Source organism: Leptinotarsa decemlineata, unplaced genomic scaffold, assembly GCF_025532065.1.
Source record: "Leptinotarsa decemlineata unplaced genomic scaffold, Ldec_3_MD MMD2_tig00026314_RagTag_RagTag, whole genome shotgun sequence".
Classification (NCBI taxonomy): Eukaryota; Metazoa; Arthropoda; class Insecta; order Coleoptera; family Chrysomelidae; genus Leptinotarsa; species Leptinotarsa decemlineata.
Window position 1 is genome coordinate 10,409,433 of NW_027412684.1, and position 134,897 is coordinate 10,544,329.

Consider the following 134,897-nt stretch of genomic DNA (forward strand, 5'->3'; position numbering starts at 1 on the left):
TGATTATGAAGATACGAGCATTAACCGGGATACGAAACGAGCCGAAGGCGAGTTTTCTATGGTATATGCGAGTGTATTAATAACCATTACATGAGAGTTGCATACGCTATTTTTTCTAAACCCGATAAATAATGAAAAACTATAAATATTATATTTGTATTGAACCCATTCACAGTAATTAACTCATATTTTTTTAAAAAAACACAAACTCAATGGTATCATCATGGATATGTGAAAACTATGAAGATTCTAATTATATTTATATTGAATATAACAACTGTAATTAATCTGATCTTTTAAAAATATTGGAGTCGATGGTATTCCTTCTATATCGCTGTTTTCAGACATTTTGATAATATAGGTAGGTAATATGAAAACTGATTTTGACAAATAAAGCAATGAGTTACTTAGGTTAGAATCTAGGACAAACAAAGGAACAGGATTCTTGATTGAAAAATTATGGGTTTCCATTTGTTGATAATCTGTATCGTTATGAAAAATCGGTATCATAATGGATATCATTATGAAACGGATTATGGTCATATAAGTGTATTGTTAGAGTACGGGTGTAGAAAAACTCACTAATAACATCGCTCTTCTTTCGAAAAAGAAAGAGTTTGGCGTAGTTTACAGAACTAATAGTAAGTTGAGCCAAAAATCCGGCAATTATCAACATCTCGCTTGCTCACAATTGTTTTACCCGTGAAACTAAAAGGAAGCGAACTGATCTCTGTTGTTTGCACAAAAATTTACACTTCAATCTCTACTGGTTTCTTCCCACCAAACTCACTAGGAGTTGACGATTATTTTGGAAGCTGTCCTAGACCGTAAATGCATCAAAATTCTTCCATGTCCAGAATATGTGTTTGTTTTGTTGCAGCCGGTAAGGACATTGATTGCTCAGTATGATAATTGTGTATTATCGGAAAATAATTATAAAGTTGACGTAAATGGCTATACAGATTGTATGATCGTTGTCCTGCATATCTGTTTCGATACGTTGATAATGAGATCATAATGTAATTAGTGTATACTGTTTTGGATATCTTTCTGTTTGTATTCCAAAGTTGATAAATGAATGAAATAAATACATAAGTGGTACCTATATCTTGAAACATCTTTGGTTGGTTCAATAGTAGACTATCATTAAGAAATTTTGATAAAACTTGTTTACACCAATAGTAAAACATGTCAATTTGAACATAGGACATAATAGAAATAAATATAGTCTGAAAAACTAAAAAACACGCTTTCAAAGAACATCGAACTGAAAAGTTAAAAATATTTTTTTAAATAAGCATAAAACAATATCGAACGAAAAATACTAATAGTATTATTGTAAAAAAAGCGACGGGCGCTCGATATACAAAAAATATGGCACAAAGCGCCCACGCTTTTTTCACAATAATACTAGTATTTTTTGTTCGTCATTGTTTTAAGCTTATTTAAAAAAATATTTTTATCTTTTTAGTTCGATGTTCTTTAAAAGCATGTTTTTTAGTTTTTTTAAACTATTTTTATTTTTCATTTTTCAGTTTCGTATGCTATAAAAGCGTCTTTTTTGATTTTCTTAAACTATATTTATTTCATCTAATCTTTGGGATCAATACGAAAGCGTTGAAGAGCCACACAAAAATATTTTTTTCGATTTGTATAATTCTGACTTTCATCGCAGAATTCTGAGTCAGAATTCTGACTTGTATTTTTTCGTAGATCAATCAGCCGTATATTGTTTAGAAAAATGACAATTGATATTTTTCGATTCCGGAGAGCGAGCCTGAAAATCAGCTAACAAGCCCAAGGCAGCAGGCGCGCAAAGGAGGGTTACAAATGAGGCAGCAGGCGCAGCATGTATTTAATCATTTGAAAAAAAAAACTTTTTTCAAATGATTAAATACATGTAAAGTGATTTCCAGGTATATCAAAGAGGTTATGTACAGCGCCATCTGCCCGCGAATAGATCAAGCAATAATGTCGATAATTCTGGAGTTACGAACGAATTGACAAACAAACAAACATACATACATATAGGTGAAGCTAATAAAAGCATGTTAAAAAAACCAATATCAACTTTAATTTGGACAGATTTTCGAAGATAGAGGATATTTCAGTGCTGATTTGATCGTATCTTCAAAGATGCATGGTATTCCCGTGATTGGAATCGCACGTTAAAAGGTAAGACTTCGTTAATCCTCAGCTCGCACAAGTTTCGACTTTTGAGGGTTGTCGTTTATAAAGAAGCGACAGCAAGTTAACGGAAAAACAGATTTCAACTAATTGATTTTCATGCTTAGTTGTTCGGGTTGTTAGCGAGATGAAAAATAAAAAAAAAACACTTTCAATAGTGGGTAATAATTCAAAAATTAGATATTCATACCTAGAACAATCACAAACGGTACTTATTCACGGCATCATATTTGATAAAACTCTCGGAATACTAACACAACTGAAGGTTTCAAATGTAATATTAAAAAGTGATTAATAATTATTGTTTTCGAATCAACTAATGAAGTAATATTGCAACGGATATAATCAGAAGTAGTTTAATCTTCATTATGGGCGGAGATGCAGAATTTGTTGTATACCAAGGTACTTGAGAAAGAAAAAGGTTTCTTTAAAAAAGTTGTTGGGAAAAATTAGGAATATAAAGACTTCAATATTAGTGGAGATTTTTCCCAGCACCAAACCATTATTTCAACACCTCGACACGTGTTTCGATCACCAAGTGATCACCTTCATCACCACATCAAAGATTCCAAACAGTTCATCACAAGTATATAAAGACTTGTTGAACTCCACAAATTCAACAAGTGTTTGTTGGTCGTCCAGCAGAGAACCCGTGTAATGACGTAGCCCGAATACGGGACTTCCAAAATATACAATCCCGTCGTAGTCACCACCATCTACGGGTTTATAGCTGGGTCACCACTGAAATGATACGTCATTAACTGTCTATCAACCCTTGAAAACCTTATCGCTATTGCCGTGTTTGTTTTAATTGAATCAAACTTGGCAGCTGCTGTCACCAGATGCGGATTTCTCCATATCAAATTCTAAATAGTGAGGCAATTCCGAAAGAGGCTTGAATTCGGCCACCTGCACGAAGAAGAGGTTTTTAGTTGCAGTGAGAAAGAAAGAATTCGCACTTCTTTCCAAGAGGTACATTTCGAAATAAATGTCGGCTCGAAACCTTAAAACTTCTATATTCAATAATAAAGAAAATTAAGGAAAATGGCCAATAATTCCTGACCACTAAATAACTATGACTCAATTATCAGGTCCAATCTATATACTGGTTTCTTTTACCTAACTCCTTCCCAAAATTCATAAAATGATTAGTACACATGTGAATTCAACTCACCGCTGCCTATTCCTAGCTCGTCCCTGAAAATTATCCAAAAAAATATCGTATCAGAAACTCCACCTCAAATTACAACTCGTTTTTACACAGGTTCGGCCTATTGAATTATCATCTGATTTAATTTTCGTACTAAACTGCTCGATTTCCGCTCGAACCTTACACACTTCTTTTTTCCTACGTATTTATTTCCTTATACCCTTCTTGTAGATTTTGAGTAGTTCATACAAGTGAGGTGGCTTATTGTGGTGCGATGTTAGCGATGATCTCTCCTTTTCCGAAAAATAGACTGAGTGTTTTTTCTAAGTCTGGTACAACCTCCCTTCAATTGATGCAGTAGGGTCCCGTACGATCTTGGTGTATTGTCCCTTCTGAAGAACATCTTCAATCTTCTGTTCGTAGAGATCAATATCCATCACAACAGTGGCATTTCTCTTATCTGCAAGTAGGGTCTTGATGATGTTATCTTTACGTAGACCGTTCAGAGATCTACGTTTTTCAGTGCTGATGTTACAAGTTGGAACTGGTTCTCGATCCAGCTGTTCTCTGATTTCGCATCTAAATTCTTCTGCCTCGGTCTGATCAATAAGAGAACTGGTGGAATCTACTGCAGTAATTATCCCCAAAGTGAGCACATATGGCGAAGTTTAGACCTTTTCTCAACAAGGATTTCTCTATGTCCGTGAGTGAGCGAGAATCAAGTTGATGACGTTGGTGGCTTCGTAGCTGTCCTATTTTCGGTCTGCATTTGGGCTTTGTTTCCTCACCAACTTTCCCCACTTCCTGCTGTGGGTATTCTCCATGTCTTAGCGGATCTTCAAGCATGTGCTTTCAATCTTGGCAAATATTGATCCATGATCCTCTTCCGAAGTCTACCTTTTTTATTTCTTTAAATCTGTATGTGGCATCCTGCATCAGAGTTGACCTCTTCCAATGGTGGCGTGTTCCAATATGCATTTAGCTCCCACTCCTGGGACTGCCGATTTCATCAGAAAACCTTTAGGATGATGTTGTTGTCTCTCGCTCTGCACAAGAGACTGAGGTGAATTCCTTGTTTCTTTCTCGGTAAGCTTGTCTTTTCATATCCTTGGTATGAGTCGCTGGTTCCAGGTCCGTACCGGGTGTTCAACGTTTGTTTGAAGGTGATAGGTTTGAAGGTAGAAATAAAAATGTTTGAAAGTAGAAATAAAAGTTGTGTGATTATTATTATGGATACCAGAAAGAAAGTATCCTGCTATTACAGAACTGTTTACTGAAAGTTTTCCATTTTGAAAAAGAAGCTGCAACTTCTGATATTCCGTATGCCAGATTTTAGAACAGTGTTGTATTATCAAAGATGTTAGTTGGGGACGGGTTTTATAAAAGTAGAGTTCTAGTTTTGCTTTATTCGTGTGAATACTTCCTAGATGGATGTTAGAACTTCGATTTTTATAAAAACAGATGCTATATACTCGTGTGAATGTAGACTGTGGAATAAAGTCTACGCACGAGTATCTGATATTCGGTTGTAATCGTACCTTGAAGAAATTCGGTTGGACTAATTGGTAACCTACACATCACAAGCATTCAAAATTTTGTCCAAATGAATTTAATCTTCAGGAATGTATATCCCAACTAAATTGGTACCCTCGAACAGGCAAAGTTGTTTTCAAAAATTTTCTACAATATTTGTGCATCTGTATGAATAAACATCAAATTTCACGAAATGAGTTTCTCATACTTATATTGAAAACTATTCAGTATAATCTGTTATAAATCATAGGTATGATGGTCTAAGTGGGAGTGTTCTATTCCTTCCTTCATTATATACTTAATGGATAGTATTCTGTGTCCTCGAATTTTCACCATTAATTAAATTCGACATATAATGCATACTGAGCACTGATACTTCAAATCATTGCAAGTTATTTGTGCCATTTTCCTGTTCTCAAAAACTGTGAAGGTAATGCACGCTCCAAAATGAAAAAAATTCATGGAAGGAATCCGATGAAAATCCCAAGTGATAGTGATTACGTTAATTATTTTCAGATATCACCTCAGGAATTCCTACTAATTATTTGTTTGAAAATAATATGCGGATTATACGGCTACTGCTCATTTCAATCAGTGTGTTCAAATCGTCGCAACAAGAAAATAGGCAATTGACTAAGAAATTTCTCAATTCTACACTCACTATCACCCCTCCTCCTAATGCCGGATTGAATATCGTGAGTATCAATTGTTTGTTCATCTCAAAAAGTTAATAAAAGTTCGGTTTGATGAATATAATATACAGGGCGTTCCAATGAGAAACGGATGTGAAATTTAAACGAACACGTCACTTTTTATTTCTAGGGGGACTAATTCTGATATGGAATTCATACCCGAAACTTCACGCCCCTGACATCAGCAACTACTTCCCCTATTTTCTTCAAAGGCATGGGGGTCGAGTGATACATTATTCGAAAGGCCTTTTGTCCCTCTATTACTTCTGTAATTTTTGTCGAAATTGGTTCATTCGTTATTGAGAAATTAGATGTTGAACGTTTTATCTAAGAAATAAAAATTCGCTGTCGCTCATTTTATTGAAGAAATCAACTAAAGTAATATCAATGGCAACACAACACAACAGATAAAGTGTTCAAAATGACCTTCATCTAGTTCCATATAATAATACAGTCTACTTTCGAAACCGTTCCTTACATTATTGAAGATATCACAGATCTTCTAGATTTGTAGAGTTTATTAATTAGTAGTAAACATTCTCAAATAATAATAATAATAATAACTTTATTCACAACGTATACAGATTAGAGTACAATTAAAACAAAATATGTGAACAAAGTGGTTTGGCGATAAGAGCAGAGCTCTTGTTTCGCAAGAAGTTATGAAGATTATGTAAGTACATAAATATTTGTATAAAAGTAAGTATGGCCTTCATGGAGAAGAAACCACAAAACATTTCAATAAATTTGTGAATTTGGTGTTATAGTTAAACAAATTATATTTCGGCTTGAGCTAAAATAGGCCGATTAAATACTAGACAAATAAAAAGTAAGAAAAATAGATAAAACCTTAGACAAATATTACACGTTCTATAAGAATAAAATAACGATGTACAAATAGATAAAATCTTAGGCAATATGGATAAGATTATGCTACTTACAATACAATATGATGCAACTTTGGGATGAATTTGACTAAAACTAACTTATTTCACTCTAACAGATTTTTTTAAATTGTCTATCTTTTTCGAGAATGTGTTTTCTTATTTGTTTTTTGAATATTGGTTTGAAATAAGAATGTTTCATTTTGTGAGGTACGGTATTATATAATTTAGTTGCCATTAAAGAATATGATCTTTGTGAAATTGGCTTTTTAACAGTAGGATAGGTTAGTTGGTCGCGATGTCGTGTGTTATAGTTGTGGTTTCGTGATAATGCTTTATTTTTGCGAAAATGATACTTCACGTTTGTACAATAGTAATAATATAATTGTCTCATATCCATAACTTCACACTCTTTATACAGGAGATCTGACGAGAAACGTGAATTTCTAGACATGATCAACTTCATGAATCTCCTTTGTAATACCTCTAACGGATTGAGGTGTACACGCAGAGCTGATCCCCATGCTGTTATACCATATCTCTACTTGGGAACTATGTAATTGATACTATGAACCATTTGTTTAAGTAATTGACTGTAAGAGATATGAATCAATTCCAACTATTTCAAATTTCCTCATTTCATGGTTAATAATCCTAACAGTACATGCCACTTCTTCTTGTCGGAGTCTAGATTGCAATTTAGAGTTATTGCCTTAAATCCCTCTTTCTTTCGAATTATTCTATAATATGCTTAGTTTGTGTTTGCTAATTCTGAGAGACAAAGCCACACAAATGGTCTACCATACCTCTTTGTGAGGTAATTTTTCAAGGAACGGAAGCATTGTTTGCAGTTTTTTCATTGTATATTTTATATGAGAGTCCCACCTTAAGTTTCTATCTATGTAGACGGCCAAGTATTTTATTTCTCTCAGGGAATCTATTTTTATTTTTTTTCCTTGTTCGCCGACATCAAGAGTTTCAAATGGACAATCATTGGATAGATTGCAGCTAAAAGGAAGAAAATTAGTTTTTTCCAGATTCACTGTCAGGAGTCTTTGGTCAAACCATTTTTTGAGCAAGTGTAAATCTGTTTCTATGTTCTTTTTCAAATCAAGCCAAGTGTCTGCCTCACAGAATATCGCAGTATCGTTTGCGTATCCAATTATTTTCCCAACGCTGTCCAAATTGAATAATTCATTTAGATATAAATTGAAAAGCAGAGGACCCAGTACCGTACCTTGTGGGACTCCACATACTATTTGTTTTTGATAGCTAATTGTATCTGCAATTCGCACAACTAGCATTGTATTTCGAACACAGCTTTCAAAAAGCGTTTGGCAGTTCCCTCTGATACCATTATTTTCTAAAGTTTGTAGGAGTAGTTGATGATCGACAGTATCGAAAGCCTTCGTTAGATCTATAAATAGACATGAAGAAGGTCTTTCTTTCTCCAAGGATTTGTGTATCAATTCTATCAGTTCAAGAATCGCGTCTTCGGTTGAGGTTTTTTCTTTGAAGCCAAATTGTCTATCTGAAATCAATTCGTATTTGGTTATAAATGAGTTTATTCTTTTATTTAGCAATTTTTCGAAAATGTTTGACGGATGGGTGATAAGCGAGATTGGTCTATAGTTTGTGATTTCAGTTTTATCTCTTTTTTCATGGATAGGAGTCACTACTGCAGTTCTGAATGAGTCACACACCAAGTAATATTGATTTATTAATAATAAAAACTAAAGGATCTAGTACATAATGTGATATTGATTTTAGCAGTTCTGCTTTAATTTCGTCTTTTCTTACCGCCTTTTTGTTTCTAAGGTCGCAGATTAAAGCGTTTACCTCATTTTTATCAGTTAGGCTCAAGACAAAAGAGTTTGGTAAAATGTTTGGATGAAAAACGAGGTTATTATTTTTGACTTTTTCATTTGCCAATTTCTTTCCAATATCTACGAAATTATCGTTGAATTCATTGGCTATGTCTCTGTTGTTTGTTAGGAGTACTCCCTGATCATTTTTTATTGGTCCAATTGTGCTTGATTTAGGTTTAGTGCCGGTGATTTCTTTCATAATATTCCATAGTTGTTTGGTATCTTGTTTTTTGTATTCCATTTTGTTCTATTTGAGACTAGTTTTGAATAAACAATTTTTTTCGTTAATCATTTTCAGTAAAGAATTTGTTAACCATGGTACAACTTTGGTATTTTTCCTAAATCTTTTTTTTCAGATTGGTACAATTATTCAAAATGATCAAAATTGTAGTGATGAAGTTATTCAGTGCTATATTTGGATCTTGGATCAGGTATACGTTTTCCCATGGACGACACTGCTAGTTTTTTCTGCGCTGGTAGATTTTGTTGAATCTAGTTGTCGCAGAACAAAAAGTAGATTGTTGCCCACTGTCACTTCTTCACGAATTATTATTCAGTCATCCCTGTTCACTGTGTTCTAACATAGTTTTTTCTACTGAAGATAGAATAGAAATTGTTGCAACCTATTATCGAAATAATGAATGTCCTAAAGCTGCTGCAAGAATTCATAATACGAATCATCCAGACCACAACGTGAGCCATCAATACGTTAAACATTTAATGGATAAGTTTCAAACTTCAGGTTCTGTTCACAGCAGAAAACATGAAATACTCGTATCCCATCCTGCCAGAAATGAAGGTGTTGAAATTGCAGTTTTATGACATGTACAAATGGATAATCGACAATCTATCAGACAAGTAGCTAGAGCGTCTGATGTATCAGCTACTAGTAACTTTCGGATTTTGAAAGCCTACAAACAGGAATTAAACAAAGATGATCCTGATCGTCGACTTCAGTTTTGTTAGGTGTTCAGCGAGATCGGCAGAAGGGGTCCAGTGGAGTGGCCAGCTAGATCACCTGATCTCACACCGATGAACTTCTTTCTGTGGGTACACCTGAAGTCGAAAGTGTACTCTACAAAGCCTACAAATCTAGAAGACCTGCGACAGATAATTGTTCGGGAATGCTGATTGCTGAGTAGGGTCAGTTATCAACTGCCTCAAAGCCCTTTCAGCTAACACACGTTGTTGTCTATGGTAGTTTACCTTCCGTTCCTGAGTCAGTTGAATTTTGTACTGGTGCAGGCCCAAGTCACGATGCAAAATTCGCCAAGTTGTAGTCTGTGTGAATCCGAGTTCTTGTGAGCGACGCGAAATCGAAAGCCTTGTATTCTCACGCACACTCTCACAGACAGAGGCAGAGGCAGAGAAAAACTCTTTATTCCTTAATCTTAAAAAATGCCACTCTATTACATTTACAAGAAACAAAAATATTTACCACCACCAATATCACATAACTCAACAACAACTAAAGAAGAAATCTGAAGTCAAGGACTTAGGAGTATTATATGCTGTTGGATTTCTGATCAGGACTTGTCACGACTTCCGTAATACTAACTCTGTTCGTACACTTTACATGGCTTATGTAAATAGTCAGCTGAGTTCTGCTTCAGTTATTTGGAACCTCCTGTATATCTTGTATATTGAAAGGCTTGACTCTATACAAAGCAAATTCGTCACCTATATCAATAGAAAATTCTTTAATAATCTCACTCTGATATCTTTGGCGGATAGACGCCAAATAGCTGATATTAAGTTCCTATATAAAACAATAAATTGTTTGGACAGCAGTTCTATATTGGACCAACTTTTGATAAATGTACCTCTGTATTATACCAGAGGATTATATTCATTCCAAATAAATCAAAGTAAAACTAATAACTATTTGAATTCTCCTCTAAATAGGTGTTGTAAATCCTACAACTCCATATCCAAATCAATAGAAATTGATATCTTATCTAATTCCCTCGCAACCTTCACCACATATCTCAAACGTTCATACAATCAGCATTTTCATATCTAATTATTGTAATTTGAACTGAACTGCACAGTTCATAACACGATATTGCATATTATTTATAACAATCAAATCATTTATCGTTATTTTCACCTCATCATTTGTGAATACTCTTTTTGAGTTTGTCCCGTTTTGTATTCCACTGAAAATAAATAAATAAGTAAAAAATGAAATTTGACAGATTTGAATGATGTGAGTAAGTGATATAGGGTTTACAAAAAATGCGAATGATATTCTCATGTGGTCAACCTCGAGGATGGACTTATTGAAATGTAAAACGCAACTTATATACATGATGTACAAATATCAATCGTTTTCAGTACCAAGTTCTACAAAAATACGGATATCCTGTTGAAACCCATTCAGTAACTACGGAGGATGGCTACATTCTGAGGATGCACCGTATTCCAAGAGGTCGAAACGAGTATAAAAATGACAAATCCAAACCAGCTATACTTCTCATTCACGGAATGCTCAGTGGCTCTGCAGATTGGCTGCTTCTAGGCCCTGAAAGATCACTGGGATACCAACTTGCCGATGCCGGTTTCGACGTTTGGCTAGGAAATAATAGAGGTAACACCTGGTCCAGGAATCATGTGCGACTAGATCCAAATATCGATCTGAAACAGTTCTGGGATTTCAGGTAAAACTGATAACGATTTCACTGAAAAGAAGACAAAAAAAATTGTGAGATATTTGTTTGTGTAGGAGTCAACATTATTTGAAGTTCTCTGGGTCTTCATTTTCCACAATCTGAGAGAAAAATAAATATAAATCTTAAGTGAATATTCAGAGTCACGATAGGATTTGAAAGCCGTCGTGGTTTGGAACTGTATCCTAACGTTTTTCCAGCACGAGGGGCTGGCTGTAAGCTGTATGTATGTTGACACGGGTAGCCCGCCTTTCTAGTTGGTGCGTTGTTATTGGCCGAAGTGTTATTACCTGTTACATTGCGTTGTACTGCTGCCACCTGAGCATCTTTTAGTATGGGATTCCAAATCCGGTTAGGCGTTATCACCTCCTCTTTTCTGTTGTAGTTTTCTGAGTTTATGGATTTCTATGGCTTCCTGTACAAGCCAACTGTGGTATCCATGATCGGGTGCAAGTAGTTCCACATCTTCAAACAGTATCGTATGATCTCCTTCACTAAACGCGTGTTCCGCTACTGCCGATGTTTCTATTTGACCTAATCTACAGTTTCTCCGATGCTCATTCAGCCTTGTACCCATGGATCTTTTGGTGGTACCGATATAAACTTTGCGGCAGGTCATGGTATACGGTATACCCCCGCAGCTAGTAGTAGATCCCAATTGTCATTCGCAGATCTAAGGCTTTGCTGTATTTTCCTGGTGGGCTTGAACACTGTTTTTATGTTACGCTTCCTTAGGATTTTTTCGATTCTATTTGTAACCCTAGGGATGTACGGTAGGAACACACGTGCACACATTTGAGTTTCCTCCCTATTTTGACTTGTAGACGTCTTCATGATGATGTTGATTTTATAAGACGGTTCGTATTATCATCATCATTGTCGGAAACCACTCAGAAGACCATCTTAAGAACAGAAGCCGTCCCGGCTCTATGGTCTTCCGAAGATACACAAAGAAGTTCCGTTGAGACCCATAGTGAGTGCACCGAGTTCGCCTACGTATTACCTATCAAAACACCTCGCATCATTCCTCCAGCCTTACGTTCGAAAACAACCTCGTACGTCAAAGATTCAACAGACTTTGATATTCTGGTCAGTTTCGACGTTGTGTCCTAGTTCATCAATGTCCTGCTGGAAGATTGTTTCTTCCCTAGTGATATTATCGGACTCGTCAAGGCCTGCCTCACGGAAAGTTACTTCCAATGGAGAGGAGATTTCTATGAGCAATTAGACGGCGTAGCAATCGGAAGTTCACTCAGCCCAATGATAGCTAACTTTTTCATGGAGAAATTTGAGAAGGCAATCGACGCTTTTGATTTCAAACCAACCATCTGACTACGATACGTGGATGACACCTTCGTTATCTGGAGACATGAGAGGGACAGACTAAACCTATTTCTAGACCACATAAATGCTCAACACCCTAGCATCAAATTCACCATGGAGACTGAACAAGAACAACGAATAGTTTTTCTAGATGTACTCGTCGAAAGGCGTGGCACAAGACTGACACATAAAGTGTACCGAAAACCGACACACACGGACAGATATCTGCATGCACTTTCAAACCATCATCCATTATCCTGACGGAACGTGGCCCGTAGAATATGTGAACCGGAACACCTACAAGAAGAATTGAAACATCTTCAAGTGGCTTTGAAATCGAATGAATAGAGTCTAACCGAGGTCAACCAGGCCATGAAACTGAAAACGTCTACAGTCAAAATAGGGAGGAAACTCAAATCATTGGCCTTCCTGGTCCTCCATAAGCATTATATAAAAACAGTGTTCAAGCCCACCAGGAGAATACAGCAAAGCCTGAGATCTGCGAATGACAAAAGAGATCCACTATCAGCTGCGGGGGTATACCGTATACCATGCACCTGCGGAAAAGCTTATATCGGTACCACCAGAAGATCCATGGGTACAAGGCTGAATGAACATCGGAAAAACTGTTGATACGTGAAATACAATTTTGGGTAAATATTCGGAATGTTGCTTGCAGAATATTTAAAAAAATAGTTTGTTTCTACTCACGTGAAATCATGACTAGGACACGATTCTGAAGTCAAATGATAATTCAGAATGTACAGCCTTGATCATGCTCGATAATACAATACTAACGATTCTAAAATCAAGTGATGTTTGTGAAGACACGCTCCAACTTTTCCACTCTTACCTGACAGATCGATGGTGAAGCGTGAAACTGGGAGATGAAATTTATGTTGCTAGAAATGCGTCATCTGGTGTACCACAGGGTTCTGTCTTAGGGCCGCTTCTATTCTAAATATACACAAGCCAGTTTGAGAAGTTTTTCAGTCGTTGTAAAATACACATGTACGCTGATGAAATTCAACTTTACCAAAATTTTGTCATAGACGGTCTGAATGACGCAGCAGTGACGGCGAATAATGACCTGGTAAATATTGCTGAATGGGAAAAAATTTATAGCCTTGGTATTCGGTAACAAATACAATCAGACAGTCGCAAAACGTAATCTCCACATAATTATGAATAATGAATTTCTGATAATGCAATAAATCTAGGCTTGATCTTAGATGACTCTTTGAGATTTCAGGAGAATGACAAATGTAATATACAGACATCGAAAAGTTTCATGTGAAACTTTGGTTTGTCACAAATCAACTATTGTTCCTCTATCTACAGTTTTTGTATTGATCAAGACTCTGCTAGTTGAGTACAACGCGTGCAGAACTCCTGTATTAGACTCATATATAACATAAGAAAATATATGATATGAAGGTCATATTCCACCTGTTTTTGCACCAAAAAACGATCGGGATACACATGATTTTATTAAAAATTCCATCTTTTCACATTGTTACACCTTGCTTCAAACTTTTTTTCGTACAAATTTATTTATTCCATGAAAAAAATGTATGCAGGTACCAAGAAGAGGTATTCATGATATGAATAAAGATACAATTGTAAGTATAGTTTGATCTTCCTCTTGAAGATGATCACTTGCTGATCGTGTCGAGGTTTTAAAATAACGGTTTGATGTGGGGAAAAAACTCCAGTAATACCCATAGATTGTAATTCATTAAGATTAGTTAGACAAGTTAACAACAACAGGCATCTAGTTGCCTATGAGAGCTTAGTGACAAGTGAACATAATAATATTATGAATAACGATGGTGGACCAATACTTAATAGTTTACTATAAAGCTTGTTGAAATAATATTTTCAGTTAGACATTTGAAACGCAGGTACCTAGCAGAGGCATCTTTGTTATAAATAAGACCAATACTGTATGTAGGCTTAGTTTAGTCGTATGCTTGAAGATCATCACTTGGTGACTGAAAGGGGTGAAAAGGTGTCATACATCTCTCAACTTTTTTCTTACCACTTTTTCAAGAATTCCTCAAACTTCTGCTCGTGTTATGTAAGTTGCATTTCTTTCTGATAAATCGCTGTTATGGTTGCCATTTGCCATTCTTCTATCGCTCCATTCATCATTGTCTGCGATTTCTTTCTCTTATAAGTGTGTTGAACTTTTCTCATATTACTTTCAGCTTCGAAGACTGTGGTCGTTACGACCTCCCAGCGAAAATAGACTTCATCATCGAGAAAACTGGACAGAAGAAAATTTTTTTCATTGGTCACTCGCAGGGCACTACCGAGTTTTTTGCAATGGCCGCTTTGAGGCCGGACTACAACAACAAAATTGCGTTGATGACAGCTTTCGCTCCAGTGGCGTACTTGGAAAATTTGATTTCGCCCTTGCTAAAATTAGCTGCACGACATTTGAACATATTGACGGTAAGATCATCAATTATGGGGAATGTAAGAGAAGAAGGGAATCGCTGCACACACAGACACAAATTTTTTAAAGATGATTGTGTCTACTTAGAGCCTTTTGTACTGAATTCTCTCGTTCTCTATTCCTGTAGCTGTAAATACCAGATACGAGTATACAGGGTATTTCAAATTTGATCCTCACCATTGGGATCTCGGAAACTAAGAGAGATACGAAAATGGTTAAATTGGGGCAAAGTTGCGCATTTACCTGACTAACAATATGCCGTTGAAGAAGTTCTGAATTTCCCAGTATATTCAGAAATATCCGGACAAAACAAAAATCTCGGAAAATGGTTTTTACTTTTTTCTGGCTTCATTTTTTGAAGGATTCGAAAATAAATTTCACTGCCACATTTCCACTTTTTCCCTGCTAAATAATGGTGTTTTCAGATTTGCTATCCGACGTTTCGTCTTCCGGCCACCATCATCAACTTTATTTTCTCTTATGGGCGCTACATTGGATTCTTTCTGTTTTGAATAGAATCAGATTTAACCTTCTCGAAAAATTGGAGATCATGATAGGCTTTGACTTTGATGTTTCTAAATTTGACTTTCAATTTGTTACACTCAATGACATTTTATTATTGCATTGAATATTTTGCGAAAAATGGCTTTCACGAATGAAGAAAAAAGATATATGATACAAATTTATTACACAATAAATTACGATAGAAACAGTGTTAGAACATCGGAAATGTATTTAAACTTGTATCCCGAAAGACGACAACCACATCGAAGTATGTTCAAGTTATTGGATCAAATTGTCACCGAGTTTGGTTCATTTGAAAAGCCAAGAAAAAAATACGGAGACAGAATGGACCAGGAATCTAAAGAAAATTTGATAAATGAGGTATGTATGAGGTAAGTTAGACATTTTGTCCTTTTCAATAAAAATTAATAAGTTGCATATAAACATGAACCCGGGAAAATCTACACGTCAAATTTTCTTCGAAATGAATATTTGTCATACAAGTGCTTGGAGACATCTCAAAAAGCGGATTAAAATGTTACAAAATACAGTTCCAAGAAATTCGATTTAGTTCGATTTAGTTCGATTTAGTATAAACGTGTGGGTAGGAATTTACAAAGATAGAAATTTGGGTCCTCATTTATTTGAAAGAATTCTGAATGGAGAAACCTATCACCAGTTTTCAATGTCGATATTTGAAGACTATTTCGATGATCTACCTTTGGCTAATTATAACAACATCTGACATGATGGTGCTCCACCGCATGGTGAGGTGGCCAGCAAGGTCTCCAGACTTAAGTGTTATGGATACATTCTTATGGGGTACACTGAAAAATGAGTTTATGGTCAGAGGGAATATCAAAATACTGAGGACCTTCAACACAGCATTGTTAGAGAGTTCGGAAGTTTGAGGAGGAGGAAAATCAATCGTGCAGTGAATAATATTCGAAGAAGGGCACAGTTGTATTATCATGAACAGGGCCAGCATGTTGCTGTGATTTACTTTTGTCTTCACATTTTAGTTAATTATTGTTATTTGTTCAAGGTTCTGATTTCATTGAAGAGAAAAAATGTCTAATTTACCTCATATACACCTCATTTGTCAAATTTTTATTATTGATTCTGTCTCCATCATCGTCTCTGTCATTGGCTTTCATTGGCAAACGAACCAAACTCGTTGAAATTTTGATTCAATGATTTGAACATAGTTTGATTAGGTTGTCGTCTTTCGGGATACAAGTTTAAATACATTTCCGATATCCTAACACTGTTTCTATCGTATTTGTGATAAATTTGTATCACATCTCTTTTTTCTTCATTCATGAAAGACATTTTTCGCCAAAAATTTAATGGCTTGTACAATAACAAAATATCATTGAGTATAACAAATTGAAAGTCAAATTTGGAAACATCAAAGTCAACGCCTATTATGATAAGAATTAATTTTCTTCAATTTCTACAATTTTTCGAGGAAGGATGATAACTTACGATATATCATTGAAAAGGTGAAATCTGATTTTATTCAAAACAGAAAGAATCCAATGTAGCGCCCATAAGAAAAAATAAAGTGGATGATGGTGGCCGGAAGACGAAACGTCGGATGGTAAATCTGAAAACACCATTATATAGCAGGGAAAAAGTGGCAATGTGAAAGTGCGATTTATTTTCGAATCCTTCGAAAAATAAAGCCAGAAAAAAATTAAAACCATTTTCCGAAATTTCTGTTTTTACCGGATATACTCGGAAGTTCAGAACTTTCTCCACGGCATATTGTTAGTCAGGTAAATGCGCAACTTTGCTCCAAATTAACCATCTTCGTATCTCTCATAGTTTCCGAGATCCTAATGGTGAGGATCGAATTTGAAACACCCTGTTTATTGTACATCAGAACGGTTCTTGTTGACAGCATCTGCAAGTATGTAAACTATTACAGATATGTTTTTAAACAATGAAATTACAAAACATGGTCAATGGGCTTGAACATTTTCACTTCTGAGTAGGTTGAAAATAACAAAGAAATGGAAAAAATCATAAAATATATCTACAGTAGGTATTTTCCCTCAGTTCTGAAATCCTCAATCTCTTCACATTTATTTGATAATTTATTCCACATTTCAACCGAGTTGTGGATAGTGTAATCTTTGACTGAATTGGTTGTGGGGATGGAGAGCGTCAGACTATTTTGACGAGTACTATAGCAAATATCGTTTCTTTGATAATATGGTCTACTCTCATTGGATACGAAAACTTCTCTAATACAAAAATTGATGCAAGAGTTTGTATCTAACGTTCATACAACAAAACACTAGCGATTTCGATACGTTTTGCCCTCTCTACCAGTGTATTATCAACCCCTCTTTTTTGTTGCGGATGATGATTAGAGTGCTTATTCAAATATCGGTACGCATGGTTTGGTTTTCTGTTTACTTCATGCCCAAGTCTGCCACTTCCCCATCTTCTTTTTCTTTTTTGGGTTTCAAGAGTTCAAGTATTCCAGAAATGTTGCCAATTTCTCTTTGCCGTGACCCCAAACCACAAAGGTATCATCAACATATTATAGCCAGCAAGACGATCAGACCAGCGAATGTTCTAGAGCTCGTCGTTCGAATTGTCCCATGTAGAAGTTGGCAACTACTGGACTCAGAAGACTTCCAATTGTAACTTATTTTTCCTGCTCATAAAATTCTTCATCTTACTGGAAGTATGTTGGTGTCGAGCAATGGTCAAATAAGGCGGTGATGTCTGAAGGGAAAAATCCGCTGATGAGTTAGAAGGTTTCACTAATTTTTGTGAATAGATATACAACAACTCACTTACACGTCTTTAGGATTCAGTTTCAAATTGCGAATCATCTCAATAAGTTTTTCCACTAGTAGTTATAGTAGAGGATATAGTACAGGAAAATCCTTAAGGCGCTTTTAGGGCGGTGCCTGTGCGAAAGTAGTGATTCACATTGGATTTGAATCGCTGTAGAGTAAATCCATTTGAAAAAACATTACCAGGAAGTTTATTTCACACAAACGCTGTTCTCCAAATGAAAGAGTTCTTGAACAGTGAAGTTCGAGGCTTACTGAGTTGGACCTCCAAACAATGAGCAGCCACAGTCCGTCGCGTATTTCTGATGTGTATCGATCTTGGTGGAATCAAATGTGCCAAGTCACTTGAACACTTCTGGTGAAACTATCATAGATGCAGTGTTTACAGTTTACTGGTTCAGAACAGTGTTCCAATCTTTTGAGAAGAAGCCTTTGCAATTCCAGCATGAATATCCAACATGATTGTGCCAAGACATATCCATTATTACATCTGGTTTGAAGAAAACCGATGCCTGTGTTTTTGTGACATTGAATTAAACCTGGTTAGTTTCACCCCAATTCGAAATTACTTCTAAATAATCATTAAGATATTCAACCTCCTGCTGCCGGTGAAGATGTGCATGTACATCCGCATCCAATGTCCTGGAATCCACATGAAATGACGAGACAAGTGTGCTATCATCAGCAAAGCAATATATTGGATTCTTGGATTTTTCCAATAAGTCTTGGATACACAATAAAAAATGGGTTGGAGACAATATGGATCCCTGGGGAACACCAGCGTTGATGAGATATCCATCGAAGGCCACTTGCAGGAAAAGATCTTTCAGAAAGCTGGAGAGGCATACACAAAAATGGTCTGATAAGCCATAGCATCGAAGTTTGGCCAGCAAATCCTCATGTCACCGTGTGTGGCATGTGCTCGTGAAATATCATGAAATATCAAGAAATATCAAGCGCAACAGCTTTTGACTCTCCATGTTTCTCGATTGCGTTTTTCCAAATGTGGGTAACATATGATAGAAGATCGCATGTTGATCATTGTTTTCGAAAGCCATATTGATGATTGCTCAAGATGTTGAAGCCCTCCAAATATTTAAGGATATGGTGGTTCACGGCTTTTCCCATGTTTTTTGATATCAGTGATAGTAAAGCGACTGGTTATTTGGATGAGTTTTTTTGCTCTTTTTGGAAATAGGCTTAACGCGAGCAATCTTCCAAAAATAAGAAAAGACCCCTTCCTTGAAGGATGAAAAGTCTGCAAAATACTGGTGAGCACTTCTTAAGTACGATCACGGACACTTCATCAGGACCAGACACCTTGTTGATATTGAACTGTTTCAAAATTCGCCTAACTAGACACTATCTAAAAGTAGTTTTCGGCATTGTAGTTTCTAGTGTGGGAATAGTGGATGATTTCTTTCCCAGAAAATCGACTATGGAGTGGGATGCAAATTGTTCAGCTAGTAGATTTGCTTTTTCTATGGCTGTTGTTGCAATTGAACCATCCGGTTGTGTTAATGGTGGAATTGTGGATTCTATAAAATTATGATTAACAGTTATAGCTACCGACCAGAAGGATCTAGACCCATTGGGAGTGGCAAGTATTTTATCCCTAATTCTCTGATTATTAAGTTCTTTGCTTTCATTTATCCTAAGTTTGCAGCTGTTGCGAGCATTCACAGACCTAGTTCGGTTTTCAGAACTGAGATTTTTGCGCCACGGTAGGCGAGATTTTTGAAGGCGACAGCTTGCTCACAATTTTTGTTGAAGCAAGGTGTGCCTTGAAAAAAGAGGTCGTTTCATTGAAAAATGAATATATGCGTCCATGGATGATACAATAACATTCGTGACTTCTGAAGCACAAGTTGATGGATTTTTAGACAAGTACTTGGCGATCTCATACGTCAGAGAATCTACAGTACTAACGATCGACCGATCGATCTCAGTGGGATATCCGGCTTATGAATTTTTGGTAGCCCAAAACTAATGAATCTTGAAAATAGCGCTATTCTTTCTCTCAGATGAGAATGAGCTTGTGCAGTCTGCCACCATCAGCAGCCAATTGCTGAACAATTCAGATACTCCTTCAAAATTTCTCAAAACCGCAATATGTGTTACACTCCACAATAGGTTCCACAGGCGTATTCAATACTTATATTCTCGCAGAATACAAAACTTTAGTGAGGTCGTGTTCATCCATTTCGAGGATGAAACTCACTATTCTTCCCAATTTGATAAAATAAAAAAGTATATCAAGTGATTGAGGTCATATTATCGTCAATTAGAATATCCTTCGGTACTAGAAAATCCAATTACAAAAATGCTTGGAGAACAAAAAAACATCCACATAAAAATATTATCATAACCTATGAAAGAACTAGTAGTAGGGGAGAGTGTTCCACAATCAGATACAAAATAGGTTTTGCTGAATATTAACCTTATTTATTGAACAAACGAAAATATGATTGTCACTAATACAAATTAGGGCTGTGCATAAGGTTCTATGGTAGAACATACATGATAAACAAAAAAAATAATTCAAAAAATGTTTGTTTTAAAATGAAAGGACAGTTGTCTGATTGTGGAACATACATGTTCCACATCCAGACACGGCATGTTCCACAATAAGACAAAAGTTTTAGTACTGTTTTAACGATCTTCTAAGGCTGAAAAACTAACTTAAAACATGATTGTTGCCGTTTTGTTGTTTCCACGTGTGATGGTTTTAGTTACACCATCTTGATGTTTTCCAAGTATACCAAAGACTCGTCTTCAATTTCGGGGTGAATGAAGGTGTTATCATACTCAACGGACTTTCTCAGAAATTTAACCTCACATTCCTTATCTCTTTTACATAATACTTCAGCTATGTAATAATTTTTTTCTTTTCGTCTGTAAATTCTATCAAAATAAAATCGGCAACTTCTGGCTCTTTATTAAGCTTGTCTAGAAGAAGTGGTGGATCGATTTCTACAAAATCAATCTACATCATCAGATTCTTCAGTTACAAGCATCGCCGCATTCTCATTTTCTTCGTCTGTTGAGTCTTCATCGAATCCTACTTTTCTTTTCATGAAATTTTTCTTCTTCAAGCTTTTTTCTTTCTCTCTCTATCTGTTTAGTTTTCAGGGCAATCTTTTCTGGAGTGTCGGTGGCGATATTACTTTTAGCTTTTTTTCTCTTCTTTCTCTGATTCGTTCGTTCTTCAGCTTTTGGGTATCCTTTGAATTCTTGCGGACTTAGGAAAGTTTCTGTGTTTTGATTTTGTGTGGGAGTTGTGTGTAAATTAACTGATGCTGAAAGTGAGGAGACTGACATAATATTTTCTTCAATACAGCTTGATGTTGATGGTTGATATGTGGTCGGGCTTCTTCATTGTTTTGATCCACATTCCTATCAGTTACGCTACTAATTGCAAAGTCGTCATCTGTGAATATGAATTTATCGAAAGAATAAGTCCCAATTTTTCGAAATCCGGGTTTTATATTAGCTGGCATCATCGATTTTTCTAATGCATAATTAACACAGCCAGCTATATCAAAAATAGAAACGGGTATCCCAGGGTGTTCTAAAAGCCAATTTTGTAAGGCAGTATTGTAGAATGATTTGAACGAAAAAACACAGAGACATCTAACGGTTGCATCTGTTGGAAGTATGCGGTGGTAAGGTCAAAATGATCACTCCATTTGCCTTTGCTAGATTTATTCCTTCTATCGTCAGATGACTCTCGTGATTGTCAAGAATCAGGAGGAAAAGGTTTTCTTTTGTGCTGGACGTATGTTCAATGAAGAGCCTCACAACGCTTGGAAACAATTCACGAGTCATCCATCCATCCACGAATTATGTTCCACAATCAGACAGCGTCTGATTATGGAACACAGATGCTATCTGAAGGTGGAACTCAAACAGTAATACAAAATTAAATTCAACTGTGAACTCCATACATAACATACAAAAGTAAACTCGCTCATAAAGTGTCAACAAAATAGCCCAAAATCTGATCAACAGATTGTTTTTGTACTACTAGTTCCAAAAGAAAAATTAAGGCTTATAATATCAAATCGAGGATAGAAAAAACTTACCTAGGAAAACAAGTTTTTTGTTGAAAAATGCTCAAATCCAAAAGAATAGCGTTACAACTTTGTTTACCAAAACTGCGTGTGTAACCCTACTATCCGAACGAAAAACATCGAACTCGCGGCTGGAGTTTTAAAATTACATGCTTTGTCTGATTGTGAAACATGTCTGATCGTGGAACATTCTTCTCTATACTAAAAAATATCAAAAATAGGTGATGATTGATTGTTGACACGGATGGTTTTTTTCTTTTTCATTCCATTTATGATTTTTTTAGGCGCTTGTTAAGTATTTGAACATTCACGAAGTGTTGGGACATTCAAAGCTAATCACACAGTTAGTAATATTTTGGTGTTCCCAGGGATCTCCTTATCAAGAGGTATGCGCGAACATTCTGTTCCTGATGTTTGGATTCAACCATGCCGAAATGGAAATGGTGAGTTAATGAAAAATAAAGTGATGATATTGACATTTAGGTCACCCAGGCACTGTGAGAATAGATTTAAAAAAAAATATCGTGGTTGCAAGAGATGAAAAAAGAGCGCTACTTCATGTATAAATTGAAGATCGACAGCCACAACGTATGAATCCTGCAATTTTTATGTGATGTCATGTTATACTATAATACATTACAAGAAAGGCTTTAGTGTTTATCTCTCTTGGCAAAAAAGGTATGTCTCTTCGAATCAAGAAAATTCAAAGTTATATCTGAATCTGGAATGGATCCTAAACTGGATCTAGAAAACTGACGTTGTAATGCTGTTTCGTTATTTTTTCCCATTAAGTCCACAGTGGGTACCCATCGCAACCCGCAAGGACTTATTGTGGCTCACATGTTCAAATGAATATGTCTAACTCTAAAAAAACCTGATTCGGTGCCCAGCGGACCAACCATATGTAATGCTGTTTCGATATTTTTTCCGTATTTGAGACACCCTGTACCGGAAATCGTTTGCTGAAACGATACACACTCTGACATTTTACACCCTATAAACATTGATTTGCACCCTGAATGACATGTTTTATCTGCCTCATGTTTTTTCTTTAATCCGATTCGTGATTATGTCATTGTTTTTATAACAGCCACTCTTCCAACTTATCAGAACGCGCTTATCAACCACAACCCATACCTATTAACTATTCGCATTCACTTTCAATATACCCTGCTAGCGATGAGATTATACTCAGAAGCTACCATACCAAACGTCCCGCGTTCAACTCCTCAACAAAAAACTTTTTTTTATAACGTATTACCTACCCGCTTATTCTGAATTATTCCACAGATCAAATCTCCCGCCACTATGATGCACGCTCTGCGCGTGACAATGGTTCGCCGCTCGGTTGGATGCCTGACAACCTGTCTCGCGTGACAATTTAGTTGGATGCCTGGCTGGTGACGTCACTGTTCGTCACTGGTACACCACGGTTGGATGCCTGGCTGTCTGTCTCGCTGAATCGGGGCCGAGTCTACTCGGTGTACCACCGACTTTGGTTTCGATGTGAACTAGATATGATGATTATTTATTTTCATTCGTTGATTCTGATGTCTATTTTATTATCGGATTCAGACATGCAGGTTCAGAAGAATCATCATTTGTGCGAAAGCGTCTCCTCGCTTGCTCAGGGGGAGTTTATTTTTACTGCTGATGCAGATTCTGCACCTTCTGCACACGAATTTGCTGTAAGGCAGAGTTATAATGTATCTTGATATCGAAAACCTGATAAGCTGTTTACTGACTACACCACCCAGCTTCCGATATCAAGATTTGAAGAACTGAGAAGCTCTTGATGAGATATTGAAGGGTCAGTTGGGGTTGTTTAGTCAACACCCATCTTCTCTGTAAACTCTGGGGCGAATTCTTTGATTTCTTCATGGTTCATAGAGGAATACACGAATAGCTAGGAAAAATTAGTCCATCGCGACAGAGCTACACAATATCGTGACAAGGCTTTTTACGAGAAGATGCCAATCGATATCTGAAGTGTTTCGTTAATTGCACTGATCAGCTCAGGATCATACAAAATTTCGGCAAAGATTTACACACCTTGGGATGAGGCTGTCATTTAGGACTCTTACCTCCAAGGGTGACGCCTCACCAGGCATGAGTTATTGTAACTCCTCCGCTGCATAACGTACCTACTCCTTCAAGTAGTGAAGGAATGAACGATGTAAATCTAAAGAAATGAACTTTAAACGTTCAAGCCAGTCTCGGATATACCTACACAGTAGGTTGAATGGACTGATGCCTATCAGAAAACAACTACTCCCCTGGCTAATACCACGAAGGTATCAGTGCAGAAATCTTCACAGAAAATTTCCTGCATATGCGATTGGCAATACAACTGAGAAAGTTGACCTTCAATTTTGGAATGGGCACACTTGCAGACCGGTTTCGGGCTCATTAGCCACTCGTCAGTGTAAGATAGTGGCCATCATCGACCTAAAGTCAATGATATTCCATAATTAAAAATCGGAATTCTTTCAGAGTTTTTCATTCCTCTTCCTAAGTTGAAGCGAACAACAAAATGTCACTCCATCTAGTGGACTAGGTACTAACCAGCTACATATCCGAAATTTGCCCGATTCCTCTGAATAAGGAAGAAAAACTTTCTTATTAGTAAGTGGGCTATGCTTACTGGCAGTAAGCAAATCTGAAGGAGTGAACTAAGCGTCAGTTCATTCAACCTACTGTGTAGGTATATCCGAGACTGGCTTGAACGTTTAAAAGCGTCAGTCCATTCAACCTACCTAGTTCATTTCTTTAGATTCCTTTACTGCCAGTATTCAAGCATAGCCCACTTACTAATAAGAAAATGAACGATTTGATGAAAATCCATTTTTGAATACAAACGTGACTCATTCGAAAGTGGCACTTTGTGAAAACGGGACTGCAGACCGGACCACGAATAATCAAGATGCTTCTGATGGAATGTTACAACGAAGCTTACACACGGTAACCTCTGCATTACGAACACATTATTTGAATCAAATCATCACATTTACTGTCTTTTCGTCTCATTTGTCTCTCAAATGAAATTCATGACATGAGATGATGTGAACCACTGCACATCATGCGATATATTTTTTCAGAATCTCATCCCCGTTCTTGGTTCAAATTCCCCTGCTGGAGCCTCAATCAAAATGATTATTCATTATGGACAGGGGGTTAACTCAGGTGAGGATTATTTTCGAAATAATATGATTTTTTGAGTCATCTGACGATAAAATTAATTTGGATGATTTTGTAATATGCAGGGTATTTCTAAATGTTATGTAGAGAGGTAGAAAATAGGATAGGTGATGAAGTTTGTAGTTAGCTTCATCGGTGAAGAGAACTTGAGTGAAGTTATAATTGACATCGAAAAGTCACGATTCAATTGAAGTGATTGCATTCTTTGAACATAGCAAAGATCATCCAACAAGATTTCTCAAACAACTCCGTTACTAACGTTCAGATTTTTAGCAATATTTCCATTTCCTCGGCTTGGTTTTTTTTAACAGTTAGAGGTTTTCCAATTTGGTCTGTATTTTTTGAAACAGTTCGGTTTCACCAAGGCAGCGATGGATACTTGCCATTATTCGACTATTATCAAACCTGAAACTAAAATAAAATACTAAGGTGTCGTTATAGACTCACACCTCAGATGGAATTCTCATATAGCTTCATCCTTTATGAATTCAAATGTCTCAAAAATATTTTAAAAACAACTCAACTCAAAACTCTCTATCATGCCCTTGTTGAAAGTCACTTATGCTATGGAATTGCCTGTTGGGGAGGAGCCTTTCACAGCACTATACATATGCTTCCGACTACCAACTCATTCCTACGATACCGTAAAAAAACAACCATATTGTTCCACGAGCGCATAAGTCGATTGTCCAGCGCTCTTATAATCATATAGCGCCGACATTATTTAATACGGTTTCATTTTTATCCAAACAAGACAAAAAATTGCTCATTTCATTGAAAATAAGGATATTTAGAACTTTTGTGATTTAACTGTGAAATGTCCAATATTTATTCTTTTTTAGATTGAAAGAATTTTATTATTTTAGTGTAATGAACAAAGATTTTTAAATTTTTCACTTTCAATTGGATTTGTTACTCAAAACAAGTGTTTCACTTATTGGGTGTCAACGGTATTTGTTTGCAACTCTGTGTTATTATTATATTTTTAAATTGAAAGATTTTCATTATATTATATTATATTCTAGTGTAATGATTAGAGATTTTTAAATTTTTGACTTTCAATTTGGTTTGTTACTCAAAACAAGTGTTTCACTTATTGAATGTCAACGGTATTTGTTTGCAATTCTGTTTTATCATTATATCTGTAATACAATCTGTAATTATATCTGTAAGAAAATAAATATTATTATTATTATTACAGGTACCTAACGATTGAGATATCTACCTCAACATAGATACGTCTATGAATTTCACTATTTCGGACTTCCATTGTCTACTATATAAAATGATTTGAAATCCCTGAAACAAGTAAAAAAGAATAATTAAAAAAGAATAGTTGAAAAAAACAATTATATTAAGCAACAATAAACCTGAAATGAAATGATAGTGAAATAACCTACAAGTAAAAATATAATAATTGAATAAATAAAAATTTAAAGAAATGAAAAAAGAAAATAATAAAAAAATAAAAAAGTGTAGAGATTCCAAGTCACGTTAGTTCACGACGTTTCGATTGTTGGTATCTACAATCGTCTTCGGGTGATGACTGGACTGATTCCTCCGAGAGATGACTATTTTATAGGCCGTTGAAATACTTTCACTTTCTCTACTTTCCATTTTCCGCTTCACTGATTCCGTGAGAGATGACCGTTTTGGCGGGAGTTGGTCATTTTTCGTTTGATGATGGGTTTCCATATGTTTCGTATATCTACGCTGGCCTGGCTGAATACGTTGTTGGACAACATGTATGCGGCTTCCTTAAATTTTCTCCTGAACCAATGTTCCTCTCTGTGCAAGATCTCAGCTTGGGACCACTCGATGTTGTGTTGATGGGTCCAAACATGGTCTGCTATTCCTGATTTGCTGGTTTCTCCTCGCTGTGTGTGCTTCTTGTGCTCGGCAATGCAAACATTCAATGGCCTCTTAGTTTCACCAATATAGGATTTTCCGCACTCATAGGGTATCTGGTAAATGCAATTCTTGGAATCGCAGTCCGCGTTTGGGGGCCTGGTTTTCGTGAGGCTGCTACGGATAGTGTTACCGGATCTGAAACAGGTTCTGATGTTGTACTTGGAACCAATTCTTCTTATCCTCTCCGATAATCCTCTGATGTAGGGAAGTGCAAGCACTGGTTGTGACGGCTTCTCTTCCTTGCGAGGCTCCTGCTGTCTTTTAGCCAAAGTCTTTTCTACCATCGCTTTGGAGTATCCATTTCGCTGAAGATCATTTTTGATGATGTCTAGTTCCTTCTCGAGACCTTCCTTCGTATTACAGAGCCCAAAAGCACGGTCTAATAGAGTCTTGATGATTCCTCTTTTTGTCGATTGATGGTGGTTGGATTCGTGGTTCAGATACTGTCCCGTATGAGTGGGTTTTCGGTATACAGATGTTTCCCACTTCGTGTCGGTCCTCTTCCGAACTAGTGAAATTCATCACGAAACATTGTCAATCACCTTCAAACATAGATACGTCTATATTCGATAAAATTTACGCAATCATACACAAAGGGCATATCAATAAGTTTAGAATTCTTGCGGATAACGGAAAAATTGTAAAAAGTTTACAATCAAAGTATCAGCCAATTCCATCACATCTAATATTCGTTTTGATGAAATGGCATACCTAGTCAGTATCAATCAGTATGGCGGTTCTAGGTTAAGGTCACAACAAGCAACAATTGGATCATAAATTTTGTATCACAGAATCTTGTCTTTGACATATTTTGTCCTAGATAACGTTGAATAGCTTTTATTTATCACACTTATTTTTTTATCACTCCTACAGAATGATTAAACTTTGAAACAAGTCATTTAGATCTTTAGAAAATGTATGTTTCCCACCATCGAGTTCTCTTTGAGATGACGCAACAAGCACCAAAGCTTATGAAGAGTCAAAATTGTTGTTATTGTTTTTGAAGTCAATAAAAACGTCATAACCAGTGTAAGGATCAGTCCATACCTCTAGGTAAACATTACTGGCTTGTCCATAAGAATTCCAACTAGTCATAACCGTCATCTGCAGTTGATTCAGTAAGATGTACCACTGCGCCACCTGCCGACAAATTCCATCTAGAATGACCCTTCTGGTACTGACGAGGAGCTAGTATTCTGAAACCCGACTAAATACAATTAATTCCAGCTTTTCATAAATTGGAAGTTACTTGCGACGAATCTTCCAAATGGAAGACGTTGCACAGGTGATTGCTAGTTTTGCTTCATCTTTCTGCGCGGCATTAGATGTGCCAGTTTGTTTTTCCGTCGAGTATCGAGTATGTTTTTGTGGAGTTGTTTCCGGACTTTGCATGCAAGTGGAGCAGTAGTACATTTTACTGAATCAACATAAAAATGAATATCTGATTACTTTCTATTCGTTTCAAAAAACAACTTCATTTCGATTTGAAAGGGATATATTTTTAGGAGTGATTAATTTTTGGGAAAGAAAGTTTTTGGCTTTCTACTACTCCATCTGATACAAAAAAATGGATGAGAGAATCTTCCAAAGAAAGGAAGGAAGTAATCAATTTGAAAATAAGTAACTCTATACATGGATGTGTAGATCATGCAAAGAAGTAACTTTCAGACACAAACTGAAAGAAAGTCCTCCTGAAACAGCTACTTTCATATAAACATTGAATTACACGAAAGAAAAAAATTCTTTCGAAACAAATACTTCTATATGAACACTGAATTATACAGAAGACACTTTTCTCTATTCAGTTTGTATATCGAACATTTGTTGAGGAATAAGAATCAGATATCATTCACATGAGTTCTACTTTGAATGAATGGTAATAAATTGTACTCACATGGAACACTGTCACCCTAACTGGTATACACGTGTTTCGCCTTAAGACACTTGCCCTAAGGCTCTTCAGATAACATTATAGAAAATACACACACTTCATTCATGAATTACGATTTTGAATGTCACGGAATAAGCTTTATCTGCTTATGTCAGCGATGACATCGTAATGACATTCATTCACCTATTTGATTTAATCCCAGCCATGAGGAATCTTATTTGATTTGAAAGGGATATATTTTTAATCACTCCTAAAAATATATCCCTTACAAATCAAATAAGATTCCTCATGGCTGGGATTAAATCAAATAGGTGAATGAATGTCATTACGATGTCATCGATGACATAAGCAGATAAAGCTTATTCCGTGACATTCAAAATCGTAATTCATGAATGAAGTGTGTGTATTTTCTTTAATGTTATCCAATTTGGTACTGAAGAGCCTTAGGGCAAGTGTCTTAAGGCGAAACACGTGTATACCAGTTAGGGTGACAGTGTTCCATGTGAGTACAATTTATTACCATTCATTCATAGTAGAACTCATGTGAATGATATCTGATTCTTATTCCTCAACAAATGTTCGATATACAAACTGAATAGAGAAAAGTATCTTCTGTATAATTCAGTGTTCATATAGAAGTATTTGTTTCGAAAGAATTTTTTTCTTTCGTGTAATTCAATGTTTATATGAAAGTAGCTGTTTCAGGAGGACTTTCTTTCAGTTTGTATCTGAAAGTTACTTCTTTGCATGATCTACACATCCATGTATAAAGTTACTTATTTTCAAATTGATTACTTCCTTCCTTTCTTTGGAAGATTCTCTCATCCATTTTTTTGTATCAGATGGAGTAGTAGAAAGCCAAAAACTTTCTTTCCCAACTTCATTTCCATTTATATGTAGTTGAAAAATATTTTTTGTAATTTTTTTTTGTGAAAGTTATTCCTTTTAGGGAAATTCAAGCAATACGACTATGGAAGAACTTCAAATCTCATCAGATATGGTACTCCAGAAGCTCCAGACTTCAATTTGTCTGCAGTTACTACACCAGTGGCTTTATATTACGGAAACAATGACTTCATAACTGTAAAACAGGCGAGTTAAATCACTGATTTTTAATGTTATTTGAAAGAAAATTAATTGTTGCTTTTGTTTATTGTATGTATATTAGCTAAACCGGTAAATTTTCTACCTTCTTAGAATCGAATGTATGTTGAGTATCAGCTGATTTATATGAACTTTATTATTGTGTTCGTGATGCCACATCAATACGACTAGTGTTACCAGGGCATTTTCATGCTAGGCATTGGATTTTGTGTAAGAAAAATAGATACATACTACATAAATGTAATTTTCACTTTTTATAGTCATCCAATAATTATTATGGAAACATATAGTCATCAGTAGATTCCAACTCTCAAACAGTGGATCAGTAGCTCGAATCAAAAGATCTACTGCAAAAACAGTAGTCCTGGCAATAATAAATATGGCGCTCCTCTCGTGCGAGTTTTTCCTCATTCTAAATAACACTTATAGATATTGCTGACTTCGCTATTATGACATAACAATTGTTCATACACGCATTATGACAACTGCCATAACCTAACAAATCAAATGTTTATTTGATGTACAATTTCATTTTTGACTTTTTTAATATTTCAAATAGTTTTTCTACTTTCCGGGCAGATACAAATTCTCGACGTTCTTGAGTAATGAGTGGTTATAACTCACGTGATTTTGCAACTTTTACAATTAGATTTTCTTTTCCAGGATGTAGACAGGCTTGCCAGTGAACTACCAAACGTGATAAAAAGTAAATTGGTTGAGTGCAGACTGTTCAATCACCTGGACTTTATATTTGCCAAAAATATCAATCAGTGGATCAATTATGAAGTTTTGAGTCATTTAAAGAAGTACAGTACAGGAGTATATGCTGCTGCTGGTTCAACTCTGAGAAGTTCTGGATCTGATTACTCATGATTATTATCATCTCATCGTACAAAAAATATACTGGTCAATAAATATTGTAGTATCACAAATGTTTTCTAATGTCATTAACAAATTGGTATATTTTATCACATATTAAAGGTTTGATAGCGCGTTAAAGATGTCTAGAGATTGAACTCTGAATACAATCGAATAATTTTTTTTCAGATTCCTTCGATGAAGTATTTCATGATTATGTTGATTATTTTGTAGCAATCACCATTCTGAACTCATGCAGTGTTTCCAAAAGTCGCGGACGAATTAAATGAATATTCGTTAGTATATTTCCTTGAGCAGTGGAGTAATAAATAATTTTCAAGTGCCTGATCCTAAGGCGTGAATGGTTTAATCGGTTGAGAAGTGAAAAATGTAGTATTTATTTTATACACTCACTCATGTTTTATGGTTTCATAAAGTCCAAAAAAAATTATTGTTGTATGTATACGCATTAGTGTCCGACCGAAAGTTCGGTTTCGGTTTCGGTCGAGTTTCGGCAAAAAAACGGTTTCGGTTTAGTTTCGGTTTCGACGGCAAACCTGCCGAAACTACGACCGAAACCGAAACTGCATTCGGGAGTTCCCGCGCTGTGATCGGTCATGTTCGGCGTGTTGAATTCCATACAAATGACAAAGACATTTTGCCACGTTCACGTGCCTAATCATGTCGTGACTCTTGACTTACTTGGTGATTTACTTTGTTTATTACATAAATATTAAGTACCTATTATGATATTAGGTAACAACTTAAGTAAGTAATTTTATGTTTAATATTTTGGAAAAATCATCAATATTATAAATAAGGATCTACACCTACTCATCTATTTTAAGTATTTTTAAGGTGCAATTAATATTTTTTTAAATAAGGGTCTGTTATGTTAATTATCAATAAGTAAAAATGTTGAAGACTGCATAACGTTGTGATTTAAAGATAAAAAAATAAAGACTGACTGATTATAATAACGTTTTCTTTATTTTTTCCTCAAAACATAATCCTTGTAAGGAAGTTTCGGTTTCGGCCGAAACTGAGACCGTTGCTGAAATTCGTTTTCAGTTTCGGTTTCGGTCGTAAAAACCAGTTTCGGTCGGACACTAATACGCATTAATAATAAATGAATATTTTTCAATTAAACCCCCAAAATTTATTCCAATTGAAATTTTCAATACTTTCTATGAAGAGCACTTTTTAATGTATCATACAGTGCATTTCTTCAATGTCCCCCCTTTTTTATTTTTTGAACAAGGCAACTCGAAAAATTGAAATTTGGGGCAATGAAATCAATGCATGAATACTTCTTTCTGAAATGAAATTGACAGTTGAAACTTTCAAGATGGCGGCCGGGCGCCATCTGGGGAAAAAAATTAAATGGAAAGGGGGTCTTGTGACACATCACTTTGAAGCTCCTGACGAATGCTTCACAACTCTAGAATATGAAGTCAATATCTTCACTTACTACAAAATGGCGAAACATTTAATAATTTCCAGAAGACAAACACATTAATATCTATTTTTCTAGAAATATTCCTTTTTATCTGCCATATGGCAATTCCAACAACCCGATAAGGTTTGTTAAGTTATTTTTTGTATATAAAAACGACAAAAAATGTCAATAGGACAAAGAACAGTATTGTTCAGTTAGAATATTCTCTAAAACGGTTAACTGTCGTCCATTGGAAGAAAGTGAGACACGTAACTTTCACGAGACCGAAAGGATTTTCAATGAACGTTTTCCGAATCATCCTATCTGTAAAAAAATATTTGAGGAAACTTGTATCCAAATTCACAACTACCGATAGTGTACATAACAAAAAGCCCCCATGTCATCCGTCCATTCCGAAAGAACAGCAAGTGCAAATAATTGGTGAGATGGTAGTAAATCCTGAACAGTCTACTCATTCCGTAGCGAATGTTTGTGAGATGTCTCCTTCTACTGTGTGGAGACTTTTGAAGAGGAATAGGTATCATCCATACAAAATTAGGAATAGGTATCATCCATACAAAATTAAAATGGTACACCAATTAACTGAAGATGACTGTGACAGAATTCTGCGAAATCATGACGGAAACCATTGCAAGGCTTCCTACCTATCTCCACAATATTTGTTTTAGTGACGAATGAACATTTTCTAACGGCAATGTTCACGGACAAAATTGACGTTAGTGGAATGACACCAACCTTCACGTTTTGGAAACACATACCCAATATCCAGAAGAAATCAACGTTTGGACAGAAATATTGGAAAACCATATTGTAGGACCTCTATTCATTGATCAAAATTTAACATTTAACAGCGTAATGTTAGTTCCAAATAATTGGACGGTGGAAAAATATTCCTTAAACAACGAAAGTGGCAAAACCGATGTTGATGCACCTGAATCTAATTCCATTTTCAAAGGAACGTTATTTAAACAAATATCAATAATTATGGGCTCATCTTATTTCTACCAAAGACACAAAACGGGTGAATTAGCATTTTGTTCACACTGTAAAGTCGCATCAGCCTGTGACATAGACTCTATATGAGTCAGATAATTCAACCTTTCTCTTTGTTTTTCGCAAACAGAATTCAGATGACCTTTAATTGAGCGTGTAATACAAGTGTACTCACGATACGGACAAACATTTGCTAAATGACCTTTTCCGCATCGAAAACACTTCACTTTAACACGAAACACTTATCCACATCTTTCAGCTCTCCCTTCGACTGATGAATATCCCCTTTCTACACTGGGAGCCTCCTTGTGACATTCATTTCTTTGAACAATTCGATGAACATCGGCTTCAATAGTTTCACGTTTGATTTCGGTATCACACTGAAGCATTCCTACCTGAGCCGCTTCTTCTGCCAAGGCCACTTGCAATGCATTCAAAAAAGTTACAGAACGTTTTTCGCTGGATAGCCGGTTTCTCACCTTGCCCGGATTATAACCTGTGATGAATTTACCACACAACTTCGTATCGAACGATTCACCAAAATCGTAATACATGGATAGCTTTTCCAACCGCGCACTCCATTCTTGAGCACTTTCTGCTTCCTGCTTGGATGCTGAATAAAAACTTAATAAGGTTTGAAGCAATCCGTATGCATCCTGGTGCAAGCCGTTCAACAGTATTGCACGCTTGATATTGTCCTCAGTAATATTATTCGCGATAAAATACTGCTGCAACCTTCTCCAATGCACAGAGACCAGTCATTAACAGCTGGGTTGAACTCCATTTGAATTCCTCTCGAAGCCATTCTTAACTCACTAGCACAAGATTATGTAAAATTGAATAAAAAAACCCTTGATGCTCTTCGCCAGAGATGTAATGTTTAATGGAAACTACGGTTTGTTTGCAAAAACTACTTTATTGAAACTATCGAGTGGCAGGAGCATGTACAATGAGAGGAGCGCCCTAGACTCGGTACTACTAGTACCGAGTCTACTAATATTAAATAACATATACATGGTGTTTTAAGTATACTACATTACAGGAACTTCATTTGAATATGCTGGAAATTACTATTGACCCTCACATCACTGAAATCATCGAAGCGAATCCTAATGAATTCAATATGGATATTGTATTTCAACAAGATGGAGCACCACCACATTACTCTAGACAAGTAAGAAACTATCTGGATACTACTTTTCCCGGTCGTTGGATTGGCCGTCAAGGTCCTACAGAATGGCCAGCCCGTTCGCGGGATTTGATACCTTTGGACATTTTTTATGGGGCTATTTGAAGCAAAAGATGTACGAAACTGAACCGGCTTCAATATTGGATATACGGCAGAGAATAATAAATATTTGTAGAGATATTGATGTTACTGTGTTCGAAAATGTTTGGCATGAAATATCGAATAGGCTGTTCATATGTTATGAAGTTCAAGGCAACCATTTCGAGCATCTTTTGAATTGACCTCAAGCTTATTACCTCATATTATATAGGGAGATATCGCCATTTATTTTATACATAAGCTCAATGAATAGGACAGAGAAACTTTTTCTGGAGGGTCCATCCACCTCACTATCTCTCTCTCTCTCACTCATTGAGCATTTGGATAAAATAAATGGCGATATCTCCGTAGTCATTAGAGATAACACCATCAAACCTGGTATCGTTGGATTCCTCATGATCTTCCCTAACCGTTCTTGTGATAATATATAGGATGTCCTATTTGAAATTGAAAAGTTGTTGTCATTTCCGGAAAAGCCGGAAGTTGAATTTGTTTTACAAGAATTTCAAAAAGTGCCATCTAGTGAGCATATTCAATGTTCCAAGTTTCAGAAATATCGCTAGAGAAATAAAGGAGAAAAAGTGAGTGTACCATAAGTCTCTGTCACACGGTATATCAATGTATTCAGGCAATTATTGAAAGTTCCGCCATTTTGTAGTACACACATCGGAAAAGTCTAGGGATATTTTTATAACATACTAAATATCATAAAAATAAATGCATGAGGTCGTTTAATTTCGAATAAATTGGTACACTCGACCATCCTGTAGATTCCTATGGGTTGAACAAAGCCTGCAAAAACGGTAACTAATCTTTTATCAAGTTTTTTTACAAACTGTAGGTTTTCGGCTAAAATGAATAATCTGAAATTGTCGAGTTTGTACATTCTATGCAGTTCTTGCTCAGCAATTAAACTGGAAATATTGTGCTTTAACATGGAACGCCATCACTTACCATTGGCTGAGATGAATAGAGCTGTAGGGCTTCTTCAAGGTGGCATGCGACAAAATGATGTAGCTCTTCGTTTGGAGGTCTCCCAAAGTGTTATCAGTCGATTGTGGCGGCGTTTCCGTGAAACTGGCGGTCCAGCCGAAAAACATCCAGGGCGAGGACGCGCTACAACTGCAGTTCAAGACCGATTTTTGGTCTTAACCGCAAGAAGACAACCGACAATCACAGCACCTGAGTTGGTTAACGTGTTGCAGCAGACGCACCAGGTAACCATTGGTCATGATACTGTCAGAAATCGACTGCATGAAGCAGATCTCCACAACAGAAGGCCACTTAGATGTCCACCTTTCTCGAGAGGCAATCGCGGTAGAAGATTAGAGTGGTGTCAAGAACATCAAAACTGGGATGCAAATGATTGGGCCACATTTTTGTTTACAGACGAATCCAGATTTGGATTTCATCCAGATTCTTGTCGAGTAAGACTGTGGAGACGACCTGGAAATAATGAACGTTTGAGACACGTCCAGGAAGTCCACACATTCAGAGGTGGTACAGTAATGCTATGGGGCGGAATCATGATCGACGGCAGAACCGATCTCGTTTTTCCAAATCGCTCCCTCACAGCTCGACAGTACCTCGAAATCATTCTTCTACCTATCGTCCGTCCGTTTGCTGGTGCTGTTGGTGAAAACCTCCACCTAATGCACGATAATGCTCGTCCACATGTCGCGCGTCTAGTGACTGACTGACTCACCAACGAAGGAGTTGATGTATTGCATTGGCCAGCACAATCACCGGACCTGAATCCCATCGAGCATGTGTGGGACATGCTTCAACGAAGAATTACTCCGCATATGGGGAACATTCACACAACGTTTGAATTGAGAGAGCTTTTAATCGCTGAATGGGCAAATGTACCTCAACAAGACATTGACAATCTCATTTTGTCGATGCACGATAGGTGTAGGGCCGAAATAAACCAGCGTGGAGGCCATACTTTGTACTGATTCCAATTTTTTTTGTATTATGATTTTTTTTCGGGGTGCCAAAGAAGAGCCATATTTTTTTAAATTTTTGCTTATATGCGCCCTCAGTATTTTTGACCATTTAATAAATTTTGTTGTAAGTTACATTCGTTTAATAATCACCCGTCAACTTTTTTTTCCCTAAAGCGATCTAAAAAAAAATATTGCCATTTTTAAAAATATCCCTAGACTTTTTCGATGTGTGTATTTGAAGATATTGACATTATATTCTAGGGTTATAAAGCATTTCTCAGGAGCTTCAAAAAAGGTGTCACAAGTTCCCCCTTTCCATTTAATTTTTCCCCAGATGACGCCCAGTCGCCATCTTGAAAGTTTCATCTGTCAATTACATTTCAAAATAAAGTATTCATGCATTAATTTCATTGCCCCAAATTTCAATTTTTTGAGTTGACCCGTTCAAAAAATAAAATGGAGGAGACATACAAAAATGCACTGATAAAAATGCTCGGGACAGGCCAAATTTCATTTTCTGGTTGTCATGTAATTTTCAACATCCATGTTCTCGCAGCTGAGAGGTAATGAACCCCAACAGTTTTTTTATTAGCGATTGTTTCTACGACACTGCCACTTTGACACAGTCTGCGCGGAACACTAATCTGAAGATGTCTTCGTTATTTACCAATTGTGTTCGAAAACTTTTCTCAACTGTATTCAGTATAAAAAACTACGGAATTTCGCCACTTGAAATTCTATATTTATGATGGCCAACTTTCAAGGGTGAAAGGGTGAGTTACATGTCGAATGATTACTTAAAATTGAAATTATTCTATTCAAGCATTTTTCTGATTCATTGATTTCATGTAATTTATATTTCACTATAAGAAATTGGTCTTGCTTCGTATTCATATACGTTCATATACGTTTTCCTGGCTCGTCGAAATGCAGCTGTTTAAATGATAAAAAAATTACGTTGAATATAAGTATTATCCACTCAACTCACGAGAAACACCCGTAAAAGTTATTGTGTAATGATGTTTTATAAAGTAGAGGTGAAATTTTATTTCAATTCAGTTTCTTTGAAGTTCTGAAAAATGGGCACCGAGAGAAAAACTTTCGTTATCAATAATCAACATTATGGCTGGACTCCGACACGATAATCAAAAATACCTTGAAGAAAATAATCTACTTTTCAATTCATATCAAGACTTGAAGGAAATTTTGCAATTTGATAACGAAAAAATAATGTCACACGTTTTATCAATCAATTATTGTTAACAATATCTGTTGATCTTGAATGAAAAATCAGTCATTTCGTTGTAATCTCTGACAGAAACAAAATGCGGATTGTACAACTGGTGATACTTGTCTCAAGTGTGTATAATTCGATTCAAAGCAACGATGATGAATTGATGAAGTTATTGCCTGAATTCTTTGTAAATGCGACACGTGGAATTGAACCCCATCCTGATGCTGGAAAAGATATAGTGAGTATGAATCGTTGTTTCAACTTTGGATTTGGCCGATATTTGATGACCGAACTCTCCATAACTATCAAACCGAATTGTTGAATTCTACCGACGAAATCCTCATAACCAGTGATCAGAAATAAAATTAAAGTCCTAGTTCTGTTGGATTTTTCAGAGACATTTGACGATAAACTTCAAACTTCTTGTATTCATACTTAAATCAGTGGGACTCTGTAGCCACGTTTGACGTTCTCAGAAAAATATCTATCTAATAAAATGCAAAAAGATTGAGGTGAAAAATAAATTAACGGCATATCACCTGGCGTACCTCAGGGATCTAGTCGCTACGGGAAATGGTGCTTTTCAAATCTAGAAAGAGAATTGAAAATACTCTTTTTCTCTTTCTTTCTCTCTCGGTCTGATAGTCTATTGAGCGGGACCATAACGGAACTCAGAAAGCTTTTTCTATTGTCAAAATATATTGTTCCCAATCATGTTTATGTCTTAAAAATATTTTTCTTTAATTTTTGTATACTAATACACTTATTTTATGTCGATGGTGAACCTAAAAAGTACCTCATAAAAATATCCCTAAAATAGGTATTTTTCCAACATTAACATTATTTCATGGGGACATCTTCCGACGGTGCACAGGAAGTGATATTGCCATGGAAAAAAATAACATAAAATATAAAAAACAAAGAAATGTTTGTTTCTATAAATTTTTTCAGTAATCCACGTTTTTACAAAATTTTTACATATTCAAAACACAAAATGGTAAGTTTCTACCGAATACTGTGGAAAACAAATGATTTTTGAGAAGGAAAAAGCAAAAAAAAACGTTTTTCCAACTTTTCTCGAAAAATGTAATGTTATTTGGGAAATTGGTTCCTACGAAATCCATAAATCTTGAACTTCACTAGTTCGGACTTTCATTGTCTAATATGATTCTAATATGACGCGAAATCTATGAAAGAACAAATGAAATTAGAATAGATAGCTGAAATATCAATTATATCAAGCAATGAAACGTGAAATAATCAAGAGAAATGGCACGAAGCAATGAAAAATAAAAAAAACAAAAAATTCAAAAGTGAAAAAATGTTTCAAACCAAGTTACTTCATGACGTTTCAATTGTTAGTATCCACAATCCTCTTCAAGTGATGACTGAATAATTTCTCCGGGACAACTATTTATAAGTCATTCGAGCGCTTTCACCTATCTCCTCTTCCCTCTCTCCGCTTCACCAGCTTATCAGGGTTGACTGTTCAGCGAGAGTTGACCGTTTTTCCGCTTGATTACAGGTTTTCATATGTTGCATATCTCTACAACAGCATGGCTGAATGCGTCGTTGGATAACATATATGAAGCTTCTTTGAACATCCTCTTGAACCAGTGTTCTTTCCTGTGGATGATCTCAGCTTGGGACCACTTGATGTCATGTTGATGATGTTGATGATTCAAAACATGCTTTGCTTTCTCCTATTTACTGGTTTCTCCTCGCTGTGTGTTTCTCTTGTGCGGACTTTCAGTGGACTCCCAGGTTTACTGATATAGAATTTGCTGCACTCACAAGGTATCCATTAAGTTCAATTCTTAGAATTGCAATACGCATTTAATGACCTAGTTTTCGTGAGGTTGCTACGGATCTGAAACAGGTTCTAATTTTGTACTTGGACCCAATTTTTCTAATCAATTACGACACTTTTTTGACGTATGAAAGGACAAGCAATGGTTGTGACGGCTTCTCTTCATTGCAGGCTGTCGTCTAACCAAAGTATCCGTTTCACCATTACTTTGTATTAATCATTCCGTTGAAGATCTTTTCTGCTTCGGATAGCTTCCTCTATATGATATGAAGTACTTCTTCGACAGGAACTTTGGTGTAAAGGATCTCCACTTGCCTCTAGTAATTCATAGATCTTTATAGATACTACTAATTTTGCACTATGTTTTTTCACTGAGAGGTCCAGTTTCAGTAGAAATCATGAAAACGATTCTCCCCGTCAAAATTCATCCCATTTCATCCCTCTTACCTTGGTTCGAATTTACTTCATTTTTTCATCAAAAATAAAATATTTTCTGCCTTTTCTGATGATTTTTATGCTGTTATTATTATTTTTCTCTCTTGTGTTTCGAAGCGATTTGGTCTATTTATAAAATGAAGAGCTTTGAGATACAAATAATATGTTTTATGAAATATGTTTTGTGCTCATTTCCCAAAAATTTCTCTTCCCAGTTGTTACCTCCCATTTATTACCTATATTTCATGTATATTGTTTCCGATCCTACTAATCATAATCACTAAATTCAGGTAATATCAGTAGCTTCAGATGAAACCTATTGTTCTCTATCGCCATTTTCAGTATCAAATACTGCATGACCACGGGTATAAAGCAGAATCCCACTGGGTCACTACAGAAGATGGCTATGTTCTACGAATGCAACGGATTCCTAATGGAAAAAACTTGACCGATACTGGAAAATCTAAACCAGCAGTCCTGCTCATGCATGGAATGCTCAGTAGCTCTGCAGATTGGCTTATCATGGGCCCCAACAGATCGTTAGCCTACATGCTTGCTGATGCCGGTTTCGACGTGTGGCTGGGAAATAACCGAGGTAACACTTGGTCGAGAAACCACTTGAAGTTGGATCCAAGAGTTGATGCAAAAGAATTCTGGGACTTCAGGTGAGATTAATTTCATATTGTTGAAAGGAAAAGCCAGTAAAATGGATTAACGGGGTCTCTCAGTAAAAAAATTAAAACTATGCTCCACTTTGCCAAGCTTTCACTTCTAAGGGAAAGCTTCTTCAGGGCAATAAAAGTGAGTAAAAAAACAATGAATTAAACATATAAATTGATGAAGAAAGTTAACAAACCAAAAAAGGCCCCTACATGTTAACTTACTTCATCAATGTATATGTTCAATTCATTGTTTTTTCACTCATTCTACTGTCCTAAAGGAGCTTTCCATTAGAAGCGAAAGTTTGGCAAAGTAGAGCAGGTGAGTAGAGCAAGTAGTATAGTTGAAAAACTCCAGACATTACAAGAAGATGGCAAATGAGACTTTGCCGAAACGTTGTCAGAATAATCCTTATGAGGATAAAATACACAGAACACGGAGCGAACACATGCTCAATGTTGCCCCTTTTCTCTCATGCAGACCTACGACTTTGTAGGTACATGTGGCAGATACCCAACGGAAAAACAACAACTAATCGAGCTAATGCCGCGCAGAGAGTTGAAGTAAAACCATCAAGCACCTGTGCAACGTCTTCGATTTGAAAGATTCGTCGCAAAATATTTCCCACTATGAAAAGCAGAAATTCATTTCGTTTGGTCGATACGACCAACCGATTGACCGGTTTCGGGGTGCTTGCCCCATCGTCAGTACCGGGCACGGTCTCCTCAGAACGGTGTGAACCATCTGAGTATCCTGCTAGTCATGGAATCAATCTGAAGTTGATTCAATGGTATGTCCACTGCGTCCCCTGCAGACAGAGCCAGGAAACAACTCCATGTTATTATCATAATCATTATTTCGACTCCCTACCACGGAATATGTTCGTGGACCGCCTGTCCGGTACTGACGAGTCTCAAAAGGCTGAAACAGTTGTCTACCGGAGGCTCCTAAATTGAAATCGATATGGGAGTAGCCTGCGAAATTTGAATATTCACTTTGTTTTTTGAATAGCTTACTATAAGAAAAATTACCAAGGAAAAGTAATGCTGTCAAGTTGAATAAACCTATCTGAACTTCATTCGATTGCAGTAACATGTCTGAGCAAATTCAGAAATATACCGATTATATTTCATCTATTTTGAAAATTTTATTGACATTACTGGTGTGAAACCCATGAATGCCATGAATGAGTTGTACACTTCCCCTAATAATATTCAAGATATATGTTTTTGTATGCCTGTATATATTGCCTGTGAAAGAATATTTCTAAATATATTACCTTATTTTATTTCAGCTTTGAGGATTGTGGTCACTATGATCTGCCAGCTAAAATAGATTACATCATTGCGACAACTGGGCAGGATAGAATTTTTTACGTGGGTCACTCTCAAGGAACCTCCCAATATTTTGCAATGGCGTCTCTGAGACCTGAGTACAATGACAAAATTGCATTGATGACAGCTTTGGCTCCTGTGGCGTACATGAAACACCTGGCATCGCCCTTGCCAAGACTTGCTGTGAAATATATGGAAGCAATATCGGTGAGATGAGTTATTGAATTTTATTCATTTCTATAATGTATGGTTGTAGGTATATCTGCCTATATCTTTTTTCTGTCACATTGTGGCATCACCTTGTAACTAACATCTTTTAATGTAATATAAAATTAATATAAACCCACTCAAACAAAAGTTATTTCACAAATATCAATTGTTATTGTGGATTAGATAAGTACATATCTTTATTTTTTCACTTGAACATTTTTTTATAATATATACATCGGAAATAATAAACAAACTTCTAAATGAACTAATAATAACCTTGAGAAGTGAAACATGTGCCAAGGTGAATCATAAAAAAATACAATCTCATATATATTCATATACTAAGTATATCAATTCATGTGTTACATGAAATATATGCTTAACAATATATGAATTCAATAATATTATTCAGAAGTGTAGTTGATGAAATGTATATCATGATATATTGAAATTCATTATATTATGGAAAAAATTCGTGAAGTCCCTATTATCCATTCTTTAATTTCAATACATCCTGTATTTCTCAAAAAATAAAAAGCCACTTTACTGGGATCAGACTGTGATAAGGTCTATGTTTCTCTCTGTCTGGTTGAATTAGAAAGAACAGAGAAAACAATATACATATACATTAATGGATGATTTTTGAGTTATGATGATTATTTTCGATACAAATTTCATGAAATTTACCAGCACTCCATTTTTCTACTCCCATAGCTGGCAATGTAAATATTTTAATATGCAAAACAAAGGACACTATGCTCGACACTGGGTCTTTCATCCAAGACTATAAAGGAAAACGTTATAAATATATAATCACAGTGGCACGTGAACTGCACGTGTATCAGGCATTTATTTCAGCCCTATCAGGCTAGCATGGCGAATCCAGCAAAATTGCAACAAAAATACAAATTGTAGCTACAAATTTTGGCTACAAATTGTAGCTAAATAGTTGCTAATTAGTTGCCAGAACAACGATTTTGTTGCTCGTGCCGATCCCTAGAAATCGCAAATAATGCTATCGTCATATAAAGGTAGCAAGGTAACTCAATAAATTATATACTTTTCCTTTGATCTTTACAGAAGATTCAGTTACTATTTAGTTGCTAAACCTTGGATATAGCAAAACATTTTTAAATAATTGTTATGTTCTGTAATGGATATGATAAACTCAGAACACAGAATACATTAAATAATAACTCAGTGATGGTTAAATAAACCCAGGATTGAGACTTACCCCTTTCTCGTTTTTTGCTGTTGGATCCAAACTGCTTCAGGGAAACTATTATGGCAAAGTAGGGAGGGATCAAGGAGTTTTAGGAGAAGCAGTGTTGAAGAAAACTTATTTGAACAAAAGAACAATGCACACATTAGTCTATACTATACAATAGAAACACCAGCGCGTATCTTATTTCTTTTCCGATCCAGCCGTTCCGAATATTTCTAATTTCAAAACTAAAACTGCTCAACTAAGTAGATTTATTCTATCAAAACCGAGAGCGGTGTTGCCGAAACTTAAATTATTTTCCTTAAATATACATGCCAAAACAATAATTTTTCTGATCTTGCTATCTTGAAACTGGTTTTTCCTGGAATTAAAGAGATTCTAAATTTGTTGCTCACCAAGAGTAAACTTAAATATATCTTGAGTATCTTCAACAAAATAGTTGAACCCAAACGGCCGATTTTCAAATTTTTTTTATTTTCCACGTTCTTACTATCTTGAAACTGGTTTTCCTTGAAATAAAAAGTGTTTCAAATTTGTTACTGACCAGGAATATACTCAAATACACCTTGAATATCAGCAACAAAATAGTTGAAACCGATCGGCAGATTTAATTTTTTTCATTTTCCACGTTCTTGCTATCTTGAAACTGGTTTTCCTCAGAATAAAAAGTGTTTCAAATGTGTTGCTCACCAGGAGTATACTCAAATATACCTTCAGTATTAGCAACAAAATAGTTGAAACCGATCGGCCGATTTTTAATTTTCCTCGTTCTTGCTATCTTGAAACTGGTTTTCCTGGAATATAAAAGTGTTTTGAATCTGTTGTTCATCAGGAGGGTTCTCAAATACACTCCGAGAATCAGCAACAAATTAGTTGGTCTTGATTGGCTGATTATTAATATTTTTTTTAAATTCTCCCTGTTCTTGCTATCTTGAAACTGTTTTTTTCTGGAATACACTGTTTTTTGAATGTGTTGCTTACCAGGAGTATACACCTTGGGTATCAGCAACAAAATAGTTGAAACCGATTGGCCGATTTTCAAGTTTTTTTTTCATTTTCCTCGTTCTTGCTCACTTGAAACTGGTTTTCCTTAGAATAAAAAGTGTTCTGTTCCTGATACTCAAGGTATCTTTAAGTTCACTCTTGGTGAGCAACAAATTTAGAACATCTGTAATTCCAGGAAAAACCAGTCTCAAGATAGCAAGATCAGAAAAAGTTAAAAAAAATTATTCAAAAATGTTTCGCTATATCCAAGGTTTAGCAAATTAATAGTAACTGTAAAGATCAAAGGAGAAGTATATAATTTATTGAGTTACCTTGCTACCTTTATATCACGATAGCATTATTTGCGATTTCTAGGGATCGGCACGAGCAACAAAATCGTTGTTTTGGCAACTGATTAGCAACTATTTAGCTACAAATTGATGTGTTTTTTTTGCAATTTTGCTAGATTTGCCTTGCTAGCCTGATAGGGCTATTTATTTCAACCGATAAGACCGAAACCACTTCCGCCATTAATGAAACCGAAGACCTGAGTTACTCAACCATGAAATTATTTTGAATCGATTAGAAATGCACCTTCAATCACATAAAAGATGATATTTCATTTAACCTGAATTGCTGTCAACAAAATTAAACAGGCCCAATATTCTAATTACAGTTGGCGGCAGATATCCTCAAAATTAACGAATTATTGGGGCATAGCGAACTGCTTTCACTAGCTGCCAGATTGGCGTGTTCTGATGGATCACCATTTCAAGAAATATGTGCTACTTTTCTATTCTTCTTATGTGGATTTGATTCTCCTGAAATGGAACGGGTAAGTTGATACACAGATTTTGTGAGATGAATATCTTGAAGTAATTCAACTGATACATGAGTACTTTGAGAAAAAAAGCTCTTGGGTTTTAAACCACTCCATCAGAAAAAATGAAAAATGAAACTTTATATGTTTTCAGCCACTTGTATTTGTAAAATTAACGATACTGCATCTTTCAAATTAATATTACAATTGTATTAGTTTGATACCCTACCACGTGTTAACGGATACATCCATTAATTCCAATGATTGGGAATTCAAAAAGCTTCTCTACCAAAAAACTAATCTCTCGTAAAATATTTCCTTTTCAATTCCAGGAGTACATTCTACAACAAATATTTGTTTTCGAAATTAACTGGTTATTTTTCTACAGTCTCTGTATATAATAAACTAATTGGTGACCAGCTCAAGGCTAAATGAAAGATTCAAGTCTTTCATTTAGCCATGTTTAGGCCACTCTATCATGACCTGAGTATACGTTTGAAACAAAAATTCAAATTTGTTTTGAAAAAGAGGGTAATTTTGAAAAAAAATCTGTCGACGAAAATTGATTTGAATACAGACGTAACTAATTGCACATTCCGAAGAGATGAACCTTCAAAAAACTAAATGGATCACATCATAGATTGTTGGAAAATGAAATCGTTTCGATTGAAAATTTCAATTATGAGAGTCAGAATGTTACGAAATTATTTAATGATACTGTTGGGAGATAACGACCTACAGTCAAGGTCAAGGACTTTTTCAGATTATTATGCCAAATCACCATGGATGAATATAGCATTCATGCAAATGATCCAAATGCAAATGATAAACTTTTTTATCAAAATGAGTCTACTGTTCGGGCAACATATCGCGCGCTTCGCCCATTTTACGGTCTCCATAATCGTCCTAAAGAGGTACCATTCGCAATGTAGTGGATACATTTGGTTCGATAAACGATCGACCGATACCCGTGCGTTGACGAAACGCAAGATCTGCCGGAAACATCACCGCTGTCTGCGAGAGTGTGCAGGAAGATCCGAGGCAGTCGATTTTGCGTCACTCACAAGAACTTGGCCTTTCACAGACTACAACTTGGCGAATTTTGCGTCGGGACTTGGGCCTGCACCCGTACAAAATTCAACTAAACCAGGAACTGAAGGTAAACGCGCAATGCATCCCAAAAAAGTCACTGTTTAGTGTGGATTTTGGGCTGTCGGCGTCATCGCTGCCAGCCCAATACATACAATTGTATTACAGTACAATAAATATTTATGATTTTCGTGAATATTTGTCATCTGGTAGGTCCCTCCTGAGTTTCCAATAATAATCTGCTTGCATTCCTGGGCTCTATTTCCATTAATAACGCTTCTCTATTGAGTAAATGTCCTGATGGAATATCTTCCTTGTTCGTCACTCACAGCACCCAAATCTAGATGAGAGTCAAACATATGTATTTTTTAGGACATATTACACCCCAAAGCTTTATCTGACATTATTGGTTCCTGTATTAAGTCTTTGTGTTTTCCGCTTTATAATTTCCTAGAAAATTTTGGACAACACACAAAACATTTTCAGGCGATTTTTTCCTGGTCATTTAGTTCTCCTTCAGAACTCTCATCCTTCATAAGTTGTATTTGTAAGCCTACACATATTCTATCTGCTGTCCCATTCGCAAATAAAACAGCAAAATTTTGTGTAATCAACATATAGTCCAAGCAAATAATAAATAACTTTTGAATCGCCACAAACTTTCGAAGCGGCTTCACTGTATTTAATTTTTTTAGGAAGAAATCTCATTTTTCGTAAGTCTCTTTCATATCAGAACCATGAGTAACCGGCACTGAAGGGAGTTCGTTTCTATTATGCAGCAACACTGCTTTCAAACTAGTTTTTGAGGAGTCAATGAACAGTCGCCAGTGACTTGGATCATATTCAAAATTCAATAAATTCATCACAACATAAATATTATTACAATGGACTTTAGGAAAGTAAGGTTTTATTTCATCGTCACAATGTCGAAAATAAGAAACTTTTGTATCATCGTTTAATATGCTACACCATACATTCGTCTTAAACGAATATTGATCTCGACATTCGATTATGAAATGTGGGTTTTCTTTTGCCCACCACCTGCAGTTTTGCGAGCTCACAACACCATTTGAAGAGAAGGTCGCTTCATCTGCCCATAAAATTTGATAAGGAAAATGATAATTTTCTTCTTTTTCCCCTTGAAACCAAGAAGAAAAACACAAGCGCATATAGAAGTCCCTTTCTTTTAATGTATTGATAAATTTCGGTTTATGAGGCGTAAATTTATTTTTATGTAAAATACGTCGTACACTCTCTCGGTTAACATCTGTTCTATCTGCAATATCTTGAATAATTGTTTTTTTGTTTTCTACGACATCCAAACATATTTCAAATTCCACTTCTTCAATATGTCTAGAAGGCTGATGTGCTTTTCTAAAATTACTCTCAACCGAGCCAGTAGATTTAAACTTAGCTATTATCCTACTAACTGTTGACTGATGAATATTTCTTGCAGGATGTCTGGCATTGAAAATATCAGCTACTTGTCGGTGACAGGTATTCTCGCCGCATATTAAAAACGATTTCAATTTTCTCTTGAAGATTCAGAATTTTTAACAACACACTAGACAACGAATAAACTATTTTAAATCTAAAACTGATAAACTTAACTAACTATTTTGAGTTATTCAACAAATGTCATATGACAATAAAATATTTTGCTTATTCAGTTCAGTTCAATTGTTTCCACAATACCCTTAGTTTAATTTCGTTGTAATTTTTCGTAATTAGTAAATCAAAGTTTAACTGTTTGAAAAGTGCAGTAAAGAATAAATTATTGACTTTTCATTGATATTGTTTTTTAATTATGCTTATGTATCAAGCTATTTCGCAAAAAGTAGAAATAAAGTGAAATATTTATCTGTTTTTAAAAACTGTATCAACTTTGCATAATGTTTGGCATAATTTTTTCTGGTGTTTTAAATTTTTGCGAAATAAGTATTTAGAATTGCAATTGGTAATAAAAATGCTTTGGGAAGATAAGTTAGGCATAAAGAACTAACTTTGTTGAGGTTTGGCTAAATTTGAGAAATCGGCAAATGTTAAATTTTCGAAAAACTGTAAAAAAAACTAAATTTGTACTAGAGAGCTAAAAATTGGTATATGGGTAAAAAATGAAAAAACAATGATCTTTTTTTTACCGATTTTCGAAATTTCGAGCAATAACTGCTTTTCTGAAAATTTTTTGGAAAAAATGTCAAATTGGACAGGGAAGAAAAATCACTTGATCAGTCATATGCATGTCATTTGGCATCATTTTTAAAGCTCAACCTAATGGAGATATCAAAAGTTGCTTGAAGAGATGAAAAAAAAGATCCCATTTGATGCGGACTTTATGTGTGACACTGTATATATATATATATATATATATATATATATATATATATATATATATATATATATATATATATAACTTATGGGTTAGGATTGAAATAAACCAATGTGTTTCTAAAATGAAAGTTTTATTTTGTTAGTTACTCATCAAAGAAAACATTTTATTCATTTATACTTTTGTGAAAACCTCATCTATTTCTCCTTTCTAATTTGTATAGTCACAAAATAAATGTCAATATGAAACTTCAAAGCCTTTTTCTAAACGTCACATTCCAATAAATCTAACCTCTAACAAAAAACTACAGATTAAAAAGTTTGACATTTATATGCCAGCACGCGAAGCGCGCCAAATTCAAAATTAAAGAAAACTAATTTCTTTACATATATATATATATATATATATATATATATATATATATATATATATATATATATATATATATATATATATATATATATATATATATATATATATATATATATATTAATTATATTTTATGACTCTCCAGCCTATCATAAAACTTGGTCTTCATTCCACGTGGACTAATTCGAAGCGGAATTATTTCTTTGAATTGGTTATTTTGGTCTTTGAGTTCGTCGATAGCTTTAAGATTACTATATCAGTTACTTCGACTATACCTCGACTATACCACTGGTAAACATTTTTCTGACTCAGCGTACAATTACTGTATATCTCTGTTGTCAACATTTCAAGTGTTTTTGATCACTCAATTCACTTTTAAATTTGATGACTCTCACCAACCAATTAAACATGTTAAACAGCTGAAACTGTGAACATATGTTAGAGACGAGTATGCCAACATAAAAAATAACTACACTACAAAGTCATTGTAGTTTATCATGCAACAATTTTGTCAAATAGAAAAACCGAAATGAAACGTTTTGTTTTTATCGATTGTTTGTAATTCTTTTCAGAATATCATTCCTGTTTTGGCTACTAATTCCCCTGCTGGTATTTCCACCAAGATGCTGAAACATTATGGACAGGAGATCAGATCTGGTAAGATTTTTTCAATTCAATGATCTCCATGATAATTATCAATTTTCAACGAGTAGCAGGCCAGTTTATTCATGGGTTAATACTTGGTTTACTATCATTTCACTCAAAAATGAGTGTTGTTCTGTGATATTCAGTAGCGAAAGCAAATAAATATTTTCAACATTTTACCTTTCAAGGCGTTTGAATCTTGACATCAGTTTACTTTTATCAATGAACGAACTAAGCACGTGTTTTGCTGGAAAATGTCAAAAATAGTCCCTCAGGTTATATCAGGTGTAAACCGATTCAGACTCGCCCTCTTTACTTTTTTGTATTTCCTGGTATCGCTGTGGAATGTTGGTGGTTCAGATAGATTGGTTCAAAAATATTCCTTGAAGTATTGTCAGTTTCACAGAGAATCATTCCAACTTTGGAATTTCAAACGGAATACCCTGTATGTTTTCACATTTTTGTATTCAGCTCTTTACTTCACATCAAAATGTCCTATTTTGGTGAAAATATACTTTTTTGACTGAATAAATTATGTCTAGGAGGCTGCGACCACTGAAAAACATCTGCTCTGTTCTCATGTTCTAATATAGTCATAGAAACAGTAGTTCTACTACGTCCACTACCCATTTATTCAAAATATTTTGACAGATATTTTATTTAGGTAACACTTTTTCGTAAGACTTCCACTGGACGCAACACATATTTACAACAGCTCTCTCAAGCGTTTTCATAACAGTTACGCGTCAACTAAGATGAGTCAGCGCAGAAACGTAAAATCGTTCTGTGTTAAAAGACTCCGCCCACTTAAGTAACATGTCGCCAAAGTACTATTGACATCAGTGTGTCACCAATAACTATCTTCTGACGCGGGTACAATTTGGTTTCAAATGCTCATCAAAATGTCATCTTAGTGGGCCCGTACTATATCAGAGAAAAATATATTTTTTTATGAAATTTCACTTCATTATTCAATATAGTTGAAGATTATAGCGGTCATAAAACTTTTTATCGGTGCTAAATTTGTTTCCAGCCAGCATTCTCTGAGGTCTAAGAACAGGAAAAAGTCGCTAGGGTTCAGTTCTGGAGCATACGGTGAATGCGGAAGCAATTTAAGGCCCAATTTCGTCATCGTTTTCATTGATTTGTGACACGATATATTGTCATAACGAAACAGGACTTTCTTCAAATGGGGCCGTTTTTTCGCGATTCCGATCTTCAAACGCTCCAATAACGCTATATAATAGTCGCTGTTGATGATTTTTTCTTTTCAAGATAGTCGATGAATATTATACCATGCGCATCCCAAAATATCGATATCATAAACTTGTCAGCTGACTGCTGCATCTTTGCACGTTTTGGAGTCAGTTCACCACGTGGAGACTACTCAGATGACTATCGTTTTCATGCTGGTGTGAAATGATGGAGCCACGTATCATTTCTTTGATATTTTGAGAGCCTCAGCTATCTCGATCAACTTCACTTTGCGATCATCGAAAATTATTTGGTGAACTTTTTTGGTGTTCTCATCGGTAACAACCTCTTTGGGTGGTCCACTGCGTGCATCGTCCTCGGTGCTCATTTTACCTCCTCAAAACTTGGTAATCTATTTCTCAACGGTTGATTTTCCTGGTGCAAAGTCAAAATATTGTTTATCAAGCCAAGCCTTGCTTCACACAAAATGTTTCATCCCACAAACTAATAGTCCGACAGCTGTGAAATTTGTACACGTGTCATTTGAAGATAGGCATTTGGATTCAATACCAGTAGTGTCATCTGCATGTTAGCCTACGAACTTTTCAGACCATCTAGTACTAATTGAGTCAGTGAAAATCTAACGATTAAGTATTGCATGAATACGTTATGGATGTTAATCAAGTATTGGTCAATACCAACACATATTTGACGATTATTCCAATGTTCTCTGTATCTGTAGAGTAGGGAGGATGAGTGTAAGCCCACAGTACTTAGGCCACATGTGACCCATTGTACATCCTCCCAAGGAGTCCTCCCAAGGAGTCCAAGGAGTCCTCCTAGGTTATCGTCCATTCTGTCCTTTCCAGGAAGGTGGACAGGTCACTGGAAGACATCTCCTTTATATCGGCAGATGTAGGCCAAGACTCGCCGAACGCACACTCTCTTATTGACGATAACTCCGGGCACTCGCACAGGACATGCCTGACAGTCTCATCTTCCTGTTCACACATCCTGCATAGAGGTGTGTCCACCAGCCCCATATTATGGAGGTGTTTCCACAGTTGACAGTGACCAGTCAGAAATTCTACTTTTAGGCGTAGATTTCTTCTGGTCATTGCCAAATATTTCTTCGGCGCCAGCTTCCCAGGGTCACCCAAAGTGATCCTGGCAAAATTACATCCTTTGATGTAATCTTGCCAACCTTTAAGGATTGAGCATGGGTGTAACCCTTGACTAGTTCCGCAATTGTCGGTCATCAGGCCGTAGGTGCCACTGGGTCCTAAAATTCTTAGTCCAGCCGCTTCCTTGGCTGAAAAGTCAGCAATGCGATTACCTTTACTCCTGTCGTGCCCTTTCACCCACCTCAGGATAATGTTATTATCTACCGAGGCTTCGGCTAAATCTTGGTGACACTCTAGTACTAGCCCTGAGGTTATACGTTGTCTGTTAAAGGCTAATAGGGCTTGTCTGCTGTCAGCTGTCAATGTTATAACAGTGTTTTCTTCAATCATAACATGATGCCTCATTGTATCATTCAGAAAATATTCTGTTTTACCAGAATGTTTATGTCAAATCAAGTTATGGAAAATCCTGAAAATTGTTATTTCAGACAGTAAAACAACATTGATACGAACGTAAAATTTTATCAACATGAGACTGATATTACTCCAAGTTTATAAATTCAAATGAAACACAAATATCTCATTTTGGGAAAAAGTACCATGCAGTAACTTTATTCCGAAAAAAAATGCTGTCTATGAAAGTTTCTCAATGTGTTTTTGTTTATCCATGGTAAGTGTTGAATAAAAGTGAAGCAAAAGACGTATCAGTCAACAATTTTATACTTGAATAAGTTATTTCAATATTCAGAGGTATATTCAAGTAGGTATAGGTGTTCAAAGACACTATTTTGGTAAATTGAATAAGAAATTTTGCAACCAAGCAGACAAAGATGAAAATGTCATTGTGACTGGGAACAAAGAAATAGATGTGTTAACTTATATTTACTTGAACAGAACAGTTTCTACTAGAGAAACTGATCTGGAAGTTGATATTGGTCACCAGTCAGGACAATTCCCCTTTTTACTTCGATAAGTTTCTTGGGAGTTTCAAACCAGAAAAATACCGTACACACCTCACCAACTTTTATGCTTCACAAGGCTCAGATCAGACCTTTTTAGGAGTATTGGTCTCATGTATGGAGCTGCGCTCCTAAGCACACCCTGAAGCTGGTGGATTCCATCTCTATGGTGGTTTATGGTCAACCATAGGTACACTTATGTTCAACTTCCTTGTACCCAATACCGGTTTAAGATTTCACTACTGATTTCCTTAAATTTCGCATCACGCGCCTAAAAATAACTTCCCTATTTAGGCCACCTTCCTCACTCGAAGGCTGAGGCTCCGGTGACCGACTTCTTTGTGTCTCTCGCAAAAACTCCCAAGCCCTCGTATCAGCAACGGTGGCCACAAAAACCTCATATCAGCGTTTTTAACTTTCCCAAGCATATGATCATCGGCAGGATGTATACTATACATTTGTTTAGTCCAACCCAACTTGTACATGAGCACAACGACGCTCAAAGGTCCGACAGTCATAAAGTAGTTCAAACGCTTTTTCATCTGGGAAAATATTGACACCGAAGAACCGGGTGATCAACCTTGATCTCTATGAATAGAATAATATTTTACATTACTATCGCAATGGCAGTTATTACAAAATTACTACCTACGAAAAATGAAGGTCCGTATTTGAAATTTCGAAGTTGAGGATGTCCCAGACAGACGACTATGTCCATATTGTGATAATTCACAATATGGTACTGTGAACAAATTTCCAATATTTCTGCAAACAAAAAAGATATAATTTCGATATTGTCGATTTTTTCTGTATAGGCTTTTCTATAGACTCGAATTTGAATAGTCGTGTGAAAAATAATCAATTGGTCATCTTCTAGTGATATCTTCTGGATAATGAAATGGGCACAGAGAAAAGTCCTGTCATATTTTCGACTTCTGTATCTGTATAGTAGGGAGGGTGAGTGTAGGCTCACGGCACTTACGCCACATATGACCCATTGTACATCCTCCTAAGGAGTGTCCCTCCTAGGTCATCGTCCATCCTGTCCTTTTCAGGAGGGGGACAGGTCTCTGGAAAACATCTCCTTTATACCGGCAGGTGTAGGCCAAGACTCGTCGAACGCACACTCTCTTATTGACGATAACTCCGGGCACTCGCACAGGACATGCCTGACAGTCTCATCTTCCTGTTCACACATCCTGCATAGAGGTGTGTCCACCAGCCCCATATTATGGAGGTGTTTCCACAGTTGACAGTGGCCAGTCAGAAATCCTGCTGGTAAGCGTAGATTTTTCCTGGTCATCGCCAGATATTCCTTCGGCGCCAGCTTCTCAGGGGCGCCCAGGGTGATCTTGGCAAGATTGCCCATGGGATTTCATCCCATCTCTTATGGGATTTCATCCCATCTCTTTAGGAATTGAGCATGGGTGTGACGTTTGGCTAGTTCCGCAATTGTCGAAGTCATCAGGCCGTAGGTGCCAATGGGTCCTAAAATTCTTAGTCCAGCCGCTTCCTTGGCTAAAGAGTCAGTAATGCGATTACCTTTATTCCTGTCGTGCCCTTCAATCCACTTCAGAATAATGTTATTATCTACAGAGGCTTTGGCTAACTCTTGGTGGATATTTTAAGGCTTATGGGACAGTATTTTTGATTCTTTCCATGCCGAAGATTCTATTCCTACCTCAAAAATTGAAATGTAAATTGAGGCATGAATGAACTTCCAAAATTATTGATTAGTACATCTCACATCTTTTCAACCATACATATCATTTTCAGGTTTCTTCAGGCAGTACGATTACGGTGGTTTGCAGAATTTGGCCAAGTACAACTCCTTAACTCCACCAAGTTTCAACATGTCTGCAGCAACTGCTCCTGTAGCTTTATATTACTCACAAAACGATTTATTTGCTGCAGTCGAGGTAGGTATTAATAGAAAAAAGAAATAGTATATTTGTGATGCACTGTTTGGAACCTTTGGTGACGTAATGAATATTACTGGAGTTTTTTTTCCCAATACCAAACCGTTATTTTAACACCTCTTCATTTCTTTCGATCATCAAGTGATCATCTTCAAGATGAAGATTAAACTAATTATACTCACAGAGCTATCCTTATTTATACCATACAGGTATACCATACATAGATACAGGTATCTAACTGTTCTAGGTACCTGCGTCTTTAGTGTCTCAAATTAATTTTACAATGTGTCCTTATTGTAATATTCAAGTAAATCAAATAATTGAAATTTTCTAAACTATATAAAATTAATTTCACATATTGCCTCATCTACTAATCTTAAATTGATTTGACAATGTGTCCTTATGTAATAGTCATCAGGTACATCTGATAAAAAATAAAATATTATTTACTATTAGGTATTGGTCCACCATCGTTATCCATAATATTATTATGTTTACTTATTTCTTCTATACTGTCATAGGCATCTAGATACCTGTTGTTGTCAACGTGTCTAACATATCTCATGAACTTATGAACTAAAGACTATGGAATGGTTTTGTTGCAAATTATGATGAGCAACTGTTGATTTTTCTTCCATATTTTAGGTGTGCTAAATGTTTCTTATATCTAATTTTAATAGATCTTTTCGTCTGCTTATAATATTTTGCATCGCAGTCCTTATATTCAATTTCATGTTTTCCAGACTTGTCCGAATTTTGGACTTCCCAAAAATAAGATAAAAGGAACACTTAGCACATTCAATATATGGAAGACCTGAAAAATCAGCAGTTATATTTTGCAACAAAACCATTCTATAGACTTCAGTTCATTAAGATTAGTTAGACAAGTTAACAACAACAGACACGTAGATTTTGTGCATTTAGAAACTTGAGTTTCTAATAACTTGACCATGCCACACAGTCCCCTACGGCTCTGAGGAATGATTGATTCTCTTCAGCCCCCTACGACTGTGAGGAATATATCTGATAGACCAGAGCTTCTATGCTCTGGTGGCTATGGTGGACCAATACCTAATAGTAAGAAATTGTAAAAATAATTTTTTATTTATTATATGTACCTGACTATTACATAAGGATAGGGCAATATTGTGAAATTAATTTTATATAACTTATAATATTTCACCACTACATATGGACACATTGTAAAATCAATTTAAGACTAGTAGATGTATAAGGCATTTTGTGAAATAAATGTTGTACAGCTTAGAATATTTCAATGATTAGTTTCATTTGACTATTACATAAGGACACATTGTAAAACTAATTTAATACAAGTAGATAAGGCAAATTGTAAAATTAATTTAGGACAATCAAGACGCAGGTATCTAGAACAGGTAGATACCGGTATCTATGTATGGTATACCTGTATGGTATAAATAAGAATAGCTTTGTAAGTATGATTAGCTTAATCTTCCTCTTGAAGATAATCACTTGGAGATCGAAACGCATGTCGAGGTGTTGGAATAACGGTTTGGTGTTGGAAAAAAACTCCAGTAATATTCCGAAATAGTATACATCACAAAATAAGCTCGCCTCCACAGAAAATTATGATTGGGGTAACATTTGATTCATAACTTTGCCCGTAGTAATTCACGAAATCAGCCAAGTTACGCAAAAAAATGTTTCAAAGTTATGAACAATTTTGAGAACAACTCGAAAACGCAGATTTTTTATATATAAAATAAGATCTCGAAAGAGCCAAAAATGTTTCAAAAAAATACTACGCTATACTCTATTTCTGAAAAGTAAAAAGTAATTAATGCTCATCATGAATTCAAAATACTAACATAGTGCTCAAGCAAAATTTTGGAATTTTGTTATGATTTGTAACAGCTGATATAGGTTGGTTTATAATACTTTATCAGGACCACCCTACTTTTGTATCACAAATACAGGATTTAAAGAGTTTATGGGTCGTTTCATTACTCATGGTGGCATGCGTTGGGTATTTAATCAAACACAGTTGAAAACTATCAACTCTTCATTTTTTATATACAACTATTTGTTGTCCGCGGCTTCGCCAGCGTAGAGTTTGGTTTGTCAAATTAAGTTTCGTGACAGATTATTTTGCAAAAATAGTTACAATATTCTTTTATGAACCCAAAACTTCAGGTTTCCAACTTCAAAACTGACAAAATTCAATATAATCTTTAGACCTCTATTTTTTCCCTTGGGGTGAAAATTCCTGATTCCCTTTCTTTATGATCATTTACGCTATACAAAGAACCTTCCTGCATATTTCAAGATTTCAGGTTCAAAAGCTTCGGCTGTTCGTCAGTTAATCAATAGGTACACACTTATACAATACTAGCTTTTCCCCGATGTTTTACCCCCGTTACTGTGGAAACCTACCCTATGTTTTATTCCAAGTCATGACTATGTATATATCAACTTACGTTTGAATCCGTTGAGCTGTTTAGGCGTGAAAAAATAAAGAATGTAAATACATACATTACATTCATCCATCTTCACAAACTACGCATTTATAATATTGGTAGGAGTAGGATTACCAATGTATTTTATTCTAATCCTTTCAGTTTTTTTGCTGATGGTATTCAATATTCCACGCGGGAGAAGCTGCAGGAAACAGCTAGTGATTTATATTTTTACTTTAAAAATACAATAACCTGTTACGGTTTTATTTTCTCTTTCTAGATATTAAGAATTTTAGACTAAAAAGGAAGGGAAGAAGGAGAAAATAAATAGAGGAATCGGATTGTCAACAAATTTATATGTGGTCTTGCCCTTACAGATAATCATTATTATTAAATATTATTTTTTTTTAATTTCAATTCTTCTCAAATTTTCCTACTCTCACTATCTCTGGCAGTAAACTTGGTCTCTTCAGTCACTTAGATCATTAAAAATATAACAGTTATTACAAAATAAATAAAATTTCAAAACATAACCTATACTTGTCATCATCATCCATTCAGATTGATTTATGTCTGTATTGAAATTCTTCTCTATGATTGAAATTTCGTCCACATTTGGTACCATTGATTTGGGAAAAAGGTAACTAGAACTGGCACAGATGTGAAGGAAAGGAAAAAAAAACTGGAAAAAAATTGAAGTCCTCCATTTTGATGGTGATATTCAATTTACGCATTTTGCGGATTTATTCTGGAAATCTCGTTCAAAAGCACCAGATTATTGATAAGTTGGGTAATCTTAACCACCTTCACTCATTTGTGGATATATTTTCTGGAGTACTGAACATTCCAACCTTCTTCGACGTAAGTTCTACGTAATCACTTTCGAGGCCACACAACATCTAGGGTATGTTACCTTCTTCATTTGAACATTCACTACAATAGAATGTCATTAATACTGAATGTATTCATTGTTTTCAGGCCTGTTTCCTTCTTTTATTATCCTTGATTTGTTCTGCTTTATATATCAAGACGTAGAGTAGTGGAGTATAGTGCTAAACCTGGCTTCCTGATTCCTTCCTGCTTAATAATAGGGATTTGGAATCTGTCATAAGGCTTCACTGGTTGAGGGATTTGCTTCTGCTTTAATTGACCCAATGCACGAGTGATATTTAAACACCCCAACCCTTAGGATACTCTCATGAAGTGGATCAGGACTTGAAGGAGACACCGACGAAACAGATAAGCTTTTTTTTTCAGAACTGTGCTTTATTTCTATCATTTTATTGCTCAGCATGGTCGCTTTCACTGATTGTGCATGAATTACTACACAAATTGTTTTGTTTTCTTTCTTTATAGTTGTACAGTTATCAAGTTGTGCCAGACCATTAGTTCAGTCACATCCTCATTTCCTGTAAAGAAAAAAAGCATAAAAATAACAACTTTAAAAGAACCTATAGTGGGTCAAAATTAAACAACTTACCTCTAGCGTTATCAGTGTACACTTTCAGTATATATACTAAAAGGTTAAGGAATTTAGCGCATATAACTAGTACATTTATGACGAATAATTGCCTCAAGAACATAATATTACCATACAATTTACAAGATTGCATTTTTGCATCTCTTGCAATATTTACATGAAGATCGACCTTTGACCCCTGTTTACACCATAGCCCCTCTTTTTCTTTCTTTTCCTGTCACTCCTCTCACTCTTTTCCTTACTGAAATCAAGCTAGCCATCATTCATAATTGCGATTTCCCCAACTGTCAAACGTTTTTCATCGACGGACTCTTATTTTGAGATATTTATCCAGTTCCGGTTCCACAACATTGTCACCCTGTCAATTGTCAACGACAAGCAATTAACATTTATTTGATTTTGTTGAGGATTATCGAACTTGATAGGTTGTTTAATTTGGATAATATAGTTGGTATAACTATTCGAGTTTTATTGATTTATTTTCTTTTTTTTTTGTACGATAAAGAACCCCACCCGTCTCCACTGAGCAAGGGTATGTTCAGAAAGGATTAAATATTTTGCTGCTAACGGCCAACCAAGCATCGCAAAGCGTTGTATTCCTTGGTTCGGAAGGTCTGCAGTAGCAATTTGGCGCCCACCTTCATTTTCTTTATTATTTAATATTTTATTTTCATCTGAAAGCGTTGTAAGTTGAAGGAAGTCTTTAGTTTTTGGTTCTCAGCAGATTCTAAATGAATTTTTAGAGATTGTGAGTCCTTTTTTTTAGGTAATAGAAAACACAATCAGCTATATTTAGTTAATTGTTTTGTTGGGATTCAATTTTATTTATTTTGTGCGGCTAGTTTCCTTTTTTTTTTTTTTTCTTTTTTTTGTGAGTTAGTGTGGGGTGCAGTTCCACTGTCAGGAAAATAATTGATTTGTTTGTATTCTGTTTTGAACAACTTTTCAATATGGAAGTTAACAGATTGCTAGGTGATGAAATAGCGTATGAACTGCACATTCGTGGATGTCCTATAGGGGCTACGGTAAGCCAAAATAGAGAAACATTACGGGATGTTTTGAGATTAGAACGTACCGGTAAAACTTTTCCGCTCTCCTTAAGTGTAATGAACCCTAACCATGAACTAACTATCTGTGAAGGCAAACTTAGTGACTTACAGGAGGCTATTGAAAATTTTGACTATAAAAATAAACAAAACCAGTTTAAAAAAATTTATACTCGTCTTCTTCATATAAATTCAAGGTTAATGCGGATTCACTGTGAAAATAATCAGGAACCAAAACGAGATGCACTTTTGTCCCACTGTGAAAAACTAATTTCGGATGTTAACGTATGTTTGGAACGAACAATACCTGAAGAACCGGCGGCACTTCCTCAAATTTCAATTCTGGATGAACCTATTCCTCTCATTCCGGAAATTATTAATTCGGAGGTCATTAGAAGCCAAGGAGTAGAAACAGGATTCAATGCTGACTTCAATTTTGAAACTGAAACCTTTACACGAGGTGTAGATATATTGAACATTGAGGACCCAAGAATTAATGAGGAGCTGGAAAATCTTCGAAGGTCACTAGCTGCTGCTACTGTAGCCGGATCTTCTACTCAAGCGGGAGAACTGTTAGCTTCTGATGCAATGAGAAGACATGAAGGTCAAACTACGACTCGACAAGGAAAAGGATCGTCTCAAGTGCAGATAAATGATTGTCACCGTGTTATTCATGATTTACCTAATAATACAGTTAGATTTCGAGGTGAAATACCAGATCGGAATGAAACCGGATTTGGAAATCCATATCAGACTGAATATGCTAACTCCACTGTTAATTATGGTGATTACAGAAGACAAACTCCACAGATGCCGATTGTTAATGGTTCAGTATACCATGGGAAACCTGTTACGCTAGGATTGCATAATCGTTATGAGAATCTGGATATGAGTCGTTGGAATTTGCGTTTCGATGGAATTTCAAGTGTAACAAATTTCCTGGAACGTGTTGAAGAATTACGAGTGTCTCGTGGTATATCAAAAGAGAGGCTTCTTCGCTCAGCTCCGGAATTGCTGACAAAAGACGCTCTATTGTGGTACCGCATAGGAAATTTCATGTCCTGGGACGAGTTTGTTCAGAAACTCCGTGACGCCTTCCAACCACATGATTATGAATTGACTCTCATGGACGAGATACGAAGAAGAACGCAAGGATCACAAGAACGTGTTATTAATTTTGTTTCTATCATGGAAAATTTATTTAGGAAAATGTCGGGAGAAATTCCTGAAGCTAAGCGGGTGTCTATAATCCGAAGAAACCTGCTACCACATATTCAGACTCAGTTATCCACGCATACCATTAACTCTTTATCAGAACTTATTCGTCTAGCAAGAATAGTAGAGGAAACCGACTGGCGAGTACAAAAGTTTTGTCCACCTCCTTCAAATCCAAGAAATCTGGTTGAACCTGAATTAGCCTACAGGCGCCCAGTGAATCTTCAAGGCTCTAATACATTTTGTGTAGATACAAATCGGCGCACAAACAACCCAAACTCAAAGAACACTACAATTGGTACTTCGCAAGCATGTCAAGCTGACAAGAATATTTGCCTGTGTTGGAATTGCGGTCAAAGTGGGCACAGATTTCGAAAATGTAGTGAACCTAAAAGGGTGTTCTGTTTTAAGTGTGGTCGACCTAATACCACTAGCAGTTCTTGTCCAAACTGTTCAAAAAACTCGAACCTGGCGAGACAGTAGGCCGACTGTCGGAGAAATCGCCTATTACATTGGCCAATAAGACTAATAATCAAATAATACTAAACTACGTAATAGCACACGCCAAGAACGATGAACGGCCGTACCTACAGGTACATATCTTGGGGCAAATGTTCCTAGGCTTGTTGGACAGTGGTGCTACTAGAACAATTTTAGGCAAAAATGGCTGGGATTGTTTACGAAGTCTATGTCATTTGAATAAAGATGAAGGCAAAATGTGTACGGTTGCTAATGGAGGGAAATGTTTGATCATTGGTTCCGTTTTCTTGCCCATTCAATTAAAGGATCGTGTGAGAGTTCTTGAAGTTTTAGTAGTTCCTGACCTACCTCATTCACTCATTTTAGGTATTGACTTTTGGAGTCAGATGGAAATCATTCCAGATTTATATTCAGGGGACTGGTACTTCCGCAATAAGTCTTCACCGCAAAGTGTTGAAGTAGCAGGTATTAAAGATACGGATTCCTTGACGGCGGAACAAAGACAAACACTTCATACTGTTGTCAATGAGGCCTTCGCTTCTATGGGAAACGGCTTGGGATGTACGCATCTAGTGGAGCACGAAATTCGGACAACCTCGGCCCCCATAAAGCAGAGATACTATCCAATTTCTCCAGCACTTCAAAAGATCGTCAACGCAGAATTGGACGATATGTTGGCAAAAGATATAATCGAACCATCTACTTCACCATGGTCATCGCCAATTGTGATGGTACGGAAATCAGATGGTGGTTGGCGATTCTGTATTAACTACAAGCGACTCAACGCAGTCAGTATCCCTGATGCTTACCCAATCCCCTATGTAAGTGCAATATTGGACAAATTGCGCGATGCACGTTATCTGTCGACACTGGACATTAAGTCAGCTTATTGGCAAATTCCCGTCGCCAGAAACTCTCGTCCTTTGACAGCCTTTACTGTACCTAATCGAGGACTCTTCCAATTTAAACGTATGCCGTTCGGGCTCCATTCAGCTCCAGCCACGTGGCAACGCCTAATAGACAGAGTCATTGGTTCAGAATTTGACAGCTATATTTTTGTTTACTTAGACGACCTAATCATTTGCACTCCAGATTTCCAAAAACACATAGAACTCCTCAAGGAAGTTATGAAAAGGTTGAAAGAAGCCGGTCTTACACTCAATAGGGATAAATGTTTATTTTGTCGGTCTGAGTTGCGATACTTGGGCTATGTGGTAAATTCATCCGGATTATTGGTGGATCCAGAAAAAGTCGAGGCCATATTGCGCATTCCTACTCCAAAAACTGTTTCCGAGGTGAGGAGAATTGTAGGTCTTGCATCATGGTACAGAAGATTCATCCCGTCTTTCTCCACAGTTGTCCATCCCATGACGCAGTTAACGCAGAAGAATAAACCCTTCATTTGGAATCAAGAATGCGAAGATGCCCTCAATAAAGTTAAACAGCATTTGGTCGCAGCACCCATACTGGCTTGTCCAGATTTCACCATCCCCTTTGTCGTAGAAACTGATGCATCAGACTATGGTTTGGGTGCCATTCTTTCTCAAAAGCATCAAGGTGAAGATAAGGTAATATCGTACCTCAGTAGGTCGCTTACGAAGAACGAAAGAAAATATTCAGCAACAGAAAAAGAGTGCTTGGCTGTACTCTTTGCGGTAGAGAAACTTCGACCGTATTTGGAAGGTACCAAATTTACAGTAATTACAGACTGCTGGTCACTAAAGTGGCTATTTAATATCAAAGAGCCAGTAGGACGCATCGCTCGATGGGCCCTCAGGATGCAACAATATGATTTTGAGGTGGTGCATCGTAAGGGAAAAGAACACGTCGTTCCAGACGCACTTTCACGAGCCGTACCTGTAGTTGACCTTTTCGCCGATGAAGTAGTAGTTGATCATGTGACATCATCAGACAAATGGTACCTTAGAATGTATGAAATGGTAAAAAAATGTCCCAGTAAATATCCGTTGTGGAGAATAGAGGGTGGTAAACTTCTCCGTATGACAAACGTTCGATACCCCACATTAGCCATCAACCAATGGCTAACTGTGCCGGAGAAAAATCAAAGAGCGAACATCATCCGAGATCATCATGATCCTCCAACCTGCGGACACCTAGGAGTTTTCAAAACAGTAGCACGCATTTCACAAAAATATTATTGGCCGAAATTACGATCCGACGTAGCAAGATATATTAGAAAGTGTACCACCTGTCTTCGAACAAAACCGATACAAAAAGCCCCTGTTGGTCAAATGTTATCCGCACAAGTTACAGCATCTCGGCCTTGGGAATTAGTGAGTGTAGACATAGTTGGTCCCCTTCCCAGATCAAGCTCAGGATTTTGTTATATTCTTTCGGTTTTGGATTGCTTTTCAAAATATATTTTATTGTTTCCTCTCCGTTCTGCAACAGCAGCGAGTATTATAAAGTGGTTAGAAGACCATGTTATTTTGGTGTATGGTGCCCCTATGAAAATTATAGTGGATAATGGAAAAGCATTTCGTAGTGACTTATTTCAAACAACAATGAAAAATTTTAATATTAGTATTAGGTACATAGCGAACTATCATCCTCAAGCAAACCCCGTAGAACGCGTACACAGAGTGATTAAAACAATGCTAACATCATACATATCGGAAAATCATAGACAGTGGGAAAAATATCTTGGCAGAATCGCTTCCGCTATTAGATCTGCGAAACATGAGGTAACGGGTGTAACTCCTAATTTAATCAACTTTGGAAGAGAAGTTATTCTAGATGGGGCGACGGAAGTTGCAAACTCGACGGTGAACCAAACTGGGCGCAATGAAATACTCAAAGAACTCTTTGTGGATGTCCAGAAAAGACTTCTTAATGCATATAATAAAAGTTGTAGACCTTACAATTTGAGACATCGCAACGAGAAATTCCAATTAAATCAAAAAGTATGGAAACGAAATTATGTCCTTTCAGATGCATCAAAACAATTCACTGCGAAATTGGCAAACAAATTTTCCGGACCCTTCAAAATAATAAGAATAGTTTCCCCGTGGTGTTATGAGTTAGAGGACGAAAACCATAAGTCTGTAGGCATATGGAATTCCAAGGACATCAAGGCTCATCCTCCAGAAGAGGATATGAATTAGTTTATTTAAGATTATTATTTCAAGTTATTGATATTTTTTTCTTTCGTTAAAAGTTTCAAAGAAACTTTCTTCTTGGGAAGGGTGGTGTTGTTACGGTTTTATTTTCTCTTTCTAGATATTAAGAATTTTAGACTAAAAAGGAAGGGAAGAAGGAGAAAATAAATAGAGGAATCGGATTGTCAACAAATTTATATGTGGTCTTGCCCTTACAGATAATCATTATTATTAAATATTATTTTTTTTTAATTTCAATTCTTCTCAAATTTTCCTACTCTCACTATCTCTGGCAGTAAACTTGGTCTCTTCAGTCACTTAGATCATTAAAAATATAACAGTTATTACAAAATAAATAAAATTTCAAAACATAACCTATACTTGTCATCATCATCCATTCAGATTGATTTATGTCTGTATTGAAATTCTTCTCTATGATTGAAATTTCGTCCACATTTGGTACCATTGATTTGGGAAAAAGGTAACTAGAACTGGCACAGATGTGAAGGAAAGGAAAAAAAAACTGGAAAAAAATTGAAGTCCTCCATTTTGATGGTGATATTCAATTTACGCATTTTGCGGATTTATTCTGGAAATCTCGTTCAAAAGCACCAGATTATTGATAAGTTGGGTAATCTTAACCACCTTCACTCATTTGTGGATATATTTTCTGGAGTACTGAACATTCCAACCTTCTTCGACGTAAGTTCTACGTAATCACTTTCGAGGCCACACAACATCTAGGGTATGTTACCTTCTTCATTTGAACATTCACTACAATAGAATGTCATTAATACTGAATGTATTCATTGTTTTCAGGCCTGTTTCCTTCTTTTATTATCCTTGATTTGTTCTGCTTTATATATCAAGACGTAGAGTAGTGGAGTATAGTGCTAAACCTGGCTTCCTGATTCCTTCCTGCTTAATAATAGGGATTTGGAATCTGTCATAAGGCTTCACTGGTTGAGGGATTTGCTTCTGCTTTAATTGACCCAATGCACGAGTGATATTTAAACACCCCAACTCTTAGGATACTCTCATGAAGTGGATCAGGACTTGAAGGAGACACCGACGAAACAGATAAGCTTTTTTTTTCAGAACTGTGCTTTATTTCTATCATTTTATTGCTCAGCATGGTCGCTTTCACTGATTGTGCATGAATTACTACACAAATTGTTTTGTTTTCTTTCTTTATAGTTGTACAGTTATCAAGTTGTGCCAGACCATTAGTTCAGTCACATCCTCATTTCCTGTAAAGAAAAAAAGCATAAAAATAACAACTTTAAAAGAACCTATAGTGGGTCAAAATTAAACAACTTACCTCTAGCGTTATCAGTGTACACTTTCAGTATATATACTAAAAGGTTAAGGAATTTAGCGCATATAACTAGTACATTTATGACGAATAATTGCCTCAAGAACATAATATTACCATACAATTTACAAGATTGCATTTTTGCATCTCTTGCAATATTTACATGAAGATCGACCTTTGACCCCTGTTTACACCATAGCCCCTCTTTTTCTTTCTTTTCCTGTCACTCCTCTCACTCTTTTCCTTACTATAATCAGGCTAGCCATCATTCATAATTGCGATTTCCCCAACTGTCAAACGTTTTTCATCGACGGACTCTTATTTTGAGATATTTATCCAGTTCCGGTTCCACAACATTGTCACCCTGTCAATTGTCAACGACAAGCAATTAACATTTATTTGATTTTGTTGAGGATTATCGAACTTGATAGGTTGTTTAATTTGGATAATATAGTTGGTATAACTATTCGAGTTTTATTGATTTATTTTCTTTTTTTTTGTACGATAAAGAACCCCACCCGTCTCCACTGAGCAAGGGTATGTTCAGAAAGGATTAAATATTTTGCTGCTAACGGCCAACCAAGCATCGCAAAGCGTTGTATTCCTTGGTTCGGAAGGTCTGCAGTAGCAAACCTGAAAAAATATGCCAACTGCACTAAGTAATGAATAACTTCGAAAATAGAATTGTGTTCGCAAAACAAACACAACCGTCAACGACGTCTGCCCGCGTTCGGGTCGCGTTCTCAGATCGCCCGTCTATCCTCGCGCATCGTCACCCATCGTCTTATAGTAGACGTTGATCTTATCGTGATAACTTTGGAAATAAGATCTCATTTGGGTCTCTCAATTGTAATTCCGATGAGAATTTGTTATTATAAATAGCTGTGAGCCTAAAATCCCATTTTAGGTTAAGAAGGAATATGTTTGTGTTGATTTTTTAATATTTTCCTATTTCATTAACAATAAAACTTGAAAGTCTAAGTTTGTTATAACGTGCCTAAAGTTTATAATGCTAAATACGCTTAATTATTCAAAAGTCTGATTACTGAACTAGTTAAGATTTTGAATGGCTGTAAGCCTTAATTTCCTAAATAGTTTAAGTGAAGGAAAAACATGTTTTTTGTTAACTTTTCAATATTTTTCTGTCCGATTAAAAATGAAACTCAAAAGTTGAGCGTGTCTGAAGTTTTTCGTGCTAAATAAATCTTTATAAAATATAAAAATGGTTCGTAATTTCTAATATTACAATTTTTTCCCAGCCCGTTACAACTAGCCCCAATCGGGGGTTAATACTCGTCGGTTTTTCTTCAAACCCGTTTCTACAAAAAGTCGTTGAAGGTTTGATTGAAATTCAATTTGAAATCGATAGTTGTCTAGTTGCTAATTGGAATAGTACTACTAGATTTCCTGAATACCAAACAAGTAAGCTTTCATAGCCAAGAGACTACAAATTGTTACATCTTTTACAATTCAGAAATAAAAATGATTCTGGATTACGACCTTTAATCCAGAAATCGAAACCGTAACATATATAAAACCAAGTAGAATTCAGACGAAAGTTATTTGCTTTATCCTATATTCAATATCTACAATGTCTACAAAATAAACAGATCATCAATAAAACTATTCACTTGAATAGATGCTTTTGTATCATCTATAATTCTTAAAAATCTCTACGGAAAATTTCTGATGTTTTCAAATGGACTTTGATTTGAAATACCAAATCTCAATTGGGATCAAATTAATGAAAAATATAATGATTCAAGATCAGTTATGCTCAAATTTAGGCAATATAATTTTAATCTTTCACATCATTAGATCAATGTGATATGCCCCTTCATGATATAATCTAATTTGATTTTTTTTAGCTAGATATTTTCAATAACAAGTAACTAGAAGTTTTTTAGCTTTAAAAATTGATCAAATCAATAAATCATTTCAGGATAATACGAAAAAAAAAAGTTATTTTTGTGTCATTCAATGTTCATGTGAAAGTACTTGTTTGAAGGGTTTTTTTGTCAAGTTTGTATCTGAAAATAACTTGAGTGCAAGATGTACACTTCTTTGCTGTTATATTTATTTCATTGTAGTTATTTTATTTTTTGAAAATTCAATAATCAAGAAATACAAATCCATTAAACTTTTTTCCACAAAAAACTAATCCCTCCTGAAAATATTCACTTTACAATTCGAAGTGAAGGTATTTCGATTTACTGAAGTTTATAGTTAGTAAGTAAGTTCGAACCAAACCATCCTTTAATAATCTGTAATATTTTGTTACAAGCTCATCCAATTTTCAAATATTCTTACGTTATGTTGTGTAAATGTTGTTGATATTATAATTCGATATATAAAATTCCACTTTTAACTGTTTGTTATTTGTTTCAAGTATTTTTTCTAGTTCAATATTCCATAGTTATCTGAGCTTTGTAGTTTTAGTTAGTAATTTCTACTCAAAAACATTCAATGTTCCTGAGATAATGAAGACAATACCAAATATCATGATATTTTTCGTTTCAGGATGTTGAAAGGCTTGCTAATGAAATGCCAAACGTAGTCAAGAAAAAACTGATGAAGTGGAAAAAGTTCTCTCATTTGGATTTCATTTTGGCCAAAAATATCTATTGTTTACTGAACAGACATGTTGTGGATTTCATGCAAGAATATCTAAATAGAACTTCTACTACCACTAGCTTACCAACGACTACAACTCCTTCAACTTCTCCAACTTCTTCAACTTCTCCAACTTCTCCAACTTCCCCAACTTCTCCAACTTCTAAACCTAATAGTGGGTATTCCAATAAAAGTTCGATACTACCTCTATTTGTAACGATGTTGCTGAAAATATTCCTCTAGAGAGACCACCGAATAAATTGAGATACATGTCACATGTCTTTCATTCAAATATTCACAATGGTACTTCCTATTTCTCCCTGACTCGATGTTCTGACAGTTCAGGACTGTTAGATTTTTGCTACTGATAAAACTGCAGATGAATGGATTCTGTACTTAAAGTCTAGTTGCTTCACTTATGAAGTTATGAAACAGCGTGATCTGCATGTGTTTCGTTTCAAAAATTCTCATGTTTTTACAGACCACTCTTTTTGAAGGCTCTAACCAGGCTACACTTGAGGCACTGACGAACCCAAAAGTTACATCGAGACGAGTCTGTGAATGTCATGAAGAAATGAGGAAATTGGCGGAAGGCATTAAAAATAACTACTTCCAAAAATTACTTTTGGAAGTAAAACTTTTTCCCGCGCGCTTAACTTGGGGAGTAAGCTGGTGAATGCGTGACGAGACCGTTACGAAAAGCGTTACGTTTCGTATATTACTGTATGGACAAGAGAGAGAGAGGTGCGAGTACCTCTCTCTCTTGTAATATAGAGTAGGCTTCTGAAAAAATAGGAGAAAACGATCATAAGTTGCCACTAATTTTATTAGGAAATTTCAATGTGAATTTCGCGTCTGAGACAACTCTTAGTGAAGTTTCTACAAGATGAATTGGAACTACAAATGAATGATAACCAACATGTAATAACAATCGATGTACTGAGTTGAACCTCAAAACGATGAGTAGCCACAGGCCGTCGCGTACTTCTGATATGTACTGCTCTTGGTGGAATCAAATGTGCCAAGTCACTTGAACACTTCCCGTGAAAGTATCTATAGAAGAAAGACAAATCTATAACCTTTCTTCGATGTTCCAGGCTATCAAGGTTGCACGTGAATTCGCGTCTTCAATCAGGCGTATAGCTCTTTTCTGGATGGAATCCAGCAACTTCAGGATATGTTTGGGGCAGAGCTCCATACATGAGAACAATACTCCAAAGAAGATCTGATCTGAGCTTTATGAAGTATCAAAAATTGCTGAGGTGTGTACATTTTTCTGATTCGGAACAATGTTCCTAGTTTTTGAGAATCAGCCTTTGCAATTCCGGTGACATGATTGTGCCAAGACATGTTGGTGTCCATTCTAACCCCCAACAAACATATCGGAATTGTCTAATGTCTTACCTGCAAAAAAAAACAAAGTTACCTACTGTAAATATATTTTTGTGGAAAATATAATCAATGCCAGATACTTATGGAAAGAACGACAGAATTCATAATTTCAACTCAATTATTTGATGGTTAATCAAAACACAGACCATAACAAACATAACACAAAACATAAAAAATGTAAGCAGATCAAATTCTATAATATTAATGGATGTTCTGTTTATTTACAGTAATGTGCAAACATTTTCCAACATAACCCCACTAAAATATGTCCATTAACAATTTAGCAAAACTTCTACGGAAACAATGCTCAGTAAATAATTGTGAATTTGATAATTCTGAAAATTCAACGTAATCTTGTGGATTGTTTCAAATTTATAGTTACCAAGCCATTGTTTGTGGGCCTTATCGTCAGTGTATTTAAAAAAATGATAACCAGCCTGATGGTCCACAATTTTCCATATTCTCTGTGGAAGCTAAATTGTTCCACTATAATAAATGAGAGTAATTTTTCTTGTCAGGAAGAGTAATGAATAATTTTTCCTTCATATCTTCAATTCAACTTTTTTGCTAAACAATTGACTAGGCTTCGTCTTGGCAATGAAACTTCAATTGTTAACTAACAAAAGTTAGTGGTACTACATTGCTTATTATAATTCTTCAAAGTTGCAAATTATTTGAATATTCAAATAATTATTTGTGATTTTTTTCACAACTGTTAATTATTATTGTTTAACAATGGCAGCAATTAACTCTAGATACATTTTATCACGTCATTTGTTAATGAATCATTTACGATACAGAGATCTGTGTAGTATACAATTTTTTCACCATTCTGGAGAAGTGGAAGTCAAAAAGCTCCATTTTCCAAAAATTATCGAGTAATTAGAGAGTTTTGAACAAAAACTGTAAAAACGGCTGAACTAGAAGGAACTCTACTTGATGCGATAGAAGAAGATCCTTCAAATAGTACCAGGAAAATTGAACTGCAACTGGAGTCCAAAACATGTATGGACCGTTCTAAAAAAACCTCCTATACCCATATCACATACATCGGATCCAAGCTCTACTGCTTCTGGATTTTCACCCAAGATTAATGTTTTGCAGGCACACAATAATAATGTTTTACCAAATATTTTATTTACGGACGAAGCACATTTTTCACAAGATGCTATTGTGGACTTTCACAATGATGGGCCAACGAAAATCCCCACGTTACAAGAAAACATCAATTTCAGCAACAATTTTCGCTGAACGTTTGGGTACCTAATTGACCCATTTTTTCTACCAGGAAGATAAACAGGTGAATCCTACACGGACTTCTTGCGAGATAATTCACACATTTTGTTAGAAGAAGAGCCGATACTTGTAAGAGGCAACGTATGGTTTATGCACGATAGGGCTCCAGCTCGTTTCAGTTATCTATCTCGTCAGCATCTCGACATCACCTACCCTAATCGCTGGTTTGGACGTGCAGGATCTAATAATTGGCCAGCTCGCAGTCCTGATATGAATCCTCTAGATTTCTATTCTTGAAGTTATCTGAAGGCACTTGTGTATACAACTCCTGCACTAGATGTGCATGACTTGGGGAATTGAATAATTGACAAATGCAATGTCATAAGAAAGTTGTATTTTTAGTTGCTGTATCTAAAAAATTTAAAAACTATAGAGCAGTCAGTGGCGTTCTTTTTTCTCAATATTGTTGGTTGTGGCGCCCACTGAGACGCTACTGGACCTATTAATTTCAATTTAGTTCGAACTACAAGCGCCTCATTACTTATATAACTATAGCAAATTTCAACCAAATCGGTGTAAGGATATTTATGACATTTCACAAACACCTTTTTTTTAACTTCAACTCCCTGTATCTGTTTATAAATTCAAAAAAAGGTAAAAAAGGTGAGTATTATTAAATAAAAATATAAATTGTTAATAATTAGAATGTATCGGTCGGTTCGACGTGGGTGCTTTGTTCACTCACTAAATCGATCGCCGTGTTAGTCAGTGGTTCAAGCCCCAGGCCGAACGATAGATTTTCACTTGCTTTCGTCCAACCCGTGTTAGGAATCACACGTTGAAAGTGTGAAAATTATTTCTTAACTGATTATTAAAACAATCGAAATATAAAAAAATCGATCCAAAATCATTAAAAATCAAAATTAGGAAAAATTTTTATTTTAAAAAATCATAAATATCTCTAGACAACAAAATAGCAGATATATTTTTTTTCAATATTGAATTTCTCTATTTGTTTGAAACAATTTAATAAACAAATTACGTAAAAAAATCATATCCTATGTTAATAACTGCCATTGTTCAATGTGAAAACAGACATAGCTAAATATCAATTGAAAAAAAATGTTAACAACAATTTTCAGATAAAAAATCATAATTAACAAATTAATAGATTTTTATGACCTTTTATCGCAGGATCGTATGAATGATATATATATATATATATATATATATATATATATATATATATATATATATATATATATATATATATATATATATATATATAAAGCCTCCACGAAGTTTAAAATTTTAGGCCAATTATTTATACCTTTTATCCCATTATTTACGCCAACGGAGATTGGGAAAAAATTTGTTAGTTAACAATTGAACAACTTTCTGAAAAATGGTTATAAAACTTTTTTCTACGGGACTCGATTCATTCAAGTGTTGAGAAGATACTATTTTTTTCAAATTTTCAAAATGACATTTTATGTTATAAATAATGGAGATAGAGTTTCGGGAGTCGGGACTTTTTTATCGGAAATTTCCTCCTCTTTAACGAGCTTTTTTGAAAGAAATTTATCGCTCTGCAATTTTTAAAATGAATGTATCATCACTGAAGCTATACAAACCGAGATAATCGCAAAAAAAATTATTTTTGTGACATTTGACCTTGAATAACTTCCGACACAGATCCAAAATTTCATGAGACCTTTGAGACAACTTTTAGAACACCAAAATGAATGAAGGTTCATACGAGTTTACAGCTCATTATCTCTCATTCCGAGCTGAAATCCCTAATAAGACTGGACTGAACAGATTTTGAACAACAAAGACCCACGATATATGTAATTATTGATTGAATTATAAAGGAACTTAGTAGTGACATGTAATCTTTTTATGCTCAACAATACAAAATGGAACTGATTCCGTAACACAGAATAAACAATTTCTCTTTCAGGATAATTTCCACTTGTTTTATAGACTATCTCTGTACAGAAATTCCAAAAAATCACTTCTTGATGCGTTCAATATTGGCAAAGTGAGTAGGTTTGTTTCTTACATGACTATAATATACAGGGTGTTTCAAATTCGATCCTCACCATTGGGATTCCGGAAACTATGAGAGATACGAAGATGATTAAATCGGGGCAAAGTTGCGCATTTACCTGGATAATAATATGCCGTTTAGAAAGTTCTGAAATTCCGAGTATATCCGGAGATATCCGGAAAAAACATAAATTTCGGAAAAAGGCTTCTATTTTTTTGGCTTTATTTTTCGAAGGATTCGAAAATAAATTGCATTTTCACATTCCCTGGTGTTTTCAGATTTGCTATCCGACGTTTCATCTTCCGGTCACCATCATCAACTTTATTTTTTCATATGTTCGCTACATTGCATTCTTTCTGCTTTGAATAGAACCAGATTTTTCCTTTTCAATGATGTACCATAAGTTACCATTCTTTTTCGAAAAATTGGAGATGATGGAAAAAATCAATTCATATCATAATAGGCTTTGACTTTGATGTTTCTAAATTTGACTTTTAATTTGTTACAATCACAATGCTAAAACATAATGTCCAAGTCATTGATCTCTCTACATCTCTTGATATTGGAATCAATAATCGTCTCATACCTCTTACAATATGAAACGACGAAACATTTGGAAATATTTAATTGAAGATGATTATTACGACACCACCGAAAAATTTAAATCAGTGTCACTTTGTAGATGTACTCACTTTCGGGAAAAGTCGTCAATAAATGATTAAAATAGCAACGGGCCAAGATAGAACCCTTGTGGCGTCTCTGATGTGCCCTCAGCTGGTAGTACGTGGTGGAATCGAAGAATGAAAATAGAAGGATCTAAAATAATTGAAAGGAATTTGTTTCAGTCATCTCCTGATTATCCTGACTTGACTGGCAAAACGCTTGTCGAGAGAAAGTGTTCTAGTTCGGGTTTCTGGGGAAAACAAATTTCATTAGATCAAGTGGATTTAACAAAAAGGTATGACCTTCAGCATGAAGATAATCCACTCATTTGATAAAAACACTCGAATAAGTTATTGCGTAATGAATATTTTGTAACGACGAAGTAACGTTTCATCTCAATTTAGATTTTTTGGATGCGAAAAGCAGGCACAGTTGAAAAAAATACTATCAATAATCAGTATCACAGACATTAACATACAATGAAAAAATACTTTGGAGAACGATAAGTAACTCTTCAATTCATATCAGGAATATATCCTTATTTGATAACGATGCATCACTTATTTCAGTGCTGCAACTGATCCCCCATCATAATACTGTATTTGGGTTTATTTTATTAGGAGGAAAATGCGGATCATTCAACTAGTAATACTTATTTCAAGCGTATACAATTCTCTTCAACACAACGAAGATGAATTGATGAAGTTATTGCCTGAATCCTTAATTAATGCAACACGTAAAATCAAACCCCATCCTGATGTTGGAAAAGACATAGTAAGTATGATTCCCCGTTTCGAATATTATACCTATCTAATCATTGTTGTACAGTGTGAACAGTTAAATTTTTCTGAAATAAATTTTCAGCCTAATTACAGATTTTCAGCTGCATAAGATACTTTCAATGTATCGCCAATTTTTTTTCAATTTCACTCAACGCAACATAAATAAAATGTCTTAGTTTTTGTGATATACTGTTTGGAACCTTTGGTGTAGTAATGAATATTACTGGAGTTTTTTCCCAACACCAAATCGTTATTTTTACACCTCGACACGTGTTTCGATCACCAAGTGATCATCTTCAAGAGGAAGATAAAACAGTTTTATCTTCCTCTTGAAGATGATCACTTGGTGATCGAAACACGTGTCGAGGTGTAAAAATAACGATTTGGTGTTGGGAAAAAACTCCAGTAATAGTCTTAGTTTTTACTATGAGTTATTCCAGACACGGTTTCTTTGTCTTTGAAGTAGGACCGTATTAAAACTGTGTTTTTCTACAACATTCGAATATGATTATTACATTTTAGTCGCATGTAGACTATTCCATGGGTAACGATGAGGAATATAATAATAGTAGCTTTATTGTCCAACAGTTACCCATTTACAGGACAATATAAATTTTTTTTACAATACTTAACCATGAACGAAAAATAAAATGAACAAAAAAAACTAATTCTAATTACCTACTCCAAGTACACGTTAGCAATTCTAATAATGTTATGAAGGTTAGTGAAGAATAAATCACCATGGGCACAAATGCTATTGAAATTTGTGCACATAACATATATTGGGGAATTGAGCATAATGTTAGTTCTTGCTCTGAGAGGTCTAAAAATGGATTGAGATCGTGAAGCTGGCCGTGGTACATTGGAGTTAATTTGTTCAAGAATTTTAGGACAGTCAACTCTCTCATTCACTAACTTGAATAAAAATATGAGCGACGCACATTTTCTGCGATGCTCTTAACTAAAAAGTTCCGAACGTTTATATATGACATAATTACTGATACCTCTCTTAAGGTAAGAACCATCTATTCTGACAATTAGAAATTTACAAAACTTTCTTTTAACTCTTTCAATGGCTATCTTCGAACGTACGTAGGTGAAATACAACAACTTCATGGCTTCAATATTATGAAAGTTTCTGCAATTTCTAACAATGAAACCATAAGCTCTGAGAGATTCAGAACCTTTTTGTGATGAAATATGTCTACCAAATGTTAATTTATGATCGAATATTACCCCTAGGTCTTTGATCTCATTACATCTCAGCAGATCTGAATCTTGTATTACATACGGTAATGTATAATGTTTTTTCCACTATCACTCACTACATTACATTTCTCCAGATTGAGTTTCAATTTATCATTGCTACACCAAGTAACAAGAAATTCTAATTGAGATTGAAGATTTACACAATCACCTGCTTCCTTAATTATAGAAAATAATTTCAAGTCATCCGCGAAGCATAACCACTCATAAGCTATGGAACATTATTTTGAGTGGCATTGATGATTTTTACAAAACTGGCCAATATAATAATTTCACAGGTAATTTTATGGCACCTTGGGCGAAGATATCTCCATGTTTCAATAAAATACTATCCATGTTACTTTCTTATAATGGAAGTTTCCTAGGTGAAACGGTTATTATTATTATTTTCTTTGGTCAGGCCCTTTCCTCGAAGACCCAATACATTTGGAAGGGAGCGCTAACATTATTAAAAAATCACCACTCTCTACACCATGGGGTAAGTGATCCTTGGATCCGAGAATCATGTGCCGCCCTAAGCAGACGCAGTGAATCAAGAATGGCAGCTTTCTGCATTTGTTCAGCTGGGATTTCTGCCCCAATGCGGCAAGCCGGCAAGATGTTGAGATTCAAAATTAGAAATTCATTCCACAAATGACTTCAATAATCGAAACAACCAGAGTGGTCTCGGTGGAGTCTGTGAAGTTCAAAGAGAAAATCTCGATATTCCATCTGTTTTTCTTCCTCTTTTCGAACGATATTTGGTCCGCCATGAGCCGTAAACTTGACGACAAATATCGTCTTGATGTGATGGTCTGGAAGAACATTCCCCTTTCTGAATTTATGGTTCCCAAATCTCAGTGACTGTAAAATTAGTAGCTTTAGAAAAATAATTACGAAGCTATTCGTTTTCATTTTCATTATCACTTTCAGTATCAACTCCTTCATGATTACGGATATCCAGTAGAAACGCACTATGTATTTACGGAAGATGGCTACGTTTTGAGAATGCAAAGGATTCCCAATGGAAAAAACATGGTTGATACCGAGAAAACTAAACCAGCAGTCCTGCTCATGCACGGACTGCTCAGTGGCTCTGCAGACTGGCTCATAATGGGTCCCAACAAATCGCTAGGGTACATGCTTGCCGACGCAGGATTTGATGTGTGGCTGGGAAATAGCAGAGGAAGCACATGGTCGAGAAACCACTTGAAGCTGGATCCAACAGTTGATGCAAAAAAATTCTGGGACTTCAGGTATGATTGGTTTCATGGCCAAATACCTCATTTTCCCACAACAGAACGAAATTCATGTTTCTAGACGCGACTTCTACTCACCAACTCGGTTAATTACTTCAGGGCTGGTGGGAGATTCCAAAGGCTCCAATTTCACCTATTAGAGTTTTGTGCTATCAAAATAGAAAGTTCTAAGTCAACATGACCAAGGAATTGGAGTTATGTTAGAATTATCAGTGTATCGAGTTATTGTATTTGATATTTCATCATCCTTTTAGCGTATGTGGTAAGAGAGTTTACTATCTACAATTCGATGTTGTGGGTTTCGTTCGTAATTTCGAATATATACGAAACCGAGACATGTGTTTCGCAATAGAATAGTTCCTTCAAGCAGGACTTCAAAGAACCGCTACACCTGTTTCACACTTCAATCGTGTTCACGTGTCGAGGTTTCGTGAACTTTCGAGTGAAAACCTCATAACGAAGTGTTATTGAAGTAGTTTCATCAATATCGGCCAGTTCCATCACATACTCTGGAGACATTAGGTATCACCTAGTATTTAACAAGATGAAATATTCTAGGCTCGATTCAACTACGTAAAATGATCGAATAGACTTACTAATTTACTATTGAAAATAGGTCAATAAATTATTGATAGTTAATAATTTTTCCTGGGTGGCTATGATTTATGATCTGGTGAGAAGACATTAGGCAAAAGGAAGTTATTCAAATCAATGTCATCATTCAATAGGTATCGGTGATTATTGATTTCCATACTTTCACAAAACTCATTCCTTTTTTCTGGAAACGAAGAGTTTTGGATTGAAACTTGAATGTCCTTCTGTGAAGGGTAGAGTAATGAACGCTGAATTCAGATTTTTCTTCTGGAAACCATTGCTATGTTTTTCTATGCGTACTTCAAATGGTTTTCCAGGTTGACCTATGTAAGTCATCGGACGTGAATCACACGACGGTTCATAAACTCCTGCTTAGCTGACAATGAAGTTAACTCTTTGTTATCTTCGATAGGAGGAATTGAAAGAGAATTTGAAGCACGTATGAAAGAGCATGTAAACCGTTTTCAGACTGGAAAAATGAATCCACCTGCTCACTGATAAAGCAATTATTTGTTTGGAGAAATTCGTAAATCTATTGAGAGATTGAATTTATTTGAATAACTCTTCTTCGTCTAATTTGTTCATATCAGATAATAACATTCAGTCTTTCTAGAATCTTCACTAGGTTATAATGATCAATCTATTAACCTGTTTCCACTAATGGATTGGGAACATCATCTGCTCTTTTCAAGTAGTTGAATCTAACCGAGAATTGAAACGAAATTCCTTTGGCTGGGATTGAATCAAATGATAGAGTGAATGTCTTTGCGTGCTGTCATCGTAACATGAGTGGATTTATCTTATCCGTTACATGAAGTCGTAATATTATGAATAGAAAAATATTTACTGAATAAGAGTGATATAAGAATAAGGTATCCACCATCCCATCAATTAATTCCAGTAAAAGCAAACCGGATCCTTCCAAGGGAGTGCAGTTTCATTGAAAATAATATGTATATCTTCATGAAATTACGAAAAATTTACTGATATCTGAGAAATTTTTCGATAAAATCACAAAACTCATAGGCAAACAGTGCTAAAATTTTTATGTTTTCAGAATTTCTAATGAAACTTAGGTTACTGAATACTTGGACTACCGAGTCTTCGAAACTTGGGTCATCTTTCATTTTTCATTTGAAGGAATAATACTCAGTTTGTGTCAGTGAAATTAATTGAACAATATTGTAACAACAAAATTAAAATTACGAAAATGAAGGTTAGATCATTCATGGTTGAATAGAACAGTCAGATATCAACTGTTAAAGAGAACGTTTAAAGTAAGTTTAGGAATGAGTTTTGGTATTCATTCGAGAAAAAACTTCTCAATGACCCCACAGAGTATTTCGTAAAGAATGAGATCATGCGAACGCCATGTTTGTAGCACCCTCCATACTACAAGTACTAGTATTGATATCTTTCATGTATTCATATTTTTGCAAATAGTGCAATGAGCATTGGATTACACTGTTCATAAAACAGGTGTTGCCAATATTCTGGACAATTCGAAAAATCTTTGGAAATCATTTCAGAGTTTTGCAGTGACGAAGTAACTTTTTCATTTGCTTTCGTTCCAATTCCATAGAGTGGTTTGTTATTACCTTTCGTTTCTTTATAAAGTTGGTTTTCAGGAAACATGTAAATTTCATCAAGTTTTTTAGAATCACGAAGAGTACCAACAAACGAAGCTCCATTTCGTCTTTGAATGGCTATACTAATTTTTTGAATGAAAAAAGATGTGGCTCCTAATTCGTGGGTTTCATTAGTTATCTTTTTTCAATTTCATTGATGAAAGATTAACGGAAAAACAGATTTTAAACATATTTCCTAAGATAATGCTTCAGAGACAAAAACACCAAAAGTTTCAACAGCTATTGGGCAAAAGATAGAATCATGTCCCAGAACCCAGCAGCACCGGCTTCTGCAGAAGAAGCAGGAAGATGGCAAGTTGCCAATGTATTCACACAAGTAAAGTGCCAAACAACTACTTTTCTATATATGATGGAATCGGCCGATACTTGATGAAAATCCATAAGTAACGTATTCTAAAAACACTTTATTGTGTGATTTTCACTAGATAGATTTACAAAAACGCAACACGTGTTTCGTCATACAATGGCTTCCTCGGACGTGTCTTAATAACTAATTCTACATATTAAATGTTATTTATATCTTATTCTACAATTTGAGGTACCTGAATTTCAAGTACCTGAATTTCAAGTACCTGATTTTTTACCTAAGTTTGTAATGAATTTAATTACCTGAGCTTATGTTCCTTTTCCACATTTGAAAAAATATTCAGTAACGGAGAGTTATTTCATTCTAATTGATCATTCAGTAAATTACCCGAATTCCTGAATCTATTGATTTCTAAACATTCTAGAAGATTGAGTTTCAAACTCTTCTCTTCTAAATGTAACACATCGTATTCCTGATTGAACTCATGTCCTTCTGCTAATAGGTGGTTTGCAAATGTGGAATTGGTCTTTCTATTTATAAAGCTGCTTCTATGATCTTTAATTCTTTGGGAAAATGTTCTTCCAGTTTGGCCAATATACATTTTTGGACAAAAGCCACAAGTCAGCTTATAAACTGATCTATCCAACAACGAAGTTTTGTCTTTATTGTTTTTAATAAATTTACTTAGATTATTATTCGTTCTGTAAGCCACGTTTACGCTTTCTTTCTTAAAAAAACCGGCGATATTCCTGGTTGGTTCACCCAAATATGCCAATGTCCTATAACTGACGTTATCGCATCTTGAATATGGGTAGACCAAGTCCATGGCTTGCTTTTGAAGTTTTTTCGTAAGAATAGCGTTTATAATATATACTTTGTACCCGATATTAACCGCCATTTATTTGATCAAATTCAGCTCTTTCTGGAATTCCCTATCAGACAGTGGAATATTCAATAATCTGTGAAGCATACTATTGAATGCAGCAACTTTATGTTGGTAAGGGTGTGTGGAGGAATTATGTATGATGATGTCTGTGTACGATGGTTTGTGAAAAATTGCAAATTCATGTTTATTGTTATTTTTCGTGATGGTTAAGTCAAGGTAACTTATTGAATTATTTACCTCCCTCTCCGTGGTGAATTTTATTGACGGGTGGATGGAATTGGCATATTCAATGAACTTGCCTAATTGCCTATCGGTACCAGTAAAACATACTAAGATATCATATACGTATCCGTACCAGTACAAAAAACTGTTAGCTAACTGTTTATTATGGATTTCATACTCTATGTTATCCATGAAAATTTTCGCCAGCAAGGGACTCAAAGGGTTTCCCATTATAAGTCCTCCATTGCATGAATAGAATTTTCCGTCAAACTGGAAATAATTTTGATATAGACAAATGGTGAGTAAATCTACAATTTCCTGTTTTATCAGTGGATTCACGTGGTTTTTGTCTACTTTTCTCATCCAGCATCATCACTATCACTACATATTATAAAGAAACACCTTTCCAAGTCTATCCGTCTGCCTCTAACGATAAACTCGAAAATTACAAAAGAGCTAAAATGATATGCAATTCAACTGAAAATCTCAATAAAGAAATATCATTAATTAAATCTGTTTTGAAAGATAACGCTTATCCAGATTCTTTCATAAATTCAACGATAAATTCAATAGAAAATAAAGAGTCAATTAAAAACCAAACGAACATACAAACAGCTTCACAAATTCAACAACATCCAACTCAACAATTACCGACTCAACATCCACCGACACGTTTCACAACTAACGTTATACCTTACATTCCAAGACTATCTGAAAAAATAAGACGAATTGGAAATAGATATGATGTTAGAACTACTTTCAGAACAAAAAATACACTGAGATCTATACTCACACATACAAAACCCAACAACACTGAAGAAAAAACAAAAAATTGTATTTATAAAATACCTTGTTCTTGTGGTAAAAGTTACATTGGTGAAACCTCAAGACCATTGAAAGTGCGTGAGAATGAACATCGAGATTATATAAAAAATAAACAATTGACAGAATCAAAATTATCAGAACACATTTTAAAATCAGACGGTGAACATCGGGTGGAATGGAATAGGACAAGAAAGATTACCAATGAGCCTCATTCTAAGAGACGAAAGGTAAAAGAATCAGCTTATATTCTCATGTCTGGAGAGAATTGTATCTCGAATAGCTCCTTAGAAATAGACCGTACTTGGCTACCCATCTTTGAAGAAAAGTTACTGATAAATAGAAGATTTTTCTTTGTGAAAAATTCTTTGATTTTTACGCAGTAACTTATCGGGGTAAACTAAAAAGTTTGCCCTTCTACAGTTGTATAAAGTTCTCCATTATAAAATTTATATTTTTTCAGATTGTGGAAGGTAACAATTACCCAAAAAAAGGTCGATAAAAATGGATTTATTCAAATGGAAAATTCATATGTATGAATCATTGATGTTCTGGATTATTCTAGAAATTCCTAGAGGACGAAACGTCCGCCTTCATATCTTCAAAAGCACGCTCGTCTTGTAGAAACGAGAACTTTTTTCAAATGGAGAGGATAGAGAGTTACCTTACCATATTCTCCAGAGTGGTGTGGAGCGTTCCAAAATGTTTCCGAACGTTCCAGACTATTCTCGAGCATTGCTGAATATTCCAAGAGTGTCTGTAATGTTGTGGATTGCTCTCGAATACTCTCCATAATTCGGCACTATTTCTAGGAATTTCTAGAAGATCAAAATTCTCTTTTTCCACGGATGGACTGTTCCAGAACATTTTGAGGATGGAACTTTCTGCTTTTAGAACTTCAAAAACACGTCCTTCAGGTTGAAATGGAACTTTCCCTATGGATAAGCTAATATGACACCATAACAAAAAAAAATGTAATATGCTAAGCTGGGTCGGCTCGCTGGTTAGGAATGATTACGGTGTTGGTTCTGTTTCTCTTCATTAATGTGTATGTTTGTAAATTTTCAACTCGTAATGTTGTAATAACTATGTCATCTGTTACTCTTATTTTTACGTCTCCATTCTCAATGACGATTCGAATACAAGTTTTTCATTTCAGCTTTGAAGATTGTGGTCACTATGATCTGCCAGCCACTATAGATCATATCATTGAGAAAACAGGACAAGACAGAATTTTTTACATAGGTCACTCTCAAGGAACCTCTCAATATTTTGCAATGGCTTCTTTAAGACCAGAGTACAATGACAAAATTGCGTTGATGACGGCGCTAGCACCAGTGGCGTACCTGGGCCACCTATCATCGCCATGGATGCGATTTGCAATGAAATATATGGACATATTATCGGTAAGCCAAATCACGCTTTTTCATTTATTTCAATCAAATAGGAGACAATAGAATTTGATCTGGAAGGGGTTATACTTTGGTTCTTGGGAGTTGTCTGACTAGTCCATTTTTCCCAAACCTCCGGAAAATAATGTTCATGAGCTGATTGCGTTTTCCTCAGATATTTCCATGCTTCCCATTTCAACAATCTGATTATTCATACTAGATTAGGTATTAGGTCCACTGTTGAGAGTTTGTAATATTCCCCTGTACTTAATTTGGGTTAGGCTAATTATTCACTTTTTCCATCAATTTGTATTTCCCCTTTTTCCAACTCGTTTTCGACTCTACCTGACTGTCTATACTTTGTGATGAATCTCTCTAACTTTCACTCAACAAGAGAAGTCTAGGGAAGAGTAATATTATAAAAATGCACTGTGTTTTTGAAGCACAATTGGCAAAGAGAAATAAAAAAATTAATTTATATCATATTTCCTTAATATCTGTTCAACAGGTAAAATAAGTGAACAATGTTTGTGTAAATACTTCAAACTTCTATAACTAGTGAAATACTGACTGGCTAACTGAAATAGACACTAGTCACATTGATACTAAAACAGCGAATTTCGAATAAATAGAGATGATTATGGAATTGAGTAAACTTGTTGCAAAACACTTCTTTGTATACTAAAAAGTGTGGTAAAAGAATTAGTTTTAGGAAATGATACACTGAAGTTCTACTTCAGTGTATCATTTCTATAATCGAAACAGTATTGACTTTCGCACTACCTTTAACGAACTGTAGGTATTCCATCGAGCAATGAATGAATGAATAATCGTTCCCATTTTCCTGTCACTACAACTGAAACCTCACATAACTCATGAATACTCAAACTATCAAAAGAAACAATGTGTCATCAAAATGTCTCATGAAACACAAAAGTCGTACGGTTCAAAACTGGTAGAAGGATCAGATACTTGCACGCTCGTATCTACCGTATATCCCTAGGGTCACAGAGAGAATCGAAAAACTGTTGGGAAAAAAACCACATTGAAACAGTTTTCAAACCCACCAGGAAGATACAACAAAGTGTCAGGTCGGCAAAAGACAAAAGGGATCCACTATCAGCAGAGGGGTCTATCGCATACCGCCCAGTTGTGGGAAGGTATACACTGCTTTTCTTTAATGTTCCCCCGCTTTTATTTTTTGAACGGGTCAACTCAAAATATTGAAATTTGGGATGATGAAATTAATTCATGAATACTTTATTTTGAACAGAAATTGACAGAAGAAACTGTCAAAATGGCGACTGGGCGCCATCTGGAAAAAAAATTAAATGGGAAGTAGGGTCTTGTGACACATCTTTTTGAAGCTCCTGACAAATGCTTCACAACCCTACAATATAATGTTAATATCGTCAACTTCTACAAAATGGCGGAACTTTTGATAATTGCCTGAATACATTGACATTTAACTACATAATATGAGGTAATAAGCTTGGGGTGAGTTCAGAAAACGCTCAAAATGATTGTCTTGAACTTCTTGACAGATGAACAGCCTATCCGATATTTCACTCTGAACATTTTCGAACACAGTAACGTCAATATCTCTAGAAATATTTATTATTCTCTGCCGTATATTCAATATTGAATCTGGTTCAGTTTCGTATACCTTTTGCTACAAATAGCTCCATAATGAAAGTCCAAAAGTGTCAAATCTGGCGAGCGCGCTGGCCATTTTGTAGATTCCCGACGGCCAATCCAACGACCAGGAAAAGTAGTATCCAAATAGTTTCTTACTTGTCTGGACTAATGTGATGGTGCCCCATCTTGTTGGAATACATCCACATCGAATTCATTAGGATTCGCTTCGACGATTTCAGTGATGAGAGGGTCAACAGTAGTTTCCAGCAAATTAAAATACAGTTCCCCTGTTAAATTTTGATCAATAAATAGAGGTCCCACAATTTGGTTTCCCAATATTCCTGCCCAAACGTTAATTTTTTCTGGACATTGGGTAGGTATATGTTTCCCAGAAAACGTGAGGGTTGGTGTCAATCCAATGAAAAAAAAAATTGAATATGAAGTACCACAAGGCAGTATTCTTGGACCCTTGCTGTTTCTTATATATATATATATATATATATATATATATATATATATATATATATAAACGATTTGCCCTCTTCAATTAATATGAAGATTATCTCATAACGAGTGTAAGACAAGGAGAGGAAACCACCGTTATCCAGGACATAACTGAGTCAGCTAATGATTGGTTCAACGCAAATAAATTACAAATCAATAAAGCGAAAACAGCTTCTATGATATTCTCAAACCAAGGAAATGATGCTCAGTCGTTAAAGTTTTTAGGAATCCACTTGGACAGCAACTTGTCGTGGAAAACTCACACAGACAATCTTTCGAGTAGGTTATCTAAGGCCATTTATGATATTAGACAAGTTAAAATTAATTTAGGTAGGGAAGCGGCTATCAAGACATACCATTCACTATTTCATAATGTTATGACATATGGATTATTAAATTGGGGACACTCTATCTACTTACAGCCTATTTTTTTACTCCAAAAAAGAGCAATTAGAGCAATTGTAGGTTTAAACAGATTGGAAAATTGTAAGCATTGGTTTGTACAGCTAGGTATTTTGACGTTACCTTCATCAGTCATATATACTAACTTGGTATTCATTAAAAAATATCAGCAAGTATCAGACACTTAGTGATAATCATAATTATAATACAAGAAATAGAGACAACCTGCTGATTCCACAACATAAATTGGCAAGTACTAGTCGCAATTATCTAGGAATGAGACTGTTCAATAAATTAACTATTGAAATGAAAGATACACACCTGGAAATATTCAAAAAGAAACTGAAGAGTATTCTGTTGAGGAAAGCCTACTACGAAGTAAATGATTTCGAATTGTCCTAAGTTAATTTGAATTACAATTCCTGTTATTTTTTCATTCTTTCGGTTAAATTTGTTTCAACTTATTACATAATACTCCTAACTCTTATTTATAAATATGACTTACAGATTTGTTAATAATCTATATGGACCTTAATATGTTTATGTTTCACTTTTAAATTTTGTTTCATATGTCAGTAATCATGTTGTAATTTTACAATGTAAATAATTTATAATTTACAATTTTATATATGTCATATATGTGTATTTTATGTGACTTGTCCAGACACCATGGTGTACTTGTGACCAATAAAACAAATAAACAAATAAATAAAATAACGGCAATTTTGTCTGTGAACATTGCCGTTTGAAAAAATTCATCAATGAAACAAATATTGTGGAGATAGGCAGGATGCCTTGCAATGATTTTCGTCATGATTTCGCAGAATTCTGTTCGTCGATCAGGTTCATCTTCAGTTAATCGGTGTACTATTTTAATTTTGTATAGTCGCCACACAGTAGAAGGAGACACCTCACAAACAATCGCGACGGAATAAGTAGATTGTCCCGGATTTACTACCATCTCACCAATTATTTGCACTTGCTGTTCTTCCGGAATGGACGGATGACCTGGGGGCTTTTTGTTATCTACACTACCGGTAGTTGTGAATTTGGATACAAGTTCCCTCAAATATTCCCTGAAATATTTTCTACAGATAGGACGATTCGGAAAACGTTCATTGAAAATCCTTTCAGTCTCGTGAATGTTACGTGTCGCACCGTAAATAAAAATCGCTTCAATTTTTTCTTCCAATAGAGGAGAATTAACCATTTTAGAGATTGTTGACGTGGTATCTTTCTACTAGTAAAACCGAAAACTAAGTGAGAATATTCTAACTGAACAATGATGTTCATTGTCATACTGACATTTTTTGTCATTTTTATAAACAAAAAATAACTTATCAAACCTTATTGGGTTGTTGGAATTACCATATGGCAGATAAAAAGGATTATTCTTAGAAATATCGACTTTAATGTGTTTGTCACCAGGAAATTACACGCGGATAATTTCAACAGGAAAAAGGAAACGGTGAACCTCAATCGAATATGGAATCCCATTCTTCAAGGATAGCAAACATAATGACAGCAGGTAGAAAAGAGTCAATGAATGTTAACGACAAATTACCTAGTCCAGGTACAGGTATTAGCACTACAAACTCGTGACACAGCATAGATACACGTTACGAAATCGTAATTTTCAGTTTGTGGAAAGTTTCATAAAAAGTGCTACAAATAATATTTTCATTTCAGACTGTAGCAGATATTCTCAATATCAATGAATTTCTGGGACACTCCGAATTAATTACACTAGTGTCTAAATTGGCTTGTTCTGATGGATCACCACTCCAAGAAATATGTGCTACTTTTTTATTTTCCGTATGCGGATTTGATTCTGAAGAACTGGATAGGGTAAGTTAACATATTTTATAAATATGTTATTATGAAAATACTGTAAGTGTTTGAAGTCGGTTGATGAAATGAAAATTTCCAAAAAACAGAAGTTTCCTGTTTGTTTGAAGGTGGTTGACAATGTTCATGATGAATTTAATTAGTTCGGACTTCCATTGTCTAATATGATATATGATTTGAAATCTCTGAAAGAACAAATGAAATTGAAAATTGAAATGAATAGCTGAGAATAACAATTATATCAATATCAAGTGGTCCTAAGGTGAGATCATCCACAAGGAAAAACACTGGTATAAGAGGAAATTCAAAGAAGCTGGATTTATGTTATCCAAAGATGCATTCAGCCAATTCAGCGTAGATATACGCAACATATGGAAACCCATAATCAAGCGACAAACGGTCAACTCCCGCCAAACAGTCATCTCCCGCTAAAGTGGTGAAGCGGAAAGAGGGACGAGGGGATAGGTGGAAGCATTCTAATGACCTATAAATAGTCATCTCTCCCAGGAAACGAATTTCTGGCAAAAACATAATCTGCAGAAAAGCCCTATTAGCCTTGAACAGACAACGCGTTACCTGAGGACTAGTACTAGAGTGTCACCAAGATTTAGCCAAAGCCTCGGTAGATAATAACATTATCCTGAGGGGGGTTGAAGGGCACTACAGGAGTAAAGGATATCGCATTGCCGACTCTTTAGCCAAGGAAGCGGCTGGACTAAGAATTTTAAGACCCAGTGGCACGTACGGCCTGATGATTTCGACAATTGCGGAACTAGCCAAACGTCACATCCATGCTCAATCCCTAAAGAGATGGTATGAAATCAAAGGATGTACCTAATCTTGCCAGGATCACTCTCGGCGACCCTAAGAAGCTGGCGCCGATGAAATATCTGGCGATGACCAGGAAAAATTGACGCTCAACAGTAGGACTGGCCACTGTCAACTGAGGAAACATCTCAACAATATGGAGCTAGTGGACACACCTCTATGCAGGATGTGTGAACAGGAAGATGAAACTGTCAGGCATGTCCTATGCGAATGTCTAGAGTTATCGTCAATAAGATAGTGTGTGTTCGGCGAGTCTTGGCCTACACCTGCCGATATAAAGAAGATGTCTTCCAGAGACCTGTCCACCTTCTTGGAAAGGACATAATGGACGATGACCTAGGAGGACAACTCCTTGGGAGGATGTAAAATGGGTCACATGTGGGACTTCACTCACCCTCCCTACTCTACAGATACAGAGATAATCATCTCTCGGAGGAATGGTCCAGTCATCACCCGAAGATGATTGTGGATACTACCAATCGAAACGTCGTGAAGTAACTTGGCCTGAAATCTTTAATTTTTTTTTCCATTATGATTATTCAATTTTCTGCTCCTTTTCAATCTTTCATTTCAGAGTTTCTTTATTTGCCATAATTGTTATTTCAACTCCTCATTTTGATTTTCAATTTTATTTGTTCTCTCAGGGATTTCAAATGGTATTTCATATTAGACAATGGAAGTCCGAACTGAAGAAATCAAAAAGTTTCCTGGTTTTCTTAGGTTGTCAATCAAAATATGTGTAGTTCTACTAGGATTCTCCTAAAGCACAATTGAAAATTAATTTCTACGGTTCCATTATATCCCTATATTATATTCCATATCACCAACAGTAGAAGATTTGAACCGATTCTGGACCTCCCTCACAAAAATTACATCACAATGACGTATGATTGAAATGACCTTCAGAAGACTATCTGATGTGTAGACCCAAAAAATTCTATAGTTTGACCCTCTAGTGACTCCCAGAGGTGATACGTTATTGTGATTATTAAAGACCTCGATAAAAATTGAATATGTGGCACTGGCTACAAAACAATATCCTTGGGGCACATACTTCATTGACCTCGGCTCTAGAGCTGAGCTCTAGACCTCAGCTCCAGGAATATTTATGATGAGGTGCAGAGTATTCATGTGCTTACACAAGTGAGAATGAAAAATCATTCATATCTTAACCTTCCGCTGAGAGTGTACTTAATACCTTGATATTATAGATATAAATGGGCTCAGCAAACGAATATCTACGACACAGTTTGTGTTGAAGTCACTAGATTCCATAGCAAGCGGGATACGGGAAAAGAGGAGAGTTGCGCTACACTGTGACTGTCCCTCAGTCGACAGTGGCGCACACAAGTTGAAAAATTGGGTGATGAGACGATGAAGAAAGCGGAGCCAAGAATTCCGAAAAACAACTGTAGTGAAGGATGAAGTCGTATTATACGATTTTTCATTGTCAATATTTCGAATAATTTACTATCTAAAGTTTTTCAGAATCTCCTCCCAGTTTTGGCCACAAATGATCCGGCTGGTGTTTCTTTCAAGATGGTAAAACATCTTCTGCAACTGGTGAAATCTGGTAAGATTCGCTATCAATTTATTCCGTATTGAGATTTGGCAGAATAGACCTAGCATCACACCAGAACTGTACAAATTTTCTCGACGCGCGATTACCTAGATGAATGGTACCGTATGCTTATCTCGAGATGAATAGAGTACCTATAGTAGAACAGGGTGATTCTTAACGATTATTTGACAAAACAGCTACAAGAAAATAAGCTAAAGCTTAGGTATGATTAGCTTAGATTAATTATAGGTATTTCACAGAGGCATTGAAAGAATAAAAAATAAATACAATAGTTTGAGCGAACCATTATCTACGAATATCGAGAATAAACAGTCTTTTTGAGAACACATGCCTACCGGTGATCGGCGTCGATCACCGGTAGGCATGTGTGCCAGGTCCCGTTCCCACATGTGGTTCACTATTGGAATTTGAACAACCGGTATGAAATCCGCCGTCCACAATCGGTGTGTGTGCAATTAGCCTTAGGATGAGATTCTCATCCAACGCGTTCAGTGCTGTAGTATCGAAGGATTCGACGGTACCACGGGCATCGGATTAGTTATAATAAACGGTCGGAAATTGATATTGTGTTTAGTTTATCCGCTGTTGTTATTGTTTTTAGTTTTTGTAGTTGGTTATAACTTACCACAAACTTACTGCCCATGGTAAGAAAACAAAATTGGCTCCGCATTTCGTTTCGAGGTAGTTTCGTTTCTTCAAACGACTAGCAATTTAAAAAAATATCTGACACACATTCTCAGGGTCATTTCAAGTTCATGGTTGGTAAAATTATCAATATTTGTGTTTATTTTCTAAATATCAAATTCAGAATGATTATTCAAGTTCAGCTGTTTATGAGTAACACTTTCTTTATCAATTTTCGACTGTTAGAAGAAATTGTCTTGAATATTTTAGAAAGCAGGTCCCATTTTCTCTCCAGAAACCAAATATGGAAAACTAAACGACTGTATCGAACGTATGGTCGCCATTAAACGCTAATAAACAGAACACGAGCAAGACTTATTGTACTCTGTCAAGCAACAATATCCCCCACATCACACTGGAATGAAAGGAATGGAAAACTATATTACACATTTTCCTTCATATTGAGCGAGATGAATCGTACAGAAATCATAAGACATCGAAAAAATTCCAAAATAAATCAGATACATTATGAGCTGTTAAACGGTAAAACTAGAACGTCTGACGTAGAATAAATCCAACACAAACTCTTTTCCAAATTACCAGATATGTTTATTGTTTTCGCCAACCAAGTGGGTATCTTAAGGAGATGATGAAAAACTGTATCGTTCGCGTATCATCGATCAACTGCTTGAAAATGCGCAGATGTCGGTCGAGTCCGTGGTTAATGCGCATCTTCGGTTGGACTCGGAGGTTTTCACGAGGTGGCGTATAAGCACTTACGTTTCTGATGTCATCGTAATCAACAGCGAAACAACACAAAAATATATCTGTTTCTTCAGAAGGTACAAAAATTGCAATGCAAAAATAAAACTCTGAAAATGGTAGCTGAAATATCACTGCAAGACTTCATGAATCTTGATCGCGCAATACAATGAAAAACCCTGAAGAAATGGAAGATCTTGTAGAGTCGGAGAACTATGGTTCGTCTTCTAGTTTATGATGGAGTTCGACAAATGATGAAAAGGACACTCAAAACTATATGATGAAGAATTTGCGAGAATCTTTGAGCAAATTTGAATTGAGGGTAACGAAGGCATTTTTGAGTGGCCTTTCTAGGCATAGAGGGTGTTTATATCCAAACACATCGTTCCTTTTTTGTCTTTATACTACTCATTTTACATTCAAAGAGGCAAGGACTCAATGTCTTTTGCAAATTTCAATATTTTGCATCTTTTCAGCTTATTACCATATGATGTTAAACGATTCTCGGTCAGTTTTTCTCTACGAATTCAAATTGAACCAAAGAGCTGCCGAAACAGCACGAAATTAACCAGGTATTTGGCAATGATAGTGTTAATGAACATTGATTTGCGAAAATCCGTTCCGGAGATTTTAGCTTCGAAGATGAGCCCCAAAGTGCTTGACCTACAGTTATCCAGGACGAGGATTTGAGCACCATGGTGGAGACTAGGCCATCACAAAGGGTCCGTGGCATGAACTGGTCATCAGTTCCCAAACAGTTTTTGGTGGTTTTGAACGTATTGGAAAGGTCATAAAGCTCGAAAAGTAGGTATCCCACGGTTTGAACGATCGACAGAAATTTTCACGTTTCAAGGTATGTTCGTTTTTGCTTTTGAGCAACTGAAACGATCCTTTTTTGGATCGGATCGTCGCGTGTGATGAAAAGTGTATCGTTTAAAAGAGACGTTCAGGATGGACAGCGATGAGCCATCCAGGCACTTCCCAGAGGCGGAAACTCAACAACAAAAACCATGGTTTCTGTACGGTGGCCAATGGCTGGTATGATCCACTATAACTTTCTGCAACCGAACCAAACCATCACAGCAGAGTCATATCGTGAGGAAATCGACAAAATGTACCGAAAATTTCGTCGGCAACAGCTCGACAACGCCTGTCAGCACTTTTCATAAATTACCTTCCAAAAATTAAACGAATTGAATGTCGAAGTTCTGCCTCACCCACCATACTCCCCAGAACCTTCGCCAATCAGGACCAGGCAAAAACGGCCTTTGTTTACTCCATTGACAAGTATTCACTGAGATATTACAGTTTGATAATGGACAAAACTTTTCAAACAGCCAATACAGAGTTTGATCAATCTCATTTTACGTGTCGAATGATTTGGCAGAACAAAAATGAATCGGTTAAAACGCCAGGGTTTCTATGCACATTCCTTCTATAAACATGATGATAGCTCATCGAACGCATACCTGCTGATCACCAGTTCTTTTTGAAACGGTTCTAAAAAGTCACCAGTGTGCGAATAGCCTTATTCGTTCTGTCCATCCAATCATTCCATTCCTGAAAGTCGGAAGAAAAAACCTTGGTTCATATTCGTTTGCGATTTATTTATTGAGAAAATTGTTCATGGATCATAGCTATAATAATAATACAAATTATAATGAAAATAAAAGAATTTGATGATGAATTCATTATATGAGTCCTCAACACAATCTATGATTTTGTGTCAATCATTTTCAGGGCACTTCAGACGTTACGATTATGGCTTGCAGAATTTGATCAAGTACAACTCCTTAACTCCACCAAATTTCAATATGTCTGCAGCGACTGCTCCGGTAGCTTTATATTACGCCCAAAACGATTTTTATGTTGCAATCGAGGTATGTATATGAGCAGACATTATAACTGATGTAGAAGAAAAAAGTAATGTTACGTTTTCACCCGTTAGTCCAGTCATTATAGTAAGTTCACCTCGGAATTCGAGATACCCAGCTGTAAGTCTGTAAATACTTGTATATTGACACCCTACATATGGTAGGGTGTAAGCAACTATTAAATTTCAAGGTCAAAGGTCACAAAAATTGGTTTTTTGCGCTTTTTTGGAAATATCTCATTTCCTATGGGTTTTTTGCTATTTGTATTTATGATCAATATTGTAGAATACAAAATTATCTACAAATTTTGTTTTGAAAAAATTTTTTATACGGTGAACCGTTTTCGAGATAGAGGGCGGAGAGCACGCGGTCACAGCATCACTTCAGGTCAACCGGTGCCTCCGGTCGAAAACGCGCCATATATAGTTGATGAACTATCGATAAATCAATGATTATAAATATTTGTCAATTTTTATTAACTATTATATCATATTTTATCATTTTTTTCCTAACTTATCCACTTTTTATTCAGTATTAATTTATTTAACAACACTTACCTGCCCATGTAATTGCAGAATTGTTAATGAAAATATAGGAATTATATTTGAATTTTAATCTAATTAATATTTACAACTTCTTACATGATGAAAAAAAAATAAATAAATTATGAATTAATCTTTTTATTAAAAAATATCATTGAATACATTTATTTTTATTGAAAGTAAAGAAATGGAATAAAGGGTACAAAAACTACAATTTATAATTTTAATCATCTTCTTCCTCGTCATCGTCGTCTTCTGGCTGCTGGTAAATTTCAAACTGGTCTTCATTATCGTCTTCAACGACATTTGTCTCAAGTTCTTTCATGATTTCGGGGTCAAAGGTTCCATCTTCGTTAATGTCGCTCTGATATGGTAGAGCATTGAGACAAGCTTGCCCATTACATTGGCCACAAGCTAAAGAGCATTGCAAGCCCGCTTTCCTGCATCCGCATCGCGAACCACAACCACTCTTGCAGTTGCAGAAAATTGTATTTAGCAAATCTTCTGGAGCAGGTGGTAAAATTGTCATGATAGGCTCCAGAAAATCGTTTCGCATTGCCCAACCCCATACCTGGGGTTCCAAATCATGTCCTAACCAAGTTTGAACTTGATAATATACACGGTTGAAATGTTGATGAGCAGCTGCACTTGTTGGTGGAATATTTGAAAGCTGCACAGGTTTATTAAGTTTTGTAGACTTGACGTAATGCATATAACGAAGATGATCGAGACTTTTCACAGATTTCGGAGCATTATAGACTGCCAATAAGGTTTGAGTTCCACTCTCTAATAATCTCTGGGCCGAACAATTTTCTTCCTCAAATGCTGCAGCTAGTTCATCCATATTTGACAGTTTCTCAAAAACTTTTAAAAATGTTTTTTTCCCTTTTTAAAAAGCGCAGAAGTTGTGTCACAGCCACTTAATGCGTGCAGAAATAAAATATGTTTTTTAGAATGAGGATAATTAACAATCCTTTTAGTCGAGTATATCTCCGTTTTTACATTTCCTTTCCCAACTTTTTTAAAGAAAATTTCTTGTTCGTAAGACAGTGTACGCCCAATTAAAATGAACAGTAAATGAATATCTTGTCCTATTATAACTGCAGTTTTTTTAGACTTTGATTCTTCAATTGCAGTTTCAACAATAAGAACATCCGCATCATCTCTGGCTTGTTTAGTGGTAATATTTGCAGCTTGTAATTTTTCAATTAACATATTAATGAACTTATCTTTGTTATTTCGATTTGATAAGAATTTTTCTTGAGTAACTGGTACAACCATTGTTTCATCGAAACAAACTTCATACGTTTTTGAAAGTGCAGCAGGTCTTCTCTGCTGCTCCATAGCTTTTACGTTCTTACTGTAGTCTGAATATCCGTCAAATACAACAATTATTTTGGAACTGTAATGCCTTTGTAAATAATTCATGTATTTATCAAAAATAATAGAAAAAGTATATTCTCTACTCCATACAACATGATGAAGAAGAAATCCGCCATCAATAATGAACGTCACATTATTTTCATTGAGAACAAAATCAATTGGGCTCATGTCATACAATGACGATTTTGTTATTTTTCTCATGCCATCATTATCAAATAGAGCTGTTAGATACGGACTCAATTCATATTGAAGATATTCTTCAAGATTACTTTCAAATTGTTTGCTGACAGTAATTCTTTGGAAGAGTAATAATGGATCCACTGCAACTTTACAATCATTTATTTTTACAGATTTGTTAACACTGGAAAGCGGCATTACTTTTTCGGAGCGTTTAAACTTTATTTCATTAAATGATAAGTCGGTGATCTTCTTCATAGACTCTAATCCAATTTCGTAAGCTCTGTGGCAGTTAATTTGCTCATTTCCAACAATTCCAGAAGTTCAAACTATATATGGTGCGTTTTCGACCGGAGGCACCGGTTGACCTGAAGTGATGCTGTGACCGCGCGCTCTCCGCCCTCTATCTCGAAAACGGTTCATCGTATAAAAAATTTTTTTAAACAAAATTTGTAGAGAATTTTGTATTCTACAATATTGGTAATAAATACAAATAGCAAAAAACCCATAGGAAATGAGATATTTCCAAAAAAAGCGCAAAAAAAACGATTTTTGTGAACTTTGACCTTGAAATTTAAGAGTTGCTTACACCCTACCATATGTAGGTTTTGAGACAACTTTTAGGGTGTCAATATACAAGTATTTACAGACTTACAGCTGGGTATCCCAAATTCCGAGATTCTTACCTAATTTAAGCTTAAATGACTGGATTACGTGGGTTGAATAATAATTGATTACAAACTTAACTTTATTTCACTTGGAATACAACAAACACTAAAAATTTCAATTATTATTTGAATGTCTAACGCCTTACTAAGTCACTGTTACGTCCACTTGACTGTGTACTTGACTCTCTCGATATGCCCGCCGCTAGCATTTAAATATTGTAATCGAACATCGAGAATTTTCGCCGAAGTTTTTTACTGCTTATCAAGTCCATCAATAACTATTGATATCTAATTTGAAAAATAAGTTTTCTACACCATTGGATACTACGTAAAAAAGTGCTTTGTTTTCATAGAAACAAGAAATTTTTGACAGGTAAAAAGTTACAGCAATTTTTCTAAAATGCACATTTTCGAAAAACATGCTGTAACTTAGAAACGATGATAAATATCGATATTCGGTTTTCACCATTAAGTTTGTCATAAAATTTTACCTCCAGATACAGTCATCAATTTTCATCTATCTAGTTTGCAAACAGGAGTTTCCCTTTTAAAGTGTCCAATTTGGCTCACTCTGCACGTTGAAAATGAATTCAAGTGTAAAAGAAAAAAAGTCAAACTATAAAATTCCACCAATTAGTTTTTTACATTTGATATTTAAAATTTGTAATGTGGTAATAGTGCTTCTTTATTTTCCCTGGAATTGTGATATATCGACATTTTTTTTTAAATCTGTTCGTATTTTAATTTTTGACAGTGATTTGGTTTGATAGTATTTTTGGCAAAGAAAGTTTTTGGCTTTCTACTACTCCATCTTGATACAAAAAAGAAGGATGAGGGAGTCTTCCAAAGAAAGGAAGGAAGTAACTCTATACATGGATGTGTAGATCATGCAAAGAAGTAACTTTCAGACACAAACTGAAAGAAAGTCCTCCTAAAACAGCTACTTTCATATAAACATTGAATTATACGAAAGAAAAAATTCTTTCGAAACAAATACTTCTATATGAACACTGAATTATACAGAAGATACTTTTCTCTACTCAGTTTGTATTTCAAACATTCGTTGTGGAATAAAAATCAGATATCATTCACATGTGTTCTACTTTAAATGAATGGTAACAAATTGCACTTACATAAAACACTGCCATCCTCACTGGTATACACCGATGTTTCGCCTTAAGGCTCTTCAGTACCAAATTGGATAACATTATAGAAAATACACACACTTCATTCATGAATTACGATTTTTTAATGTCACGGAATACGCTTGATCTGCTTATCCCAAAAATGAATCACTCCTAAAAACTATAACCCCTCCAATTCAAAGTTTGATAGTAATTTAATCATGAATATATCCAATTCGAATAAAATTCAAGTTCAATTTCTCTGTATTACTTTCAACAGAATGAATGAAACAGCTGATTTTGAGTTTGAAGATTGAATTTAAGTCCAATAAATAGCTTGGTTTGTAAGTTATATGTTGGTTCCAAATATGGTAATTCATTAATGCTTCTAATTATTATGTTTCACAAGGTACCTACAAAATTCCAATGAGAGGAGCTATTTTCAACGTGATTATTCCATAACTATTTCTCATCCATATCTAAATATTTTGGCTATTCAAAATCGAGTCTTGACATGGATAGGAGGTAGGGAGTCGGTTATATTGTGGCGAAGCTGATTTTTTCAGATTACTATTGAATAGTACCGGAAAAATCGACTCGAACAGTGATGAAGGTCCGATTTCTAATAACCCATCGTTCGAACTCTACAGGTAGAAAAAAAAAGATGAATACATCAGTCAGGTAATGAATAACAATAGGAGAATTACAAAATAATGAGAATCAATTCAATGACACATTAAACTATCTAGTCTTCTCCTGATGATGTTGTTTTGGATAGCGAAACGCTCGTCTAATTGTATCGTCGACGAGGTATTTGATTTTTTCCTGGATTTAATTCAGTACAAAAAAGATCCTCTTCACTGAGATGTTCCATAGGGTGAATAATTCTGACGGAAGCATTTGTGTTCGTGAAACTCTCACGTAAATAAGAAATGTTTGAGATCAGAACTGTTCCAGATGAATTTTAATTATTTTTTCTCTAATTTTATTTCTCTTTCATTTAATTTCTCATTTTTTTCTTTGACTAAACTAATTTTACTATTTATTATTGGAATAAATGACACAAAAACTGCCGTTGAAGTACAACAAACGATGAACTTCAAAAAATTGAAGAGATCGACTTGAAAAAGTTAGCACCCTTGAAATGTTTGTAATCACTTCAAGTGGGAGATAATCAGCTGGGTATAAGGAGTCTATACAATAAAAGCATAAAGACCCTTCTCTATAATCATTATGATTTTGTTGATTTCAGGATGTTGAGAGACTCGCAAGTGAAATGCCAAACGTAGTCAAGAAAAAAGTGATGGAGTTCGAAAAGTTCAATCACGTGGATTTCATAATGGCCAAACATATCGATGAATTACTCAATAATGAGGTTGTAGAGTTCATGAGAGAATATCTATCTGAATAACACTGTTACTACCACTAGCCTACCAACGTCTACAATTTCTGCTACTACCAAAAGCCAGTCCACTTCTCTAACTGATGCTCCCACTCCTGAACATACCGGTGGCTACTCCAAAGGAAGTTCTATGCTACCACTTTTTGTTATAATGTTATTGAAAATATTACTCTAGATAGATTTCACGAAACAATTTGGAAAATAGATTTCAAGGAATCACTCGTATATTTTTTCAGAATCTTTACGATATTGTCTTGTGCTGGCTGGCAAGTTTCTTTCCTGTAGAACTAAAATTTCCAAAAGGGTTGCTTTCATCTTCGATTCAATAGCAAGCCATATATCAACTTTACTCAAAAATGAAGTTGACCCTTCAACTATCACTATTTCTGTAAGGAAGATATTAAAGCTCTATGTATTTTATTACAAATTTTTACATGAAAAAAAAGTTGCTTTGTAATTTTTTTTATGTCGCAAATTTGCAACATTTAAAAATCTGCCAGTATTTACAGTTTGTCAAGAATAGGAAAAAGGGTGAAATTTTTGCGGCCTGCGCGTAACGGAGAGCTAGAAAGCATTCGGAGGAACAAAGATGCACATATTAACACATGCACATATTAACAAACTCGACTGACTGGCGTTTCCACTCCTGTCTTCTGCGCACAGCTAAGGCGGTCTCAAATTAAGATTTTGAAACTTTTTCCTATTCTCGACAAACTGTACTTATACATAACCTTACAACAAGTTTTTATGTCGGCGTTGGTGGTTTGACTGACAACATATATGTATACTTTTGAAACAACCTATCTTAGGTTTTAAATCATAACCATATAGTTATTGATTGTTTCGTAGTTTGTTGTTACTTACTAATCAGACGTATTCTTAGAGAATCGCGAGAATAACAATTGACAAGTTACATCATTATGTGACCATTGAACAACGAACTGATCATAACCTAAAAACAGATAGGTACAGCAAGCGCCAAACGTGATGGCGAGCCCGCCCCCATGCACACAAACTCATTTTCAATACAACCCCCACTACTGTAGCATATGAAAGTATCTTGTGCTATTTATCACCAGATGGTACTAGTTGACCGTCTGCGAAATAATTGTTTACAAGTCAGCATAGGCGACGAAGGTGTTTGTTGTTTCCCTTTTTATTCGACGTTTCGTTTTTTGTTTTCAACCGCATTTTGTGAATTTTGATGCCGGGAAACCAAGCTGATAGCCCTTTGGAATAAAATTTATTTGTTGAATATTGCAAAGCAAATGTTTCTTCCTGATTTTAGGTCAATAAGTGATATTTTGGTTATAAAAATGAATGTAATAATTGGTAAATTTTTAGTTTTGGAAGTTGTTACCGACAATCGTAAATAAACTGAAGCGTCCTGATAAACCTTTACTATTACCCAGAACCCAGAAAAAAATTATCCCTGTTACGCTACAGCTCTTGCGAGACATACAAATGCTCTGTACAGGGGCGTATCATTACTTGTCCTCCAATGCTTTTGGCGCTTGGCATTGCCTGAATAATTTGTAACGTTTCTTAAAAAATTTAATCGCCTAACAAAAAATCAGTCATCAAGAGTGTATCATTATATTACATTTTAATGAACTGTACTACTACCTATAATACTAAATGAAATATGAAAAGAAATTACAAAAAAGTCATGTTCCACTTTCTGCTCTAATTAAAACTAATTATACGTACGACACTGGCCGGCAAGAGGCTTATCGTAATCCAATAGTAATTTAGTTGGGAGAGTATATACCTGCTCGATCGCCCGCCATCACGTTTGGCACTTGCTATATGTGTTGTTGTCTGTTTAAGTGTGAATTTTGTGTTGGAATTGTGAATGCATAAAAAATTACCATTTATTCGTTGATGAGTAAGAAAGTAAGCTTCAAAAATGTGTTCTTTTCGTTAAATCACGATGAAATTTACAAAACTTTGCATTTCTGATTTTTTATGACTTCTCGTGATATTGCCAACGAATAAAAACAAAAATTAAGTGTAAACATAGCCTATGTTAAATCATCTAAAGGAACAATTCGTTCAGGCCAGTCTCAACTCCCTACACTGTAGGTTGATGAACTGACACATCAGAAAACCACTACTTTCCTGGCTAATACCACGAAGGGCGTTGGATTTTATCCGACAGGTGTCAGTGCAGGATTCTTCACTGAAGTTATTCCTGCATATGCTGTTGGCGACACAACAGTCGCAATAGATTTTCAATTATTGGAACACACTTGCAGACCGGTTTCGGGCTGTTTGGCCACTCGTCAGTGCAAGGTAGTGTCTATCATTAACATAAAGTCGATGATTTCCGATAATTGAAAATCGAATTTCTTCAGAGTATCATTCCTCGAACTAGGCTGAAGCGGACAACGAACAACAGCATCTACCCATGAACCCATCTACCTATGAACGAGGTAACCAACCGCATATCCGAAATTTGCCCCATTCCTCGTATAAGGAAAGAAAACTTTTCATATATAGTCAGTGGGCATACTTGAAAACTGGCTATGAATCAAATCATCCAAAGGAACATTTCGTTCAAAGCAGTCTCAACTCCCTACACTGTAGATTAATGGAGTAACACCCATCAGAAAACAACTACTCCCCACGAAGGGCGTTGGATTATATCCGACAGGTGTCAGTGCAGGATTCTTCACTGAAGTTACTCCTGCATATGCTGTTGGCGACAGTGCGATAACCAATTGTTCCTTTAGATGATTTGATTTATAGGCAGTCTACAGATATGCCCACTGACTATATGTGAGAACCTATGTTTCACTTTCAGTTATTTCGATTAGATTTCGATAACTTGGGTAGATATTTATGCAAAAACTCAGTATTCAATGTACTCCTGCAGGTATTTCAGAAGTAAGATCATTGTATAAAAGATCCGTATACTTTCGTGACTATATTGTGACAATTGTGTTACAATTTCATAGTATTTCAAGCCAAAGGCATACCCAATGTCAACGAGAGGGGTTACCTCATCTGATTTTCTGGAAAATACGTAGAAAGAAAATGAAGTATTTATAACATTCATTTTTCTTTTTTAGTAACTGAGTAGCTCTGTGAAAAAATTGATTTGATTCCTAAATTAATATACAGCTACAGAGACACGCCCCTCTTGTCACGCGCTGGGTACACTTTTGTGTACTTGTATTCTCATTCAAGTATTCACAAAACAAAGCAACTCGTTCATCTATGGCAGGAGTCTCCAACCTACGGCCCGCAAACAGATTTTTTCTGGCCAGCGGAAAATTAGCATACTGAAAAACAAAAGTTATTTTTATCTGATAATACACACATCGGAAAAGTCTAGGGATATTTTTAAAAATGGCAATATTTTTTTTTTAGATCGCTTTAGGGAAAAAAAAGTTGACGGGTGATTATTGAACGAATGTAACTTACAAAAAAATTTATTAAATGGTCAAAAATACTGAGTGCGCATATAAGCAAAACTAAAAAAAAATATGGCTCTTCTTTGGCACCCCGAAAAAAATCATAATACAAAAAAAAATTGGAATCAGTACAAAGTATGGCCTCCACGCTGATTTATTACGGCCCTACATCTATCGTGCATCGACAAAATGAGATTGTCAATGTCTTGTTGAGGTACATTTGCCCATTCAGCGATTAAAAGCTCTCTCAATTGAAATGTTGTGTGAATGTTCCCCATATGCGGAGTAATTCTTCGTTGAAGCATGTCCCACCCATGCTCGATGAGATTCAGGTCCGGTGATTGTGCTGGCCATGGCAATACATCAACTCCTTCGTTGGTGGCCAGTCAGTCACTAGACGCGCGACATGTGGACGAGCATTATCGTGCATTAGGTGGAAGTTTTCACCAACAGCACCAGCAAACAGACGGACGATAGGTAGAAGAATGGTGTCGAGGTACTGTCGAGCTGTGAGGGAGCGATTTGGAAAAACGAGATCGGTTCTGCCGCCGATCATGAGTCCGCCCCATAGCATTACTGTACCACCTCTGTATGTGTGGACTTCCTGGACGTGTCTCAAACGTTCATTATTTCCAGGTCGTCTCCACAGTCTTACTCGACGAGAATCTGGATGAAATCCAAATCTGGATTCGTCCGTAAACAAAACTGTGGCCCAATCATTTGCATCCCTGTTTTGATGTTCTTGACACCACTCTAATCTTCTACCGCGATTGCCTCTCGACAAAGGTGGACATCTAAGTGGCCTTCTGTTGTGGAGATCTGCTTCATGCAGTCGATTTCTGACAGTATCACGACCAATGATTACCTGGTGCGTCTGCTGCAACACGTTAACCAACTCAGGTGCTGTGATTGTCGGTTGTCTTCTTGCGGTTAAGACCAAAAATCGGTCTTGAACTGCAGTTGTAGCACGTCGTCGCCCTGGATGTTGTTCGGCTGGACTGCCAGTTTCACGGAAACGCCGCCACAATCGACTGATAACACTTTGGGAGACCCCCAAACGAAGAGCTACATCATTTTGTCGCATGCCACCTTGAAGAAGCCCTACAGCTCTATTCATCTCAGCCAATGGTAAGTGATGGCGTTCCATGTTAAAGCACAATATTTCCAGTTTAATTACTGAGCAAGAACTGCATAGAATGTACAAACTCGACACTTTCAGATTATTCATTTCAGCCAAAAACCTACAGTTTGTAAAAAACTTGATAAAAGATTAGTTACCGTTTTTGCAGGCTTTGTTCAACCCATAGAAATCTACAAGGTGGTCGAGTGTACCAATTTAATCGAAATTAAACGACCTCATGCATTTATTTTTATGATATTTAGTATATTATAAAAATATCCCTAGACTTTTCCGATGTGTGTATATTTCCGTTTAAGCATTTTCACCTTTAAATAAAAACAGCACTCGTCACTTACTTGTCACTTCTGTTCTGAATACTGTAAAACTAAGTGTAAATAAGTAGCGATGAACCCTTGATCGATTGTAAGTGGTCACGAACTGTACGAGTAAGGGTAGAGAGCTTGGCGCTTTTGTACTTCACCCTGACTGTACCTGAGGAAGGACCAAAAGAGCCTTGTCAGATAAATACTTGAAATTAATTCTAATGATCGGAACTACAAACTTTGACCCTGAACGGACTGAAAAAACATAGAAACTTGAAAAACTAACGCAAGAAACTCTCAAAAACCACCACTGAGCTCTCAATTATAAAAAATTTCTGGGTGTACGGGGAAGGGGTCGCCTATCCCCCGAAAATGTACGTTGTGGCCCTTGAGTAAAAAAGGTTGGAGCCCCCTGAGCTGTAGCATTACTATTCACACATATGTTGTAATATAGATATAAATCTTCCTATCTTTTTAGTTTATCTGACCACGCCAAAACAGAGTATCCAGCTTTAAAAAACTGAAAAAGAGTATCAGCAATCATTACATCTTTCTTAATGAATACGTCACTCAATTACCTTCACCATGATGTCATTGCTCAGCGTTTGGAATATTCCAATATGGAGTTGCAGAGGTTTCTTCGTTCTTAACATGATGATCAAAAACATATTCCTCACCACCAAATCGTGCTCGTACCAATTACTTTCAAAAATTTTATTGGTTATATCTAAACTCTAAAAATTAAAATAATCAAAACACTCAATAGGTTATATTTCTTTCGAAGCGAGAAGGTTCTTCCACTCTCTGAACTTATGACTATTATTATATGTATATCAAATTAATTTTATGAAATAAGACAAATTTGGCAATGTAATTTATGGGTTGAAAACGGTGAGAAGTTTAATGATGGCCAAGTCTGTTTCTACTATATCTTCGAGATCTTCCCAGTTTTTCCATTCATAATGTATGACAGTACTATCTGCAAAACTCTGTCACTTGATAGAAAACAGAATACAGGGCGTTTCAACAAAACGGATATGTAATCGAAAATTTCAAAGAACACGTCAATTTTTATTTCTAGGAGGACTAATTCTGGTATGGAAATTATACCCGAAACTTATAGCAGGGGAGCCCACGATGCAAAATGGGGATTTATTCGAGCGTCATTGAGACATATTAGGTTGCAAAGCTTAGATGATAAGGAGAAAAAAAAATGTTATATAATATACGTTTTCATCGGTAGGAGAAGCGGCTATAGATTTTTAAATATGTAAAAAAATACTGTTGCATGGACATACTCGAGCGCGTCAGATATTGGTAGCATTAATGTCCTACGTATTATTAATAATGTTGGTATGTTAATCTGATCGTTTGCATGATGTGGGTGGTTGTACGTAAGGGTTAAAAGTGAAAAGAAAAAAATTTAATCGAGCGCGTCAGATTTTCTAAGGAAGTGTTAAGTGCAACAAAAAGAAACTCTCATTCAATAATCTGACGATTTCGATCTGACGCAAACTCGCGGTCATTATTATAATGTGGAAAACAAATTCGCAATTTTGAAATACTTAAGCGCGTCAGATTAAGATATATATAGTTCATCTTTATGTTTTAGACGTGCTGTCTCATAATCTGATGATTTTCTAGAGGGATTCGCTTATTCTGAGAAAAACAATATTTTTTTTTCAATTCATTGAACTTAATTAATTGAAATGCTCAGAAAATAGCATGCAAATAAATGAGTGTATGTTTTTTAAGTAGAATACTTGTATTTATAAGAAAATATTTTTTTTAAATGCTCAAAAAATTATTTTTTTATAATCAATTGATTAATTATGAAGAAAAGAGAAATTAAACTTTCTATGTTTTTCACCACTTTTATTTGTAACTAACGTTACTGTCCCATGACATTTTCAAACTTATACAATATATAAGTTTGTATATTGTATAAGTTTGAAAATGTCCTTATATATTGTATAAGTTTGAAAATGTTTGTGAATGTGTTTCCATCACCAGATGAGGATTCATATTGCTCCAGTAACGACAATTATGTCTATTCACTTCCCTAGGCAATATGAAAGAACTTTTGTCTGAAAAACATGTATTGTATAATAGGTTTGGGTTATTGGTCAATTTCTCGCTATTCCTCACAAAACTGAAGTCGACGATCAGGATCATCTCCGTTTAATTCCTAAACTAGCCTCATTTTGTAGGCTTTCAAAATTAAAAAAACGCTAGTAGCTGATACATCAGATGCTCTAGCTACTTGTCTGATAGATTGTCGATTATCCATTTGTACATGTCGTAAAACTGCAACTTCATCTCCATCATTTCTGACAGGACGAGATACTTCACGTTTTCTGTTGTGAACAGAAGTATCCATTAACTGTTTAATGTATTGATGGTTCAGGTTGTAGTCTGGATGATTATAAATTCTTGCAGCAGCTTTAGCACATTCATTATTTCGATAACAGGTTGCAATAATTTCGATTCTTTCTTCAGTAGAATAAACCATGTTGGAACACAGTGAACAAGGATGACTGAATAATAATTTGTGAAGAAGTGACAGTGGGCAACTATCTACTTTTTGTTCTGCGACAACTAGATTCAACAAAAACTAGCAGTGTCGTCCATTTGAAAACGTTTACTACTAATAAATAAACTCTACAAATCTAGAAGACCTGTGACAGAGAATTGCTCGGGAATGCCGATTTCTGACCCCGAACATCTTCAATAATGTAAGGAACGCTTTCGAAAGTAGACTGTATTATTGTATGGAACTAGATTGTTGCCATTAATGTTACTTCTGTTGATTTCCTCAATAATATGAGCGACAGCGAATTTTCTGTTTTTTTTTTAATAAAACGTTCAATATTTAATTTCTCAATAACGAAAAAACCAATTTCAAAAAAAATCACAAAAGTGATAGAGGGACAAAAGACCTTTCAAATGATGTATCACTCGACTATTGAAAAAATAGGGGGGGTTAGTTGTTGACCGCAGCAATACTACTTTTTTACTACTGCAGTAACTATCGTTATTGCAGTTTCGTTCTATATGAACCATTATGGGAACTATATGAGTTTTATTGTAAGTATTAATAGAAACATAGAAAGTTGCATTTCTCATTTTTTAACAGAATATACAGGGGTGTAACTGAATAAGTGTATAATATTTTTAAGGAGGTGATTCCTCATCGGAAAAAAGGTAGGATCTATCATATAAAGAAACTTCATTGGAGCATCCCTCGTTGAGATACAGCCCCTTAAAGGAGGTACATAAAATTTGTATAACAATTTTTTTCACAAGCACTGAGAAAGTTACAATATTGAAATTAACCTCACGTTTTGTACTACCAAAAAGACACTTAGCCAGTATTATTTGGTTTACCCCATGGTTGTAAGGGGTGGAAAACGCAACCCCCGTCTTCAGAAAGTCACAATTTCTTCTAATCATTTCCAGCATCCAATTGCAAAATTCAAGACGGTTCGGAAAGTCTCGCGGTAACAGTGCCTGTACTCGTTGCAGATGGTAAGGATATAAGAGTTGTTCCTTTAAAATTCTAAATACTGTCGTATGATCAACATTTAGCTGGAAAGCAATCGTTCTAGTACTGGTAGTAGGTTGTTCTTCAATCAAATTAAGTACTGTTTCCTCAAGCTATGTTGTTCGTACTTCTCGATGGCGACCACAATCCTGCGTTCTTTTGCCTTAAATGTTTTACACTTATTCAGTTACACCCTGTATGTCAGAATATTCTGGCATGCTTTGGAATCTTGTAAAATTCTTTTGAAACTTCCAGCATGTTCTTCAGGTAAAAAAACGCGACAGTATCCAAAATACTAGGCATATATATGTTCTGTTATCCGTGCGAAGCTAGATTAGGACGCTAGTAGAATATATACCTTAACTATCAGCTCGTTGCCATGGTAATAAATACACCATGCTTCTAAAGACCAAAAAGCAAACTTTGAAATAGCAAATGCGAAATTTACGTCCAATCCATCCGCTGCCTGAAAAATAGGAAATTAATATTATCATCAAACCATACAGGCGATTTTGAAGAGGTTATTATTGATATAAATACAACTGTGACATCGACCAATAAACGAAAAGTAGCGTTTTGTTTTTTGCAACTTTCAAAGAAAACCCAAGCATATAAAAATCGAAGAGATATATTATAATAATCACATTCAAACAAAAACTTTCCTTCAGGTAATTTGTCCTAGAATTGCAACCTTCAATTCAATGGAAATTAAGAGTATGACCCAGCTATGACAAAAACGCATTTTGCCTGCGCACCCTGCGAAACTTTGCACATAAATATTATTAGAACAGAGCCATAATTTTTTTTTCGGTACCCATCATAGATAGTGCTTTGAATTTTGGAAATATTAGGGATCCTCAACCGTTCCCCATAAATAGTTCGATTGCTGTTGTTGTTTTTTAAGTATTTCTTCATAAAAAAAGGAACTGATGCTACCTAACACAAGTGAAATTGTGGACTCATCGCCTTGATAAGCCTACCGCAGTAGTAAACGAAACGTTGGGCATCAAAACTGCAGACCACGGTCTGTCCCCGTTATACCCGGCGGTGAGTGTTTACATTCTTTGAGCCAGTACATTCACTAGCTCATTCTTTGAGCTAGTACATTTTCATAAGTATGTCTCTCTTAAATTTCCATGTCCAAGCAAGCTTGTTGTTACTGACTGTGAGTTTGGAATCACAATCTTAAATTATACTTAAAATGACTGTTTAATGTCTAGCCATCAAAGTGTTTCACTAGTCAATAATTTCAACCTCCTTTTGGCAGTATTAACCTTAATTATTACTAATCAAATAAGCTCAAACAAAGCTGAATTTTAATATAACTTACAATCGCCAAAGATATTATCATCACAGACAAATGATAGGACTTCACTATGAAATCAATGAAGAAAAACCATTTCAAGGAACAGTCAAGCATTTCAACGTATCTGAAATATGAACATTCATTACTAGTATAAATGTATTTTTTGAAAACATCTTGATATTCATGGAATCAATGTTCAAAGTTACATAAGTTTTCATTTCGCAAGATAAAATGAATAAAATTAGAATGAATTAAGCAGCAGTGAAACCTTGAATGAAAGTACAATACAACGAATAAAATAAACAAGATACAAAATGGAAATGACTACAGAGTGAAAGAAGGAAAAAGAATGGAAATAAAAGAAAGCGAAAAATTAAAAATATATTCAAAAATTAAAAAAGATTTAAAATCAAGTTTCTTCACAACGTTTGGATTGTTCATCCACAATCAAAAACAAATAAAGTAAGATCTGAAGATGAGTCGAAAACTCCTCAAAAATCAGCATGTCATCAAGAATCAGCATGTTATAAACGAATCTTACCTAATTATGGATTTGTGTTCCAAAATCAATTGTCGAAGTACCATTTTTGGAATTTTTCCTTGTTTTTCGCAGTAGTCCCCAAAGTATTTGAACTTGTTCCCCAGAATATTCAAAAGCATTGAAGGAAACAATATGATTGCTGTGAAGAGGGTATCAAATGTGAGGGTGTTAAGCGTTATAATTACTGAATTAACTATTTGAAAAACTAACGTGAACAGGTAATGCGTGGTACGGTCGAATGGAAACCATGCTGTAAAGAATAGGGATTTGCTTGTCCAGTTGATTTTCATCAACCAGAAGAGTTGGCATAGAGTTCCAAAGTATATGCCGGCCAGAACATAGAAAATCCTGAAATTGTACCTGAAAACAAAATGAGCATTAGGATGTATTTGAAAGTACATATTCTTCTCAAAAGGAGATACTGATAAGATCTATTCGGATGGTTCAATTCTGAACCATTTAAGCTGGTTCGTTATAAATAAGATCAACTGATGTAAAGAAGATTAGAAATTGATTGGTTTTGATGACAAAAAGTTAATTTTGAAGAATGAAAAAATTGTTGAATAGAACTGGCCGATACTTGATGAAAATCCATATTAAAAAACTAATCAATATAGTTTATTGTATGATTTTCACTATAAGCAGTTATTCTTGAAGAAGCTATTGTATAGCGAAACACATATCGCGGTTTTTGAAAAACCCTTATAGTGAAAATCATACAATAAACTCTATTGATTTTTATTTGATTTATGATATAAGGGTTTTACAAAAACCGCGACACGTGTTTCGCTATACAATAGCTTCTTCAAGCATAAATGCTTGAAGAAGTGCTGAAGATAGTGAAAAATCATACAATGAACTCTATTGATTGGTTTTTTTTGAAAAAATTGTGTTTTGAAACAAATAAACCAAACGTCTCTGTTTGAATTTTTAGAATATTTTTACATTTTCCGAGCAAAAGCTAGCTGTAAAATGAATATGTTCTGTTAAAACTCAATTGTTAATCAGGAAACACTGTTTCAATTGGATTGGTATTATCTGAACTACAGAAGTCACAAGGTGAGCCAAGAAGTGAAAGTTCTTTAGGTATTCAGGAGCATTATTGGTTGATACCTATTCATTTTTCAAGTTGACCAGGCTTGTTTTTAAGACTGACTTTGATTTTGGTAAGTACCATAATATAAGAACCATTCTTTGCAGATGTTGGTGCATGAATCAAAATTTGAATTCGGTCCCCTGATATTGCAGAAATCGATACATAATTTACTAGTGAGTCTGTTAGCAACTACAGTTACCATGCTATTTCCTTGTGAAATGTTAGTAGGATATCTTTTTATCTCTGGAGGATGATGACCTCAAGATCTCTATCATTCATTTTGTTCTATCTGTTTTTATCGTTGAAACCAAAAATCTGGCAACGAAACGGTTGTTTGAAAACTTCAAGCTGCCTAAGCCCCTGCAAGGGTATCTCACTTGGCGTTGACGGATTGGACCATCATCTACCATTTGTAAATATAAATCTCAGTAGTGTTTTTTGATGGGTTTTCGTCTTTGGAAAATGTCTGACTGGCTTATCGGTGTCCAACCACTGTCCTACACGTCTCCTGTGATTGGAGAGGATCCACTTTTTATCACACGTGACAATTTTTTTCAATGACAAAACACAAGCACTGCAAAGATTCCTAAAGGCGTTCTAAGAACGGTGCCTGTGCAAAAGTAGTATTTGGAAAAATGAATCAGAATCAGAAGTTTATTCCACATAAACGCAGTTCTCCAAATGGAAAAGTTGCTAAACAATGCGAAGTTCGAGGTATAGGTAGGAAGGTAGGTAGGTCTGAAGTGCGTGGGTCTATTCGACCCTCCACCGCAACCCAAAGGGTTTATTGTGGCTCGCACCTATTCACACTCGGCCAAATAAACCCAGCTTCCTAACGAAGCCGATTAGTTTGTATGGTGAGTGGTCCTTCAGGCCAGATGGTGAGAGAACGGATCTGCCGAACTCAAAGAAACTGATTCGGTCCCCAGCGGGGCAGGCACAAAAAATATCCTCTGCTGTTTCAGACAGAGGCGACACACACTGTCTTCCGTCATTCCAAGTCTCTGCATGTGATGATTCAAATGACAGTGACTTGTAGTAGTTCATCCCTACTGTAGTCCAACAACTGTTTGGAATCAAGCTTCGAAGAATGAATAAACGCCTTGGAGTGAGCCAATCCTGGAAGATTCTGCCAGAAGTTCATAACTCTTCTTGCCATTCAGGTGCTCAGTGTTTGTTTGGCAAAGCCCAAAGCGATGTCAATGACAGCTTCTGCTCCAATGAAGCCGCTTGCAGCACCCTCCTTTGCAAGAGAGTCAGCAGCTTCATTGCCTTCCAAGCCAGTATGGCTAGGAATCCAGACCAGAGACAATCTGTTGAGTCTTCCTATCGAGAAGAGTCTTTTTTTGCAGTTTGCTACCAATTTAGACGTTGCTCGGTAGGAGCCAAGAGCTTCCAACGCCGCTTGACTGTCCGAGAATATTTTTATTGACTTGCGTGAGATTGGATTCATCCAATCTCTCCGTACACAATTCCATAGCGTAAATTTCCGCTTGAAATACAATCGCATAAGTTCCTAGGCAGGAAGATAACTCTGTCATGGGTCTGCGACTGAAAACGCCTGCCCCAGAACCGGAAGGTGTTTTTGATCCATCTGTGAACCAACAACTATCTGCTCTTAATATTTCCTTCTCCTGGAGGATCCAGTCCTCTCTACTCGGGAACAGTACTTTATAAGGCAGTTCGTAGTTGACAGTTGTAGGCATAAAGTCAGAGGACATTTCCAGAATGCTGTGGCTTCCAATGTCAACCAACAGTCTGTTGCACTCTGCATTGAATTGATTTGTGCAATTGGCAATGTGCATAAGTCTGTATGCAGTCCATCTAGCCTCTCTTTCCAGAAAAATGTGGAGAGGAGGTAGATCTAGAAGGATCTCCATGGCCGCTGACGGTGTGGTACTGATGGCACCACTGATAGCCAGAGAGCTTCGCTTGGGCCGTTTTCTGTAAAGCCTTCGGCCACCAAGCAATTGCACCATACGTGATCATTCGTCTGACAATCATCACATAAATCCAATGGATTTGTTTGGGACCTAAACCCCAAGTTTAACCACAAATCCTTCGACATGTACATAGAGACAGTCTGGCTTTGTGTAAAACTTTTTCCAAGTGAGGACAATTCAAGCATGTCCTTGGCATTCAAGGACAATGCCAAGATATTTCACCTCCGTTTCAAATGGAATGACCACACCATTGAGGGAAGTTAGATCGTCTAATTCCCTTCTCTTGGTGAAGGGGATTAACACAGTTTTTCTGGGGTTGACAGACATCTGCTCCATCAGGCACCAACTGTGAACAACGTCCAACGCGCTTTGGAGAATATTACAAGCTACCCTTCCCGACGTGAACCTTGCCAGGATGACAAGGTCATCTGCATAAGCTTGCAGATCAACTTTCCTTCTGTCAAGGGCATCAAGCAGACTATCCACCAGGAGCGACCACAGAAGAGAAGATAGTACCCCATCTCTAGGGCAGCCCCTGGTGACCCTGAACTTGATAGCCTCGCCTTGAAAAATCGTAGTTGCAGTTCTGTTTACTAGCATGGTATAGATCCAGCCAGTTATGGTCGATTCTATACCCTTTCTAGCCAGAGACAATGCTATAGATTTAGGTAGTGCATTGTCAAATGCTCCTTCAATATCAAGAAATACAGCAATCGCAATCTCCTTGTTGTCAAGGGATTGGGAGATTTTCTCAACGAGGTTGTTTAATGCTGAATCCGTCGATTTGCCGGTTTGATAAGCATACTGGTGGTTATTCAGGGGGTATGCATATAATGCTACTCTCCTGATATGTCCGTCCAGTATCCTCTCAAGTCCTTTCAGCAGGAAGGATGTTAGGCTGATTGGTCGTACCGATTTGGGGTGTGGCTCTCTCCGGCCCACTTTAGGTATACCACCCTTGCTGTCAACCAACTGGGTGGTATATAGTTCCACGCCAGACCAGCTTTATACAATTTTGTGAGAATAGGTAAAATTATTTCTAGTCCGTTTTGAAGAAGAGCTGGAAATATACCATCTTCTCCGGAGATTTGAAGGGCTGTACGAGGTGTACTGTTTAGGTTAGGTTAGCTCCAAAGTGGGTCTATTCGACCCTCCACTGCAACCCGCAAGGGTTTATTGTGGCTTACACCTATTCACACTCGACCAAATGAACCCAGCTTCTCGACTGAGCCGATTACTTTGTATGGTGAGTGGTCGTTCAGGCCAGATGGTAAGAGTACGGCTCTGCCAAACTCCAAAAACCTGATTCAGTCCCCAGCGGGGCAAGCAAAAAGTATATGCTCTGCTGTTTCATCGTTAATGAGGTAGTCGGATAGTTAAGGTGCAAGATTCCCACCTTGGTACCCGCCACAACCTTCCCATATAAGAGTTTTTGCACGTCAGCTACACCTGACGATGCCTTAGATTCAACCGTACAGTGCTTTTTCGCCTCTGGTTTTGGTGAATCATCACTTGAGCGCAAACGTTTGCTAACCTGCTCATCGGGGGGTTTGTTCCTCCACAGGACAGATTCTGCGTACGTACGCCGCTCAAGAATTTGGTGCAAAGTGGTTTCATAAGGCTGCACTACCAAACCTTTTTTTTAGGTTCAGTTATTGGATCAGGAGCAGGAGAGTTGAGAAGCTCTCGCTTCCGATCTAAACTTACAAGGAGGTAACTTGGAGTCGTAAGCTCTACATCCATCTCCTCTGTAGACTCGCCCCTGATCTAAATTTACAGGGAGGTCAGTCGGAGTCATAATCTCGACATCCATCTCCTCTGTGGACTCAGCATCAGAAAAAATGTTTAAGTTTACTCTGTCCATGAAAGTCCCACGAGGCGGATGGCTCTTTTCCGGATGGAATCCAACAGCTTTAGGGTATGCTTTGGGGCGGAGCTCCATACATGTGAACAATACTCCAAAGAAGGTAAGATCTCAGCTTTATAAAACATTAAAAGTTGCTGCGGTTTGTACAGTTTTCTGGTTCCGAACAGTGTTCCAAGCTTTAGAGAAGCATCCTTCGCAATTCTAGCGACATGATTGTGCCAAGACATATTGTTGACCATTTTAACCCCCAACAAACTTATCGAAGCAGAAAGGGGGATTGTTAATCCTGCCATTATAACCGATGCATGGGTTTATGTGGCATTGAATTCTCTCTAACTCAACGCTAACAAAACACAATTGGTTAGATTTCACAATCGACAAAAATATTGCGTGCTTATTCAATTTCAAATTAAGAACATGTCAATTCTGGGGAAAGAAGAGACAAATTTTTTGGGAACTACCATTGATGCATGTTTGACATGTAAACAACACTGTTCGAATTTAACGAGTAAAATTAACTCATTAGGTTATCTCTTTATAATCCTAACAGATATCTAGACAGATCATCAACTTTTGGCACTATACCATGCTCAAGTAGCTTTCAGACTGAGACATGGCATATTTATGTGGGGTAACTCGACTTCGATATCAAATGTATTCTTTGCGCAGAAGTATATTTTGAGAATAATGGCCAACGCCTCAAAAAGGGCCTCTTGCCGAAGTTCATTTAGACTATTTAACATTTTAACTCTTGTCAGCATGTATATATTCGAATTGTCAATTTTTGTCCTTGAAAAACAAACATAAATTTATCACCAATGAAATCTTACATAGTATGAATACTCGTCAAAAATATAACTTCCACATACAGTATTGTATATATAAAGTTACTTCTAATTCACCTGATATGATGGGCATAAATATCTTTAATAAGTTACCGAAAGATATCAAGGAGCTCAATAAAATTAATGAATTTACCGGAAATCTGAAAAAGTATTTAATTGATAGTTGTTATTATAACCTAGACGAATTTTTTAATTATAATCATAAAATAGTTTTCTTAAATTATGTGTTAATTTCAGAGTGTTTTTATATTGATACGGACACTGCGTTTTCATGTGTTCTTCATTGCTGGACAAATCGATACTTTTATGTCAAACGGATAATCAATAAATAAACCTGGTTTCTTTCATCCCAACTCGAATTCACTTCTAGATCCTCATTAAGATATGCAACCTCCTGCTGCCAGAGAAGATGTGCATCCGCATCCGATGTTCTGGAATCGAAAAGGAATGACGTGGCAAGTGTGCTGTCGTCAGCAAAGCAATGTATTGGATTCTTATTTTTTTCCAATAAGTCGTTGATATACAATGAAAAGTGGGTTGGAGACAATATTGATTCCATCCAAAACGTTTTAAATCCGCTTGGGAGCTAACGCCCAGTTATTCCGTTATCCCACGCACCGTTTGTGATGGATTAGTCTCCACTAGGTTCCTCAAATCCTCATCCTGGATATCTGTAGGTCGATCACTCCGAGGCTCAGTTTCGAGGCTAAAATATCCGGAACAAAATCTCACAAACCAACATCGAACATTAACACTATCATTGCCAAATGCCTGGTTAATTTTTCTGGATCTTTCAGCAGCGCTCTGGTTCAATTTGATTTCTGAGAGCAAAACTGACCGAAAATCGCTTAACGACTTAATATAAATAATAATCTGAAAAGAGGCAAAAAATTATAATCAGGGAAAAACTGAACAGCCTATAAAAACACCTGAAATTAAAATGGACAAAACTTTTGAAAGAACCTTATAATTTTCCCGAACTTTCCCTTCGTATTACCTGTGTTGTAACTCCTGTAGTTCAAAATAAACCAATAAAATTCCATCAAAAGGGACCACATAATGATTGATGACGAATAGTATTATACCTGGAATCCATCAAATATATTTTCCTTGTTCTAGAATCCCCCTTATCTATGCCACTTTCAAGTTTGAACATCTCATCTACAACTTTCCTCATCGTACGCGTTTGTGTAAAGGCAAGCTTAATTATGATCATGATGAACGTCCAAAGATATGTCAGTTCGTCGTTTTCCATCAATTGTTCAACAGACGAAGACTTCATTCCTATCATAAAGGAAAGGCAGAAGAGTACGTAACATCCCTGAACAAGGAACGCATATGTTTTGTAAACGTAAAGCAGGTTTCCACTGGAGAATTCGGGTTCCATTATACCTATTAGTGTCATGCAGAGTTTGGTATATTTCAGGAAATACGTGTCTTGCTTCATGTTGTCACAGATCAAAGTCGCACTCGCTGGAAAGAAGCAGTTTGATACCATTTCATTGTCCAACAATATACTTCAACGGTTTATTGATAAGCTTTGTGGGTTACAAAGTTTAGAAAGAAGTGCAATAATTGGTATGGAGTGACAACAATGTATTATGAAGTGATAAAATGGAATGATTTCACTTTCTCTTTTGGTTTTGTGTGACAGAAATGGAAACAGAATGTAGAAATGAAAATCATAACTTGGAAAGTATGAACGATTAAAATTTTTATGAAGTTAATTTATGAAATTTCATCTTACGAAACCACCCCATTTTAATCTTTTTAAAATAAAATATAGATTCAAACAGAATATAGAAAAATTCGATCAACCAATCTATTGAAATGATATAGCGGATATGTAGAAGAATATATAATAGCATAAGGATTGGAATGTCCTTCCTCAATGATATATTATCTGGTTTTGAATATGTACATTTATATATATACCGGGTGTCCCACGTTTTATGTGACAGGCAATATCTGGTTTGTTGAAGGAGATACACAAAAATATTTCATACAAAAGTTTTAGGAGTTCATGAGAGCTATATTTTGATATAATTTTTAAATATACAGGGTGTTTGGTGTAAGTGCTACAGACCAAAATTCCATTTTTTAAAATAGAACGCCCTGTATATCATTACATATTCAGATGCTACGTTAAATTCTGATATCATTTCATGTTTGGTTTTTGAAATTCGGTTACGGCGTTGTTGAGTTATTGCTTGAAATGTAAAGTCTTGAGAACGACTATTATTTTTTGAAATATCTCATACAATTATTCTCTCTGCATCAGATAACATGAAAATTAGTCAAAATTTTGGGTGTTCGAAGTAATGGTTTCAATTTTGAGTTGTGGAATTCAGTCAGGAATCATTTTGAATATGAAACAATTGCGAAATTGAAAGAGGTGTATTCGAAAACAAATCTTTAATTAATAACAATGTAAATAATATAACTTGATAAATCATTTCATAAGAATGGTAGGTACCTAGAAATAAGTCATAAAAATTGGTAAAAGTGATGCCCATTAGATATTATACAGGCTTCGAAACGTCGAATCACTTCTCTCGTACAAGTCGCTCTTATAATATCAGGCGTAATATCACTGCACGCTAGTCGAATTTCCATTTTCAGATCATCCACATTCAAAGGGGGAGTAGTGAAAACAATATCTTTTAAATAACCCCATAGGAAAAAATCAAGCGGTGATAAATCTGGGGAACGAGCCGGCCACCGAATTGGACCCTTATTACCAATCCATCTATTTGGGTACGTTCTATCCAGATATTCAGTAACAACCTGTGAATTGTGAGGAGGAGCACCATCTTGTTGCCACCAAATTCCTTGTCGTTCTGCTATGGAAATATCTTCCATCAACTGGATCAAATCATTTTCTAGAAAATGTAAATATCGCAATCCATTGAGATGTTCATTGAAAAAGTAAGGTCCTATGATGCGGCCATTGAACAATCCACACCATACATTAATACCCCAAGTAGTTTGAAAATTACTTTCGCGGACCCAGTGGGGATTTTCTTGAGACCAATAGTGAATGTTATGTCGATTCACAACTCCATTATTGTGGAATCGCGATTCATCGCTCCAAAAAATTTGACTGATTATGTTAGGACTTTCATGTAATATTACCTGTAATATTACAAGCAATGAATTCAAGTCGTCGTTCAAAGTCCGTGAGTTTCAAACCTTGTACCAACTGAATTTTGAATGGGTGGTATTTATTTTCTTTCAGAATTCTCTGAACATTAGATTTACTCACACCGACTTCTTCTGCAAGAGTACGGATAGAAACATGTGGATGAATAATAATATAAGCCAACACATTGATCTCTAAATCTTCAGTTCTAACAGATCTCGTATGATGACGATGCTTTATAGTAGAAGGAAATGACCCAGTTCGCAATTTTTCTACAACTCTCGAAAAAGTCATTCGTGACTGAATGGGTCTGTCTGGAAAACGTTCTTGGTATAGACGTTGTGCTTGACGGCAGTTTTTCTGACATTCCCCAAAAATTAATAACATATCAATGCAATCACTTGGACTAAACACAAAAGGCATACTGGAGTTTTCGCACAAAGAACACAGTTACTGTTTTGCAAAGAATCACTGAATCGAACTGACAAGTAGATACAATTCAACCACATTTGTTACTATGGCATCAACAAGCATAAGATACTTGATGAAATTGTGCAATATAAAGCAATTCACTCTCAAGTTAGTCACATTCTCAAGAATTTCAATATTATATTCAACTGATATCGATATCGTATCGTAGAGGTGAGAATAATGATTTGTATTCAGTAGTAGTCTAGTTCAATTCAATAAAAGATATAGACTGGATTCGTGTACGAGTAAATAAGTTTTTTTGAAACTTTATATTTAAAAATATCTCATAATTGTATGAGATATTTTTAAAAATAATAGTCGTTCTCAAGACTTTACATTTTAAGCAATAACTCAACAACGCCGTAACCGAATTTCAAAAACCAAACATGAAATGATATCAGAATTTAACGTAGCATCTGAATATGTAATGATATACAGGGCGTTCTATTTTAAAAAATGGAATTTTGGTCTGTAGTACCTATACCAAACACCCTGTATATTTAAAAATTATATCAAAATATAGCTCTCATGAACTTCTACAACTTTTGTATGAAACATTTTTGTGTATCTCCTTCAACAAACCAGATATTGCCTGTCACATAAAATGTGGGACACCCGGTATATACTTTTTATATAAACTTTTTTTTCAAAAAGTTTCAATGAAGTTTAACTTCGGCACTTGTTTGTGCTTTAAATTTAATTTGAAATGACGCGGCCAACTGCGACGCACTGACGTTCAGTGTTTGTCAAATTTAACTTTATTTTTTGAAAAAAATTGAAAAAGTGCATTTCTAGATCGAATTTAACAAAAAGTTACTTGGAAAAGTTGTGTCTACGGCAATTTTATATCCATATGCCAAATTTTATGCAACTAGGATAAAGTTAACGTTTTGCTTATTTTTGACAGATATCCCCTTTATTTTAAAAAACAAGTTCGGTTAATTGTCATCAATTCTTGTATACATAACAAACTCATCATGGAATTTAACTTTTCTGATACATTTTTACTCATACGGACACTTTTAGAGAGAAATTAAAAATTTGCTATAAAAATTTTAACATGACTAGTGCAAAGTTTCAATCACTTGGCTATTTTCTTAAATAAACGTCAGTACCTTCAATTTTGAAAAAGCAGACACAACTCAAAAACTGCAATAAGTATTAATAAAATCACTATAGTTGAAACTGCATTGAAATTTCATTCAGTATTTACAGATTATTTATAAACACTAACTAGGGCGGTAAGGATGCTTAATCACGTTGAATAAAATTTTTGAGTAGGTCTTGACAAACAAAATTCATGCTATGGTAGTGTCAAGTTGTTGATTTACTTGTCAAATTTTTAACAGTTATTGTTGCAATAATGTTGTCTCTTCAGGAAAGAATAGAAATAGTTTTAATATGTGGTGAGAATACACCATACCGGCAAGTAGCTAACATTTTTAATGAACGGCATCCAGGAAAAAATGTTCAACATACTACTCTGTCAAGGATAATGTCGAAATTCAGAAAAACAGGATCCGTAGCAAATCAATTTAAGAAAAAGCACACACCAAGTAAATATGATGAGGAGGCCCAACAGCATAACCGATATTATAAAAAATATCGATTACAAGAGAGAAAGTGTTAGGTAGAAAAATTTTATTAAAGAATAAATTTTGGCCTTACAAGCCAAAATTTATTAACACATTAAAAGAACGAGATTTTGATGTCCGTTTGGGGTTTTCATTCTGGTTTCAAGGAGAGAGAGAAGAAAATGTAAAGTTTCCGTATAAAATTTTATGGACAGATGAGGCAACGTTGTCTTCAAATGGAACGGTAAGTTCTCAAAATTGCCGATGGTGGGCCCAAGAAAATCCCAATTTCACAGTTGAATGTGGTGATCAGTATTCCTTCAAAACTACTGTATGGTGTGGGATACTCAACGACCAAATAATTGGGCCATTTTTCTTTAGGGAAAATTTATCATCCGTCGGTTTTCTCAACCTTTTAAATAATGAGGTTAGTAAAGGTTCAGATAATATGTCTTCAAATATTAAATACGACCTATGGTATCAGTTTGATGGCGCATCAATACATCACACGGTTGCTGTAAAACAGTCTCTCCAACAAATCTTCAGAGGCAAAGTTATTGGACGTATTGGCCACCTAGATCACCCGACTTGACGCCTTTAGACTTTTTCTTGTGGGGTTACCTGAAAGAAAAAGTGTACCGAAGTAGACCATTTACTGACTTACAACATCTGGAAAATACCATTCGCGAGTGCTGTGCAAATATGAATCCCCGATTTATTAAAAATGCAGTTACAGATGTCAGTAGAAGGACCACAATTTGTATTGAACGTGGAGGACGACATACTGAAATGTAGGCTATGAGTGTTTAACAACCTTATTTAGATCAATAAGTAATTTTTTGTACCCATTTGTATTTTCTATAATATTATTGTTGTTTAAAATTTATAATAATAATAATAGTTTTATCGAAATCATTTGCGTTATTTTTTAATTGCCTCTGCTTTTTAGAAATCAAAGGTTTGTTTAAGAAAATAGCCAAGTGATTGAAACTTTGCACCAGTCATGTTGAAATTTTTATAGCAAATTTTTAATTTCTCTCTAAAAATGTCCGTATAAGTAAAAATGTATCAGAAAAGTTAAACTCCATGATGAGTTTGTTATGTATACATGAATTGATGACAATTAATCGAACTTAAAATAAAGGGGATATCTGTCAAAAATAAGCAAAACGTTAACTTCATCCTAGTTGCATAAAATTTGGCATACGGATATAAAATTGCCGTAGACACAACTTTTTCAAGTAACTTTTTGTTAAATTCGATCTAGAAATGCACTTTTTCAATTTTTTTCAAAAAAAAAGTTGAATTTGACAAACACTGAACGTCAGTGGGTCGCAGTTGGCCGCATCATTTCAAGTTAAATTTGAAGCACAAACAAGTGCCGAAGTTAAACTTCATTGAAACTTTTCGAAAAAAAAGTTTCCCATATGGTGCACACTTTAATGGTGACACTATATATATATATATATATATATATATAATATATATATATATATATATATATATATATATATATAACGGGATCTCTCAGTCAAAAAATCAAAACTCTGCTATACTTTGTCAAGCTTTCGCTTATAATGGGAAGCTTCTTCTGGGCCTATAATTTATTGAGTTGTGGATTTTTTTGTCATTGAATAACATTACAAATCATACTTACAGTAAAAATGAGTGAAAAAAATGAGTTGAACATATAAATTGATGAAGAAAGTTAACATCTATAGGATTTTTTTTGGTTTGACAAGTGTCATGCCTTCACATTAATGTCATTTTTCAAGGGGTATGATGATTTGATAATCTTTGACTCTAAAGAGAAAGTTATTGATTGATACAATTTTCATTATCGTTATGTTTTTGGTGTAGTTTCAGTGAGTTACTGTATATACTGCTGAGATTATCAATGTCAGTTTTCTCATTCATACAATCAGAAGAAAAAAAGGCGTTTGGAAATATTTTTTTCTGTATGTGAAACTTTGATATTAGAGTAATTTGATTTATTCCTGTTTCTATAGAATGTTGTGCTAATGCAAATGATTTTTCATTAAGCTTTATATCACTTTTATGTGAACTTATTCAATCATTAAAAATTCTAGATGTTGTTTCAATATAATCCAAGTTCTCTCTCTCTCTCTTCTTTATTGGCCGATGCTTCCTGTTCAGGCGCAATTGGGGCCAGCTCAATACGGGGGGTTGTCCTTGTCTGGGTTAGCACTCAGTAACAACCCTTATATTTTAATTCTGAATCATGCTGTCGTCTTCTTAGAGTTTGTTCGTCTACTTCTTCTCGTGCTATGAGAATGTTAGGGATTGACAAAGAAACACAAACAAAATGTTCTGGGATATATGAAGGAATTTAAGTATAGGAATTTAGTTTATTAAAGGTTTATAGTTTGATTTTATTGTAATCCAAAAATTGGATAAGAATCTTTATGATTTGTATATTCAGATTACGGAAAACTTGAAATATGTTAAAGGGGGAATTAATACCATGTTTAATAAGTTCAAAATAAATATCTCTGTTAGGGATAACATTGATAGGGCATTCCAGGAAAATATGGTTTACGTTTTCTACTAGACCGCATTCACAGTATGGGTGATCAACTATTCCTAACTTGTACTGATGTTCTTTAGTATGACAATGACCGGTTTTCATCCGTATTATGGTGGTGATGTGTCTCCTATCTATGTACGGTAGGGAGAATATTGCTATTTTACTGGGGTATTTTTCATGTACTTTGTTATAGGATTTACCTGTTTTTATAATGTCATTTTCCCATAGCGACTTAAATTTTTTTATGATATTATTTTTTAAAATCGAGTATATTGTGTTGTTGTCTATTTTGATTTTTAATGGGATGTTCAAGTTGGTTCCTATTTTTGCTAAGCAATCCGCTCTCTCATTCCCTATGATGTCTGAATGTCCAGGTATCCATGCAAATTTGAAAATGATATTGTTTAAAGAAGCGTGATATGCCATATTCCTGATCGAAAGACTAATGTGGTCGATTTTGGACGTGACCTTTTTCAGCAAGATTTTTTCTAATGCACTTTTGGAGTCCGTAAGTATTAAATTTTTTTTAAAATTTTTCCTTAAACATGTCATCATACCTTCGTGGATAGCTATTAATTCTGCGTCACATATGTTTAATATGTCGTTGACCCTAGCTGAAAAGGAATAATCTATATCTGGTATGAAGATCCCTATACCCGTTTTTCCTTCCTTTTTGGATGCATCTGTATATACGAACTTATATTGATTTTTAAATTCTTCAGTGGCTATTTCAAATATCATATTATTATTAAAATTTGTTTTTTCCATATTTAAATTTATTACTGTCATTTCATGTGTGTAGGTCTTAAAGTTAAAGCTGAAACAAGGAGGAATCTCATTAGTGTATACCCAAGTTTTATAAGGTTGAAGATTTTCTAGTACTGTTACCAAATATGGTTTTTCTCTATTTTTCCAGTAACCTAATTTCTCATCGCAGATTGCTTTAAGGGTAGTGATAAGTTGGATTATTGGTGAGTTGCATGCCAGTCTGTATGTCAGAAATTTGGAGGCTAACAAGAGTTGACGATATTCTAATTTTATTTCCCCAGTTTCCCCTAGTAATGCGTTTATGGGTGTGGATTTCATTGTACCTGTTATTAACCTTAGCCCTTGATTGTGAATTTTGTTAAGAGTGTTTAAGTTTCTTCTAGTGGTGGGTTTGAAGAACATGGAGCCAAAATCTAAATGTGATTGTACTAGTCCCTTGTAAGTTAGCATCATAGTTTTAGGATCAGATCCCCACCATACTTTGCAGAAACATTTCAGAACATTAAGTCCTTCCCTTGCTTTCCTAGTAATGTAGTCTATATGTTTATCCCATTTCAGATTGAAATTTATGATCATACCTAGGTATTTAACCTCGTTTTTTAAATTGATTGTTGCATTATTTATCTTTATATTAAGAGATTTATTTTGTATTTTTTTTTTATTGAATAAAATACCCTCACATTTGTCGTGTGAAATGGTCAGGTCGTGATAATCCATCCATTGATGGATAATATCTAGGGTTTTATTAATTTTTTGATTGATGTCAGAAATATCTGATCCTTTCACCATTACTATTAAATCGTCCGCATATGCTATTAATTTACTGTGAGTGGGAATTATTTGAAAAAGTGAAGCAATGTAAATATTAAACAGGGTAGGGCTAAGTGGGGACCCTTGTGGAAGACCCTTGGTTGTTACTGCTGGACCATGTTTCTCTCCCTCATTGTCCATAATTATATTTTCCCTGTTCATTAATATGTTAAATATAAGATTACTGATATCTGAGTTTATTCCATACTGCAAAAGGTATTTGTATAGTTTATGTATATTTACATTATCATACGCTCCTTTTATGTCTAGAAAGGCCACTATGACTGATTGGTTTAATCCAAATGCTATTTGGATGTATGTTACTAAGTGTGATATATTGTCCATAATTCCTTTACCTTTACGAAACCCGTATTGATACAATGATAATGTATTGTTATTTTCTATTTGCCATTCTACTCTGAATTTAATTATTTTTTCTAATAATTTCAGAGGACAGGAGGTTAGAGCTATGGGTCTATAACTATTGGTTTCACCGTCCGGTTTGCCCTGTTTAAGTAAGCACAGAATCAGCGATTCTTTCCACTCTTTGGGTATATTACCCCCCTTAAGTATTTCATTAAATGTTTCTAATAATTTAATCTTGAATATTTCAGGTACATTCGTAAGCATGCTGTAAGAAATTCCGTCTAACCCTGGACTTGTTTTGGTTTTCCTGCGTTGCAACGCGAGGTTGAGTTCTGGGAGGGAAAATGGATCCGAATCTGAGGTTCCTATTTGTAAAGTGAACTCTGGAGATATATTACATATAGAGAGTTTGTCTTGAATTTCTTTAGCAACTGTACTGTTAGGTAATTTCTTGTTATTACTATATGTGTCTGAGTTATTAGCAAATTTTTTTAATGTTCTCCAGACTTGAGAAATATTACTTTCCCTATTTAGGGTGGAGCAGAATGAAATAAAACTTGATCTTTTTTTTTTTTTTAAAAATCTACGGGTTTGGGCTATGGTTTTTTTTGTTATTATATAATTTTCTAGAGTGGGGAATTGTTTAAATAATGAGAGTTTTTCCCTCCTGATTTTGATTTGTTCGTCACATTCATTATCCCACCACGGATTCGAAGGTTTTTTTTGAGTGAAAGTGGTATTTTTTTTTGGTATATTAGTATCTGCAGCCTGATTTAGGATTGTTATTAGTTCTTCGTATGTGTATTTTTCATTAATTTCAATTAGATTATGAACCGTATCATAATATCCTTTCCAATTGGCTTTATTAAAATTTCTTTGTTTTCCTGAATTATTATTGATGTGTTCAAACTCTGAAATATTTTTTTGATATGTGCACATGGTGGGATAATGATCGCTGTTACCGCAATCTTCCAATACCCTCCAATGACATTGTAGGGCGATTGGGTTTGATACAATTGTGAGATCTATTGGGCTATTATTATTTTGGGGATAATAAAACCTTGTGGCACTTCCGTCATTTAATATTACGAGGTCATCTCTTTCTAATATATCGTGAATAATTTTACCATTTTTGTTAGTATAGCTACTACCCCACAAAGGGTGGTGTCCGTTCATATCCCCCATCCAGATGATGTTTCCTTCTAGATTTCCCAGCATGCGGTTAATTTTATTAATATTAGGCATATTATTGCTAGTTATGTAAGAATTAATTATATTAATGTCCTTAATTTTTGTTATTATGAATTGATAATGTTCTTCTTGTTCGTCCCAGTTTATTTTAATTTCAGTTACTTTGATATTATTTTTAATCAAGGTAATTATACCTCCGAATCCATCTTCCCTGTCTTTCCTGAAAATATTATAGTATTTAATTTGAAAATGTTTGTCTTTTTTTAACCAAGTCTCGTTTAGTATTACTACATCTGGGTTATGTTCATCAATTAATTTAATTAGATTATCTCTGTTACTAGTTATGCTTCGAATATTCCATTGAATGATTATCATTAATGTACTGTAGTTCCCCTGTAGTTCCCTGTAGTTCCCCTTTGTTAGATTGATTTAATTAATTAGTATTCATCCTGACTCGTTTCGTCAGGATGTTGGGAATTTTTCAACCATTCATACGTGTTTAATAAACTAATTATTTTTGGTTTAATACTTTCGGGAAGTCCCGAAAGTAAATCTTTCATTTTTTTAATAATATTATATTCCTCGTTCGGATGATGTAAAACATTAAAAGTAGATTGAGAAGTTCCCGCGTTTGTGTTAGCAGTCCTGTTGAGCATGACTCCTGTTTTAGGTTGTAGTACCTGTCCATTTGGATATATTAAGTATTTGTTTAAGTTTTCCATCTCATTTGGAAGTTTGGAAGTTTTGATTGTTTGAGAAAAGGTTCTTTTATTAAGTGTGTTTGTATGGTAGATATGTCTTCTTTGGGAAGTAGTAATTATGTTGTTTGGGGGAGGTTCTGATCTATTTCTAAGGGTAGGGAATTCAGTTATATTGTTAGTATTAAAGTGGTTATTTTTTGGAAAGAATTGAATGGCTTCATGAAAAGAGAGGTTTTCTAGACTCATTTTTTCTCTGATTTTTTTCTGCCTGTCAAATTCCGGACATTCTTTACTGAGAGTTTTGTGATATTCACTTTTACAATTGAAACATTTTACAGACTGACATGAATTATAACCCTCCTCATCCTCGTGTTGTTCTGCGCAGCTGTGACATCTGCGTTTTCCCTTGCAGTTCTTTTTAGTATGTCCGTACATGAGGCAATTAAAACAATGGGTGACTGGTGGAATGAAAGGAATAATGTTAAAGCTCATGTAGCAGATTTCTACATGTTTGAGGAGATTAATGCCTTCAAAAGTAATTTGAATAGTACTAGTTGCATGATATTCTATAATGTCCCCTTTTACCACTTTCCTGTTCATTCTCTTGACACCTAACACTTTATATGGACTTTTGATAAATTTTTTTAAATACTTCTCGTGAATACCCTCTGAGATTCCTCTAATAATTCCCTTACATGTTACTCTATTATACGGAATGAATGTTTGATAACCTTGTTCAATTAAATCTTTGTTTGTAACAAAATCATTGGCTGCATGCCTATTGTTAAATTCAATCCCTATCTTATTTTTTCCTTTGTTTTTAATTCTAATAATATGGTTAAGTTTCAAATCACATATGTCTTTTGCTATCTTTAGGTGGTTGAATCGACCAATATTGTTGCCTGAGGTCTCGTTGGCCTCTACTATCACCAGATAAGGTCCAAGGTCGTTTTCTTTGTAAAGAATAATTTCTCTTTTTTCTTCATTATAATCGTCCTCTGTTTCCTTATCTGATGAATGAGTTGCCCTTGAGTTACTAAAACTCATTATTTCCTCAACTTCCCTATCATTAAGTTCGTCCAAAGTAATATTTTCCTGATCCTCTTCATAATTCAAGTTTTTATCATCCGGCAAAAACGATTTTTTTGTGGGTGGCGGGGAACCGCCACCCGAATGAACACTCATGATTATAAATTAGCTCAAACTAAGAAAATGTTTTTTTTTTCTTTTATGTTAAAAGAGAATGAAATTTTAGATTGAGAAAAATTAGTAGGAAAAAGCACACCTGAATCCAACTTCGTCGCAAAAAACTCCTGGGTAGACAGCACGATGCAAACACCTCAACAGTCAATCAACGAATCATAATCCAAGTTACAATTGTTACAAGGAATGTTATGAATCACATTCGACTTTTTTGTAGTATCCATTTTATCTTTCAATTTAGTATTCAAATTCTTTATAATTTCAATATTTTTTTGGCATACTTTGATATTTTGTTCATTATGAAAAAGTTTTATGATATTTGTAGATTAAATTCCAACATTAGGTATAGATTTATAAGAAAAATTGTTAGGTGAACTATCATTATATAAATTTCTGTTGATTACATCGGAATTTGTATTACTGTCAGTATTGAAAATTATTTTATTAGGAATTTTTCTGGGATAAGAATTTTCGATCAATATGCCTCTAAGAAGTCTGAGATTTTTTTGCTTGAGGGAAGGATGTACTAATTTTTCTATTATTTTTTTCAAACAGGATATTAAATTGATTTTTTATGAAAAGAATAGTAATTGATATATCTTCCTGATTTAGTAGGTTTACCATACCAATCAGTGATCAGGGAATCATCATTTTCACGGATAACTCTTGTATCAAGAAAAGGAAGTGTCTGATCATTGTCTATTTCGATAATGAATTGCAATTTTTTGTTATATCTACTGACAACATCAAGAATTTCATGAGATTTGTCATAAGGTATTGCACAAATAACATCGTCAACGTATTTCTTTAAAAAATGAATTTCAAAGCTCAATTTGGGAAGTATATTTTTAAAAAGATCGTCCATCACGTATTGAGCTATATAGGAGAAGTAGTAGCTCCCATTGGTGTACCAAGAATTTGTTTATATTATTTACCTTCGAAGGAGAAATAACTTGAGTTGAAGATGAACTTAATTATTTCAATAATTTTTTTTTGGTTTATTAAACATTTTTAATTTATATCATTCCATCTTTTGATAACACTTTTCTCCACTAGATTCATAGGTATATTGCTGAAAAGTGAAATCACATCAAGACTGATCAGAATATAACCTGGATGTAATGATTTTTCATTTATAAAATTGGAAAAATCGAAAGAATCCTTAATATAGAATTCATTTTCATAATTATAAGTATCAGTGAAAATTTTAGTGACCATTTGGTCAATTTTACTATTTGAAGCATCAATGGAAGAAATAATATCAGGTTTATGTATTTTAGGGAGTCCATAATATTTGGGTGATATAGAAATATATATCATGTACATTTTTGCTTCATCTTCTGATATCATTTTAGATTTTTTCAATTCTGTAATGATTTTACTTGCCTTTTGTTGTATTGTTGAAACATGATGTCTATTAAGTTCAACATAAGACTCACTATCATTAATAATCTCAAGAGATAACTCAATATAATCAGATTTGTTCATAATCACGTTGCCTTCATCAGATCCTGTACTCGTAAGTATCAGTTCTGGATGACTCTTCAAAAAATTTTTGTTTTTTCAGATAGGAAATTAAGATGATTTTTATTATCATGAGGTTTCTGGAAAAAGTTAGTTACGATATTTGTTATTTTCGCTCTGAAAAGATTCTTTTTGCTATCACAAAATCCAGTTATCAAGTTCTCATTATCTGAGAGTAACTTTGGTATATTCACCTCTTTGGTAGTTGGTGGTAAGCTGAAATTGTAACCTATGGCGGGAAAATGTTTTTATATCTCCTGGTATAATGATATCTAATAAATGTTATATCCAATTTTCATTAGTTTTAATATCTGATTCTTAATTACATTTGAGTATACTGAGTTTATCGATGTTTTTTTTTTTATGTCATTGAAAATTTATTGTATTTGATAGTTCATCTCTTTTCAAATTCTAGCCATATATTAGAAGGAATTGATTTTGTTAGAAATTTTGTTTTTTTATTCGAAAGGTTCTCTAAATTTTTCAAATCATTTTGTGTGATTTTAATTTCAAGATTCAATATTTTTTTCTTCAAGTTGTCATTGAAATTATGAATGTCATAAGACTTTTTACATTTGTAGAATTGAAAAGGATATTCAAAGTTTTAGAGTTATTTTCTATATGTGGAGGTGCCACATTGTTTTTTCTGCATTGAAGGAGAAAAATTCTTTTGTTGCTATAAGATACTAGTTTTTTGTTTGTATTACTCCAACTAGCATGTACATGCCATATTTCCTTTTATTTAAGCTGCCTTTAAGAAATTGCAGTATCGAATCATTACTATATTTTTTTTCTATAATAGAAGATAAACATATACTACAATTTGTTTTTTTTTAACAGACCTCTCACCTCTCGTATCTTCAAAATCATGGGAGAAAATAAAATCACCAAATTTTGTAACTCACAGAAACATTTTCAAAGCCACCTGAAGCTGAAACCCAACTCACCTTATCATTCGTTGAAGATATGAAACAATATAAATATGCTGACACGTTATAGATAATTTGCACTTGATATATTTCACTGACGAATAAAAAAGCTGGACGTTTATTAGTGTTATTCTCCCATTTGGGGAGGAATAGTAAAATAACTCGACCCTCTATTGGTCAATTTGAAAAATGTTGACCAATGAGATGTATGATGGGATGTCAGAGAAGAATAAAACACGATTAAATATATCAAATAGTAATGAAAATGAGGAATTCATTAGTGGACATGTGTTTAACCCAGTGGTGTACAATATGATGCTTTCTCAAGGTGCAGAGCGGATAATTCTTTACAATCTGAAAATTATTCTCTGGGAATGTTGATTGATTCGTAAAAGGCTGTACTGTAAGTATTTTGAAAAAATGCAATATCAGGTCTTGAGACAAAAGTAGTTGATCTTATTAAAAAAAATCTGTTTAAAATCTGTTTTTCCGTTAACCAGCTGTCGCACCCCTACGAACGACAACCCTCAGAAGTCGAAACTAGCGACCAACAAGGCAGTCGATTTGACTGAGTAAACAACGCACTCATGTCGAACCGACAGGCTACCGTCCGATCTTATTATGCAGAGAGACGCACGTAATGACTGAAATTATTCATGATATGTTGAAAAGGGCAAAGAAAACATCAATAACTTATCAAAAAAGAAGACAGCAAAAAAGAACAGACCTCGAAACGTGAAAATGCATGTCGATCGTTCAAATCGTGGGTCAACCACTTTTCAAGAATGGTCTGACTCAAACATCAGTAAACCGCCCTGAACAAAATCATCAACATTTCCAATATGGGTAATAACCAGTCGCTTTCCTTTTTCAGAAGATGGCGTTAATTCTGTGAACTAGCCTTCTAAAAATGCTTTCCAACTTTTTCTGTTTTGTTTTTTCCAGGTCAAATTCAATTCCTTTGAAGTTTTCTATAATTTCTTTCTGCTTATCATTGGAGGTCTACTTTGATTTTCTTTCAAGGCTCCCATTAATTTATCGAGGGTCGGTATTTCTTTTTTAAATGTATCATTCTTTTGATTGCAAAGTTTGTTGTTTTCATCAACAGGCACAGTTTTTCTTCTTTAAGTTGGTTTTAGTAATTTCACAGTTTCATTATTCTTTCATTCTTTTGACTTTATGTATCAATTATTTTAAAAGTTCCGTCATTTGCGAATACATCTTCAACAGAGTATCAACCCTAAGCGAAGGGTATTAAGAAAAATAATCTTTCCGTTGAGAGAAAAAGCATATTTTCTATTTCATTTTATTGGAGAGAAAACTGAAGTAGCCATTCCAATTCACACATTAAGTACAGGGTCTTTCACGACGAACGTTCGTTATTTATATATGGAGAACGATTCAAAATAAAAACTTGAAATTTTGTGGTGACCGGAAATTAAAATATTTCTCTCTTTCCGTTATACCAGTAGTTGAGGGCAACTTCCTCATTTCAAATGGAACACCCTGTATTTTATTACATTTTTGAATTTCTCAGCACATTTTAGGCCCACTTTGAATAACAATGCCTATACCCAAATTTGTTGGTTTTTGAGATATTAATTTTTTTCTGAAAAATTTGATAGTTACAGCACCACTCCAAAAAAATCATAACTTAAATATAGTAAGTCATGAACAGGTCCATCGAATTTTTGAAAATAATTTACAGGGTGGTCGAAATTTCCACCTAGAACATAACATCGAGAAAACTGATGAAACACGATTTTTTCAAATAGAAACCATACACTATTTATTCTATTATTTTTGGATACTACGAAAAAAAAAAGATATCAAATTCATAAATAATTTTCCTAAAATACATATATACACAAAATACAATTATATACGATATAACTGACGAGTATTTCGTAGTTTTCTATTTGTGTGCAAAATGTCTCGTTTGGGGTATTCTAATGAAGATTTCCTGAATTTAATAATCATTTATGGTGAATGCAATAAGATAATGGAAAAAACTTGGTTTTGCAGAAAGATTTCCAAATCTACACAGACTCATTAAAAATATTCTGAGAAGACTTTTAAGAAACTGCCGTGATTTTGGATCTATTTCAACATCAACAAAAAAAACCACTCGTAAACAATGAGGACATCGAAATTATAGTTTTGGCCTAGGTACTTCACAGCCTATCCTGAAAATTCATTAAAAGACGCAGAAAACTCACTTAGAACTTCATGTTCGTCAATAAACCGGATTTTAATCAAACATAAGTGGCGTGCCTTTAAATATCACCAGGTTCAAAATCTGAAACCTCATGACTTACCTGCATGAGTGGAATTCTGCGAATGGTTCCTTATCAAGATACAGAAGGGCCCTGAGTTCATGAAGAATATGATATGAACAGATGAAGCCAAATTAGCCAAGACCATACCGCCATAATACCGGATCCTGTGAATGATAAAAAAACATGAAATGAAGGGTTCTGAGAGCTTTCAATAATTTGATTCGTGACTCCATACAGAAAGCTACAAATAGTGGTATGCAAAAAAGAATATATTCTTGTTTAGAACAAAAAGGCAATGTCTTTGAACATCTGTTGAAATGAACCACACTATTATTTGAATTTAAAGAAATTAAGTTAAATTCTAGAATTAAAGTAAAATCTAACTTTTAAAAATATAAAAAAAAATTTACTGTATTTGATGTCAATAAACAAAAAAATAATTCATTTCTCTGATAGTATTTTATTTCAATCCATCCATTTTCATGTTGTGTTACCTTTTATCAACGACAGAGTTAATATTAGTTCATTTGTTTTCAAAACTTTTTTGGTTTGGTATTGCTTCGAATGATTTACATTTCAAATATTTCCCAAAATCGGATATATCTTACCAGGGGTGTATTTTAGATATAGGGCATTCTTCATGTTTGTTTGAAGGTGGTTGACAATGTTTCGTGGTGTATTTCATCAGTTCGGACTTCCATTGTCTAATATAATATAAATTGATTTGAAAACCCTGAAAAAACAATAAAAAAATTAATAAGATAAACCGAAATAAAAATTTCATTAAACAAAAAACTGAAATTATAAAAAATAACACAAGCAACAACCAAACAAATACAAATTGAAATATTAATAAAAATCAAAATTAAAAATTATTATTAACAAAAAATCAAAAATAAAAATTAAAAGATTCCAAACCGGTTCATCTTATTAATTTTTTAATTGTTTTTTCAGGGTTTTCAAATCAATTTATATTATATTAGACAATGGAAGTCCGAACTGATGAAATACACATTCTTCATGTATTTGATTTTTTTTTTGTAGAACCTATCCAAAAATAATAGAATAGTGTATGGTTTCCATTTGAAAAAATCGTGTTTCATCAATTTTTTGGCGTTATATTTTAGGAAGAAATTTCGACCACCCTGTAAATTATTTTCAAAAATTCGATGGACCTGTTCATGACTTGATGTTTAAGGTGTGATTTTGTGAAATTTCATATTTTCAACTGTTACTGTCTATGAGTTATGATTTTTTCGGAGTGGTGCTGTAACTGTCAAATCTTTCAGAAAAAAATTAATATCTCGAAAACTAACAAATTTGGGTATAGGCATTGTTATACAAAGTGAGCCTAAAATGTGCTGAGAAATTCAAAAATGTAGTAAAATACAGGGTGTTCCATATAAAATGCGGAAGTTGCTCTCAACTTCCGATATACCGGAAAGAGACCGGAAGTTGAAAATATTTTAGTTGAGAAGGCCATTTGTTAAACCCACTACCACAAAATTTCAAGTTTATATTTTGAATCCATATATTTCAAACGAACGTTCGTCGTGAAAGACCCTGTATAATTTACTAATAACAAAACTGATTGAGGGTAATAATAATTCTTCAGGTAATAAACTAGGCAACTAATTAAAGCACTATTAGATTGGATCGAATCATAAAATCATTCTCTATTCCAGCAAAAATTGAAATTATCTCAGATATGCGTGATTCAAAGAGGTAACAAGTAAGCTCTGTGCTCTGTGTATGTTTGAAACAATCTGTTTAAAATCTGTCCAAAATCTGTTTTTTCGTTAATCAGCTGTTGCCCCATACGAACGACAACTCTCAGAAGTTGAGAAACTTCTAAGGACTAACGAGGTCTTACCTTTTACCGTGTGATTTCTAACACGGTTGCAGAATCATCCCAGCTTCAACCAGATAAATTCTCTCGAGGTACATTAAAAGGTGCTTTTTATAGAAAGTATTGAATATTTTAAACGAAACTAACGAAAACAAAAAAAAACTTTTAATCATCAATGCCAGCCTTCCATATTTTTGTTACTCACCTTATAAATACCAACTATAAAATATCTTTCGAGATTGGTTATATCAAGTCATACAACTACATTGAATGTTTAAAATAAATAATACATTTTTCACTTCATAACCAATTCAATTATATACGCCTATGGAACAGTCACTTGAAAATGATTTATTACTCGGCTGCTTGAGGGAATGGACTAAAGTGTTCATCGAACTTTTAAGTGGAGCATTTGCTGCTTTAGAAGACATGAAGAGATGTAGATACGTCTTCTGGTACTGCAACATCACTCAGTTCGATTCAAAAGGTGAATTTTTGATGCCTCTATTCACGTATTCAGTTACAGAATTACTCTTTATACATTTCTGCAAACTGTTAATTTGGATCTGTGTCTAGCTATGAAATATGCAAATTCATCAAAAGTTAATTTGGATGAATGCACAAACAACGCAGATCATAAATTTTGAATATCAGTATCAATTTCAAGATTCAGTTAAAGACAATTTCTCATATCCAACTATGTGTAGGATTTTTCCTACAACTATTTATTTTGAAACATTTCATTTCGTTATTGATTTTTATTTTTCTATTATAAATTCTTGTTCGGAAATTAACTTTTCCTAACTCTATTATCGAGCAGTCGTA

At 35.2% G+C, this 134,897-nt stretch overlaps 4 protein-coding genes and 2 long non-coding RNA genes across 9 annotated transcripts; 5 read left to right on the plus strand and 1 right to left on the minus strand.

The window, feature by feature from the left end:
• Positions 1–5,430: 5,430 nt before the first annotated feature.
• LOC111505138 (gastric triacylglycerol lipase) lies at positions 5,431–31,944 on the plus strand. The gene is made up of 7 exons (XM_074181676.1): positions 5,431–5,565; positions 10,652–10,974; positions 14,517–14,763; positions 22,529–22,603; positions 25,259–25,343; positions 30,110–30,252; positions 30,928–31,944. The coding sequence occupies exons 1-7, from the start codon at positions 5,431–5,433 to the stop codon at positions 31,135–31,137; spliced, it is 1,218 nt and encodes a 405-aa protein (XP_074037777.1). The 3' UTR covers positions 31,138–31,944.
• A 6,149-nt stretch (positions 31,945–38,093) lies between these two features.
• On the plus strand, positions 38,094–69,129 carry LOC111505139 (lipase 3-like). The gene is made up of 7 exons (XM_074181657.1): positions 38,094–38,283; positions 40,633–40,955; positions 42,245–42,491; positions 45,380–45,538; positions 49,883–49,967; positions 55,009–55,151; positions 68,762–69,129. Exons 1-7 carry the CDS (start codon positions 38,137–38,139, stop codon positions 69,095–69,097), a joined length of 1,440 nt encoding a protein of 479 aa, XP_074037758.1. The 5' UTR covers positions 38,094–38,136; the 3' UTR covers positions 69,098–69,129.
• A 5,612-nt stretch (positions 69,130–74,741) lies between these two features.
• LOC111505144 (lipase 3) lies at positions 74,742–98,932 on the plus strand. 2 transcript variants are annotated; one of them, XM_074181658.1, is made up of 7 exons: positions 74,743–74,972; positions 77,159–77,481; positions 83,124–83,370; positions 87,589–87,747; positions 90,064–90,148; positions 93,284–93,423; positions 98,564–98,932. In XM_074181658.1, exons 1-7 carry the CDS (start codon positions 74,826–74,828, stop codon positions 98,720–98,722), a joined length of 1,260 nt encoding a protein of 419 aa, XP_074037759.1. In that variant the 5' UTR covers positions 74,743–74,825; the 3' UTR covers positions 98,723–98,932. The 2 variants fall into 2 exon arrangements, with proteins under 2 accessions (XP_074037760.1, XP_074037759.1); XM_074181659.1 differs by lacking the exons at positions 90,064–90,148; positions 93,284–93,423 and having other exon boundaries at positions 74,742–74,972.
• Positions 98,933–100,009: 1,077 nt separating this feature from the next.
• LOC141485271 (uncharacterized) lies at positions 100,010–104,338 on the plus strand. The gene is made up of 2 exons (XR_012467127.1): positions 100,010–100,609; positions 104,054–104,338. It is a non-coding gene; the product is annotated as an uncharacterized lncRNA (long non-coding RNA).
• Positions 101,548–108,556, minus strand: LOC141485270 (odorant receptor 94a-like). 2 transcript variants are annotated; one of them, XR_012467126.1, is made up of 5 exons: positions 108,450–108,556; positions 107,478–107,585; positions 104,154–104,309; positions 103,579–104,095; positions 101,548–102,000 (listed from the first exon to the last, which is right to left on the minus strand). XR_012467126.1 is itself a non-coding variant. In XM_074181660.1 (4 exons), exons 1-4 carry the CDS (start codon positions 108,537–108,539, stop codon positions 104,042–104,044), a joined length of 408 nt encoding a protein of 135 aa, XP_074037761.1. In that variant the 5' UTR covers positions 108,540–108,556; the 3' UTR covers positions 101,548–104,041. The 2 variants fall into 2 exon arrangements, 1 of the variants encoding a protein (XP_074037761.1); XM_074181660.1 differs by having other exon boundaries at positions 101,548–104,095.
• Positions 108,557–122,186: 13,630 nt separating this feature from the next.
• On the plus strand, positions 122,187–124,963 carry LOC141485191 (uncharacterized). 2 transcript variants are annotated; one of them, XR_012467083.1, is made up of 3 exons: positions 122,187–123,658; positions 124,481–124,581; positions 124,645–124,963. It is a non-coding gene; the product is annotated as an uncharacterized lncRNA (long non-coding RNA). The 2 variants fall into 2 exon arrangements; XR_012467084.1 differs by having other exon boundaries at positions 124,481–124,545.
• Positions 124,964–134,897: the final 9,934 nt, after the last annotated feature.

What these genes read in the sequence shown, in the direction of transcription:
- LOC111505138 (XM_074181676.1), top strand. Translation starts at nt 5,431, where the DNA reads ATGCGGATTATACGGCTACTGCTCATTTCAATCAGTGTGTTCAAATCG. An exon ending in ACCATGCCGAAATGGAAATG is followed by an intron (nt 22,604 to 25,258) that starts GTGAGTTAATGA and finishes ATATTTTTTCAG; the next exon opens with AATCTCATCCCCGTTCTTGG. An exon ending in ACTTCATAACTGTAAAACAG is followed by an intron (nt 30,253 to 30,927) that starts GCGAGTTAAATC and finishes TTTCTTTTCCAG; the next exon opens with GATGTAGACAGGCTTGCCAG.
- LOC111505139 (XM_074181657.1), top strand. Translation starts at nt 38,137, where the DNA reads ATGCGGATTGTACAACTGGTGATACTTGTCTCAAGTGTGTATAATTCG. An exon ending in ATTCTCCTGAAATGGAACGG is followed by an intron (nt 45,539 to 49,882) that starts GTAAGTTGATAC and finishes AATTCTTTTCAG; the next exon opens with AATATCATTCCTGTTTTGGC. An exon ending in TGGACAGGAGATCAGATCTG is followed by an intron (nt 49,968 to 55,008) that starts GTAAGATTTTTT and finishes TATCATTTTCAG; the next exon opens with GTTTCTTCAGGCAGTACGAT.
- LOC111505144 (XM_074181658.1), top strand. Translation starts at nt 74,826, where the DNA reads ATGCGGATCATTCAACTAGTAATACTTATTTCAAGCGTATACAATTCT. An exon ending in CTGATGTTGGAAAAGACATA is followed by an intron (nt 74,973 to 77,158) that starts GTAAGTATGATT and finishes TATCACTTTCAG; the next exon opens with TATCAACTCCTTCATGATTA. An exon ending in ATTCTGAAGAACTGGATAGG is followed by an intron (nt 87,748 to 90,063) that starts GTAAGTTAACAT and finishes AAAGTTTTTCAG; the next exon opens with AATCTCCTCCCAGTTTTGGC.
- LOC141485270 (XM_074181660.1), bottom strand. Translation starts at nt 108,539, where the DNA reads ATGCTTGACTGTTCCTTGAAATGGTTTTTCTTCATTGATTTCATAGTG. An exon ending in TGATAATATCTTTGGCGATT is followed by an intron (nt 107,586 to 108,449) that starts GTAAGTTATATT and finishes CCTATTTTTCAG; the next exon opens with GCAGCGGATGGATTGGACGT. An exon ending in GCAACGAGCTGATAGTTAAG is followed by an intron (nt 104,310 to 107,477) that starts GTATATATTCTA and finishes TTTAATTTTTAG; the next exon opens with AGTTTAGATATAACCAATAA.